Below are 144,179 nucleotides of genomic sequence, written 5' to 3' on the forward strand. Positions count from 1 at the left end.
CTGAATCTAAACACCTGAGTCCAGATCAAGACTCCACCCTTTAAGAGATGGAAGATCTTAGACAACTTAAATTTTTGGTTATGATTTTCTATATAAGGGAGACACTAATAATTATCTCTACCACAAAGTTGTGCAGATGCTGAGATTAGATGATGTTTATAGAAATCTTGGAACAATGCTGCGTTCATGGTAAGAAGTCAATAAATTTAAGGTAATATTATCTTTGCTTAGTACAAGATGCTTCTCTGCCAGTGATGCTGAAATAGAGTGAGAACTTGTGATGTGACTGGGAATTTCTGGCTTGAAGACATCTTTGGGAATTGGTAAAAATGATACAAATTTCAAATGATTCCTTCTAAATGTCCAGTTTATAAATCTTGGCTTTGAAATGTAAGGAAGGCGTTACAAAGAGCTTTCCTGATACGAAAGCATAACCAGGATATTAGTGTTTCCATGTGTAGACATTACCGAGCCCCTTCAAGGAACAGATGGACTTAAGTATGAATGAATGAAGTGATAACCTAGGTATAATTAGTGGGAAGGAATAATGACACTGTTATTAGACTGGGAATACATAGAATTAGAGAAGGCTCCAAACATCTATCTTTCACTGCCCAAAAATCATTCTAGGACTTGGGGCTGGGGAAGCTAAGAGAACTTGCTTCATAAGGATGATTCCATTGCTTATGCTAAACACATCCAGCCATTTTGTAGGTTTTACAAATCTCTCTCCTGAGAGAATGAGGAGATAATTTTCAAGGCAGCTAAGCCCACAGAACCACTAAAATGGAAATGAAATTAATGGGATAGTTTTTATATCCCCTTTCACATTCATATATAATAAACCACATGAAACCACGGCATCTCTGCATTTATCGCACAATGGTCCCTTTCCCCCTAACGGTCATACTTTTGTCTTTCAAAACTAGAGAAATAGGTTAATTGTCTAGAGTCTGGGAAAAGGCATCATTTGCTCATAAACAGCTATCAAAAAGTCGTGCCTGTGCCATCCACCTGACATTTACCTTTGGGGCTGCTGGGCAGTGGAAGAAGTTTCAAATTGGAGAAGTCCAGGAGAAGACCCATCCTCCCTTATGTCTTTTGGTCCATCCACTGAATGAAAGTGCACTGTTCTGTTGTCAGCATTGTGAGTGAGGTCAGGTTGAGAGGACAGTCCATCTTTTCATCCTTTCTTATATTGAAGAGTGAGAGCTGATGCGTCAGGGAGCTCAAGGGCTCTTAAACGAAAGTACTTTAGCCCCGAAGGAAACAAATGGAAAGCTCTAAAAATGGTAAATATCCTTTGTGCTGATATACTACCTCTTTAATTTAAAAGCACCTTGTGTGTAAGAGAGTGTCATGGCCATTTCCCAACTAGCGGGCCAAAGTTAACTCAGACACACAGGGTAAAAGGGTTTTCTCTTGTCCAGGTTAGTCTTTCGAGCCTAAACTCCTCCTTTATTGAAACTAAGCAAAGAAAAAGAATTTTGAATTCGAATGTAAGAGTGAAATCATTTGAAAGTGGTGGTGTTCGCCCAAGGCTATGCTTCTCTAGCCCAGGTGCATGTGTTCCTCGGGTTCTGACCTGGTGTGCCCGGTGACACATGGAACCTCAGGATAAAGTTGAATGTATTTTAGTAAAACGTTTGTTCTGCTTGAGGGTTAGTATATCAGTTAGGAATACATTTGGGTGCAAGTAGCAAAAACAGTGACTTATATAACGAAAGTACTAGCATTTGACAATTGGTGCTTTCAGGGACTCACATTATTTCTATCTTTTCACCCTTAGCAGCTATCTGTCAGCTGTCCTTTACATATCGGCTTTTGTTCTCTTTCTTGCCCCCTTGGCGTTGCAGTATGGCTGCTGTACTTCCAGGGATCAAGGCTGTGTACACGATAGGCAGCGCCAGCTGCTTCTGTCTCCTTTTTAAGGGGAAAAAAAAGCTTTCCTGGATCTTCTCCCTAAAGGCTCCACTTCACTCTCAGTTGCCAGAATTGGGCCAGATTTAATTCCTACTTCTAGGGACAGTTGGACATCAGAAGTAAGAATTAGACTAGTTATGATTCTGGCTTTGGGGCTTATCATGTTGCCATCTTGAAAAAAGATTCCCATTTTGTTAACAAGGAGAAAGTGCCTATTTGTTTGTTAGTCACTTAATGAGGTTAACCGTAGTCAATAATTGAGAATAATTTTAAAATTCTAAAACAGACGAGGATATATAGTATGACAAATTGCAAACTTTGTATTAAGTTTGAAGACAGTATTTGAAGAAATTGCATACTTCCAGCATGCATTTCAGGCCTGCTTCAGTATATGACTGACCTTCCTCCACCCCTGCCCACGTCTGATCCACTTCCCCCATAGCAATAAGGCGATCTTTGAAAGGTACGATCTCAGTATGCTGCTCCCTCCAGCAGTGTTGGGATAAAGTCTGAAGTTCTTATTGTGACTTGAAAATCCCTCCGAGCCTGGTCCCAGACTCCTCACCAGCCCCTCTTCTTGCACTCCCCGCACTCACCTTTGACACCCCTGTTATGCCTGCTCAGTTCTTCAACAGAGCCAGGCAGTCTTGCCATTGAACCTGGTATATGCTGCATGTTCTCTCTGGGTCCCCCTACTCCCACTTCTTGTACTTTCTTTCTACTAACTCCCAGCCATCCTTACCGCTGTTGCTTCTTCTGGGAAGCCTTCCTTGCTGACCCTTGACAAGATTTAGTGACTCTATGTATATCCAGAAAAAAACCCACTAATTTGAAAAGATGCATGCACCCCAATGTTCATAGCAACATTATTTACAATTGCCAAGGTATGGAAGCAACCTAAGCGTCCATCAACAGCTGAATGGATAAAGAGACGTGGTATGTATACACAATGGAATACTTCTCAGCCATAATAAAGAATGAAATAATGCCATTTACAGCAACATGGATGGACTTGGAGGGTATTATGCTAAGTGAAATAAGTCAGACAGAGAAAGAAAAATACTGTATGATATCACTTCTATGCGGAATCTAAAAAGTAAAACAAACTAGTGAATATACCAAAAAAGAAGCAGACTCACAGGTACAGAGAACAAACTAGGGGTTACCCATGGGGAGAGGGGAGAGGGGAGGGGCAACATAGGGGTAGGAGATGAAGAGGTACAAACTACTATGTATAAAATAAATAAGCTACAAGGATATACGGTACAACACAGGGAATAAAGCCAGTATTTTATAATAACTATAAATGGAGTATAATCTTTAAAAAGTGTGAATCGTTACGTTGTATACCTGAAACTTATATAATATTGTACATCAACTATACCTCCATTTAAAAAAAAAATCTGATGACCCTAATTTTTGCTTCTTCAGTACTGTCTCATTGCATTTAGAGGTTTGTTTTTTTTTAATTAGAATTGTATGTTTTTTCAGATTATAGAATTTTTCCATCTTATCCACCTTGTCCGCCATTGGTTTCCCACTGCCTAGCATATAACTTGGCACTCACTAGGCATTCCATAAGTGTCTCGCAGTTTGTTCCTAGTTACTTGAAGTTTTTTGAAATACAACTCACATACTGACAGCACACTAATTATACAAGGGGAAGCTTTATCCTTTCCCAACAAGTTTGATCAACAAAACCAGACATTTAAGAAAGGAAACTATGGTATCAGAGGCATTTGGCCGGCTGCCAAATAGAACCCCAGTGCCCAGTTGATCGGGAAGATTTCGCAGAAGGTGAGAGTTTTATCATAGTCATTCCTAAGACAACTGTCTTTTTCTTTGATAAATAAGGCTTCTCTTTTGCTTTGACTTGTTTTGTAAAGATGTCTGTCATCTCATATTTAAGGGTTGGTTGTTTTTATTCCTTCAAGTTTATAGATAAGAGCCTTGGGCCTAGAATACCCATGAAGCTTGTTTTCCTTCTCTGAACTCTCTGATTCTTTTTAGTGGGTCTCGTTACCATCAGTCTCAGACAGACAGGAGCCGTGCAGCAGGAAAGATAGTGCCTGGGAGAGCCCCAAAGGACCAGCCTTGTTATCGGTACCTCTAGATTCACGGGTCACGTTTCAGAAGGAAGACAGGCAGAGAAAGGAGTCATCTGAGCACCCAGATTCAGCCCAATCTGAACCTAGACACTCCCTTGAGCTCCCAGGTTTGTAAGTCAGTAAATGTGTTTTTGTTTAGGCTACTTTGAGTTGAGATTTTGTCATTCACAAATGAATAATGAATACAGTATTTGGAATTGGGAGTGTAATAGTGGACTGGCTAGAAGTATCATCTTCATTCCTCTGACCAGTGGTGAGAGGAGTTATTCCCACATAAACCACTGAACATTTTATTATCAGAAAAGAGAGAAAGGGTGCCAGGGGACAAAAACCAAAACCAAAGGTATCTATTTTGTCCATATTATACACCACCTATGTTTCTTCTCTTTTCCTGCGTTTCTGTAAATGGCATAATCACCCACCCATTTACTCAGGCTATAAATTTAGGCATCATCCTTAACACATCCCTTCTCCTCACCTCCCTAATTCATTCACCTCGCTGTCCTGTCAATTCTGTTTTGTATCTTTCCACTCCAGCGCTACCACCACAGAACTACAGCAGTAGCCTCCCAACTGGTCTCCCCAGTATACACCCTGTTCTTCTCCAGCTCCTCTCTCACCCAGGAGCCAAAGTGACTTTTCAAAAAATGCAGACATGAATAAGCTTCTTTCTGGATTACATCCTTAAATGGCTTCCCATTTCATTTTTTAACAGCACCTACAAAGCTCTCTGTGAGCATGGGAAGCTCTTCTGCATAAAACTACGTTCTAGTTCTACAGGGATGAGTGAGTCATTCAGTGTTGCTCCCATTTGCTTTCATTGGCCTCTGATGTATTTAGCTGAAGTTCCTGGTATACATCTCGGTTGCTGCATGGAGTCTCTCTCCCCTCTTCCAAATGAAATTGCCGTTAAAATAAGGTAAACTCAAAGGCTATTCCTGCCACCTCCCCAGGGTGCTCCAAGGGCTCTCACTTACCCAGAGAATAGGGATGGAATCACTTGCTTCCACTTGTCAAAAGCCCTAAAATCTCTAGTGTGTCACACTAACTCAGAGCGTGGTAAACCTCAGTGTGACTGCAGACTCTGTACCCATTTGAAAGCTTTTGTCAGCTTCTCTCTGTTTTCCAGGTGGCAGAGAGAACCAGGCATGAGATAAGTAAAAAACGTTTGTTGTTACACTTGGTTCTGTCAGTCAGCCCCTCTGAATGTGATTCAGAGACACATTCAGAGACACATAGAAGAGACAGGCTTTCTACTCCCAGATGAATCACGTCTGTCACAACATGCAGTTCCATTCCAGTAGGTCAGCCAGTATCTGTGGCTTTAGGCTCTTCTTTTTCCCAAGGTTAGCATGCTTTTTTAAATCAACATTGTCGAGGCATCATTCACATTCAAACAAATGTACAAATTTGAATGTGCAGGACAACAAATTTTGACAAATGTTTACACTCATGTAACCACTACAGTAAAATACGGGACATTTCCATTTTCCTCAAATGTTCCCTGAGGTCCTCTGCAGTCATCCCATCCATCATCTGCTGAAGGTAATCACTAATCTGCCGTAGGTTACTAGAAATTAGTTTTTCCTGTTCCAGAAGTTCTCATAAATAGAATCACGCAGTATCTGTTCTTTTGTGCCTGGCCTCCTCTCAACATCGTGGGTTTTTTTTAGATTTATCTATGTTGTATATATTCGTAATTCATTTTGTCTTCTGCATAGCGTTCTTTGAGTATAGTACAATGTTTTTCTCTGTTCTCTTGTTGATGTACATTTGGATTGTTTCCAGTCTGAGCTTTTATGAATACAGCTTCTGTAAACATTGGTGAATTGGCGTCTTCTGTAGATACGTGTTTTTTTTTTCTCTTGGGTAAACAGCTCCTCTAGGTTAGCATAATTTTTAAATTCTCAGTGATTGAAATTTAAAAAACAAAATCAAGATTTTCTTTTTTTTTAAATTGGGGTATAGTTGTTTTACAATGTTTTGTTAGTATCTACTGTACAGCAAAGTCAATATTTTCACCTGGATATTTTAAATGAAGATATTGTTAGCGTGATGCTGCCTTTTAAAACTCCCATCAATTTAGAGCAAAATTTAAAGAAATATTAGTCCTTTGGCACAATTAGCTTCATCGGGGCATAATTAGACAAATCACATATTTATTAACAGTGGCAAGCAGTGTTCATGTTGTCAGCAAATATCCAAAACCTACCAAGTGAAATATACAGCATCAACAACAAGTGCGGGATACACATAAGTGAAGTTGTCTCCACCATGAGAGTCGACAGTCTAGATGGGAACAATGTATGAATGTGGCTCAATCAGAGACTTCCGCATAAAGATGAAATTCTGAGGCGCGTGGTATATACTAGCAGTGGATCAGGAGGTCGGAGAGGTTGAATGACGAGCAGTGATTGCCTGGGAAGCAGGTGTAGATTCCAAAATGAAATCATTGCAGAGGGGGAGGTACTCTAGCCTCTCTCCCCAAAGCAAAGAGGATTTACTGATCCATTTGGTCAGAATTAAGCTCAACTGTATAGCCATTTGGACTTGTGGTTACTAAGTGACAAAAAAGCAAAAGCCAACGTGTACCTCACTCCCTCTTTATTTATGCAGTCGAAGGATAAGTAGACTTGGGGGTCCTGTGAGATGGGGTCATCTCTCATCATGTGTGCCCTGCAGGGATAATTGAGCATTCTTGGATTTGGATTTGCGAGATGATGGAACAGGACGTGCTTTTTTCTCAAGGCTAAGCTGGTATTTATCACAGACACTCAGTGTGACTTAGATAATAACTGATTTGGGTTTCTGCTTTGCCTCCCTCTTTTGCTTTTGTCTACCTCTGGCTCCTTATTTTGAGGAAAAATGTTTGTGGAATAGAATCCGAGTCCTTTGTCATGATACCATTTATATGTCAGCCAAAGATCCACTGCTCAAATCCTGGAATAAGCTAAATGTTTTTAATGAGAAGTTGGAACAAACGGTAGATGTTTTAAACTGTGGAAAGCTTAGTTCCATGTTTACAGTTAGAACTGAGACAGAGTTGCAGAAATAACAAATAAGGAAAGCTTAAAAAATCTTAGGGAATATCTTAATTCCTAGATATTGGTAGCACATTTCAGAGTCCCTGCCTTCTATTTCTATAACTGGTTTTATTATTTCTTCAAGAGAAGATGGGGAACAGGTAGAAACTGAGGAGACAGGCCGTTTAGGGAATCCCATCTAACATTTTCTTTCCTTTGGACTTCCTTCTGATTGAGAAAGTCATGTTCTACCTTTCCCAGTGAAGAAATGGTTCAAACAGAACAACAGGGATATCATTGCCTCTAGTTAGCAGTTTAAATCTAAGAGACAAAATGGCAAATGTCTTTCACTTCCTACTTCAACTTCAATTCATTGTTAACGGCTGTCCAGAGGACTCAGATGAGAAGGTTAAATGTGGGCTCATGGGGAAAAACAGTGAAATAGATTCGTAATGCCTGCCACTACTCTACGTGTGACAAAGCATTGAGATTGATTCGTGATGTCTGCCACTGGTGAAAGAGTGATGCAGTTTGACTGTTTTTGTCGCCCTTATCTGAGCCCTCCAACCTGGATGACAGCTTTTCTCTGGAGTCCAAGAAATCATCTCCCATTGGAGAACATCCTTTCAAGAAACAAAAGGGTAATGACCACTTCTTTCCTGAGAGTGTCGGAAGGTTTAAATGCTGATGGAATTTGAGGGGAGCCTTTGAGGAAAGCACGTCATAATGCTAGGCAGGTGTGACGTTAGTTTCATGTCTTGTGCTCTCTTTCTCTCCTGGAGATACATTTATTTCTCTCTCATGTGTCACAAGAGCAGCAACAATATTTGGCTTAAACAGAACCTTTTTATTCAAAGACCTCACACTCTAATGGGTAAAAACTTGGAAAATGCCTGCGGGAAATTAGAAGCGCAAGTAGATTACTCACTTTCAGCCTATTACAATCATCCTGAACTTTATAAACTGAAGAATGTTTTCCTCCCAAAGGTCTTCATCTACGTTGCTTCCGCTCTTAGAAAAAAATCCAAGAAAGTCAACACAGAACCTGGGAAGATTCCAGAGAACTTTCATCCGAGATGGAAAATTCAGTTACCTTCTTTTATTATTTTGTTTCCTTACAAAGCCCATGGATCATACCACACTGTTCTTTGTGCAAAACACTTGAGAATTACCAGTAATTGGAACTATTTACATTCAATGTCATCGTGACAGAAGCAGCTTTATCATATTAGAGGGGAATGATTAATATATGACACAGATTAAAGATTGCATCTCAGTGGGCAGGCCTCTTGTCTGATCTGTCATTTTGCTGATTACAAAGGCATACAAATTATATAAACAGAAAAATGATTTTCTTGTATGCTAATTTTAGCTCAGCCCACCTGCCTGTTAACTCATTTTCAGTGAACTGGTGGAAGGTGGATTATAATAGGTTCGCTAAGGTACACTTCTACCCCCTCTGACATCCCATGCAGTTGCATTATATCTTTATTTCAACCTTAGTTTCAGTCCCATACTTGGGGCTTATTTTAACCTGCTCTTTTTAATTCCTGAAAGGATGAAATTCGAGCAACTAACTTCCATGAAATATAGAGATTTAGGGGGTGTCGTGCCATGGTTTGGTAAGGTAGAAAGTTTACCTTCTCTGACAAACTGAGCAAATGAAAGCAATATGCTTGGCCGCTTGACTGTTGCAATATTTTTGTTTCCTAGGCTTGTGTCTGTTCACAAAGAATCTTGAATACCTGATATTGTTAATTGCACAAAATATCAATACCCTGTTTTGCCTTTATCATAGGCCAAATCTAGATGCAATAAGGATAAACAACTTGAGATTTATTTCCACGGGAGCAAGACTGGAAAATAAATATCATGTCTAATGTCAACTTCAAGCAATTAGTAGTGGTTTCTATGTGACCAAGTCAAGATTCAGTGGAAGGAATACTGGGGTCAGTTAGTGATGTCTTCTGTGGGCAAGTGGAAAGCATTGGTGACTTGGGTAGGGATTACCATCCTGGCATTAGCATTGGTAGTCTTCTGTTAGACCATAAGCCTCTGAGGGCAAAAACGGTCTGTAATACAGGAAAAGTGTTGCTGTATCTTTAGTTCAGTGTTCATTTTTTATTTAGAGCAAGGAAACTGAGGGAAAGATCAAAAACAGTCTTTCTGTTTATAATTTGAAAGGTGTTTATAATTCAGAACTCCTCAACCATTAAGATTTGGGTCAGAGCCTTATTATTCCAGGTTAGTAAATGTGAGGGAATTTCCCAGTTTAGAGTGAGAATAATAAAGGGAGAGGACAAAGGTGCTGGAAATAAAAATTGGCTTCTCTGAGAAAAATGTTTTCCATGATCATGCCTGTCTTTTATCCTCCCAGGCATATTCCCAGATGTGATATCAATGTGATACAATTGTTTTATTTTTTTTTCTTTGACAGCCGTGAGGCAGAGCAGGCACGCCAGGAAAGGCTTAACTACAGTTCCAGGACCCATCAGTACTGCCCAGCCCCTCATAGCTTCCTGATTCCCTTTCACCAGTAGAAGATTGCTTCATGCCACTCCCTGAGCTTGCATTTTACAAGCGTCATCTTGATTCTCTCTGCAAACCTGTGAAGTGAGCATTTTTATCCTCCTTTTACAAACAGGGAAACTGAGACCCAAGATGAGAAGCCGTTTCTCCCATTCAGGGATCTATTATTGCCAAGTTCCAAATGGCTGCTGATTCCTGCTGTAGACATCCCAAACCAGCTGGTACTCAGACCTCTCGAGCAATCCAATTGAGATGCCAGAGTGGTCTCAGATCACCTGGCCATGCCGGCCTCGGCTTCAAAGACAGACAACTCTTAACGTGTTAAAGTTTCCTGTGCGTTTTTTTCTTTCCTCTACAGGTAGGGATTCAGGGTGTCAGGTGACATTTTAAATCAAGTTTTGGACATTTTAGTACAGAAAAGATTTCAGAAGCTAGGTTCTGTGGTTCAGTGTCGGTCTTCGGTCACGCTTTGCGAACTGTAATGTGGACGAGCGTCACCTGGGCATCTTGCTAACACGCACATCGATTCAAGGGAGGCGGGGCCTAGGATTTCTGCAGTTCGGGAAGCTTCTAGGCGACGCTGGTCCTGGTGAACAAGGACTGCACTGTGAGTGTCAAGGCCTTAAGTGAGGCTTCCTCAGAGTGCTTCCCACTGATAACTTGTGTTGGAATATGCGGACGTGAAGAGAGTCTGTCACTGGTTTGAGGAGAGACCTGGGTATCAGCCTATTTAACAAACGTCCAGGTGATTTGACTGAAGCTTGGATGGTAACAAAGCAGCCCTTGCCTAGATTGCCTCATCATTAGAATCACTTGGTGCTTAAAATCCTTAAACTGTGAGGCTCCTCCTCCTAGAGGTTCAGATAATAAACATCTTGATCCTCACAACATCCTGGTCTGTGGCTCAGGGAGGGAAGGCATCTTGTCCAGAATCAGACGCATTAGTGAGGAGTCTTGAGCGTATGCGGAGACTCATGGAGGAGAGACAGGAGAAGAAACAGACGGTGAGTGAGAGGATGGACAAGGAATCGGAGAGGCATTGCCAAAAGGCACCTGTGGGCTGCCCGGGACCCCTGGGTCCGCTGGGCCTGCTGTGGGCAGCTTGATCCCCCGACAGGACTGCAGTGGCCTGTCCATGGTGTGTCCTGGATTCAGGAAGACAAGAAGTCGCTCTCACGTGCAGACAGGTGAGGTGTAAGCTCCCGAGGGACTGTCGTATGGCTCTGCTAAGGGCCTCGTCAGTCTCCCCCATCTTGCCTACAGTACGCGGATGCATACGTTGCCCGAGATTTGTATTGCATTATGAGAATTGCCATGCGGTTCCTAGATCAGGTGTGTTGTAAAAAGGCAGGAGTAGCCAAGAGTGTTCCGACCTTTGGCTGTGCTGCTGGAGTTTTTGCAGCAGACGTCAGCGGTATCTGATGGGCACTGAGTGAAAATAGCAGATGGTTTAGCAGACTAATATCTCATCCACTATTAAAATATGCAGCTTGTCAGTCAACATAGTTTTTGAGATTGCCTTATTACGGATTTTTCTCTCCATAGCATTCTTGCTTGAGTCTGAATATTTGCAAGTACCCAAAACAAAATGGAATACCTATTTGTTTACATATTTTTAAATTCTTTTTTGGCTTTATTTCCTAAGGCAGTTTAGAACTACTGTGCTTTCAGGTGTTTTGGGGGTGTTGGAAGGTGGAAGTTTGATGACTCTGGTGGCTTTTTCTTTTTTTTCTTTTTTTTCTTTTTTTGCTGTATGCGGGCCTCTCGCTGTTGTGGCCTCTCCCGTTGCGGAGCACAGGCTCCGGACGCGCAGGCTCAGCGGCCATGGCTCACGGGCCCAGCCGCTCCGCGGCACGTGGGATCCTCCCAGACCGGGGCACGAGCCCGTGTCCCCTGCATCGGCAGGCAGACTCTCAACCACTGCGCCACCAGGGAAGCCCTGGTGGCTATTTTTATTGTTTGTAAGTTCTTAAAACTGACATTAAATGAAGAATATTTAATCAACTAATAAAAAAAAAGACCGGGGTGCCAGTGCCTTTTGTGTATTATGTATAATAAGAATTGTTTCAGATTCGTTTTCTAATTGTAGTCTGGGTGAATGTGTGCTAGATTCCGGGTCACTGTGCTCTAATATGCCTGGGGATTTGGTGAGGAGGGGCCAGTCATCCCCTCTGTGTTATTAATACCCTAAATAAACCGGGGTTTGTCATGCTTAGGGACTGGCTCTAGTAAGATGATGGTTATGGAGTTGAGGAAACTGGAATAGAACAAAGAAGAGGATTCTAGCACAGATACCCTTCCAGAGGGAGAAGGGATGCCTGAGGTCAAGGTCATGCGTCTTGGCTAGTCTTATCCCCACAGAATCCAAATGTCATTGAAGGCTCTGCATGTTGTCTTCTGGAATCCACAGACCACAGCCTCTGGAAGAACGCCAGTTGTCAGTTAATAATATCCATGCCCTTCGTTCCGTTCATTCTCACTCTTTGCATTTATCCCCCAGCCTCATCTCTTCCTACATCCCCGCAGGTCCACCTTGCCGTGGCACTCCTACTACATCTGTCTAGTGAACTTGCTTACCCCAAAGGATGATTCAGATGTTTGTACAAATCAAACCCTCTGATTCCTATTCCCTCCATTCTCTTCTGCCTTCGACTCCATCCATGAGGTTCTGGAACTCAACTCTTTGTATTCTTAAACTTGACATTTCCTGGTGTATTCTTAGTTTTATGAAATCAAATGTTAATCAAAATCTTTTTCTTGGGCGACACAGAGACCTTAGGATGTTTCAATCCTAACCAGTCCTGCCTGGCTTACAAACTTCTGCTGTTCAGTGTTTGCATTTTACCGTATCTTTTTAACTCCAAACCACTGTTATTAATTTGCACAGGCAAAGCTTGTTTGGATTCACCCACATGTTCATCAGCTCACCATTCATTATTTGCATTTCCGACCTTTCTGGTATAATATTTGTTCTTCCAAAAGTATGCATTTTAGAAATTCCTTTAAGGGCGGTGTGTTGTGGAAAACTTTATGTTTTGGTTTATCTGAAAATAGCACTTTATGTTCTTCTTGAGGAATATTTTTGCTGGAGACATAATTCTGATTGAAAGCTATTTTCTCTCATACTGTTGAACAAGTTATTCGAATGTATTTTGGCTTCCATTCTGCCTGTAAAAAGAAAGTCTTCTGTCAGTCTAATTATTACACCTTTTTAGGTGACTTTTTTTTTCTTTCTAGCTGCATTTAGTATCTTTTTTTCTTTAGTATTCTGTAGTCTTACTACAAAATGTCTAGCTGTGGATTTGTCATTAATTTTTCAGAACTCCTTGTCCTTCCTGAATATACAAATCCATTTTTTTCCCCTTAATTGTGAAAAATTCTCAGCCATTACCAATCTACCGTGGTGAATGGTCCCTGTGCAGTTGGAAAATAAATGTGAGTTCTTCCAAATGTGTGATACTCTATACAGGTCAATTAGGTTAAGTTGGTTATAGTGTTGTTCAATTCTTTTTTTTTTAAGTTTTATTTTAATTTTTGATTTTATGTAAGAGTATAGTTGATTCACAATGTTGTGTTAGTTTTAGGTGTACAGCAAAGTGATTTAGTTATACATATTCATATACCTATTCTTTTTCAGATTATTTTCCCATACATCTTATTACAGAGTATAGAGTACACACAGAGAAAGTTGAATATCATATGATATCACTTATATGTGGAATATAAAAGAAAAATGCAGGTGAACTTGTTCAGGTCTATATTCACTGCTTTTTCTGTGTGCTTTGTCTATCAGTCATTGAGAGAGAAGTGTTAACCTCCAACTGTAATTGTAAATGTATCTTTTTCTCCTTTTTGTTCTGTCAGTTTTTGAAATATTTTGAAATTCTGTGATGTGGTGCATACACATTTATTTTTTTATGTCCTTTTTATATACTGATCCTTTTTATCATTATGAAATACCTTTGTATCCAAAAATATACCTTAATACAAAGTCTCATATATCTCCCTCTCAAGTAGATAATCCAGTTTTCTCATCATTAGTGTTTGCATATTTTATCTTTTTCCATCTGTTTACTTTTAACCTATTTGTGTCTTTATATTTAAAGTGCATTTTTGGTAGACAGCATTTCTGGTAGTTGGGACTTGGTACTGATTGGGACAACTTATCTACCACCCAGAGTTGGCCCAAAAGGTCTAACTGGCCTGATATAATCTCCTTATCTTGGAGATTAGGTACTTGAGACTTGGAGAGAAAAAGTAGCTTGGTCAAGGCCACATACCTAGAGTCGCAGATATGAGCACAGAATTTAGGTACCCAGTGCTTAAGGCAACAGTTATCTCATTGCTACACAGACCTTGTCTCATCATTTGTACCAAAATTGAGGGGTTCCTCAGATATCTTGCTTTTGGCTTGATTTCCAAGGAAGTGTTTCAAGTAAAGGTCAGTAGGATGAGAGCCATTGTTCCAGATTAGTTGAGAGCCTTTGGCTTTGCCTGTTTGTATGAGTTGCTCACAATATCCAGTCCTTAGTGCCAAGAAACCCCTCTTAGAGCTTCAGAGATTTTAGACAACTCCAAAACCTTTGAGTGTGAAACTGGGCAGTTCCAAAGCCAAACGTTCTTCTAAAGAAAGGGAGAAGAGTCTACCCATGTGCACACTTGGTCTTTGACCCCTTTTGATGTCTGCTCTTTGAGAAGGTAGATCCTTTGGCATTTCAGCCTCTTCATACTGATAGGGCTGCAGTAATTTCCCTTGAAGGCTCCATTTTTTCATCGCATCCAGTTAAAAGAGCAAAACATTAAAAAAATTCTTCCAAAGACAAATATCATATGATATCACTTCTATGTGGAATCTAACAAAAATGGTACAAATCAACCTATTTCCGAAACAGAAATAGAGTCACAGATGTAGAAAACATACTTATGGTTACCAAGGGGGAAAAGGGGGAGGAATAAATTGGGAGACTGGGATTGACATATACACACTACTATATATAAAATAGATAACTCAAAGAACCTTCTGTTTAGCACAGGGAACTCTACTCAGTACTCTGTAATGACCTATATAGGAATGGAATCTAAAAAAGAATGGATATATGTATAACTGATTCACTTTGCTGTACAGCTGACATTGTAAATCAACTATACTGCAGTAAAAATTAAGTAAAAAATTGTGATGGGAATTAAAAAAAATTTTTTCCCTTTCTGAAGTTGGAATTAAAGAAGTATTCACAATCAAGGAAGCTCACTTAATATTTTACTTAAATCTGCATTATCATAACTGAGGTACGAATGAATATTATCACTTATGCAAACACCTAGGTTCCAGCTGATGTACCATAACGTCTTGGGAAGAGTTAAGTCCCACAACGAAAGGCACCTGATTTCTGCTTTTGTCCCTTAACTACTAAATGGCCATTTGAGCTCAGGCAAGTAACTTAACCTCTCTGGGTCTCAGTGCCCACATCTGTTAAATAAGATGTTTGGAATTTTCAGCCACTGAGATTTCTTTCTTCATCTGTATTTCAGTGCTATTTAAATAAGACCAGCATTTCTTTTTTTTTTTTGTATAATAATTTCTGTGCAACATATAGAAATAACTAAATTTTGCCCCAAGCTGAAGTTATGATTCCCAGAATCTCCTCTATGCTTTTTTTCCTTTCTCTGTAACAAGTTTCCTCTCCTAAATTCATTGCATTGCTTTCATGATTTTATACTGTTGCTCAACTACCTTTACTTCGGGGATTTTTGTTTTCTGTGATGTCATGTACATATTAGTCTGCCTGATGTTCAGAAAAAAAATACTTAGCAGTACCTTTCTTTGTCCCGTTATTGACCTTTCCTAATCGAGCTGACAAGTCAGCCAGTTGTCCGTGCACTGCGTAACGGGTCGGTGCCACAGATAAAGTCTACCGATGGAACGTTGCCCACATGAAATGGGATCTGCTAAGGAAAAAAAAAAACAGTATTTCATGTACTTTGAAACAACGGCTTCACTTATTATTTTGAAGGGCAATCATGGTGGTAAGTGTGGACTTTGAAGTAAACTTTGGTTTGAAACTTGACTCTGCTAAAAATTTGTTTTAGATCCAAGCAATAGAGAGTTGGTTAACCTTGCTGAGCCATTGCTTCTTTATATGCAAATGGAAATAACAAAATCTAATATTGCATGGTTGCTATAAGGTTGCAGACTTAATGTATAGTAATGCATATCCTATGTCTAGCATGTAGCCAATGCTCAATTCCTTTCTTTCCTTTTACCCTTATGCAAATCACCATGACTGTGGTCATCAATGATGATTACCAACAAAGCCTTCTTTTTCGTTTTACATATAACTTAGTGCTTCAGGCGATCTAGTTCCTTCTCCTGAAGTGCTATCATAGCATTCATAAGTATAAGAAAAATAAATCTGCTTGGAATACATCAAGTAAAGAGAATTTGGAGGATGCATTGGGAATGGATGGATGTCAGTTGTAATAAAAGTAACTCACCATCACAGAGACTAGAAATGACCACATGACCCATTTCTCCCTGTCTTCTTTTTTTTTTTTTTCCGGTATGCGGGCCTCTCATTGTTGTGGCCTCTCCCGTTGCGGAGCACAGGCTCCAGACGCGCAGGCTCAGCGGCCATGGCTCACGGGCCCAGCCGCTCCGCGGCATGTGGGATCTTCCCGGATCGGGGCATGAACCCGTGTCCCCTGCCTCGGCAGGCGGACTCTCAACCACTGCGCCACCAGGGCAGCCCCCTGTCTTCTTCTTGACCACCTGCTCTATCATCTCTACGTCTCTTTGAAACTGCCCTGTCCTCCTCTTTGCAGATCTGAGTTAGACACAGTTAACCTACCTCCTTCCTGACACAGAGTCTATTCTCAACTTCCATGACACAACAGTTTTCTAGTTTTCTCTCACCTTAGTGAAATCACTTTCTTAGTATTTTTTGTTGCATTCTTTTCCTCTGCCAGAGTTTTTTTTTACGGAAGTATAGCTGATTTACAATGTTGTGTTAGTTTCAGGTATAGAGCAAAGTGATTCAGTTATACATACATATATATCTATTTTTTTTCAGGTTCTTTTCCCTTGTAGGTTATTACAAAATATTGAGTATAATTCCCTGTGCTTTACAAGTAGGTCCTTGTTGGTTATCTACTTTATATGTAGGAGTGTGTATATGTTAATCCCAAACTCCTAATTTACCCCTCCCCTTTGGTAACCATATGTTTGTTTTCTATGTCTATGGGTTTATTTCTGTTTTGTATATAAGTTCATTTGTGTCATATTTTTTTAGATTCCACATGTAAGTGATATCATATGATATTTGTCCTTCTCTGGCTTTCTTCACCTAGTATGATATTCTGTAGGTCCATCCATGTTCTGTAAAAGGCATTATTTCATTTTTTATGGTGGAGTAATATTCCATTGTATATATATCACCTCTTCTTTATCCATTCATAAATGTTGATGGACACTTCGGTTGCTTCCATGTCTTAGCTATTGTACATAGTGCTGCTGTGAACATTGCGGTGCGTGTATCTTTTCGAATTATGGTTTTCTCTGGATATATGCTCAGGAGTGGGATTGCTGGGTCATATGGTAGCTCTGTTCTTAGTTTTTTTTAAGGACCCTCCATACTCTTCTCCATAGTTCTGCTAGACTTTTGAATTTTGATACCTACTAAGTGCCTTTGGTCTTGCCCCTTTTATTCTCTGAACACATAGCTTCCCTAGAAGGTTTGATCTAGTGCTTCACCCTTTGCCTTTCAAATTGTTGTGTATACTTTCTAATTCTTGAGCTCTAGACCAGTGTATCCAACCTCCTACTTGATGTGTGTACTTGAAAGTCTAACAAGTCGCTCAAATCTAACATGGACAAAATAGAAATCTTGGTCCCCCAAACCTGTTTCTCCATTGAGGTATTTCAGAGAATTTAGTTTCTCAAAGCAAATATCTAAGCATCATCCTTACCATCACCATCCTTCCTTACTCCTTCCTTCCCTTCACCATCCACATGTAACTCATTAGCAGCTCCTGTCTCAATGCAAAAATGTAACCTGAAGCCTTTTCTTCCTTCGTATGTAGGCTCTAGTCACTTGTCTGGACAAAATTATTATTATCTGTAATGTAGAATTTTATATGGCCTGCTAATTTTTCTCCATTCTTCTATTTTTGTCCCCTTAGCAATCCATTCTCCATACCTCCCTTATCGGAGTGATAGTTTAAGAATGAAAACCTTATCCTATCACTCCTGTGCTTAGAACTCTTCAGTTACCTCCTATTGCATTGAGAATAATAACTAAGTTTCTTTCTAGCACACAAGGCCCTACCTGATAAGATTTCTGCTGATTGCTGTAACCTGAAATAAATGGTTTCTCTGCTTTCCTCACTATAAGACTCTGGTCACACTCTGGGCTTTCCTTTCAGTCTCTCTTCTCTTTTTTCTTTTTCAGTAAGCCACGCTCTCTGAGGCATCAGAGCATTCGTACTTGATAGTGTCTCTGCCTTGAATGTCATCTCCAGGGTCTTTGCAGAGTTGTCCTCTTATATCACCTGAGACTATTCTTGAAAACTCTGAACGCTGAAAGAATCAATCAAAAACTGATAAAAAAAATCCTTACTCAAAGGAGTGGTGTGAGGGTAAAAGGGCATGAATTAAACTACTCTGAGTTTATTTTTAATATTTTTACTTTGAAACATGTAAATTTCAAAACAAAATTTTGCCAGTGACAAATGTAATTCCTAAAATTAAAACCAAGCAGAAGCCACTCACAGTAAACAGTTGGAAAATGAGGGGGAAAAAACAATTACAAGAACCACTTCTGGACATGATGGAATAAGGAAGAACAGATTCACCCTGCCACTTTAAATAACAAGAAAACAGACAAAATATATGAAATAAGGTTGTTAGTCATTGGACAACAAACAGTACAGGACTGTGATCCCTGAAGAGAAGAAGTTGAGGTGAAGCCAACTGCCTGCAGGAAGTTTCCAAGCAATAGCACAGGAGATAGAATTCAGGGAGGCCCAGGAAGCAGGAATTTGTGAGGGCATTGCCTTTAGTCTTTGCCTGAGTACTAGTCTTTGAGTGACGAGAGGAGAGTACCCAAGGCCAGGGAGAGAACCACTGGGAAGCAGTAGGCTAAATGACCCTCAGAACTCCTCCCAAGCTAAGAATATTTTCTATTCTAATAACCAGTTTGGAAAGCTGTCTAACACATGGGGCGTTGGTTTGAGTCCTCAGAAGGTTATAGCCTTAATCAGTGGGATAAAGTAGCCCTGTACCAGGGCTGTCTTGGACCTGCCCTAATGAAACTTAAAGGCAAGCCTTAATAAGTTAAACTGTTTCAAAGTAACCTAACTGGGTGCTTGAAAACAATTCAATACTATTTAAAGGAATAAAGCTAAGTCCAGTAACTAATGACATAAAATATCCGATGCTGAGCATTCAATCAAAAATTACCAGGCATGCAAAGAAACAGGAAACTATAACCCGTAACCATGAGAAAAACCACTTAGCACGAACAGAAGCAGACATAACAGAAGTAATAAAATTAGTGGACGAGGATGTTAAAATTAGTGGAAAATAAAAATATGTTCAAGAAAATAGGGGGAAAAAAACCATGAAAATTAGGTGAGGAATGGAAGGTATAAATAATTTATAAAGTTAAACACACACTTAACACATGACCCATCAGTCCTACCCATACCCAAGAGAAATAAAAACTTGCATTTGCATGAGAATCTGTACTCAAATGTTTATAGTAGCTTCATTTCAATATCCAAAAGCTGGGAGCAGTGCAAATACCCATCTAGTGTTAGATGAATAAATTCTGGTACACTATACAATGGCGTACTATTCAAAAATAATACAGAATGGAATACTGATACATGTGACAGCATAGATAAACCTGAAATTTATTATTGCAAATTAAGAAGCCTTTTCAAAAGGCTGCATATTCTAGGATTTGGTTTATATGTCGTTTGGGAAAAGCAAGAGCTATAGGGATGTAAAAAAAAAACCATGGAGTTACCAGGAGCTGCGGGGGGGGGGAGGCTTGATGACAAAGAAGCACAGAGCAATTTATTGTGGTGATGGAACTGTTAGTTGATTTTGTTGATGTTTCTATGAATATGCATTTGTCAAATCACAGCGAGATACCGAAAGGTGAATTTTAAGGTATGTAAATTATATCACTAAACATGATTTTAAAAAATGCTGAAAACATCAAGTTTTGGAGAAAATGGGGAGCAACTGGAACTCTCACTCATTCCCGTTGGGAGTGCATAGCTGTATAGCCACTTTGGAGAAAAGGGAGTTTCTTATAAAGCTGCACATAAATTTGCCACACAGCCCAGCAACCCCAAATATATTCACCCAATTAAAGTAAGATCATATTCACACAAAAACTTATATGGAAGGATTTATAATAGCTTTATTCTACACAGCAAAATAAACAAACACACCACACCCTGAAAAAGCAAACAAACAAAAACCCTAGAAAACCCCCGATGACCACTAACTGGTGAATAGATGAATTGCAATCTAGACACACACACACACACACACACACCCACCCACCCCACACACACCACACATAATGGGATACCATTCATTAATTAAGATAGACAATATTGTATAATTTTATTTACATAAATTTCCAAAAAAAACACCCCAAAACACACCAAAAACAAATCTGTGGAACCTCACAGCAAATCAGAGGACAGGAATGAAGGGAGTGTACCTGTTAACGGAGTATGGATAACCTCGGAGTAATAGAATTATTCTGTAATTTAATTGTGATGGTTTCTGGAGAGTTTGTTAAAATCCTGTCAAATGGATAAACTTCATATGGTTCGTTTTATTGTTTTTGAAAATTGTCTCATTAATGTTGATTAGAAAATGGAAGCAATGACAACTAACTATATAAAAGCCACACTGATAAAATGATTTCTTTTAGATGACTTTTGAATAAATTAATTTGACTACACATCATTAAGGGGATATTTTTTAGTGTCTCTAAACTTGAAAACAGACTAGAACGTATGAGCAAATGAGTCTAAATGAGTCTAAAATGGATAACGTATCCACGAAGATAGAATTATTTCAAGTGATTTTTGATAGAGTAGTGACTGTATCCTTCATGAAATGTTTTCTACTTTTATTTATTTTTTACTTAGTTATTATTTTTAATTGAGTTATAATTGACTTATAACAGTGTATTAGTTTCAGTTGTATAGCACAGTGATTGGCTATTTGTATATATTGTGAAATGATCACGGCAATAACACTAGTTAACATCCATCACAACACAGAGTTACAGATTTTTTCTTGTGATGAGGACTTCTAAGATTTACTCTGTTAGTGACTTTCAAATGTGAAATACAGTATTATTAATTCTGGTCACCATGCTATACATTATATCCCCATGAGTTAACTTATTTTATAACTGGAATTTTGTACCATTTGGCCCCCTTAACCCATTTTCACCTACACCCCACACCCTGCCCCTGTCAACCACCCGTCTGTTCTCCGTTATCTGTGAACTTGCTTTTGTATGTTTTTTATTTCGTTTTGTTTTTCTGATTCCAAGTACAAGTGAGATCATGGTATTTGTCTGACTTATTTCACTTAGCATAGTGCCCTCCAAGTCCATCCATGTTTTCTCAAATGGTAAAGTTTCCCTCTTTTTTATGGCTGAATAATGTTCCATTGTTTATTTTATATATATATATACACATATATATATATATCAATGGACATAGGTTGCTTCCATGTCTTGGCTATTGTAATAAAGGTGCACTGAACACGGGGGTGCATGTATCTTTTTGATTTAGAGTTCTGTGAGGTATATGCTAAAGACGAAAAAGTACACAACAATTTTAAACAGCATAGAATAGTCTTATTTTTAGGAATAATGTTGGTTTTGCCATCTTGAAACCATAGTATTTAAATTACATGTTAAAGTAAATAATAATGCTATTATAATTAGAAACCATGATTTCCAATGCAAGAGAAAAGAAGTACTATTATAAAATTTTAAAAATGTCAAGTAAATCTTTTAGAGCTTAATTTGACTTGGAAGTCTCAGTATGAACTCATAACTTTTTAAAGATAATTTTGCTGTCTCTACATTGAAAAAGTCTGGAGGCAATAACTTTCAGGACCAGTGAGCCCTCCTGGCATTTCTATTTTATTCTCTAATTACCATTTCTCATTAAAGGAATTTAGGGTTCTTTGGATAAATGACTGATTTCAGGTCTGGTGCAGTGAATGCCCTGGGTGTTCCTGGGATGTCCTAGATGTACTAGAAAGCAGAAAATATTTAAAGATTAACATGGTCTTTAAAAAAGACACAGAGCTAGTTTAAGGGGCTCCTACTGTCCACAGTTGTTATAGCTCAAATAACAGTAAGAATAATTTTAATTTTTTATAGCATTATTAATATATAAAATTACACAAGTCCATAATCATTCTCAAAAAAAGAGAAATCCACAGTAAAGCCAAATAATGACAACAATTAAAAAAAATCTCTTTGAGTTTTAAACAAAGAGGTACTTACTCTGCCTTTCCTCTGCAAGCTACACGTCAGAGTGATTGAATGAAAGCTCTATTCTCTTTTTTTTAACAAAAGGCTTCTCGGGTAATAAACATAAGAGAAATAAAAGAATTTTAAAAAATGACCTTTTGAATTACCTAGTGAAATAGTTGAGTCAGTCAAGGATCATCAAACGATTTCATCAATGAGCGATTGGTAAGGAATTAGATAGGCATGTTGTGCCCTGCTGTCTCTGTGTCCTATACTACCTGCTGGTAGCAAGTCAGGATATGTCATTCTACAAAGGCAGGATCAAGCCATCACCACCTTAACCTGGAAGGTTTAAGGGGTGCATCAAGATGTTATGTTCTTTTTGACATTACGTATTGTAATAAGAAATGCACAGCATCGCCAATCAAGTCTTTTTTCCAAAAATATCTACCTTGAATCTACTCAAGGCTTTACACCTAACCTCCAGTTTATATGAAATACAGGAGAAAGAACAGATTAAATGCCAGCATAAAAAACCTTCAGGCAAATCCAGAACTAGCCCAGTATCTTTAATTAGTTAACATCATGCAGGAAAAAAAGAGGGAGAAAGGAGTGGCAGGATTTTTATAGATTAAGAAAGATATAAACTATCGTAAAGATTGGACCGTATTTGAATCTTGTTTTGAACAAACCACTTTTGGGGGACAGCTGGATTAATATGGTTTGGAAATTTGACATGAAGAAAATATCTGTTGTGTTCAGTATGTTCATGGTGTTGTGTTTCTGTAAGAAAACACCCTTACTTTTCCAAGATTAATGAAGTTCTGGAAGGATGAAATATGTCTGTAAATTACTTTAAAATATTTACTCAAAAACCTGTTAGAAGCATATATGGCAAGTGCTCTCTGTACTTTGCTGAATCCTTGAAAAGTTTCTTAATACAAATTTGCAAAGCTCCATTTATAATTTTCCATGATCACCCTAGCCAATTACTTCCTGCCACCACCTCATTTTCTCCATGGCACTGACCAAGGTTGTGCAGTATTTTATTTTCTGAGGATCCTGACTTCCTCCCACCAGAATGTTGGTTTGATCAGGGTTGGGAACTTCTTTAGTATTACTAACCTGTGTAGTGCTGAGAATGGTGCCGACACATAGTAGGGCAGATATTTTTTGAAGTCAATTTAAACAGAAGAACAGACTATGTATGGATAGTTAAGTTTGAGGAAGATTAGGAAATGTCAGTAAGGATAAGGTATAAGAATTAAACTGTAGTAATTAGACACTGAGATACCTCTGAAGGCTTTTCAGCAGGCCAGTGATATGACCCAAATTATATGATTTCTCTGCGCAGAGAGTTTGTGATCCTTGAAGATTGCTGTGCTTTGCGGAGGAAACTTGGCAGGCGGGCAGCGAGTCTTTGCGAACTGTCACCAAGGCTTTGTGGCTTACAGGTAATATCTTATGGGGCCACTTAGGGGATTGTGTAGAGATTCACGTACACATAACCTATGTCAGTACTAAACTGAAAGGGACTTCCGGATTTCTGATGAAAAGTTGATACAAGAAACAGATTTCGTCTCAACATAAAAAACCCAGGTAGGGTTTCTGAAATTGTTGGCAGATAATAATAGTCCCTTGAGATGCTTTCCTAATTTTGTACAGTTCTAACATGACACATTTTGTACCTCCCCAAAGGTACCCTCAGTTCTCTTTCAATGATTCTTGTGAGCATCTGTAACTCATTCTTCTGTTTCTGAGTGAGTGCAAACTGTCTTCTTGCTTCCTCGTCTCTCCCCACCCCACTGTATCCACCGTTTTTCCTTGAGATGGTGGATATATTCAGTGTACCACAAGGGAAATGAAAGGTACTCTGTCCTAGAGAGAAATCAACAACAACCGCCTTCATCATGTGAAACTTTAAATTGGGATGAGATAAATAACCTACCTATTTCTGTGTAACAAATCACTCTAATATTTAGTGGCATGAATCAACCATTTAATTATGCTCACAACTGGTGCAGGTCAAGAACTTGAACAGATTGCAGTAGGGATGGTGGATCTTTGTTCGACACTGTCTGAGACTCAACTGGGCAGGCTCCATGGCTTGTGTTCAGAACCATCTACAAGTTTTCTCATTCACATATCTGACACTGGTGGGACTATTAGCCATGGTGCCTGCATGTGGCCTCCTCAGGTGGCTTGGGCTTCCCCCCAGCATGGCTGAACATGGGTAGTTGGACTTCTCACTTAATAGCTCAAGTCTCCAATAGTCAGTGTGCCGGTGGCCAAGGTAGAAGCTGCAGACCTAGCACTGGAAGTCACATGGTGTCACTTCTAGTGCACTTTATTAAAGTGATGACAAGTCTGCCCAAATTCAAGGAGAGAGGACTTAGACTCCATCTCCCAATGGGAAGAGTGTTAAAAGAATTTGCAGTCATGTTTTAAAAGTGCCATGACTGGAAATATTATACAATCAGAACTACTTCCCTGGAATGACTACTTAAAATAAGCCTGCTTATTCTCAGTCTTATGCAGACTTGCTGTGAATCAGAGCAAATTGGAAGCCGGGCTGTCCTTAGCATGTCTTTATCCTTTTAGTTCTGCTTTATTGTGTTGGTTCCTCCTCACACAGTGAAGAATAGTATACAAATGTGTTGTTTTAAATGCCCCAGCTAACAAAATTTTCTAGTTGTGCTTTGTAAATATGGATTCCACAAATTCTGTAAAATCAGTGAGTTAAAGAATCAGTGGTCATTCATACAATGATCAATGGATAATGGTTCCTCCCAGCTCTAGTGTTCTGTGATTCTGGACTCACTTTCTCAGGACGCATGTCGAGTTGATTATATCAGACCACATAAGCTGGTACTTGTGTTATACATGGTCCAATCATGGTACTCCTGGGCTGTTGGCCCCAAGAAGCAAGGACTGCGAACAGGAACTTTTCACATTGTACCGACAGTTCAGCCTAGTAAATTAATTATTGAAGAGTCACTACCAAATGCTGTTGACATGTGCGCAGTTTGACAAGGCTTCTGTAACATCCAGCCCTTTCAGGAAAGTAATTCTGTAAGGAAATTGCCTGCAGTAGAGGTTGTGGGACTCAGCTGGGTGACAGCCATGTCATGACAATCAATATGGGGACAAAAAAAATCAAATATTAATGAAAGATAGATTTGTTCATGCACAGGATCAGTATTTTTTGTAAATGCTATCTTACTTCCACTGGCCATTTTCCAGCCGAAGACTGAGTATAAGCTCACTGCAACTAAACTCAAGGTGACATTTCTCATTTCAGTGATTTCCTAAAACGTCTTCCTCCTCCTTTTTCCCCACCTCTTGTCAAGAACTGCTGGCAATATAATGAAATACTCTGTCAACTACAGAGTCTAGGGTCTGGAGAGGCGGGAGAGAGTTTTACTGAGATTTCTGAGTATAGACTACATCCTACTTTGAAAGCCAGTGTGAGGCTTTGGGGAGCATCTTGGCCTCAGAAAAAAAAACATTATCAAGATAATTTAACCTTAAAAGAAATCCACATTTGCATTTAGCAAATTAGCTGTTGATGAGCTATACATCGGACATTTTCAAGATAAGAATCATAGAGGTGATTATCATAATACCTAATGCTTACTGAGTACTTACGCCAGATATTGTTGGAGAACACTTGATTTCTGAAGAGCTGGTGCCCATTTTTTAATCAGTCCTGTTTATGGGATCTAATAAACGTTTTGCTTTTGATTACTTCTTCTACATAATATGAAAGCAGCCAGGAAAATTCATGGGGGGGGGGCGGGGGCAGAAAAAGCAATAAGAATAACTATTTGGTGTTTCTTGAACTGGTACCAACTTGTTGAACCATTTCTGGATTGGCCATTTTGACTGAGTTGAACAAATAATAAGCAACTCTCTTGAAGGACTGTCTAAAGGAATTGAGCTGGTCACATTTATGAAAAAAATAGATGCCACCCATCTTCAGAAACATGGAATAATTGCCCGTTATTGCCATGTTGATCTATTTCCCAGAGACTCCTAACATTCTGGTTTTATCTCGATTTGGAATGGATGATAGTTGCTCATTTGGCCATGGAATGCACTGAACGGAATCCATCATTCTTTAAGTCTTTAATAGCTAAATATGGTATATTTAATGGATAAGAATGAATACAGTTTTGGACTGGTCATGGTATGTTGTTAATCTCAATCTGAACTCACAAAAATGTAGTTGAAGACGAGTGACCAGGAGATACGGGAGTAGACAGTGTTGCAATGGGAAGTTTCTTTGGGGATCCCGGTTCTAGGTGGTGGCCTGGGATTAGGAGGAAAGAATCATCCCTCCTTTCCTTCCCTCCCTCCCCTTCTCCTCCTTGCTCTTTCCTCCTCTGTGGTAGACAGAATAATGACCCATCAAAGATGTTCACGTTCTAAGCCCCAGACCTATGAATAAATCACCTTTCATGGCAGAAGGGATGTAGCAGATGCAGTTAAATTAAGGACCTTGAAATGCTGTGGAGAGTCACCTGGACTATCGAGGTGGGCCCAGTAATCACAAGGGTCTTTCTAAGAGGGAGGCAGGAGGGTCAGAGGTGGAAAAGTTGAAGTTACATTGTTGCTGGAAGGAGGCTACAAGCCAAGGAATGAAGGCAGTCTCCAGAAGCTGGAAAAAGCAAGGAACAGATTCTCCCCTAGAGCTTCCGAAAGGAACACAACCCTGCTGGCCCCTCGATTTTAGCCACAGAAGACTCATTTTTGGACTTCTGACTCATGGTTCATGCGTTTGTGGGATATATGTGAATGGGCAGAGGGGGTCCAAAAACAAAGAGACAGAAAACTTTAAATACCTTATGCAGTTGCTTTGAAGGGAATTAACAGGAGTCAGAGGAAGTAGAGGTTGTGTTTACATGGTGATTTGGAAGGTCTTATTAAGGAGGTGACATTTACATGGAGATGCTAAAACTGGAAAGGGGCTCCGTGCAGTGGAGCTGGGCATGGGTTGGGGTGAGTAGGAGGTGGTGACCGTCTGTCCAGACAGAAGGGCCAGTAGGAGGCAGGGAAGAGTAGGCAAAGGTGTTCAGGCTGCTTTCTAAGGATAAGACTTTTCAAACCATAATCATTCTTCTAACCTCTTTGAGTAAAAAATCAATACGTCTCATACATGGGATTTCAGGCTCTCCTCTAACATGTAGCTTAAGCTGCTAAAATTCTTGTTTTTCAAGAAATGGAGGTTTGAAGGGAGGTTAATTGGTTTGGATCCTATGTTGGGTGTTAATACTATCTAGTAATGTAATGGGCTAACAGCCGCGGAGGGCTTGGCCCACTGGCTTGGCATTGAACCCAGTAGTTCAGGGGACTGTAGCTGCTGTGCAAGGCGTCTTATCTCATGCTTGCTGCGTAATTAGGGACTCAGTGGATGATGCAGGTGCTTATGTTTCCATCGTCTTTCCACCTTTAAATTTTAGCTCTCATTTGTGTTTAGAGCCTTTAATAGCATAATCTCCAGAGGCTTTACCTTCTCTTGATAAAAGCCTTTGTCCCAATTATGGCAGCAGGGAAGGATACTGATGCCACTTATCCTCTTCTCCCCATCTGCTCTTGACCCCAGGCTTCGCTAATAGCAAGTGGAAGGTTGAGGGGACGTCTTCAATAATTCAAGTCACTGAATGCTTTCCTTTGTCTCATCCAGGTAACTATGACCAATGGCTACCTTTTGGCTTGATCTCCCTGGAAAATTGCCTTTTTAAAAACTACTGTGTTTGAGGTATTGACTTATTATGACAACAGATAGCGAGATATTGCATTTATAATAATAAAAGGAAGAATGGGGATAATGAAAGTAAATTAGATAAAATAATGAGTAATTATTTTTTTCTCTTGTCACTGCAGTCTTCAAATTATCCTCTCATTTTTGAAACGTCTTTCTCACCACCTGTTTACTCCTTGACTTTTCTTGTTTATTCCACCTGCTTTCTCAAAGGTCCCTGATACCCTCCTGGTAATTAAATTCAGTAACTCTCTGCTCCTCACTATTTTTCTCTTACGGGTGACATTGTGAAACGTCCCTTCCTTCTTAAAGTATTTTCCACCAAGAGCTTCTCTGATACTTTACTGGGGGTTTTTGGCTTATTTTTCTGGATTTCCTTCTTCCTCTCAAAATATTCCTCCTCTGGCTCTTAAATACAAGGCTTCTGCTAGGATCTGCCCTTGATTGTGTTTTTTTGGGGTTTTTTTTTAATACTTTTTAACCTGATGATATCCTAACATGTCATTTCTCTGTGTGTACTTTCTTCTCTCCGAGGCTGAACTCTCTCCTAAGCTGAATTTCTAGTTGCCTGTAATAGACATTTGAATCCAAGTGTCCTCTGGTGCCTTCTTAGTGTGTTGCCAAAACTCTCAGTAGATATAGCCATCAGAGCATGCTCTTCCACGGCTCAGGCTTTTAAATTCCCATGTGTAGATCAGGAGTGTCATGTAGCTTAAGTTCTAGGACTGAACCCCATGGCCTAGCAGTTCTGCCACTGGAAGCTTCCACTACAACAGTCCTCTCTAGATTGATTCTTGGCAAAATCATTGGCAATGATTCCAGGAGTTACACAGTGTGAGTCAGACAGAGACATATATTTATTAAAACACTGTGTCCACTCCCAGTGGATACGTCATTGTACTTTCAAAGTGAGGGGGGGGGTCAGCCCTACCCTGTGCATCCTTCCTGGGGTGTGACTTGTTCGTTCCCTTTCCCTGCTTCCCCTTCCTGTGCTGCTCCTGCCCGCAGCCTCTCTGAGAAGGCACACAGGAAGGCATGAATGCTCTTTTCTCCCCTCTTTTCTTGCCCTGTCTCTTACAAATGAAGGACGTTGGAATTTGCAGAAAATGGAACACGATAACTTGTACTTTGGGGACATGGTCTCACGGAGAGTGTGGGCCAGCCATCTAGTGGGCCTCCAGATATATGCTGCTTCACCTGTGCCCCCCCTAGACAAGCTAGCCTTTTTCTTTCCCAGTAGACTCTCTAAGTGCATTCTTCATTTTTACCAGTGGAATCACTGACCATCTAATCACGCAAGCTTCGTATTCTGGAACTGCCTTTGTTTCTGATTAGGATGCTATTGAAATACTATAGCTACATGGTAATAAGGGTCTGTCTAAATGGAACCGAAGTCATGGCTCTGGGTATGGAGAGGGAGGGACCAGTACAGAAAATAAATTAAATGGTGAATTTAATGAGACTTGAGAGTTAATTATGAAGTCAGCGTGAAGGAGAGGGTGGAATTGGATGGCAATAATAGTTAACATCCACAGAAGCCTTACTTACGTGTTGGGCATTATTCCAAGTTCTCCCCATATAACCTCCATTAGGGAGTTGTAAATAGGTTAATGCTGAAGTTTAACCTGAACCATCTAGTGGGTGGTATAAGTGAGTGCCGCTCAAAGGAAAATCCAGGGATCAGCGTCAGTCCCCAGACTGTTGGTACTGATGCATGCCACACTGAGCGTAGAAACTGAAAGCAAGGATTAGAAACTGTGATGGCAAGATGACAGTGACTTTATGTAATAATAAAATTTTGCCTTATATGTTTTATGCCTTTGCTTTTGCATATCATTCAGTAGTTTTTTAGGAAGAGGACCTCAAGGCTGTTTCAAGCCTTATCCCCCCCCGCCCCCCACTAAATTCAGTTTGTTTGTTTATTCCATCTAGAAGTAGTTACTTGTAGTAATACTGTTGCTTGGGTCTCATTTAAGTAGTTTTTGCCTTTAAGCCTTATCTTCATAGGTACCAAATGGTCCCACGATTTTTAAGATAAATAATCCAAAGAGGTATTATGGACACTCATAGTTGAGCTGGGTAAATGGGAAGAAAATGTTGGAAGTTAGTTCAGTTTGCCTTTGAGGAAAAGACTCAGTCAGATCTATCCAGAACTGGCAGTGGAGGATGCTTTCGTAAAGGTGGTGTATGGGATCTTATCACCACATTTACGTCTGATCACCTGGGTTCAGTACAGTTGAGTCCCTGCATGAGGATGCAAGTCCTGTTCCCTGATCAGCTGTGGGTCCAACCCTTCTGGACTTTGTCCTGGATCTGCTGGAGGGGGCTGGGATGACCCTTATGAGAAAGGAGAGAGCCTTGGAGATCAAACCCACAGCCTGCCTGATGACAGTAACAGTTAGGTTCTGTTGAGCACTTAGCAGAGGTGGGCAGTATTCTGAGTTCTCCACCTGTGTCAACTTCTTGACTCTTTACAACACACACGTGAGCTTGTTATATCTTGGTCTCTACATCATAGATGAAGAAACCAAGCCACAGAGTTTAAGTTGCTGATGAGTACACAGATTTGGTAAAAGCCAAAACCAGGATGCACACCTGGGCCATCTCACCCCACATCCTGGACCATTGTACTTCTGAGGTGTCCTTGCATGATTTTTTTTTTTTGAGATATAGTTGACATATAACATTATATTAGTTTCAGGTATACAACATAAAGATTTGGTACATGTACATATGGCAAAACGATTATCACAATAAGCCTAGTTAACATCCATCACCACACATAGTGACATTTTTTTCTTGTGATGAGAACTTTTAAGATGTATTCTCTTAGTGTGTAATTTTATTGCGTCTCATACATGTACCTGCTATTTTATATGCATATGATATTCTTATAGAAAACATGGGGTCTCTGGATCAGAGTATTTTTGCGTCAGTTTCCTGAGCCCCAATCCTCTTGGGGTGACACAGTATGAGCAGGAGAGGAACCCAGAAATTATGAGACTTGGAGCTTATAGAGGGCGCTTGGCATGTCAGCCCATCTTCCCTCCAGAGGGAGAGAAACCTTACTCTGGAATATTAATAAATATTCTCCCGGAAGGCAAGGGGAAAGAGATCTGTAGCTTCCCTAGCCTGAGAAATGTAAGCCAGCGGCTCTAGGATAGAGAAGTCTCCAAAGCTCTACAGAACAATATCGTATCTTCAGCTTTTAAGGTATGTTTGCTATTAAACCATCCTCTACCCAAGTTTTCTAGTTCTCAGAAAGCTCAGACCAAACAGAGATGTGCAAGTATTGATGGAGAATTAGCTCCCAGTGATGTCCGTCTGAAACGGAAGGGGGAATTCCAAATATGAACTGGCTCCCCCCTGTGAGCACACACACCATCGTTTGAGAAGGCACTAGTGTAAGTGACCCAAATGAGGAAATCAACATGTGAAGTGAGATTGGACAGTCAGTGTTCTGGGCGAAGAATTTGGTTTAGATGGTTTAGATGGCTTCCTGGAAAGGTCATCCTGTAGCTTAGAGGAGAGAGAGAATTAAGACATACTTTTGCAAGTCATCGTTAGAATGATATTTGAGGCCAGAAAGAGTGGAAGAAACATCCAGCGGATGGAGAAGAGGGAAGAGAAGAAAAGGGAGAGAAGAATGTTGAGAAGCAGAATGGCTAAGCGTCAGGATTAGTGGCCAGAAGGGGGTTTTTAAGAGGAGTGTCTGGAGGAGGTTAGGTTGGACAGCTAGGCAGACCCAAAGAACACTGTGGTTCAGCCATGTTTAGGTGCTGCAGGTCAGTCCATGGCTCTGAGAGAATCTCCCCTCCGCCCGTCACCAGGTACTTCAAGATGTCAGTGCAATCCCTTAGGCCTGTTCCTATGAAATCATCTCTCTTTCAACTGCTAATTATTCTGGAAGTGGAATGCCTGCCAGAACTAATATTTGAAAATCTGGAGCTTTCTCATAACATTTCGTATTTCGTATTTCTCTCTAACCAAAAAAAAAAAAATAATAATAATAATAATAGGTGAACTGTACTAGACTTGCATTTGTCCTTAGATAGAGTTACATAATCCCCAACTCTCTCCCTGGCCTGGAAGCTGAACAGCAGCGGCCCTTAGCTAGCGTGAGCATCACTCTTTTTGTTTCCCTTGTTTGTTTCCTTTGTTTCCCTTGGCTGGCTTTAATTGTTTACATGATTTGGCCCCTATAATGCACGATATTTTTCCTTAGAAGTCTTCTTTTAGAAATATACTTTTGTATCCTAAAAAAAACCAGGGCTTCCCTGGTGGCGCCGTGGTTGAGAGTCCGCCTGCCGATGCAGGGGACACGGGTTCATGCCCCAGTCTGGGAGGATCCCACATGCCACAGAGCGGCTGGGCCCGTGAGCCATGGCCGCTGAGCCTGCGCATCCGGAGCCTGTGCTCCGCAACGGGAGAGGCCACAACAGTGAGAGGCCCGCGCACCGCAAAAATAAAATAAAATAAAATAACATGCTAGTCCTTAACACAAAATTTGACCCAGCAGCAGGTTTAAAGAGCTGAAATTCAAATCTCAGCTCGGCTGTATACTAGCTGTGGCAGAGAGGCTGGCTGGTCACTAGAGCTGACGGCGTCTGCTCAGAATGGTGAGAGTTGTTGCTGGGAGGTGGTTGTCCAGCCAGGCATTACATGAGCTCCTTTGCATCTCGGTGGAACCATGTGATTCGTGCTGGGAAATAAAATGTGAGAGGCAATGATGCATGTCACATCCTGACCTAGGAGGCTTCTAAGAATAGGATTTGCTTTCTCCACACTTTGGTCCCTCTGTGATGCTCCCCTGGGCCATGTGTTGAAGCCTTTTGGTTCCTGGATTCCTGAGTCATTGCTTGAAAAAGAGCCTCCCAACAGGGACGGGGCTTACTTGATTAGAAGTATTTGAATTGTACTTTATTGGAGGAAGAAATACATGACTAGTATGTTAAGTCACTGAGGTTTTAGGATTGCCTGATATAGACTAAGATGCCGGCTCTGTGATCTTGGGTAGGTTCCTTTACCTCTCCATGCCTCAGTTTCCTCATCTATAGAGGAGAATACAGGCTACATCATAGAGCTGTGAGATTTAAATGGGGGTTATTTGGGTAAAACATTTAAAAGAGTGCCTGCCACATTGTAGGCATTCAGAAAATCTTAGTTATTGTCATTTGTATCATGTCATTCTGTTTCATTAATAGAGCCAAAGCTAGTCTTTATAGGAATGAGACTTGACCTATTCCTTCCCCAAACGTGGTCAGACCACAGAGCCGAATTAGGCAAAATGTAAAATTCCCCCCAAAATCCAAGTAAAAGTAGAAAATCTACCAGAAACGTATAGATAGAAAATTCTATCATATTTTAATTTGCTACAATTATCTAGATAATTGGCTAGGACTTTCTTGAAATAGCCATCCTGCCAGTATCTTATTTTACTGGGGCTAAGCCTATCCAGCCACCAAAGTGATGGCCAACGGGGAAGAATATGGCAAATTCCACTGCAAATAGATACATCAGATTATTCTTTTCACTACTGGTCAGGCACAGTGCCGTGGTGGGGAGTGGCCGTAGGGTTGACCGTCTCTGGCGTCTGATACTCCTGTGACAGAGGCTGCCTTTATGGGGCCCAGAACCTCAGTGCGGAGAACTTTTCTCCTGTGCAGCTTAACTCAGCGGCTGGGGCTCCTTGACTCCGTGTCTCTTCACATTCCACCCTGCCCCCATCCCCCGAAGCTTCCGTGGTCCCCACTGGTATTGGTGGAGGTGGAGCCAGAGAACAGCCCTTTGGGAAGCATAGCCTGGCTGCCATGCCCTCCTGTGTTGGGGGAAGACACGGGAAGAGGAGAGAGTGGGGAGTTTGGAGCAGTCGCACCCACAAAACTCCAGCAGTTTGTAGGAATCTGTCCTGTAGGGTGAAATCTACCAGTCTCTCCCTATTATTTTATTTTATTTTTGGCCACACTGTGTGGCATGCGGGATCTTAGTTCCCCAACCGGGGTTTGAACCCGTGCCCCCTGCATTGAGAGCACGCAATCTTAACCATTGGACTGCCAGGGAAGTCCCCCCGTTTCTCCCTATTTAAGGTGTGTAGGAACTGTGATTATTTAAGCTCTCACACCCTCCCACACCCCATACCTGACTCACTCTCTCTCTTTTCCCCACCAAGTTGATTTGAATCCATATCCCTTCATGGAATGTACTTCTCATGGCCTTGACTTCATTTAATTAAAAACTCAACTCTGGCTTTACTTAAACTCAAAAGGAACCCATGAGTGGCTGGGCCCCTCCGTCTCAATCCATGATTTATTTATTTATTAAAGGAACCCTCGGGGACCCTGGCCCTTCGTCAGGACCCAAGTCACGTGCCCCATGTCTCTTCCATCCTGCACACTGCTTTCTCTCCCCAGAAGGCAGCTCTGGAAGGAGCCTGTCAGCTCTGAGAAGGAAACCAAGCGGATCATCAGGAAATCAAGTATTCACCAGGAGTGGGTATCTGGAGTGCAGCAAGTTCAGTTTGCCAGGTAATTTGCTTCCCACACTCAGCTTTACCTGCAGCACAATGACATACATTTCCATCTAAAATTGCCTCCCAACTCCAACCAGCATTAATTTAATAATACATATTCAACAGATATAAACACTTCAAATGGCTGGAGAGTGAGTACAGATCCACATGTGTTTCTGCTGATATCGGCGTCTAAATACGCTTTCTGTCAGTGATGGCAATGGAAATGTTTTTCCTCTTTATTCTCCTCTCCCAAATGTGAAAATGAAATCATCTGCAAGCTGCTAAGGGATTTACATATTGGCAGGGTTGAGAGATGTGTGGGATACTTTGGTTTTCTGTGTGTTCGTGAGGACTTTCTCTGCCGGTCCTTACTCTGGTCCGATGAATTTCTTCTCTAGTTGGAAAACAGTTCTGCCTCTTGTGGTCAGCCTCAAGAGGCTCAGCTCGGTCATCAGTGGTGATTTTATTTCCTTCTTTGTGGAAGAAGAGGGAAAACTGAGGAAGCATTAGCGTATTCTTACCACCTAGTCAAGAGGTGGTCGTCACGAGGGCTATCCAAAAGCCTTTGGAACCAAGAGAGCATCCAGAAATGGGCAGACGCCAAGGAGCCTTGCCCAGAGGTTACACTGACCTCCAGGCCTCGGGACATCCCTAAATGCAGCTCCCCCTCCGGGAAAAATGTAGAAGACTTAAAACTCCCAGGCAACTCAGATGGCTTTTTTGTTGTTGTTCAAAGAAAGAGTTTAGCAACTGAAAAAATAATGAAAAAGAAAGTTGAGGCTTTAATACAAAAGCAAATGGTCATGATCGTGGCCAAAGGAGTTTTATGTCCTTATTTCTTGTCAAAGTATCATTTTCACAGGTTAAACATGTGACTTTGACACACGTATAATGTACACATATGTCAGCTTTATTTAACTCATTCATAAAGAAACAGATGAGATGATTACAAGGGCAATTGAGAGCTTGGACATTTATATGAATTTCAAAATGTTAGCCCAAGTTTGCCAGGTTAGATACAAAACCTGGTTAATGTCCTAGAGGGCAATAAAACCTTAAAACCTTAATGTTTGGGGGTATCTTTTATACTGGACATAAATCTACAAGTTAACATGTAACTTTACAGTGTCTGAGCTCCAACCGAATGGTAAACAGCAATGTCAAACACAAGTACAGTCTTCCAGAGAACTGAATAATCCCGAGTGGGCTTGTTAGGCAGTGCCTTGGTGTGCCATTGATTCCAAATGCCACTGTTCCCTGCCCCTCACCTTGTTTCCAACTGTCAGCTAATGATCAAAGCAGATTTCCAAGTGTTGGACCATAGTCACAACAGAACTTCATAGTCACTCTTTATGTTTCTTTAAGTATATCTCTCCCAACGGGAGCTGCCCTTCCCTACCCCCCGCCAATCACTTGCATGACCATCAGTTTCTTCCAACGTCACTGGACTTAAGCCTAGTTGGTCTTGTATCCTGCCCCTCCTCACTCAGTCCTTCCTCTTGCTTTCTCAGACTCCGTGGTTCTTTCCATCCCCAATGTCAGTCTCACAAGATCATCAGGCCTTTGTGGTTTTTCCTATCACGGATTGGTCTCATGGTCATTAAAGTCAGCATAGCACAGGGAGGTCAGCTCAGTGCTTTGTGACCACCTAGAGGGGTGGGATAGGGAGGGTGGGAGGGAGGGAGATGCAAGAGGGAAGAGATATGGGGATATATGTATATGTATAACTGATTCACTTTGTTATAAAGCAGAAACTAACACACGATGGTAAAGCAATTTTATTCCAATAAAAATGTTAAAAAAAAAAAAAAAAGGTCTTGATAAACAAAATCCCATGGCAAAGATAGAAAGCAAAGACTGAATTTCCCTTGGGGGAGAAAAGAGTGGGGAAAACACTAAGGATACTCAAGCATTAGAGATTGTTTTCGCTCTGCCACTGATACAATTCCCACCCAGCAACAGTTCTCTCAGAGATTCATGGTTCTGGATAAGTTACAAGGATGTGGCTTTTTTAGGCCAATGGATCCATTCAGGTAGCGCCAACCGTTTCCCTTGCCTGTTTACCGGACATATACCTTCTTGAACAATCCTTGGACTAGAAACTGCTTTGAAAATTCCAGTTTTCAGTGAGAAACTTGGTAAGATGCATTGTTTTTCTTTCACCAAACTGTGTGTGTTTGTTTTCATGGATATATAATTATTATTAACCACTTTGCCTGTTTATTCAGGCACATACCTCAGTTGCAGTACTGAGTTCTAATATTCTAAGAAAAAAAATGTGTTCGAAGCTGACATTTCATTGGGTTTCTCACAGCATCTAAGATGTGGAATGCCTTTGCTTGGTGTAAATCATTAAAGACATTTCCTGCCTTCAATTGGAGTTAGTAAGTGCAGAATTTGTTTACTTTAAAAATAGATCAGAGACATGGAAAGTATGTCTCTTTCCTCAAGGGCTTGATGTTGGAAGACCTGGGCTGTCCTCTGAGGAATGTTGTAGGTCTCTGTGTGGCCTTGGGCAAGCTCTACTGATCCAGAGTAAGGAAGTCACCCTTGCCTTGAGCCTTGAGTCCTACTGGGAGCTAGTGATAGTGTGTGTGTGTGTGTGTGTGTGTTGGAGGGGAGTGGCGGTGGGTAGATGGAGGGCTGGGGCCGCATGGAAACTCATTCTCCTGTCTCTCAGTACATGGCTTGTTTGAGTATTTGCACATTATACCTGGAAGAATATAATCAAGGGTCATCCTGAACTTTGTTTTTTTGCAACACATCTAAAGGATACATTAGTTTTCATCATTGACAGAGCTGCATTTTGCTGACAGATTAGCAAAGGCTCTGGGAGTGGGCATTGGGTGTTCCCTCAGCCCATGAATACTCACTTCATTGTGGACAGTCTGCTGGAGAGAACTACCCTACACCCCTCCCTGTGAATTCTGATAGCCCCCAACCCCATGAATAAGGGGGCTAGGAAGAGGCCTGTGGACTCATTTCAGAGCGCCCCCGACGGTCCTGGACTAGATGCGTATTTGTGTTTGCTATCAGGAGCTCTGACACTCGGGATGCCCAGTTCCCACAGTGGATTTGTTTCCCTTTAGAGAAGTGGCCGGCAGGGGATGTTGATGTGCTCGCAGAGTCACCCACAGTCTGTGTAACCCACATTTCCCGTCCTACGCAGCACTCACCACCGATGGCCTCTGATGCAGGTGTTACAACACAGGAGGCTTCTCCCTTTGAGTGCATTGCATGTATTTCATGAGAGGGCCTAGTGCCTCCCCCAGAGGTGTGAATCTGTCACCCAGGTCATGGTTCCTAGCACTTGCTGAGTTCTAGGACCTGAAGCTCACATTTGGACTCTGTAACGTTAGCCTCGTCCACCTCTGCCCTGTTTCCTGCTATTTGATCCCTTCTTGCATCCTGGAGATTGGGAATTCTGGCTCTTGACTAACTTCTGGCACACGTGGTACGGGGTTGCCTGCCATTTCTCTGCAGCTGCATCTCTCAGATGGATTATGGGATACACATAGCTCATGTATGGGACGCGTAGGCTTTTAGAATTTGTACCGATGGGCTTGTCATGTCTTAGGAGTTCTGTCATCTTTTGAGACTTCTCATGGGAGGCGAGTGCAGGCTGCCACGGAGAGCAATGCTTCTCAAACTGTCTGTGGCGATGGGCCAGTTGTGTTCTTAAAATTTCTAATCCATTGCGGATTAGACTAACACACTTTTAAGATACAGTAAAAAATAAAGAATGAAATTACAAATATACAAAATACAAGTTCTCTTTTTAAAATTGAGATATAGTCGATGTAAAATATTATGTGAGTTACTGGTATACGACATAGTGCTTCACAATGTTTAAAGGTTTTACTCCATTTATAGTTATTATAAAATATTGGCTATATTCCCTGTGTTGTACAATATATCCTTGTAGCTTATTTAGTTTATGCATAATGGTTAGCACCTCTTAATTCCTTACCCTTATCTTGCCCTTCCCCCCTCCCTCTACACACTAGTTTGTTCTCTGTATCTGTGAGTCAGTTTCCTTTTTGTTATATTCGCTAGTTTGTTTTATTTTTAAAATTCTACATAGAAGTGATCTCATACAGCATTTGTCTCTGTCTGACTTATTTCACTTAGCATAATACACTCTGAGTCTATCCATGGTGTTGCAGATGGCAAGATTTTATTCTTTATTATGGCTGAGTAGTATTCCATCGTGTGTGTGTGTGTGTGTGTGTGTGTATGTGTATACACATATATATATACACACATACATATACAACATCTTCTTTATCCATCATCGGTTGATGGACACTTAGGGCTTCCATATCTTGGCAATTGTAAATAATGTTGCTATGAGCATTGGGGTACATGTGTCTTTTTGAGTTAGTGTTTTCATTTTTTGGGGATATATACCCAGGAATTGCTGGGTCATATGGTAGGTACTTCTATTTTTAGTTTTTTCAGAAACCTTCTTACTGCTTTCCACAGTGGCTGCACCAATTTACATTCTTACCAACAGTGTATGAGGGTTCCCATTTCTCCACATTCTCGCCAACATTTGATATTTGCGGTCTTTTAGATGATAGCTATTCTGATAGGTAGGAGGTGATATCTCATTACAGTTTTAATTTGCATTTCTCGAGTAACTGACAGTGTTGAGCAGCTTTTCATGTTCCTGTTGGTCATCTGTATGTCTTCTTTGGAAAAATGTCTCTTCAGATCTCCTGCCCATTTTTTAATTGGGTTGTTTTTTTAAAAATGTTGAGTCGTATGAGCTGTTTGTATATTTTGGATGTTAACCCCTTATCGGTCATACGATTAGCAAATATTTTCTCCCGTTCAGTAGGTTGTCTTTTTGTTTCGTTGATGATTTCCTTTGCCCTGCAAAAGCTTTTAAGTGTAATTAGGTCCCATTTGTTTATTTTTACTTTTTCTTCCTTTGCTTTAGGTGACAGATCAAAAAAAATATTGCAGTGATTTATGTCAAAGAGTGTTCTGCCTATGTTTTCTTCAAGGAGTTTTACGGTTTCCAATCTTACATTTAGGTCTTTAATCTATTTTGAGTTTATTTCTGTGTATGGTGTAAGAAAATGTTTTAATTTTCATTCTTTTATGCATAGCTGTCCAGTTTTCCCAGTATCAATTATTGAAGAGACTGCCTTTTTGCCATTTTGTTGTATCCTTACCTCCTTTTTTATAGATTAATTGACCATAAATCTGTGGGTTTATTTCTGGGCTCTCTTTTTTGTTTCATTGATCTAGGTGTCTGTTTCTGTGCCAGTATTTTACCGTTTTGATTACTGTAGCTTTACAATATAGTTTGAAGTCAGGGAGCTTGATTCCTCTAGCTCTGTTCTTTCTCAAGATTGTTTTGGCTATTTGCAGTTTTTTTGGTGTCTCCTTACAAATTTTAAAATTATTTGTTCTACTTCTATGAAAAATGCCTTTGGTATTTTGGTAAGGGTTGCTTTGAACCTGTACATTGCCTTGGGTAGTATGATCGTTTTAGCAATGTAAATTCTTCCAATCCAAGAATGTGGTATATCTTTCCACCTTTTTGTGTCATCTTCAGTTTCTTTCATCAGTATCTCATAGTTTTCTGAATACAGGTCTTTCTTCTCCTTGGGTGGGTTTATTCTAGGTATTTAATTCTTTTCGATGTGATGGTAAATAGGATTGTTTCCTTAATTTCTCTTTCTGATAGTTTGTTGTTGGTGTATAGAAATGCAATAGATTTCTGTGTATTCATTTTGTATCCTGCAACTTTACCAAATTCATCGATGAGCTCTAGTAGTTTTATAGTGGTGTCTTTAGGGTTTTCTCTGTATATTATCATGTCATCTGCAAACAGTGACAATCTTACTTCTTCCTTTCCAGTTCAGATTCCTTTTATTTCTTTTTACCCTCTTATTGCTGTGGCTAGGACTTCCAAAACTGTATTGAATAAAAGCGGTGAGAGTGGGCATCCTTGTCGTGTTCCTGACCTTAGAGGAAATGCTTTTACTTTTCACCATTGACTGATATTAGCTGTGGGTTTGTCATACGTGGCCTTTATTATGTTGAGGTATGTTCCCTTAATAACCACTTTCTGGAGAGTTATTTTTTTTAATCATGATGTTGAATTTTGTCTCAACAGACGCAGATTTTTCCTGCGTCTATTGAGTTGATCATATGATTTTTATTCTTCCATTTGTTAATGTGGTGTATCACATTGATTGATTTGCAGACACTGAAAAATCCTTGCATCCCTGGGATCAATCCACTTGATCATGGTGTATGATATTTTTAATGTGTTGTTGAATTCAGTTTGGGGGATTTTTGCATGTATGTTCATCAGTGATATTGGCTTGTAATTTTCTTTTTTGTGTGATGTCTTTGTCTGGTTTTTGTATCAGGGTGGTGCTTGCCTCTTAGAATGAGTGCAGATGCCTTCCTTCCTCTGCAGTTTTTTGAGAAGTTTGAATAGTTTGAGAAGAATAGGTGTTAACTCTTCTAATATTTGGTACAATTTACCTGTGAAGCCATCTGGTCCTGGACTTTTGTTTGTTGGGAGTTTTTTAGTTACTGATTCAATTTCATTGCTGGTAGTTGGTCTGTTCATATTTTCCATTTCTTCCTGGTTCGGTCTTCAGAAATTGTGTATTTCTAAGAATTTGTCCATTTCTTCTAGGTTGTCCGTTTTATTGGCATATAGTTGTTCGTAGCAGTCTCTTATGATCTTTTGTTTTAATATTTCTGTGGTGTTGGTTGTAACTCCTTTTTCATTTCTGATTTTATTGATTTGGGCCCTGTCTCTTTTTTCTCTTGATGACTGTGGCTAAAGGTGTATCAATTTTGTTTACCTTTTCGAAGAACCAATTCTTAGTTTCATTGATCTTTTCTGTTGTTTTTCTTAGTCTCTATTTCATTTATTTCTACTCTGATCTTTATGATTTCTTTCCTTCTAGTAACTTTAGGTTTTCTTTGTTCTTTTTCTAGTTCCTTTAGATGTAAGGTTATGTTGTTGGGTTTTTTTAAATTAATTTATTTTATTTTATTTATTTTTGGCTGTGTTGGGTCTTCATTGCTGCGTGCAGCCTTTCTCTAGTTGTGGCGAGCGGGAACTACTCTTCGTTGCAGTGCGCGGGCTTCTCATTGTGGTGGCTTCTCTTGTTGTGGAGCACGGGCTCTAGCCATGTGGGCTTCAGAATTTGTGGCACACAGGCTCAGTAGTTGTGGCGCACGGGCTTAGTTGCTCCGTGGCATGTGAGATCTTCCCAGGCTAGGGCTCAAACCCATGTCCCCTGCATTGGCAGGCAGATTCTTAACCACTGCACCACCAGGGAAGCCCGGTTAGGTTGTTTTATTTGAAATTTTTCTTGTGTCCTGAGGTACAGTCTTGCTTTTTATGTTATTATATTCAAGAGGTATAAAATTGTTCTGTCAAATCTCTATGAAGTTTTGGGGTGCTTTATTCTCAATTTCAGTACTTGCTGTAGAGTAGTAACAAGCAACTCACAGACCAGCACTGTTGATGGCCCACAGTTTGAGTAATACTGACTGAGAGCCTGTGTAGGAAGGTTTCCAGCCCAGTGTGTATATGTCCTTTTTGTGGTGGGGGGTGAAGAGGGTATGTAGTTCTGATCATATTCTTAAAGCTATATATGCCTCCCTCCTACTTATTCCCTCCCAAGTAGTTAGGATCCACATTTGGAGAGTCTGATCTGTGCAGCTAGCATGTAGGAAGATACTCTTGTACATAAAAATGAATCAAAGCTTGAGGACTCTTGGGTTCCCTTGGGATCTTTTTGTAATAATAAAAATAAAAGACCTTCACCATCCAACACAGTCTTGAGTTTAAGTTAACCATTACAGTATTTTTGGTGAACCTTTGATTTTCATAGCCATGATGGAGTTACCTTAAATTACCTTACTCATGACAAATGACTTCAGTCTGTACACTGAGGCTTCAATTTAATAGCCCCTTAAATGAAGGAAGCAGGAATGTAGAAGTAGCAGATGATCTAAGTCATTCTGTGTTCTCCCAACATGCCAGTTTAAGAAGCTTTGAAAAGTATAGGTATTTAAATGTAAAGACATCTGCATAGGGGATGATTACCTTAAAATAAAAATAAGGAAGCCAGTGACCTCAGCTAAGTGCCTCAGATAATAACCCAGATACAACATGAAAGGGAGGAAAAAAGGGAGGGGAGGAGAGAAAAAAGGAGAAGCAAGAATCTGAAAGTTTGTAACAGTGGATGCCCACTGAAGGAGACGGATTTGAGTAGTCAGTGCTAATCTTTAGGTTCAGAAGCATTTGCATTTTTAACTACATCAGAATCAGTTAAATTCCTTTTTACTCTAAGGAGTACTTCCATAATGGTTAAAAAATAATGCATCATAGCATTAACTGCTTTAAGCGTATTTGCTCATTGCCTGAAATTACTGTATCAGTCAAGGAGATTGCAGCTGGCTTGGTGTATAGACCAATTAAATGGAGAGATAATACCATTATCTGAAAAACTCACATAAAAAGGAGGCACTACAAAGATTAAATTTTACAAGGAATTTGGGGGTATCATCAGAGAGAACTGTCTAGTTTGACACATTGCAGGAAGAGCTGATTTTCTCTAACTAGCCTAATACTTATTAATGCTGGAGCACATGATGCTTGCATCGTTAGTGCCCTCACCAAAATGATAACCTTTTTCTCACTTAAAGAAATGATATGATAGAACTGATGCAATAAATTGATATAATGGAATAAAAGGGGTTACACACTGAAGTTGCCATTTATTACAGGGTGTCAGAATTGCCTGGAGTGCTGGTTAATAATGTAGATTCCGGGGTCCCTAACTCAGATCTGAGTCCTCAGATCCGGGGCCATGTAAACTACCATCACAAACACACCAGGTGAGTGTAACACAGGTGTTTCCTAGAACACATTTTCAAACTTGCTGTGACTTCCTTAGTATGTGAATGCAGAAGTGGAGATACCTTAGCTGTATGACCTTGACGAGGTCGTTTAAATTCTAAGATGTAGAACCAGTGCTGGAACTCAGGGATGCGGTCCCACATGCGTGCTGCTTGAGAACTCTCTGGGTCTCTGGATGCCTCGCAGCCCTATACAACACCTTGGAAGCAAGCACGTCTTTATCAATATACAACTGGAAGGATTTTGCCAATACCAGGGATGACCCAAATAAGAAAAGTTCCTAGTAGATCAATCAAGGTTGCTTCTAAGGTTTTACTTTAGTTTCACCATATCCAGTGATTGCCTTGGATCTCCATAACCTCAGACACAGCCTGCAGACCTCGAGGGGGAGGTGCAGGCAGCCTCTCTTTTAGCTCTACATGAGAAATCTAGAAATCACAAGAGGAGGTATAGAAACTAGAATTCTTACCCAGTCCAGTTATCAACATACGAAAAAAGACTCAGAAGAAATTCTCTTTTGCACCATCCCAAAAGCGATCCTCTCACACCCACCGGGTGCCTTATATCTCTATTCAGTTCCGACACCAAGTACTCAGAGTTGGCACAGACCACACAGATTAAGGGTTCAGTCCCACAAGACTGCCCCTACTTCAGATGCTAGCCCTAAGGCCTAGATGTCCCCAAGCCACCTATACTGGGAGTTTCTGTGACTCGATAATTCGTTAGAACAACTGACAGAACCCAGGAAAGAGCTGTACTATGACTGTAGTTTTACTGTAAAGGATACAACTCAGGAACAGTCTAATAGAAGAGATGTAGAGGACAGGTGTGGGAGTTGAAGCTTCCATGCCCTTTCCAGGTATGCACCCGCTCCGCATAGCACTGTGTTCGCCCTCCTGGAAACTCTCTGAGCCTCAGAGTTTCAGAGTTTTTTTTTGAGGTTTCACCACATAGGCATGATTGATGAAATCATTGGTCACGTGATTGAACTCCATCTCCAGTCCCTCTCCCCTCCCCAGAGATTGAGAGATGGGGCTAAAAAGTTCCCACTCTTTAATCCCGTTTGGTCTGTCTGTTGCCAGTCCCCAGTCTGAGGCTACCTAGGGGCCTGGCTGTGAGTTATCTCACGAGCATATGGTCCAAGAGGGCTTGTTGTAAATAACAACATACCTGCCACTCAATAAATCCCAAGGGTTTTAGGTGCTCTGTGCCAGGTACTGTGAACAAAGACCAAACATGTTTCTTTTTAGATAACATCTTTCGATTTTGTTTTGAATGAATTGTCAGAGAAGGCCGTTTGAACAATCTGCAGTACTGTGAAAGGAGACCTTTACTATCTGGGTCTGGGCTGTGATATGGAGCAAAGTAACATGATGAAGGTAACATTATTATCAAGAATCAGGAAACTCTGGCAACATTAACTTTTGTAAAAAGCGTTATTTACATCAGAGTTTTTAAAACGGTGGAGATTAAAAGAGATGATTTTGGATGATATAAGGACAGACTTTATTTTTCTTACTAATTTTGAATTAATTTTAATATACTTGGAAAATAGAAAGAACATATTGAGTCTGCCAGTCTGTGGGTTTGCTTGGGATGAGACCAAAGCCTGGGATGGGAGAAGAAGACTCAACGTATGTGAAGAACCAGAAAAATCTCCTTTGGAGAATTTCAGAGTATGAGATGTTCTTCACTAAATCTGTGGCCTTCTGAGTGCCTTGAGCAATACAGGGTACAAGAGGCATGGATTTTCATTGACTTGTAATGAGAAGAGATTGCAGGTAAGAATTGGTATTGTAAAGTAATTTTGAAAAACACTTTGAGATGAAAAATGCCATCTGTATGACATAAGGCAAAAAAGCTAAGTTTATTAGTATTATGTAGGGTTTCGGTGACGACGAACAGCGATTCTTCTCCCAAGCCTGGTTCTCAATTCACTTAATGGTGAATACGTCTAAGTAGAATCGCTACAGCCTGCCCAAGAGTAGAAACTGCTATTTCAAAGGGGCTAATACTGCAGCCGTGACTGACTAACGGGCAGAGGGAGCTACAGTGCAGAGTGCTGTCTATGTTTCCTACTTGTCTTTAATTTATTTTCCAGATTATGGCTTAGTTGTGGGCTTGACATGATGTACTGAAGGGACAGCCACCAAGAGAATCCCATCCATTGTGTCTTTTGAGGGTTATGACATAAATATAGAGAGCATGAGGGACGCTGGGTTCTATTTTAAGTTCTGTCTCTTTCTAAATGTCTGATTTTGAGTGAGTCATTTATACTGTCCAGGCTTCAGAGCTTAAGTAGGGTAGTTCTGACCTGAAATAGACCGCCAGTTATTGCTCCGGCAAAAATGGGTTTATTCAGAATCATCAAACAATTTCAGTTCAGGGTCTGCAGCCATGGTCATCCGCCCGCCATTCCCTAGCAAAAATGGAGAGGAGGACTCTTTTATAGAGGCACAAGGATAGTAAACCCGGAGTCCATGGCTTTTCATTGGCTGAATTGTGACCGACTCTCATTGGCGGAGCTCTCGCCTGGAAGGAAAGGGGAGTCCTTCTCCTTCCTGTTCGTCTCTGCTCTCCCTGTAGGGCGTGAGAGGGCTCCTCCTGGCCTCCTGACTCGAATTTAATTGAGGTTTCTGTTTATTAATTTTTACAGTAGTAAAAAGAAGCCAAGAGTTGAGTCATCGAATGGTTTATCTTGGCTCCAGTTTGGATGGTGGGGATTTTTTTTTTTTTTTCTGGCCCTCACGATATTTTAAATATGAGGAAATTTCACATAAAACGTCTGGAAACCCTTCTTCTGTTTGAAGCTTGGAAGATCCTATGACCTTGATCCCGTATTCCTACAAGGCAAAAATCCACTGGAGCCGAGTGGCTGTTTCCTCCTTGATACGGACTGGTCCCCACCAGTCCTCTGATTAAGTTGTAGCATCCGCCTCGCCTCTGTAGGCACGTGTGCTTGTGACTTAGAGCAGTCTCTCTTGGCTGCTCAAATGTTTTCGTTTCTGTCTTCTTGGCTACTTCCAGAGTAGACTGGGTTTGTCAGATCAACAGTTTCTGGATAAAGTGCTTGTAATAACTCTTCAGAATTTTCCACATGTATGGTATTGATCTTCATAATTACGGCCATGAACTTCAAGTTCATTTAGGTTTTGTTTACTCTTTTAACTCTGGAATTAATTCCCAAATCACAAAATTGAGTTGCCATTTTGAAATGATTGGTTTGATGTAACTTTGAAATAAGACCCAAGCTTCCTTTATTGTCTTAAATTATCAAGGGGATTAGAGGTAATTTAAAATGAGCGGGAAAAAAGTCCTGGCATTCACGGTTATTTGCTATTGTGTAATCTACCGCCTCTCCATCTTTAGGGAGTCCAGGGAATTGTAACTGTTGGGGGAAAAGGTATCACGTAGGCGAGAAACCTAACATATAGGAAAAAATATATATAAAAGCACTGATGAATAGTGTGGTATTATTATTACATATAATAGCAGAGAGGCTTTTAAAAAATTGCTGTGAAGAGGTGTAGCACCCACCGTATTCTCAACATTAATTTCAAGGTCCTGAACTTTAGGCAGTATGCCGTATTTTACAGAGGCTTTTTCCCAGAAATTATTTAATAGTTTTAGAATTCACAAGGGAAGAGTTTAATATCTGCGAAACTCCCTATTGTGATATGTATGTTTTCTCAGCTTCATATGTGACTTCCCTCATCTGACATTTTTAGAGAGTCTGTATAGCTTGTGGGAAAATAATCATCAGACAGGATGTCAAGTAGAACGTAACCCCAAGTCCTGGCTCTAATACTTGCTAGGATCACCCCCCCAAAAAAAAGAAGCAGCAGCCAGTTCTTGAGATGCTCAGAGGTTGAGTTTCCTCATCTGTGAAGAGATAGTAATGGGACTTACTCTCAGGGGAGGGGTCATGAAGACCAAAAGAAACCATCTTCCTAAATCACCCAGCATAGCATCTGTTATAAAATAAATACATCATAAATGTTCTGTGTTCTGCTGATGGCACAGAAAACAATTACTAGGACCTGAATACTCCTTCACTCCTGACAACTCTTAAGAAGTCATCTTGTCTTACTCAAATAAATAGTTGGACTGTTGTCTCTTTCTTTAAGAGTAACGCATGATATCTAAGAAAAATGGATTAGTGCTGTTGTTTTCTCACCCCTAGTAAATCATCAAGATTTATGAGCAGATGTATACTGCCTTTATCCTTGCATCCGAACTATGTTCTGCCATGCAACAGCCCCACCTATTCTAGAGTGAAACATTTAGCAGACGCTCACTGCTCATATTCGGTTATTTTCTGTTTACAAGGTTAGGTGTTAACTCATCTGATCCCACACGGCTCTTACAATACTGGGGACGTGTGAGGTGCTTGTTTTGTTGAGGGTATCGGTGAGAGTGCCAGTGGTACCGGACGTTCTTACGAAGTTGTATGACATCGTGTAGGCAAAAGAGCTGCTTGGCTGGGTCTCCCACTTTCCCTCTGGTTGTTTCAGCGTCTGATAATTTGAGATTACCCCAGTATTCTCAGTTGCTATGAGGACTGAGCACTTGGTAAATCACTGTGCTGTAGTTATGTAAGCTCTTAACATCCTAAGCCAAGAGTCAGAAGTTCTTTAAGAAATGAAAATCGAGTATGTTTATTCCCTTTGAGGCTTAACGGCCCGACACTTTGGAGTAAAAGATGCAGGGAAAGGAAACCCAGCTCTGGAGGAAGATACGCCAAAGCCCATGAAATCCACTTGAGTGCAAATCAACACTTTTAACTTCAGCCTTCTAAGTTACTGCTTGGTATTTTACTCAACTTGACTCCTCACTTGCTTAAAGAAGAAAAAAAGTGAAAGTGAAACATCTATAAAGGCGAAATTGAATCATTCCCTCTTAGTTTGGGTTCAAAGGAAGGTTACATATTTAAATAATTCTTTTTTTTGTAGAATTATTGAAGGTATTTCTTTTTACTTTCTTTGCTTCTTCCATTACTTTTAAAAATTTTCCTTACCCTTTGTGTTGCTTGTATTTATTATACACATCACATAGCTAGCTGTTATTCCATCTTTAATAAAAGATGCAGCCATTTAACACTATTGTGATATATTGTCTTATTTCCTCTGTATTCTTTTAAGTCTATTATCTCTTCTTTTTTTTGCATTTTCTTTAGTTTTCCTATCTTTGCATTTATAAGATGGATGAATACTTTCTGTTCTCTGCTAATTTGAGATTTCACCTATATATTTTAATTTTGTATTACCTTCATATTGTAACTGTCTTATTTAAACCTATTTCAAACCTCCTACTTTTGTTAGCATTTTATCTTGAAAATTTTTAGGCATCTACTACAGCAGAAAGAATTTTATGGTGAACATCTACATACTGTTTACCTAGATTCTACAATTAACTTTTTATGCAAGTAACTTTGTCAATTAAGACATTCCTTTTTGAAAATTTATTTGCTGTTTGCAAGAGTGTTTGAACATTTTCATTAACTAAAATAAGTGCATTCAAGCTTTTTAAAGCCCTGACAGAAAGAGGTGGTTGAGCTAGCATGTGACCCCCTCACTGAATTTATAGAGGAAACTTCCAAGGGCCATGAGATCCAGCCTATCTGTACAGCGACCTCCAGGATACTTCACTAGCCCAACATTGGGCCTTCTGAACTAGTATCAATTGGACTAACAGAGAGAGCTTCTCAAATTTTCAGTGTCTGATGTTAAATTTGTTTATCAGGTGCAGTTGGATGTCATCTGCTGTCATTTCCAGAAAAATGGGTAATTGATCTAGCTGCTTACCTTGATAAATTTGCCAAAAATTGTTAATTTTTAAGTAAATTTACAGATGGTGAAGTCTCAACCTGTTTTTTTTTGATTATTTGTTGCTTAGAAATCTCCTTTGCCTAATAAGTGTGAACTGATTCTACTCATTTAATTTCTCCTAAAAGCATCAACATTGGCGTATTTTAAGTGGAAAATATTTTAAATTATATTATTATTATTATTACATCTACATTATAAACCCCAGAACCTGGAATTCATCCAATTGTAAAATAAAAGCATCTGGTTTCAAAATATTGAAACATATACACACAGGTGCTCCAATGAAACAGACAGAATTCTAATATGAAAATCATGGAGAAAAATAATTAACCTGTCAAGTGTTATAAACAGTATCAAAATTAAATCTATTTTATAATCAGGCACTATGGCATCCCATTGTCAAAATGATGACAAAAATATAAAACACATATAAGCTAAGGAAACTTGTAGATGGCTGTCCCCATAGATCTTCTGTACTAAGATTAATAAAATAAATGCTTGAGGACCTTAAACAGATGTAAGGATATACATACATGTAAAAGTCTTGGGTCTGCAAGGTCATGATGTATTGCAGATTAGTATTCTGGGCCAGAGGTAGACTTGTTTTCTCTCTGTGGCCTTTATACTATGTTTGAACGTAGCTTAGACAACATCTTTGAACAACGGCTGGACTTGGCAGAAGGATATTCTTTGTTGAAGTCAAAGAAAAAATTGTCAGAGAAATGATCATAAATCAGGTCTCTTCCGTCTTTCTTCCATTCCAATCCCTCCTTCAACTACTATTATATCTGTCCTCTTCTTTACAGGCAAAATGCTTGGAAGTATTGTCGGTATTTTTTATCTTACTTCCTCATCTTGTATTTATTCCTCCTCAACCTGTTACTAATCTAGATTTTGCATCCTAAAACCACTGAAACTGGTCTTCTGTATCACCACTGAAACTGGGCTTCTAATTGGGTACCACTCTATCAATTGACAGTTTCCATTTCTAATCTGGCTTGAGCTATCTACAGCATTCTGTAGTGTTGATGACACCTCTTTCTACAATCTCTTCTTTTCGGATTCCATGGTGCTGCTTTTTCTTGGCTTCCTCCTAATCCTCTGCCTGTTCCTTCCCACCCTTTTTCACGGCTTTTGACCAAACCCTTAAGTGATGGTTTTTTCTGGATTCCATTCTAGGATATCTTCTCAGTCCTCACACTTCCACTTCAATAATGCTTTCCGTTCTCTGTCTGCCGTTGGCATTCATTTCTAAATCACCAGCTCAGACTTCTCTCCTCACCCTGAGACCCACAGAGCCTACCGGTGATATCCATCTAGGTGTCCGCAAGGCATCTGGAAGTCAATTTGCCCCGAATAAATTTACCACCCCTTTTCCTTCCCCTGGAATCTACTCCTTCCCCTGGTTTCATATTCCATTAAGTGGCACTGTTCTCCACCTTATGGTCTATGGGAGAATCTGGGGTCTCATCTGAGATTTCCCCCTTTCCTGTTCTCTTCATACTTTGAATAGATTACTGAGTTCTCTTGACTCTGCTCCTACGTATGTACGTTGTTAAACGCCTATCACTTCCCATCACCAAAACCCCCAATATCCACCCCACCACACACACCTTGTCAACTCCATTCATTATGGAGGCACTGGTCTAAGTGCTCTCCCCATGGGCTTCCTGACCATTCTTCAGGCCATGTCCATTGTATTTGTGCTAAAGGGTAATTCTGATCATAACTCTCCTCTGCTTAAATCTCTTCAGTGGCTGGCCATTGGTCTTTAACACAACTCTGCATGCTTCATCTCCTGCTTACCTTTCCAGCTCCATCACTCCCTGTTCCCTCTCCCTGCCCCGTCACCCTGCTCACCATGAACTATCCTGAATGTAGTGCATTTCCTTCCACCCGCTGTGTCCTCTTGATCCTCTGGCTCTTTGCCTATTCTGTTGCCTCCTGCCTTGCCCATTCCCACTCATACTAGCTGGTTCCCAAACCCCCTTCAGGTCTTAGCTTAGGCCTTGCTTGCTTTGGAATGGCTTTTCTAGGGTTTTCTTTTCGATGTGCATCTTTTCAGCATTTTTCTGCATATCCTTGTTGACAGCACTTTTTTTTTTTTTTTAACATCTTTATTGGAGCATAATTGCTTTACAGTGGTGTGTTAGTTTCTGCTGTGTAACAAAGGGAATCAGTTATACAGCACTTTTCAAATGTATCCTGTTTGTCTGTTGCCTTTTCTGTATCCGGCTTTCACCAAACACTACTAATGATAAAATTAACAAAAGCGATCACTCCTAATGTTTATGGGATGCTTCTTTCATATGAAGGAGTGTTCTAAGAGCATTACACGTAAGGATTAAGTAAGTTAACACAATAACTGTGTGGGGTAGGTGGTATCAGTAACTCATGCAGCAACTGGATGTGCCAGGTGCTGTTCATACTACCATACAGATGAAACAGTCGCAGAGAGGTTAAGTCAGCTGCCTAGGATCTCGCAGCTGGAAGTGACAGTACCAGTATTCAAGTGCAGGCAGCCGGATCTCAGGAACCACTTTGTTAACCTGTGAAGGCTGGGGGGACTCACTGTTTTCACGTCTTTGGCATCTAGCATAGCTTCTAACCCAGAGTAGGTGCTCAGTTAATTGTTGCCGGTGAAAGAATAAATGAGCGATATCTCTGGATACCATGTCAAAGTCATCAGAGCTCATCAGTTGGAAATATTTCCGCCTCCATGCCTCATTCCTTCTCGTGCTACCAGGCTGCGAGCTGAAGCTTTCTGCAGCACCAAAGGCTTTCGTTTTTCTTGCTTCCTCTCCAAAGCACATATCACCTTATAGGAAACCAGGCAGCTCTAATTGCCTGTTGGCAATATTTCCCCTGTGAAAATACATTCTTGTCTGCAAGTGAATGAAACCAACTTTGATTGAATGACCCTGCAATGGGGTCTCTTAGAAGGCTGTTGCACAGTGCATGGAATCAGTAGGAAGGGGAGGTTTGCCAAGCAGGACAGAGCCAAGATGTACTTGAAAACCAGGTGTGCGTGTGATCCCTCTAAGTGAACGGTCTTCATTAATCCACTTTAAATACTGTTGCTGGCGTCTCCTCCGCTGATCTCTGTCTCCCAGTGGACCCCGATGGCTGTGGCGTCACAAGATTTTTGAGCCTCCGACTGACAGCTGCCATAACCTTGAACGTATCTTAGTTGTGGCTGGGTATGTGTGTTGCCCCTTTAATATTGAAAGTCCTTTTCATGAACATGTAACTGGCTCCTCTAATTCTTGGGTCTTTACTGTGTGCTGACCCCTCCCTCTCATGTCCCACCTCCCATCTTCCACTATCTTGGGATTCTCCAAAATAGAAAAACAATTTGGACACCGGGTAGTCATCTTTATTCCCAGCCAAAGTCCACACGTAGAGAAGGTGCATTCTCTAAAGTGAGAAGGAGAAAGTGATAAACTGAAAGAAATCTTCGCATGGTTACCAGTTCTCTCCGATTCTCTTTTGACGTTAAGGAATTGAGTCTGAAATAGGCAAAGTGTTGATCATTCAGAGGGACGCCGCCTTCTGCTGTACTAAGTAATCATATTCTATTCACTCACCTACCCCATGTTTATCAAGCAGCTGCTGTGTGCTGAACACTACCCTGGGCTTGTGACCCATAGGAAAGAAGGTGTCCCAGCTTTCGCAGAGCTTATAGAGCCTATTAACCCAGTAGCAGTCAGAAATCAAATGGGCTTATCAGAGTCCAATCTCTCAGCAGAGGGTTCTGCAATTTCTGAAGACCGACGTAGCAAAATATAATTCGTTATTCTTCGCTTTGGAAGATTGGGAAACAAGTTACCGGATTCAGTTCGACAAAGACTCTGCAAGCTCATTTTTAGCTTCTTTGCCTCAAGGGAACTAGCTCACTGTCTTCTCAGCAGATGGTCCTGAGCTGCATGCGCCAGCCGCGGGGCATTTGCCAGGCGTGTTTGCACAGAGAGCTGTTCCCGTGCAAGCAGCTGGCCGTCCGGGCCGAGTGTTTTCCAGTCCTCTCCAACAGAGTATGGCGAGGGAGGGGGAGTCCATGGGAGGAGATCCAGAAGTGGTTTTCTATCTTTCTTTCACTTCTGATCCTTTGCAAGCAGGATCACTGCTTGGCAGGCTCCAGAGGCAGAATGAAGGGACCAGTCAGAGACACTGGTCAGTCACTGAGTAGCTTCAGTTTCCCTTCTGGTCTTTTGCCTCTTCCAGTGGGACTGAGTTATAAGACTTCCTGTGATAATAAATGAAACTGTTATTTTTTTTCCTACCTAAAATCATTGGCTGCTTCTGGTCCAGATTCCAGTCATGAGTGTTACTGTATGGTTCGAGCTCTCCTTTAACTACTCTGAAGCTCAGTGGCCACATCTGTACAACTGGGGAGAAAAAAAATATCTTTTTGGCTGTTGAGAAGATGGAAATTAAGTGCACATTTGTAAACTACAAATTGCTTTTCAAATATTCACGCTGTAGCTACAATTATGGTGATGAAGCGTATAATGAAGGCGATATTTAGAAACCTCAGATATTACTAAAGGAAAAAGTTTACATAGGTGAAAAGAACACAGGACTTTAAACTAGGCATGGATTTAAACTAGTTTTCTTATCTATAATATGGGGACAGTGATATCTAGGTTGCAAGGCTTATACCTGAGGATTAATGAGGTTCAAGATAAGACCAGCTGTATAGATCTTCACTCCTATTTCAACTCCGTGTGGCTCTGGATAAGTTCCTTAACCTCTCTGAGCCTCCATTTCTTCATTTTAACAAGGAAGAGGATAATAACAACTTTTCATCACTGTTGAAAGTACTCAACGAGAGGATTTATAGAATGCGTCCAGCCCAAAGTAGACTTTTTATAACTAGGAGTTACGTTTGTCTTTCAGTGTAATTTGTAAGGGGATAAGCATTTCCAGAATTTTGTGATCGTTTATGGGGAAGGTAGGGGTGGGCACATAATCTCATCTTTCTTCCTCTTCGATGTTATGGGAATGATCTGCCCCTAGGAAGTGGATTTCAGAAAGAAGGAATAGCTCTCAGCATTCTTAGTGGGTCCTCTTTAGGTAAATGCTGTGAAGAGAGAACAATTAGTTAGACATGAAAATAACCGTCGGTGGTCTGTTTCGCCATTACTGTCAAAGCCTCCAGTTGAACTCTTCCCAAGTAACCGATCAATGATCGTGGTGTCTTTGACTATTAGCCTAAGATGCTTGTGCTCCAAGACCCCTCAGCAAGCATATCGAGTCCTCAATTCTGGCATTTTCCATAAGTTGCTACTGATACTTGTATTGTTTTATATAAACAAATCCAAGGCAGTTCAATGACCATTTCACCCCCCAACACCTTAAAGCAAGAGAGAAGACACCAGGCTTCCAATGAAAATCTCCTTCCTGTTCAATTTATTGAATTTCCTGAAGAAGCTTCCCTAATAACCTGTTTTTTCTCCTGCAATGTTTATCTGCATTATAACCATCCTGTTCTTAAACACCCGAATACCACAATTCTGTTTCTTAACCATTTTTCCCTTTCAAGTTCAATGTAATTTGTTTCTACAAGAATAATAGGGTTTGTGAATTTTTTTAATCATTTAAAATACTTTCAATCTAAGACAGTAACGGAACACTACGAACATTTTTCTTTTGAACCATCTGAGAATAAGCTACACAGGTAACACTCCAGTATGCCTGAATACTTCAGCACAGATTTCTTCCAAACAAAGACATTTTCCTTCTTTATAGAATAATCATAAGAGTAGTCATTAAAATCAGGAAATTGACATTGCTACATTACTCACGTCTATTCCAAAGATTCCATGTAAGTATTGCCAGATGTCTCAATAGTGTCCTTTATAGCCAAATAATTCAATACAGGGTCACATCCTGCATATAGTTCTCATGTTCTTTTAGTCTCCATCAATCTGGAACAGTTCCTCAATCTTTCCTTAAAACTTTTTCAAGAATTTGAGGCAGTTGTTTTGGAGAAAGTCTTGCACATTAGGACTTTGAGGCTCTCATTGTGGAAAGAGTTAAGAAATATAGGTAGACGTGTGTGAATACCCACATTTACAACCCTCTGTTTCTCTGTCTCAAGCCATGAGTTATTATACTCCAATTCCAGTGGAACACTAGAGTGTCTTTCCAGTGTTTTCTCTTTCTGGATGTGTAACTCCCTTCCCCAACAGTGAGAAACCCAGCTGCTGCTATCTTCTCCCTTCTTGGGACCCATCTCCATAACCTCCTGGGTCACCATCTTTCTCACTGTGTCCACCTTGCACAGACCTCGATCCTAGTGACCTTTGAAAGAAGAGAAAGGCGGCAGACAGGCAGACCAGCTGGCTTCTAACTCCTTTGGATGTCGGCCTCTAACTCTGGATTCAATTCCACGTGAATATCTGTCTCTTTCAGTGTCTTTTCACTCCCTGCTGTGATTGGCATGGTGGAGGTGCCTGAAAGTATCTTCTTCCGCTTCCCTTCCCGTCACTGGTTTCTGGATTTATACCATTTGCGAGTCATTCCCTTGCAGTCGAGTGCTGCCCTCTTTGAACTGTGAGCATCACTGAGCGTAGCCTCCTTGATACTATGTGATTTTTCATGTCACAGATCTCATTTTACAGCCTCCCTTTGAAAACACTCACTGACTTCTCACTTACAGTGGTGTTTCCAAACTTTTCATTTATTTTATGTTAGAAGCAGATGTTCTTTTTCGAATGACATCATAGGTGGTGGAGCAATTTAAAGCATATAAAAGCAGGCCTCTTCCTTATAGCAAGGCAGCCTCTCAGGGCATTCTGTGAGAACCACCAGTCTACAGGGGGAAATTTTCTGCTTTGAAATTGGTCCTCAGTTGCATGGAATCGATTTAACCTTAATCGTTGATTCACAACATGCTCTTATCATTAGTCTAAGAACGGCCTGGTGTTCATGTATTTATTTATTTGTTTAGTGGTTTAAGAATGTGCTCAGCACCTACAAACCCACCACCCCAAGCAAATCTAGCACCTTAACCGACACTAACCACATGACTTTCCACACCACCATGTCCCCCTTGGTATGTCCCAGCTGAAAAACCACCATTCTGAATCTTGTGCTCATCAATCCTTTGCTTTATTTTTTAATAATTTCATTGCCTCTTTACATATCTCTATTAAGTATACTTTTATACATTTTTAGAAGTAGAAAGCATACTTCTAATTGGTTTTAACTTGACAAAAATTATAATGAAGTTTTTTTCCACCTAATAATATGTTGCTAAAATTCATTCAGTTTGTTTTATACCATTTTAGTTAATTTGTTTTGAATGATGTATGATATTCCATTCGGTGAATGTACCACAGTTTATTCGACAAAGATGGGCATCTACCCTAGTTCTAGCTTTTTTCCTTCTGAGCAGTGCTACTATAAACAGCTCATAATGTCTCTTCTTGTAAATGTGTGTGTGTTGGATGTTTATCTATGTATAAGACATACACGATATATATAATGTATATAATTAGTTCTAGTACAGAATTTCTCAAATGTGACATTATTGGCATTTTGGTCCTGATAATTCTTTGTTTTGGAGGCTGTCCTGAGCAGTGTAGTATGTTTAGTGGCGTACCTGGCCTCTACCCACTAGATGCTGGAAGCATCTTCAACCCAGTTGTGACAACTGAAAATAACTCCAGACATTGCCAGATATCCTCTGGGAGGGCAAAACTCACCCCTGGCTGAGAAGCACTGCTTTCCAAGCTAGAGCCAAGGTAGTTTTTCAAAGTACCAATTGATATACTCATCAGGAATGTTAAAGAGATCCTCTGTGTCTATCCCCTTTGCCACACTTGCTTTCGTCAGCCTTTTGAATTGTTGCCAGTATTCTTTAGCATGGTATTCTTTAGCATGGCCGCTTAACCATAGCTATCTATTCTCATCACCAGCTTCTCCCTTAGTCCTATGCTCTGATGACCAACCTAGTCTCCATTGGTTACACTGGACCAATATACTTCTTTATTTGTCCACCCTGTAAATCACTGAACAACAACTTTATGCCAAGGCAGGAAGATACACACCAGGCAGAAGCTACAGTGGTAGTAGAAATAGATTATGGTTCCTCCGCTCATGAAGCTTACACACTGGTGGAGAAAACAGACGTTAATCAAATTGCCACCCTGTTTAATGTGAAGGAAAAGGAATGGTGTGCTGAAGAGCGATAATCTGGTGATTTGACTCAGTCAGCGATACAGAGAGGAATGGAGAGGATAACTGTTTGGGGAGGGCAGAGAGTGAGGGGATTGTGGCATAAGGTGATGCAGGAGATACAGATGAGTGTCAGAGCATGGAGGGCCTTCTTGGCCATCCATGTCCAGGACTGTGGATATTAGCCAAAAAATCATGGACTACTGTTTGTACTAGTCAGCTGAGGCTGCCGTAGCAGAATGTCACAGACTAGGTGACAGACTAGGTGGCTTAAGTAACAGCAGTTTATTTTCTCCCAGTGCTAGAGGCTGGAAGTCCAAGGTCAGGGTGCCATTAGGGCTAGTTTCCCTGGAGGCCTCTCTTCTTGCTCTGCAGATGGGTGCATTCTTGCTGTGTCCTCACGTGGCCTTTGCTCTGTGTCTACACTCTCCTGGTGTCAGTTCCTCTTATTACATGGACACTGGTCATATTGGATTAGGACCCCAGCTTTATGACTTCATTTAACCTTAACTAACTCCTTAAAGATCGTATCTCCAGACACGGTCACGTGGAAGGTTAACATGTATTCGCCACTGAATTTCTGTGAATCTGAGAGGGACACAGTTCAGTCCATAACACCATTGAACTAGTTGAAGTAGGGAAATACCTTGATCAGTTGTTTATTTAAAAAAAAGAAAAGGAAAAAAGATCCTTTCACTCCAGTATGAATTGGAAGAAGGCCTGGGTGGATGAAGGAAAACAGTAAAGAAACCACTGTGGAAAGCCACTTGAGGGTTAGGGTCGCGAGGACCAGGATGGTGATAGAGATGGAGACAGGGGATGTGATGAGTTAGAAGCTAAAACTGACCTGATGTAATGATGGAGAAAGACTGACAAAGAAAGGGGTGACAGTGACAGATTCCATGTCTTGGCTTTGGGCAACTAGCTGCATCATGGTGTCACTTGATGAGTTGGAGGCCGGGTGAGAAGAACTGACAGAGCTCCAGAGTCAGGGGCAGATGTGTGGAGCACGTGTCTGGGACTTGGATCAGGTAGCTTCCTTTGCCTGGAATATTACCCCCCTACCACCATTTATTTCTCTCTTCTTGTCCGTCTTAAAAACTTCTACTCGGGCTTCCCTGGTGGCACAGTGGTTGAGAGTCCGCCTGCCGAAGCAGGGGACACGGGTTCGTGCCCCGGTCCGGGAAGATCCCACATGCCGCGGAGCGGCTGGGCCCGTGAGCCATGGCCGCTGAGCCTGCGCGTCCGGAGCCTGTGCTCCACAGCGGGAGAGGCCACAGCAGTGAGAGGCCTGCAAACCGCAAAAAAAACCCAAAACAACCTCTATTCATCTCTCAAGACCCACATTGGATATTACTCCTTTTCCTCAGACCCTTCTTTGATTTTTTGTCCCCTCCCCCCATCACATTCTGCATTAATGGCTATCTGCAGTTATTCCTTGCTTATCCCAAATGGACTGAAGACACAGTACTTATTACATCAGTGCAGATATTCTTTTTCTGGATCTCGTCTTATCCCCAGATGGGAAGTTGCTCTAGACCAGGAATGTGTTTGGGTCACCCTTTGCCTTCTAGAATTTATCAGTGCCTTCCGAGGAGGTAAATCATATGAGTTATTCAGATTGTTTTCATTGCAAAGGGAGAAAATTTGTAATCAGAAAAGGAAAGCTTATAATCAGCTGTTTGGGGAAATTAGCCCCCATTCACAACCTACTTTTCTGACCTCTGTGTCTGTTCTCTGGTCAGCCCTGATCTGGCCACTGGCCATCTCCCTTCTATTAGAGGTGGGTAGGCTTGGTGCCTGGAAGACTTCCTTTGTGGATCCTTTGTTCCTACCCTAGTCTGTCTCTGCTTCATTAATTTATTCATCCATTTACTCACTGATTTATTCCTTTATTCAATAATTCAGTCCTTCATTCAGTATTTGTTAAGTAATAGGCCCACTTCTAGGTTCTGAGGATGTAGCAGAGGAAAAAAAAAAAACAAAACAGATTAAAATATCTGCCTTCTTGGGAAGAATCAGTCCCAAAACCTGAGCAAAGTTTTGTCAGTGATTCCCCAGTCCCTTGAAGGGTGGGGTCATTGGCTTCATTATTCTCCTTAGCAAAATTGTGGAGAAAACAGGAAGGGTGGGTATAAAGAGAAGAGGTGATGGCAGGAGCTCTGGAAGGAAAAGAAAATGCAGATTTCCAGGATGGAGCAGTGGGGAAAGTTGAGTGTTTATCTTTGGAAGTCATTGCACAGAGCCCAGAAAGTGCTACCTGCCCATCATGTGTCTTTAGTTAGATGACATTTCCCCCTTCTCTGGTATTTGAGATTCTAATCTGTGCAAAGTATTAGGTCAGTCTAAATAATCTCTAAGGTGCTTCACCTTTTATAATTCCTCATGTCACACCTGTGGACACATTGCAAAGTGAAAAAAGAGCATGGGCTTACTGTGTGTATAAAGCCATGCCGTAAGATACAATAGAGCCTGGGAGTTCCCTGGCGGTCCAGTGGTTAGGACTTGGCATTTTCACTGCCCAGGGCCTGGGTTCCATCCATAGTCTGAGGACTAAGATCCCACAAGCTGTGCAGTTCGACAAAACAAAACAAAACAAAACAAAACAAAAAGACACGAGAGAGCCTAGAAATCCCAGATATTCATCATTTACATTAATTTCATTATCTGCTTCCAAACAGCTAACCAGCCAGCTCACTTCCTTCATTAGTCCTTCATTCGTAGTTCTTCTCATTTAAAGTCGGACGAAAAGTAATCAACTCACGTTAAAACAATTAAGCTTTTTTAAAAAAATAAAAACAAAACAAAACAAAAAGCTCCTGCTGCGATGATGCAGTAAACATTAAGAAAGGATGTATCTGCAATTCACTGAAGCATAAAGCTGAATTGAGTATGGAAGTGCCTATATTTATTTGAACGTATGGAAAGACTGCTAGTTAAGGCATTAATTCGTAAACAAAGGGCTGCCGTCAACGTCCTGAAATAAATAGCATATGTTCAGAAGTAAAAGGAAGCCCCAAATTAGAAAAATTTAAATAATCTAGAATCCTCAAAGAAGACATAAATATGCATTTGCCCACGTTCTTTGAGAAGTGAGGTGAATGCCTTCGAGCTCTGAATCAAGAATGTTGACATTCTCTACCCAGTCTTGTTAATTCAGATGTAATTTAATACTTTGCCCCTCATAGTGTAAATCTCCCCCTCTGTTTATTTTACTCACTAATGCTGATTTCAAAAACAAATATACCAGGAAGCATACTCTATAATAATTTAGGGGGGAAAAAAGACCTTTCCCTTAGGAAAGTATAATAGAAATAATACATCCTATAAATCTGTTTCTTGGTGATGCATAACGTATAATGGGAACCTTCAACCTAGCACCTTATTAAAATAGTCTTTACTTGACATGAGTTAGTGTGGCTTGGTACAGTTCCCCAAACCCTGACTTTCTCATCTCTGGAAGCGCCGTTACTCAGGGCAGATTACATAACCTCACAGATAAATTCTGTGGGTAGTCAAGTTAAGGCTCTTTCATGAGAAGTGATTAGTAAGATAAGGTTCTTGCAGATAACAGAATCTACTCGTGCTGGTTAATCAGAAGGAAAATAATCACAGAGCATTAGGTAGCTTACAGAATTTCTAAGAGAACCAGAAAGTAAGCTTAGGGCTACATGACCAAGATCATGTGGCCGGGAGAAGTGCCCAACCATAGCATGGAATGTTCTCAATGAAACCCCACGCTTGCCCTTCATGTCACTTGGTACCACTGATGTTGGGGAGTCCCTTGTGAGTTGTGCCCAGAAGAACCATACACCTTCCCCACCACGCCTGGCACAAGGTCCACTCTGCATGCTGCCACCTTCCCATACTGCTCATAATTAGCTTCTAGTGTCATGGAGCTGTGTGTCATTCTGGCTGAACCTAGGTCACCTACACACCTCCGTGCATGGGCATCTTGGGAATGTAGTTTTCTATTGACAGGAAATCCTGCCAGCAAGGGACTAGAGTGGAAGCTGCAGGAGCCTACCTGCCCTGGGTGAGGAGCTTTATCATGACGTTTACCTATTTTTGGCCCATCACCCAACTTCAAGTTCTCTTTTGAAAACCAAAGAACTGGTCCATAGGAAAGGAAGCGATTCATCAATGTTAAACTTTACGGTACTTGATATACTTTGGAGATATTGGTAAATACAGTGATATGGAGAGGTATTAGGGAAAGTACTCAGTTCTTAGAAGTCACGGGTTCTAGATGCAGATATGTCATTTTCTATCTAGTGATATCAGACATTCATTTATTCAACACGTTTTGAAATCTTTTGTCAGACACCGTTATTAGATATATACAGATGAACATAACACAGCCTTGTTTACTGGTAGAGAACGTAAGTAAATAAATAATTGCAGATCAGTGTGACAGGTGTTAAAATATGGGGTAAGAATGGTAGCATTGGAGCTTGCAGAAGGAAAAGCTTGTGCAGTCTTGGGGTGCCAGGGTCGACTTCCTGGTTCTGTTGGAAGTTAAATCTAAGCTGAAACCCAGATGCCAAGGTTGAATAAGAGTTAGGCAAAGGCGGCTTTTGTATGTGCTATTTCCTTTCTCCAGAACACTCTCCCAGGGAACAGAGGTGACTCAAGGGATTTGAAACATATACACAAAGGTCCAGTGTTGAGACGAAGTAGAGAGTGTTTGGGCAAAAGCCAGCACTGCCACTGGGTGGTGTGAAGTGGGCTAGGGGGTCAGGAGATTAGTCTGGAAAGGCAGTAGGACCAGTTCAAGAGGGACATTGTATGTCAGGTTATAGAGTGTGTACCTGACCAGCTATTTAGCCTCTCCTAAACCTAACTTTTTATATTAGCCGCAGCTCTCTCAGCTCAACAAACAACCCCCTCCCCTCCCCTCCTCCCACCAGAAAAAAACAGAGAGAGAATAAGAATGTATTAACTTGGGAAGGATAAGTCACAGGATCCAAGGAGGACATTTAGTAACCAGAAGTAAGCAAGCTTTGGAGACTGGAACTGGGATTGAAGATACTCCAGGCGTGGATTCACATCTCTTTGTCTCTGCCTGTCTCTCTCTTCCTCTTTCTGTTTCACTTTTATTTGTTCCTATTTGGCTTCACTCTAATGATAGACTTTCCTGATATGACAGATAGTCACATCTTCTAGCCAAGAAATCCTATAGGAAAGGGATCCTCTTCTCTGTTGTCTGTAAGCCAACCTTAGGAAAGCACTCTGACTGGCCCTGCTTGTTATATGACTGTCAGTTTCAGTCACTTAGCCAAGGGGATGGCCCACCCTACTTGGCTATACCTGGATCACATGCTTTCCCTGGGGGATGGGTGGATAGAGTATTTTGTGATTGACTGCGCCATTAAAATCTTACTTGATAGACAGCTTCTCTTCCAGTGAGTAACATGGCTGTTAATAGTTCTGTGTTTATATACTTGTAGCTTATTAGTCCCAGCAGATGTTACATATTCAGTATATTTACTGTGGGAGTAATATACACTTCCTGACCCATTGATATCGAGTTTGGTTGTATGATTTGTAATACTTCTGTCTTTGGGAAATGTATACTTTACTGCGTCGGTATCATATTTGGAGCAAGAAAGAAAACTTGGCTGTTGAAAGCCCTTGAATTTTAGGAGTTTGTTATAGCAGCATGACTGAACCTAAGCTGACCAATATAAACACATATTTTCCTCAAATATTTGCATATTAAACCTATGGAAGAACTCTGTTGGCTCTGCTGTCCAGACCTTGAGCCAACCGCTGTCATTGGAGGGGGCAGACATATGATTAGCTAGCTCAGGAGGTCACATGTACAGTTCTTTGACCAGTCAGGAAAGGTTTAGTGATTGCGAGCTGGATGTGGGAAGCGCTCTTTTGGCACCGTTAGGATTTTACTGTCTGGCAGCTGGGGCTGGCGAGGGGGAGGAGGGTAGAGGGATGTAAGCCTCAAGAGGAAAGGAAGCAGAAGCTGCTAAACACAGTGTATCCGCTAGGATTTCCTCCTTCCTCATCTTTAGAGTTACAGAAACTTCCCTGCCTACCTCTCAGAGTTGCTAGTTCCTTTCTACGTGTGCACAGAAGTTTGTGGACACGTGACACTGGAAAGGGTTCTGGGAATAGAAAGAGAAAGATGATTTCGTTTGGAGTTGGTCCGTCCTGTGTTAAGAGGGCAGAAGTCTATTTCCTACTTCTCTTCCAGGAGGCAGGTGCCATTGTGTGCTTTATCTTCTGATTTATACCAAAGACTAAGTGAGCGTTTCATCTTCTTTTATAAACATCATTCACCCATTTTAGTTCCCAGAAGGCTTGATAAAAGTGAAAGCTGAACCTGAAAGAAAATAGAGCCATAGATCCACCCTTTCAGCGGAATAAGTAGACCCCTGCTCTGTATCCTGTCCCAGACCTGCCTTTACCTCACCTCGAGACTGGACCCGCCGCATGGCGGGGGGTGGGGGTGGGGTGCGGGGAGTGTTATCCACACGTTTATGACCGTCTTACCTTGGTGGCAAGCATTTCCCTTGTGCCTTACAGAAATCTTCCAGACTGATTTGGGGCCACTGGTTTTTGCTTCCATTTGTAATCAGGGAGAAATTATGCACTAAACCTGTTGAAAACACCATTTTTTCATTAAAATCTGGGCCCTCGTGACATAGGACTGAATGAACATCACCTGTTACCTTGTATTGTTGAGATCTAACGTCTACCAGATGCATTTCCTTGGGCACTGCCTTCGGGATTTTAAACCTGAATTGGATTCTTACTGGTAAAGTATGAATGAGGACTCCCCTCACAGACTAGCGCAGTATCTGTAATTCTCAAGCACAGGTGATCCGATGACGCAGAGTCCTCACTGCCATCTCATGTCCAGTGTTGGATTGTTCCTTTTTAAAGCCTGGTGGGTCCACTACTGCTTACTGGGACAGAGCAGTTACAGCAGAAGGAAGGTGGCACTGTATCTTCTATTATTAATGATGTTCATGTCGAACTCATATGGGAGCTAAAATTTCCAGGACTGTGTTGCATTTCTACTTACTTTATCCACCTTGGAGAACTGAAACATGGTAAATACAACAGGTTTTTACCTGTGCTTAATGGGAAACAGTATATTAACTCTACATCCTTTACTTTACAAATGGAGGCCTGAGGTCTCCAGGGAAAGTACATTGCTTTGTGAGGTGGAACTGAGAATTAGTAATGGTGGAGCTGGGGGAACTGTCTGGTTTCTTTGCCTCTTCTTTCTGCTGCACCAACATTTGCCAAAATGCGGGGCTTCTGTTGGTGGTCCTTGAGACGGGTTCAGAGGGCCCCGTGCTGAAACAGTCACCCCCTCTTCAATTCTCTTTCAGCCTTACAGACTCCAAGGAGAGGGTTTTAGTTCAGTGTCAGACCGTACCTCTGCTGAACACTTGCTAATGTTTGTGTGACCGAGACAGTGAGCCTCATTAAATCCTGCTAGATTTAATAGCATAGCTTTGTTTCCATTGAATTTATTTTCACAGTTACTGTCTCTGTATGGGAATTGATACTGCTTTTATATTTGCAGTAGGTATATAAAGTTATTTTTTTAAAACAGAAATTTTAAAAGAAAGTGAGTTGATTCAAAGAAGAACATTAAGAGGTAAAGGTGGCATGGGGTTATGGTAGCAACTTAAATTTTCTCTAGGGCTACAGTTTAGGAAATGCAGGGCTGGATTACATTGCTTTACAAATAGGCTTTGGAAACACCTGGGCACCAGTGTTCACCACGTTCGCTCCCTCCCTTCCTTCCTTCCTTTCCACTTTCTTAGGCCACGGTCTAATTCCTTTCCTGATTGGCTGAATTCTTTGCAGTCTTGGGCTGCTTTACATGGTCCTGTCAAGGTAACTGTCATCGGTATTGTACCTTTAAGTAAACAAATATGCAAGCAAGCAAATAAACCAACGAAAAGCCCGACAACCTTGAAATGCGGTGGTTTTGCTTTACTTTTAAAAATGTGCATGCAGGGGCTTCCCTGGTGGCGCAGTGGTTAAGAATCTGCCTGCCAATGCAGGTGACATGGGTTCAATCCCTGGTCCAGGAAGATCCCACATGCCGCGGAGCAACTAAGCCCGTGCGCCACAACTACTGAGGCCACGCGCAGCAACTACTGAAGCCTTCACTCTAGGGCCTGTGTGCCGCAACTACTGAGCTCGTGTGCTGCAACTACTGAAGCCCGGGCACCTAGAGCCCGTGCTCCGCAACGAGAGAAACCACCGCAGTGAGAAGCCCACGCACCGCAACGAAGAGTAGCCCCCGCTCACCACAACTAGAGAAAGCCTGCGCGCAGCAGCAAAGACCCAACGCAGCCAAAAATAAATTTAAAAAGAAAATGTGCCTGCTGATTGGAACATGGAGATAAGGAAATTTGTGAGAAGAACCTTGCTTCGCAGGATCTGCATTTCTATACCTTTCAGGCATAGGTCCTCTTAGCAGCCTCCTGGACAGGTGGCTGTATCATGAAGGATGACTGGACAGAACAGTGCCTCTGTCGGGTCTTCCTGAAGCTTTCAGAATGCTTGCCCAGCCCTCAAGGAATAGGGGTTGCTCATCTGTATTCAATAAGAAAGGCATGTTAGGTTGGTCCCTGTGTGTGGACCCGAACACAACTTGTAATCGTGCCCAGGTAGCTACTGCTCCTGGAATGCTCAGTTTGCCATGTTTAGTGGTAAGCACGGTGCATGTGGTATCTTGTACAATCCTCTCAACACCTCTAGAGGCTTCTCTTCTTATTTTCCAGCAGTGGAAATGCAGGGCCCACTTGCTCATAATATTTGCCCTTGTTTTCCAAGGACTTCATCCTTACAGAGTTCTAAGATTGTGTGCTGAGAATTCACTTACCACCCACATCTAGGCTCTCATTAGTTAAGCAGTTTACTGAGTATTTACTATGTGCAGGCGAGCTGGGATACAGAGATAAGTCATGCAGCCAAACTCTCAGTGACTCCCCAGCTGGTCCAGGACACATGCATATGAACAGATCCATCATGATCCTGTTTGGGGGTGTGGTTTGATAGAGGAAGGCAAACTGAACTGGACCTTGAAGAGAGAAGAAAGGTCAGGTGAAGAATAGAGGAGAAGCAGTGAAGGCACCAACGTGTATAGACTTCCCATGTCAGGCAGGCTTCACTCATAATGAGGAGCACGGCTATTTTTTTTTGGTTTTGGTTTTGGTTTTATTTTTTTATTTAGCGGTACGCGGGCCTCTCACTGTTGTGGCCTCTCCTGCTGCGGAGCACAGGCTCCGGACACGCAGGCTCAGCGGCCATGGCTCACGGGCCCAGCCGCTCCGTGGCATGTGGGATCTTCCCGGACCGGGGCATGAACCTGTGTCCCCTGCATCGGCAGGTGGACTCTCAACCACTGCGCCACCAGGGAAGCCCTCACGGCTATTTTTTGAATGCCTGCTGTATGGTTGACATGGCATTGGGGACATCACATCCTTTAACTCATTGAAGACTTTAACAGGTATAGGGTAGCTATTAGCGTACCCATTTTTTATAAGAAACTGAGAGTTGGATATGTGAGTCGAAGCTGTCGTTTCAGAAAGAAGTCACACCTGGGTGGAAGCGGGGAGCTGAAATTTTTTTATAGTTGCTAATGTGACCGAATGAAAGTAGCTTCTGGAGTGCTCTGTGGAGATGCAGGCTGAGGCCACATCCCAGCCTTCTGGAGAGGATGAATTAGCGTGGGTTTGGAGAGTGGAGAGCAGCAGGGTGGATGATGTGTGATCTCAGAATAAAGGGACAACACGAGTGGTGTGTGCATGAACCGTGACCAACAAATGGCTCCGTGAGAAGGGAGACAAAATAAACCTCCCTCGAGTCCCCCGCCCCCCATTTCAATCGTGACCATTTTACTTCCACATCACTCTTCATCCACTGACAAATCCTCATGTCTTCCATCTACTCCTCCTTCAATGCATTTTCCACACATGCACCACCTTTTCCTTTTTCTTTCAAAAGTATGGTGTTGACCATTTTGCTTCCCATTTACCATAACCTGGAGTCTAAGCTTGTGATACGAATCCTTGGCCCTTTTTCCTTTCACTGTTAAATGTACTTCTCTAGTATATCCTCAAGGAATTGGTTGAATGTCTAATCATTTTATACTTGCAGTTTCCCAAAGGTGATTCCTATGATCTTGGCAAAGATGGTGAATTAATTTCAGTGCATTAGAAAGGAACATGTGAGCCATATCCTTCTGACTAATATATGCATCATCAACAAAATGAATGCCCACTCTGAGGAGTGGCTTTTGGTTGTCCAGCTCTGCCCGGTACAGGGTAGGTAAATCTACCTGATTCAGGGTAATAATAGGGAACAATTTTGCCCACACATTAAGGCTGTATTCTTCAAAGAGCTTTCTCAGTAATAAATTTAATATTCTGATTTCTATCTGTCAGTGTCTTTTATCTTAACTCTCATTTGGTTCCTGTTCTGCTCATTTGCTTACTTTTCCTTAGATTCTCGCTCCTCATTCCCCTCTCTTGATTACAGGCTCCTGACCCCTCAAACTACATTTCCAACTTGGCTGCTAATGGATTCTGGCTGACTGAGTAAGGATATGTACTAACAGGGTATTGGAGAATAGGAGGAAGGAAGAAGCCAGGGTATTTCCCCCTCTCTCACTGCTTGGGACAGTGCTTCCAGCCGTGGTTGCTGCAGACAGACCTTAATTCCAGCTCCCACCACCCAGCTGGCCCCTCTGGGGATAGGTACCTTCCAGAAAGCTGCTGTGTAATTTTTGTTCCTGCCGAAGGTGCTGTCTCCTGGGCTCCTTTGACACTGTCTCCTTCTCTGTCCCTCCAGTCCTAAAGGAGGTAGTGGCTTCTTCCATATTCTGATCTCTGTATTGCTAACCCTTTCTGTGTTTGCTTTTTTAGCTCCTCTAACATTGTTGTAACTAATTCCCCATATTCAGTCCTCTCTGCTCAACTACCTGGTACAGGTTTTGTTCTCCTGCCTGCACTCTGATGGTTACAGTTCCAAATTCAGAAGGGGGAAAAGGGACTCAACCTTTCCTGATTACCTGCAGAGCCATCAGTATCCAGTCTAAGATCCAGACCTCTACATGTGATTATAGTCCATTTTCATGCCCTATTAGCGAACTAGGAAAAATGAATAAGATTAATGATCTGAACACAAAAGGGTAAATACAGATGCTCTTGGAGAATATTTATATAATCTGGGTGAGAAGACCTGCAAATCTTCACCTCATTTTACACCTGAAGACACTGAAACTCAACGGGGCTTTGTAACACATCTAAGAATAGAAACACCCCTAGAATTTCAATCCTAAAAAAGCAAGAACCTTGCTTGTCTAGCCTACTGCTGTGTCTTCAGGAACTAGAAATATTTGTCACATGGTGTGGTGTTCCAGGTCACAGTGGCAACAGATGGTAGGACGAGAATTCACGTGCAGTGCACCTAGACTGTTAGCTTACTGTTTATCATTAGTGGCTTCACAAGGGTCTCAGGTGACCGATGCTGAGGCACATGGAGTTGTCGGGGCATCTGTGGGATGGTGAATGAGGGCATCACAGCCATAGTGGTGAAGCCGAGCGGGACTAGCGAGGACGTGATAGGCTGTGGTTACCTTGGCAGCGAGGTACAGATGCTCAGTGGATTACAAAGCACTCAACTGAGGCAAATGTGACCTTACAAAACATACCCAGAGCCTGTCGTACAGAGTGAAGTAAGTCAGAAGGAGAAAAACAGATAGCGTATATTAACGGATATATGTGGAACCTAGAAAAATGGTACAGATGATCTCATTTGCAAAGCAGAAATAGAGGCACAGACAAAGAGAACAAACATACGGATACCAAGGGGGAAGAGGGGGTGGCATGAATTGGGAGATTGGGATTGACATATATTTGCTACTATGTGTAAAACAGATAACTAATGAGAACCCACTGTATAGCACAGGGAACTCTACCCGGTGCTCTGGGGTGACCTAAATGGGAAGGAAATTCAAAAAAGAGCGGGTGTGTGTATACAAATGGACGATTCACTTCGTTGTACAGCAGAAACTGACACAGCAGTGTAAAGCAACTGTACTCCAATAAAAAAAATATCCATAAGGGTGCAGTAGAGATGAAGAGACAGGAAAAATGTTTGTCCCACCCAAAGATGCAAACTAGACCAGAAAACAGATTAGTATTTCTAAATTAATAGGTAACATTGGAGCCTGCTACCACAAGGTGAACACTCTCCTTTGTCTCTTGTTGCTTCCTTTTGTTATTTCAGGGTTATTTGTAGAGTTTGCTCCTTTTCGCTGCGTTCTAATCATGGAGGAAAAGTGGCGTAAAAAAAGCAAAAGTATTGCAACAGCTCCAGAATACAACATATATACATACATATCGGAGAAGTGAAGGCCACCAGATCCGCCTTCCAGTCGACGTGATCACAATTGGGCTATGTTATAAGTTAAATGTTTCTCAGTGAGAACGTAAAAAAAAGGAAAGACATTCCATTTTTAAAGTAAATGATGACAACAAAAGCATTTTTCTCTTAAGCAACATTCAGAGCTGTGCAAGACCCTCTGGACCTGGGGAAGCACACAGATTTTTAGTGTACTGAAATATTTCTATATTGTTATCACAAGCCCCCCAAGGCCCTCGTCGCACTGCTCCTGCCTTTCCCCCAGGTTCCAGAACCACGGGGGCCTCCACAACCCTGCTCCATCATCTGTTTTAATTGGTCAAGGCTCAGGCTGTATTGCTTGTGAAGTCTTTTGCATGTCATCTCTGGAAGCATTTTTTACAAAAAGCAGAACTAAATAATAATTGCGTGATAGAAACCTTACCTCTACACGGTCCCTAGATGTTATTAGTTTTGCACTAACCGTTAGGGGTTGAATTTGTCCCCCCAAAATTCATACGTTGAAGCCCCATTGTGACTGTATCTCGAGATAGGATCTTTAATTAAGGTTAACTGAGGTTATATAGGTGAGGTCCTAATTCAATAAAACTGGAGTCCTTCTAAGAAGAGGAGGAGACGCCAAGAGTGGATGCACATAGAGAAAAGGGCCATCTACAAGCCAGAGAGAGAGGCCTCCCCAGAAACCAATCCTGCCAGCACCTTGAACTTGGACTTCCAGCCTCCAGAACTGTGAGAAAACACATTTCTGATGTTGAAGCCACCCAATCTGTGATATTACGGCAGCCTGAGCAAACCAATACAGGTAGTAATGAATTTAAAAGGGAAAAATGTTTTCTTTTCATCAACTGAAGAAGGGTGAGCACCTAGACATAGCAATAGGTCTGTATTATCCACCTTATTGTAGCAAGATCTTGCGGAGGCAACGCTGGGCCTGAGCAACGTCTAGTGGTAGAAAGCGGCATGATGCCGAACACCAGGCCACTGAGACACATTTTCTTTGAGTAGGTGATGTAGCTCTGCATCTCCGTGTTACCTTCTGCTTGCATCCATCAAGCGTTCCAATAATGGAAATTCAGTGATGGCTCTGACAGAAGACATACTCCACTTGAGAAGGAAGGGCCGTCCCTGATTTTCTAGCAATAGCCTTTCCACCTACACTTTAACGTATAATTCTTGGCGTGCCAACATGTCTTTGAGTTTTTTTAATACTGATTTGGCTTTATATATGCCCGCTGATGTGGCTTAGGCAATATTAACTAGCATCTTCCCTGGGACAGTTGCTCAGAGTCTTACTCCTCCCTTGTGTATGAAATGTGAGTTGTGTGTGTAAACATACATTCATCGTGATGTATAGTGAGCATTTGCAGTTTGAAGGCCTCTGGGCTAGTTCCGAAATGAATCAGGTGCTTGCTCTTTAGTGGACATTGTGCATTCCAGATATTTTAAAGAATTAGAAAGAATCGTGGTGCTGTCCAAACACTCATTCCCCCTAGAACGGTACATTCTTTCTGTATCAGCACTTTGCTTCTCCTCTATAAGCGTGTTAAGGCATCTTTTGGTGAGGGGTATAAATTATTTCCCAGTGTAGACATCTGCATGTGGGTTCCCAAGATCAAATTAGAGGTTCCCCAAGTTTTAACCCTGGGGCTTTATGAAGACACTAAAAGGACTAGTTGCAAATGGCTGAATCCTGTGTATAATCCAATATGTAATATGGTAATTATCCATTCAACTAAGGGCACGTTTACAGTTTCCTCTTCAGTAAGAGGTCGTGAAAACCTTTGGCATGGACTGGTCAGAACTAACTTCTCTGAATTTAGCTTTCTCTTTGTTCTCCACTGTTAATTCTGTGGTCTCTCTACTCTTCCATCACACCATTCTTGCCCTGTCTTGTGTGCCTTCAGATACCACATTGACTTGTAAAACTCCTTCCTTATCCTCCGTCCTTTTATTTGCTCAGAACTCAGTTGAAGCACATTCTCTAATCAGTTGTATTGCTAGGAGTTTGCTTTTTTCCACTTGCATGCTGTGAAGTGTCTACCGCTAGGTCTGTGTTTCGTGGAAACGGCTCCTCTTTCAATCTGTGAGGTGATCTGTGAGTTGCGCAAGACACCCACACCAAGGGAATGGATATGTGCCCATTTATTGTGGTGGAAAGGGTAAGTTGAGATTGGATCTGAGTTACAAATGTGTTCCCCCCCTCACTGGACAAACTTGGGAGCACCAGGAAACGTGGGACCTGCTAATTTTCATCCTGTCTGGTAGTGTAGTTTACTGTAACCATTTCGTGCCCATCTCAAATCGACATCTAATACCATGATAATGGCGCGACATGGATGTTGCTGTGCTACAGCTCTGGCGCCCACTGTCTTAGCCCACATATGGAAGCGTGGTTCAGTATGTGCTCATAGAGATCTTTTCTAATACGCATTGAGTATCCACTCTGTTGTTACAGACGGTTACAGGCAATCGTCCAGTCCACAGATATTTATTGTGTTTATTAAGCGTCTACTATGTGCTGGGCATTGTTACACATGCTAGAAGCAGTGCAGGGAAGAAACAGCAAGTCCCTCTTCTCACGGATCTTACATTAGTTTGGATATGAATCAGCCTTACCCTGAAAGAAACACAGGGCAGGGTGATGGGGCACTCTGTAGTGCACTTTTCCTAGAATCAAATGTGGTACAGCACGAGGTAAAAATGGAAAGAAGAGTTGTGGGGATTAGGACGAAACTGGGTAGGAGCAGACTTTGGAGAGTCTTGAGCTGTGTGAGAGTTGTTGGTGCTTCTTTAGTGTTAAATTACTGTTATTCATGTCAGTGGGTTTTTTTGTTTGTTTGTTTGTTTGTTTGTTTTTTGCGGTACGTGGGCATCTCACTGCTGTGGCCTCTCCCGTCGGACCGGGGCACGAACCCACGTCCCCTGCATTGGCAGGCGGACTCTCAACCACTGCGCCACCAGGGAAGCCCCATGTCAGTGTTTTTAATATAAGGAATTAATAAAGATGGTAACATTCAGAGCATTTTCTTGACCTTCACTTAGGTTGAAATCAGCAGATCAATCTGACAAGTGTCAGTGGTAACTGCTTTTTGTTTCTGAACAGTAGTGTTCATCTACATACACATCAATTTAGGCATATCTGCCTAAAATGAATACATATTTGCCATTTCATATTTTGAGTATATGCTCAAGTAGGAAGCAACATTCTGCCTTAATTTGGCGTTGGTAAAGCAATCTGTTGTGTGGTTGATATTCCTGGAAATACTGCTTTTGAATTAATTTATATTTAAGAGAGACTCCTGGGAAAATGAAACAAAAAGCTGACATGAATGTGAGAGAAAAATAAATGTATGCATTCTAGTGGAAGGAAGTTAACTAAGTATGAACTAAGTATGCTGTTTTTTCAGGATTGTAGACTAAAGAGGCAGTCAAAGAAGAGGATTGAAATCGAATATATGAATTTAACTTACAACTGTCAATACCAGGATAGAAAAGAGTCTAGGTACTTTTCCCTGCAAACTCTGCTCATCAAAGTTTTAGGAGTAGGAAAGTGACTTATTCCAAGCACTGTCTTCTACAGGATAGTACTTTAAATATTTGGAAATGGTTGTCCTAGCTCCTCAAAGCTATACATACTGTCAAACACACACACGTGCAGACACACTTCACAAGCTGAATCACTGCTGCTTTGACTAACGTATACAAGACATCATGTCATCAACGTAGGTCACTGAATATTCTCTATGGAGATACTGGCCTTTAATCACTGTGTTCCACAGATACCTGTCCATACGCATGTCTAGAACTGTCTCCCTAGTATCCCACAATCTCATTCTTATTTCAGGTCTTCAACTTATTCATGGGTTTCTTATGGATCAAGTGCATTGATTTTGCTTTTGAGTAAGAATGATTTGTAGCAAGGACGCGACACGGCTTCAGTAGGTTAAAAATATCTTGAGAGCCATGAGACTCTGGTCCCTAACTTGGGAGGTTGGAGACGTAGTTATGCAAATGTAGACTTTTGAGAAAGGGTAAACTATTGCTTATGAGGGAATACAGACAGCAGCTCCGTTTGGAAAGGGCCTGACATTGATTTCTCTTCAGTGGCACAGAGGCAGTGGGCCTGCAGTTTTCACACTGTACTTGGCTTGAATTGTTGGGGAAAAATAAAGTTGTTTATTGATTAGCATTTGGAAAACCAATTAGTACTTGGTTTGCTGGAAAGACAAAACAAGAGCACAATGTCAGAACCAGATGTAAGCGTTGCCAGGACTAACAAGCACCCCAGGACCAATAAGCTGGCCCTGAAATTCTGAAGAAACAGAGTCTGAATGGGAACTTGATTTCAGCCCGCACTCTAGGGTCTGAGTCCACAGTTTGGGGCCAGTTATTGCCTCTTTCTGATCACATAACTGTATATTGATGTCCTATGCATGTTTCTTTGATAAACAAAATATTTTGTGTGTGTGTGTTTTTTGTTTGTTTTTTTTTTTGCGGTACGCGGGCCTCTCGCTGTTGTGGCCTCTCCCATTGCGGAGCACAGGCTCCGGACGCGCAGGCTCAGGGGCCATGGCTCACGGGCCCAGCTGCTCCACGGCATGTGGGATCTTCCCGGACCGGGGCACGAACCCGCGTCCCCCGCATCGGCAGGCTGACTCTCAACCACTGCGCCACCAGGGAAGCCCTTTTGTGTTTATTTTTATGACGTGCTCTTTGCACCAACTTTTTTTCTCCTCATCTCTTTCTTGGTAGCATAATGGAGAGAAAGTTGCCATGAACATAGAAGAAAATCAGGAAAGCAGCAATTTCTAAAACATACCACATGAACCACATCTCAGTTTAGTAGAGAGCCCTTAGTATGCTGATGTACATGGGGGCTCTCCAAGACAAGAGAACTTAGGAGAATGGGCTACCTCCTTAATATTTTCTCTTTTTTTCCTGTCCTGTTTGTCCGTCCATCCATGTATCCATCCATCCATTTAACAGATTTCTTTCATTCGATGAACTACTGTGTGAGACCCTGGGCAGGTAGCTGAGATGACTTATTGTTGGGATAGAGAAGAGAATCTTAAGGTTCTAAGTGAAAGAAACTTGGCCTAATCTTGGAGATTTTTCAGGGCTTCTAATTTGGAGGGTTCGTCTGCTTATGTGACACTTTAGATTCCTGACAATATTAAGAGCTGTTTTTCTTTCCTATTTGAATTGGAGATGCCTCCCTCTTGGAAGTACCAACTAGAGTAGAACTTAGAGGCAGCTGAGTGGGCCTGGAGGAGAGGAGACTTGGGCTGACACTCCAGTCTCAGTGGTGGTTCAATCAGCATTTTGAGTGCCAAATCCTGGGGTATGGGGGTGAGTGAGATACAGTCCCTGGACAACTTACAGAGCCCAGAGGCTGCCTGTTGCCCAGTCAGCTGAGCTTAACAGGGAACTGAAAGTGAGCCAGAGAGAGACTCAGGGTACAAATTCTCAACATCTATTGTTGTCTGAGCTTGTTAGATGGGGACGCAAAGATCGGGGACCCCTTGCCTTGTCCAGATGAGCAAGAATTGCACATAAGGATGATATAGCAGTGAATTCTCAGATCCAGCAGAAAACTCAGCCTCCAGCCAGCAAATCCTGGCAAAGGACATGCACATTGACTCTTGAAATGGAGTCTTTTCAAGCTGAGCGTTTACTAGCAATAAAACTGAAAGTGAGGACCAGGGGCTTGCAGATTACAAAACACGTGCAACTTCATTGTTATGAGCTTAAAGAAATCAGTAGCTAGAGGTCTTTCCAACTGTCAGCATCTATATAAAGACAGGAATATCAGTTGTCCAGCCTAAGGGCTAAAGCAAAACTCCCCCATGTTCAGCATGAGTCAGGTTACCCAAAGATATTCTCTGCCTCAGGAGGGAGAAGAGTGAGACCCACCACAGACCAAGATCATCTCCTATGAAAACAACATGTTACCTCTAGAGTCCATTGCGTGTTTTATTAAAATTTTTTATTAGGTTACTACAACATGAGCTGCGCATATTAATCAAATTAGATCTCTTGGAAGAGTTTGGTTCTTGCTGAGTGGTTAATAGCACCGTGGGTCTTGCTGAAATATGGTGGAAGTGGTGTCTTCTGAGGAACTATGAGTGGCTGGGGAGAGGGCAGCTGCAGAGGTTTCTAAATCAGAAGAAATCTCTGACTCCAAAGTTTGGGGCTTGTAGACAGCCCTGTGCCTGTGATATCTCTGGGATTTCAATGTGTTTTGGTCTCCAGGACCCCATAAAGCATCTTGAAATGGGCTTTTGCCTGCTTGGTGTTTTTGTTGGGTTTCCAGAAAATTTGCCTTGTCCCTACAGAAATCTCTGCTGGCTGACTCTATAAGTCTACCCTCTCATCTTCAGTCTTTTAGCTGGAGGCTTTGGAGCCAGTGAAAATGCATGTGTGTCTCGGGTTTTGTTAGAAAGCTATTTACTGGTCCTTTGTAAATACTGGAGTATAAATGTGCTTCAGAACACTTCTCCACATCAGTAAACCCTCGACTTAAAAGTACACGTTGAGTTGTGCCAGGTACCTTGTTAGGTGCTGGGGGAGATGGAAAGAATCAAACATAGGTGGCCCCTGACCTCTTACTGGGTCGGCCAAAAAAGTTCGTTCGGGTTTTTCTGTAATCGCAAGAACCCGAACGAACTTTTTGGTCAACCCGATAGCATTTCCCTATTTCAGTGGCTCTCACAATCCTTTTAAACAGGGATTGACAAAACTAGAGCCCCTGGTCAAATGCAGAGGGCTGCCTATTTTTGTAAGTAAAGTTTTATTGGAACATAACCGCAACCATTCGTTTACATATGTTTTAATGGCTACTTTTGCATTACAACTGCAGAGTTGAGTTGTGGCAGAAACGTTTACTGAATATTTGACCCTTTATAGGAAAAGCTTGGCAACTCCTGCTTTAAAATTCTAGGAACTGGAGCCCCATTCCGAGGTATTTTAAATCAGTAGACCTGTGGGCATGCAGACAGCCTTATATGCACAGAACTCGGCTGGGCCCACTTTTCCCATGAAGGGGTTCTCTAAGTTTTCCTTATCTGCCTTTGATTTTGCTTTGCTGAGCAGTTTCTCCTCTCCGTCTCACTCCTTTCCAAGGGCGAGCGTGCTCCTGCAGCCAGTTTCCTGTCCTCTGTAATCCTCCTTGGGCATTTCATCTCCCGACTTCTTCCACCCGCCTGGTATTAACCATTCTTCGACGATGCCCTGGGAAATCTACATTTTCAACCCTCATTCTTCTCCTAGATTCCCTCCCTATGTTTGCAGTTGCCTGGACTAGAGGGCCCTCTTCGCTCAAATTTATGTCTGGAACCAAATTCATCATCATTTCCCCCAAGCCAACTCACTTTCTGGACTTTCCAATTTTCTTTTATTGGTAACATCAGTCTCCCTCCCTGAGATCTTAGTCATTAATAATAATGATCATATTCATTTCAAATTTTACCTCTTGGTCCTGAAAAACAACTCTAGTTGAAATCAGGACCTAAGGACAAATAATGAGGGGCAGAGCTTTGTTAAAAGTTCACAAAGCTTACCTGATGTGTAGACTTTCTTAATTTTCCTACCAGAGCAACGAGGAGAGAAGGAAATTAACCATGGCCAGGTACCCACAGCCAGGCCAGGAACTGTGTCTACTTTTCCTACATAATGCTCCCAATAATGCTGTGAGTAAGTACTTTCATCCTCATTTTTACAGACGAGAAAGCTGAGTCACACAGATTAACTCACTAACCTTGCCAAATGTCATACAGCTAGTGGATTATGGCACTGATAGCCAGATCTAAGTTTCAAATATTATTTCCCATCCTTTTGTGGTATAGCAAGCCCAGCTTCTACTCATGAAAAGTATTTTGGGATTTTATTGAATTGATATAGTTGCTGAATTTTCTTTTTATTTATTTATGTATTTTTAATTTTTATTGGAGTATAGTTGCTTTACAATGTTGTATTAGTTTCTACTGTACAGCACAGTGAATCAGCTATACATAATACCTATATCCCCTCTTTTTTGGATTTCCTTCCCGTTTAGGTCACCACAGAGCACTTCCTGGTGCTATACAGTAGATTCTCATTAGTTATGTATTTTATACATAGTATCAGTAGTGTATATATGTCAATCCCAATCTCCCAGTTCATCGCACACCCCCACTTCCCCCTTGGAATCCATACGTTTGTTCTCTATGTCTGTGTCTGTATTTCTGCTTTGTAAATAAGATCGTCTGTACCAATTTTTTCAGATTCCACATACAAATGCAAAATTTGATTTGCATTTCTCTAGTAATTAGTGATGTTGAGCATCTTTTCATGTGTTTGTTGGCCATCTGTATGCCTTCGTTGAAGAAGTGTCTGTTTAGGTCTTCTGCCCATTTTTTAATTGTTTTTCCTTTAAATATTTATTTATTTATTTGGCTGCATCAGGTCTTTTTTTTTCTATTTTTTTTTTTAAAGGGCTTCAAATGTTTGGCTTTTTATTTATTTATTTGTTTATTTTTTGGCTGTGTTGGGTCTTCGTTTCTGTGCGAGGGCTTTCTCCAGCTGCGGCGAGCGGGGGCCACTCTTCGTTGCGGTGCGCGGGCCGCTCACTGTCTCAGCCTCTCTTGTTGCAGAGCACAGGCTCCTGACACACAGGCTCAGTAGTTGTGGCTCACAGGCCTAGTTGCTCCACGGCATGTGAGATCTTCCCAGACCAGGGCTCGAACCCCTGTCCCCTGCATTAGCAGGCAGATTCTCAACCACTGTGCCACCAGGGAAACCCCTGCATCAGGTCTTAATTGCGGCACACAAGATCTTTGTTGTAGCATGCAGGTTCTTTCGTCGCAGTGCACGGGCCCTCTAGTTGTGGCACGCGGGCTCCAGAGCCCATGGGCTCAGTAGTTGAAGTGCAGGGGCTCTGTAGTTGGGGCACACAGGCTCTAGAGTGCACAGGCTCTGCAGTTGCAGCGTGTGGGCTTAGTTGTCCCGTGGCATGTGGAATCTTAGTTCCCCGGCCAGGGATGGAAAACGCGTCCCCTGCGTTGAAAGGTGAATTCTTAACCACTGGACCACTAGGGAAGTCCTGGGTTGTTTGTTTTTTTGATAGTGAGTTGCATAAGCTGTTTGTATATTTCACAGATTAATCCTTCATCAGTTGGTTCGTTTGCAAATATCTCCCATTCTTAGGGTTGTCTTTTCTTCTTGTTTATGGTTTCCTTTGCTGTGCAAAAGCTTTTAAATTTAATTAGGTCCTGTTTGTTTATTTTTGTTTTTATTCTCATTATTCTAGGAAGTGGGTCAAAAAAGATCTTGCTGCAATTTATGTCCAAGAGTGTTCTGCCTATGTTTTCCTCTAAGAGTCTTGTAGTGTCTGGCCTTATGTTTAGGTCTTTAATCCATTTTGAGTTTATTTTGGTGTATGGTGTTAGGGAGTGTTCTAATTTCATTGCAAATTGGCAAAGAAGTACTACTGTCACTGTCACTGTAGATGACATGACACTACACATAGAAAATCTTAAAGATGCCACCAGAAAACTACTAGAGCTAGTCAGTGAATTTAGTGAAGTTGCAGGATACAAAATTAATACACAGAAATCTCTTGCATTCCTATACACTAACAACGATAGATCAGAAAGAGAAATTAAGGAAATAATCCCACTTACCATTGCAACAAAAAGAATAAAATACCTAGGAATAAACCTACCTAAAGAGGGCAAAAGACCTGTATGCAGGAAACTGTAAGATACTGATGAAAGAAATCAAAGATGACACAGATGGAGAGATATACCATGTTCTTGGATTGGAAGAATCAATCTTGTGAAAATGACTGCACTACCCAGGATAATCCACAGATTCAATATGATCCCTATCAAATTACCAATGGCATTTTTCACAGAACTAAAACAAAAAAATTTACAATTTGTATGGAAACACAAAAGACCTCGAATAGCAAAAGCAATCTTGAGAAAACAAACAGACAAACGAAAGAAAAAAAACAGAGCTGGAAGAATCAGGGTCCTTGACTTCAGACTATACTACAAAGCTACAGTAATCAAGACAGTATGGTACTGGCACAAAAACACAAAGATAGATCAATGGAACAGGATAGAAAGCCCAGAGATAAACCCATGCACCTATGGTCACCTACTCTATGACAAAGGAGGCCAGAATATACAGTGGCGCAAAGAGAGCCCCTTCCATAAGTGGTGCTGGGAAAACTGGACAGCTACATGAATTTTCTTTTTAAATATACATTAATCAAAACGGACTAAAATATATTTAATTAATGCTGACTCTAGTTTTAAGTCTGTTCCTCTCTTGCTACATGCTGAAAATAATAATAATGACAACAGTGATAACAGTTGACACTTATTGAAGGAGATACACTGTACTAGGCACCCTGTCAACCACATGGCTTGTATGTTTGATTTTTGTTTCACTACTACACTGCAATGCTGATTCTTTTGATATGTCCATTTGATAAATAAAGACACTGGAACTTAGAGATATTTAATAACTTGTGTATAGTCGCTTAGCTGGTAAGTGGTCAAGTAGGGTTCAAACTTGGGCAGTCAGACTGCAGAGTTCTTTAACATGTCATCTGTAAATGATAGCATGTTGCTATATATTTATCAACCAGCACTATTTTTTTTTTTTTTTTGAGGGTGGGATGATTTGTAGCTCTTACCGATTTCTGTGGTATAAATATTCCCAACCTCACTGATCTTAAGCTGTGAAGGTGACATCAGTGCCTCACTGTATACGTGAAGATTTAACAGTGGGCTCTGTGATCCTGTATTGGCCAGCTTTGCCCAGAACCAAATATAGGTACCTTGATGTATTAGGGAAATTTGTTAATAAGTATGCCAGGAAGGCTGGAATACTGGTGAGAGGGAATATCCTCCAGTGTCAAGAGGTTGGAGTGGATATTATTGTTTGTAAACTGGGGTAGTAAGTCTCAGAGTAAAAGTGGGGCTTAATCCTGGGGTCTTAAACAATGGGAGACATTAGGGAGGTCAAAAGGGCACCCTAGGCGCAGAGTCGTAAGCAAATAGGGAATGTTTGGGGGCAGTGAGGTCAGACTGACCCACCCACAGCAGAAAGTAGCTTGGGAAGAAGAGTCCAGAAGGAGCCCACTACAAAGAGGGGCACGCCATTTAGGGGCTTGAATGAGTGGGTGGCCGAGATCTTCAGCCTCCCTGGTTTGGACTTTGAGGGACATAGTGACCACTACCCCCATCCGCCCAGGACACACACACGCAAGGTGGCAACCAGGGGCACTGGCATTTTCTGTTTTTCTGTAAATCACTCTGCGTGCTTGGATTTGTAAAATCGCCTTCAACCGAAATTTTCATGACAGTGGGATTGCTGTTAATGAAGATTTGAATGGTACTGGGTTGGCCCAGAAGTTCGTTCGGGTTTTCCCGCAACATCCTATGGAAAAGCACAAATGAACTTTTGGGCCAACCCAGTACATATTCAGAATGAGCTTAACCCAAAATATTTATAAAAACTCTATGCCCCAAATTTGAAATAAGATATATCCCCAATTTTTGTTTGTTTGTTTTTGCGGTATGTGGGCTTCTCACAGTTGTGGCCTCTCCCGTTGCGGAGCACAGGCTCCGGACACGCAGGCTCAGCCGCCATGGCTCACGGGCCCAGCCGCTCTGCGGCATGTGGGATCTTCCCGGACCGGGGCACGAACCCGTGTCCCCTGCATCGGCAGGCGGACTCCCAACCACTGTGCCACCAGGGAAGCCCCTATCCCTAATTTTTTTTAACATAATCCCCAAACTTCAAAGCTGTCAACCCACAGAAAGTTTAAACCATGTTAAATGTTCTTATCCCACCCCTTGAGCCATTGAAATAGAAAGAACTTATTCTCCTTTGTTGGAATTCTGTGTATCCTCCTTTGGCTTCTGTGCATCAAATATTCTGCAAGTGATATGATACTTAAGTTATAACAGCAGCGACTGTTAAAGTAAAATGGTCTTTATGATATGAAATAACTGTGTCATTTCTGCAGTAGCATTTATTTTAGAACTAGAAAATACTTCCATAAAATTAGTAAGCCTGGCTTGCAATTGGAATTTGATAAGCCAGTAATGATGTACCATGGTATTACTAGAGGTGCAAACATATTGCCTAATATAAGAGATAATTTTAAAACAAAACGAAACAGAATTAGGGAAAGAAACAGTGATGTCATGGTTGCAGATTTATGCTCTGGGAAAAATAGATAGATTCCTTTCCTATGGATTAATTATTTATTATTATCAATATTATTATAAAGTTATTATTTAATAACAAAAGTTACTTTTGACTTAGCAGAGCTGCGGGTCCTGTGAGGTCCTGGGGAATGGCGTGCCTCCCATGTGTGCCCACCACACACATTTGATTATCGAGTCACAGAGCTCCTCCTAAAAGGCACCGCTTCGTCGCTCAGTAGAGATTTCAGCACTTTTGCCCCCAAGTTGCCTTTCTGCAGGCTGAGGGTTAGGATTAGAGCTCATGAACACGTGGCTCTGTAACCCCAGTAAATAAAATTCACATGTCTACAATGGACTGTGCCCATTCATTCTTCACCTGAAACGTCTTTCTTGCAAAGATCATCGGACATGCCCTGTCTGTAAAGAGCCAGGGGAGGGCTGGGCTTCACACACTCAATTTGCAAGCCCTGCTGATTAATCCACTGCTCATTTACCCAGTAGTGCTTCATTCTGGGAAGAGGCCAGTAAACAGCAGGCATTGGAAGGGACATTCTCTCCATCTTGCAACTCTTTGCCCTTTAATTATTAAAGATAATAATCTTGGCTTGTTAAGAAGCATCAAAAGCAAACATTTACCCTTTCCCCAGACTGTGTGGTAACCTCTCTGAGGGCAAGGAGCTCATTACCTGTGCATCTTTGTATCTGTCCTGGCGTGGTGCCTACTCACACCCTGACTACTTGGTGCTTTTTTCTATTAGATGTTATTCCCAAGAAAGGAATGCTGACTTGGTGCTTTTACTCCTTTATTAAAAATAAAATCTCTTTCTCTTTTCCTTCTAAAGGAAAGTGCTGGTTCACCCACTCACTAGCCATGCGGCACAAAATAGACGTCTAATGTCTCTAGACCTGTTTACTCACTTGTAAAATAAGGTGGTAAGACTTGGTGCCACACCAGAGGAAAGTTGGTCTCTAGGGATGCCCCGTGGAGCTCCATCTGCCCAACATTTCCATGAGCCATGAGGCTGCAGAAGGCATACTAATCAGCATTGCAGAAGATATGGAGCTGGAAGGTACAGTGAATGTCTGAATGACTAACGCAGAACAGGAAGATTGCAGCAGCTTGGAACAGTGGACTGCCTTCCCTAGGTAAATGCTTCCTCTGAATGTAAAGCTTCTTTAATGGTATAAAACAGTGAGAATAAGACAGGAAGGCTCCTGCTTCAAAACAGCATCTGTAAGTAAGACTTAGGAGAAATAGGCTGCAGAGTTACTGCGTGATATGGCTTCAATAATGAAGCTTAAATTTTGTGAGCACATAAGATCAAGGACATGAGGTGTGTCCAGATCAAATCAGTTCATCTCTCTGGATAAAACTATAATTTGAGAAGATACATGCACCCCTGTGTTCATAGCAGCACTAATTTCAATAGCCAAGACATGGAAGCAACCTAAATGTCCATCGACAGGTGAACGGATAAAGAAGAGGTGGTATATATATATACAATAGAATATTACACATAGAAAATGAATGAAATAATGCCATTTGCAACAACATACGTGAACCTAGGGATTCCCATACTAAGTGAAGTAAGTCATAAAGAGAAAGGCAAATACCATATGATATCACTTACACGTGAAATCTAAGATATGACACAGATGAACCTATCTGTGAAACAGAAACAGACTCACAGACATAGAGAACAGACTTGTGGTTGCCAAGGTAGGAGAGGGGGTTGGTGGAGGGATGGACTGGGAGTTTGGGATTAGCAGATGCAAGCTATTATATATAGGATGGATAAACAACAAACTCCTACTGTATAGCGCAGGGAACTGTATTCAGTATCCTGTAATAAACCATAATGGAAAAGAAAAAAAAAATCAGTTAATCTGAGACTGAAGTCTTCTTCTCTACAGTGGGGCAAATCATAATGATTACAATCTACACATATCGCCTATGAATCCTAATCCTTGTACTAAGTGCTTTGCTTGGCAGATGTCAGTAATCTTCATAAGAGCTCTGTGAGCACTAAGTACTAATAGAATGTCTGCTTTATAGATAAAAGAAACACAGATCGTATAGATCGTTGCCCAAGGCCACACGTGCAGCCAAAGGTAGAGTCAAACCCAGCTCTTTCTGGCTTCACATCTCAAGCTATAAAGTGATATTTTCTATTTCTTCCCTCCATAATGTAGAAGGGCAGAAGGCTAATTGTGGCCATACAAACCCTAGCACAGTGCCTTGGTTGCAGATGCAGAGTCAATGCTAATTTCCTCCCATTTTGCTCATTTGTCTGTCTTTCCATCTTCTGCTATAATAGCTGAGTTTCAACCCAGCATGTACTTCCGAGTGTTGTTCTGAGGCTTCAAGACCTTTCTCACACACGGGAACCATCTTTTCATGATTTTTTTCTACTTGGCTTAATTCTCCTTCCTAGTGCGATATAAACCGTTCACACCCAGCCCTATTGGAAACCAGCTAATTATTCGACATCAGCACCAATGCTCACCTCAGCCATGTCCGTACTCAGGAGTTGACAAGAAGATGTTTGAAGGGCTTGAATTTGTGTCAGTGAGAACATTCCTTGGAGAAAGTGAAAACCTCTCTGCGCATAGCCAAGTGAACAACCCTGAGAAAAAATAATTCATGTTTTAATAACATAGGAGAGACCCAGGTTGATCCATTGGGAGCACTGATGTCCTTGCAGAGGAGACTCACTTACGTCTGAGGGTCATTTGTCCTTTGAAGAAATCGTCTCACTGCTTACATTAGAGAACTGACAAGGCTAGTTTTGTCCAGAGTATGGTGCCCAAATTTTGATTATCAGGTGTTTTTTACTCCCAAGGGGACAAATTCTCATGCTCCACTCACTTTTTTTTTTTGAATTTTAGAATTTTATTTATTTTTTTATACAGCAGGTTCTTATTAATCATCCATTTTATACACATCAGTATATACATGTCAATCCCAATCTCCCAATTCATCACCCACCTCCCCCACCGCCACTTTTCCCCCTCGGTGTCCATACGTTTGTTTTCTACATCTGTGTCTCTATTTCTGCCCTGCAAATCAGTTCATCTGTACCATTTTTCTAGGTTCCACATATACACGTTAATACACGATATTTGTTTTTCTCTTTCTGACTTACTTCACTCTGTATGACAGTCTCTAGGTCCGTCCACATCTCTACAAATGACCCAAGTTCGTTCCTTTTTATGGCTGAGTAATATTCCACTGTATATACGTACCACATCTTCTTTATCCATTCGTCTGTCGATGGGCCTTTAGGTTGCTTCCATGACCTGGCTATTGTAAATAGTGCTGCAATGAACATTGGGGTGCATGTGTCTTTTTGATTTATGGTTTTCTCTGGGTATATGCCCAGTAGTGGCACTGCTGTGTCATATGGTAGTTCTATTTTTACTTTTTTAAGGATGCTCCATACTGTTCTCCATAGTGGCTGTATCAATTTACATTCCCACCAACGGTACAAGAGGGTTCCCTTTTCTCCACACCCTCTCCAGCATTTGTTGTTTGTAGATTTTTTGATGATGGCCATTCTGACCGGTGTGAGGTGATACCTCATTGTAGTTTTAATTTGCATTCTCTAATGATCAGTGATGTTGAGCATCCTTTCATGTGTTTGTTGTCAATCTGTATATCTTCTTTGGAGAAATGTCTATTTAGGTCTTCTGCCCATGTTTGGATTGGGTTGTTTGTTTTTTTGATATTGAGCTGCTTGTAAATTTTGGAGATTAATCCTTTGTCAGTTGCTTCATTTGCAAATATTTTCTCCCATTCTGAGGGTTGTCTTTTCATCTTGTTCAGGGTTTCCTTTGCTGTGCAAAAGCTTTTAAGTTTCATTAGGTCCCATTTGTTTATTTTTGTTTTTATTTCCATTACTGTAGGAGGTGGATCAAAAAAGATCTTCCTGTGATTTATGTCAAAGAGTGTTCTCCATTTTGAGTTTATTTTTGTGTATGGTGTTAGGGAGTGTTCTAATTTCTTTCTTTTGCATGTAGCTGTCCAGTTTTCCAAGCACCACTTACTGAAGAGACTGTCTTTTCTCCATTGTACATCCCTGCCTCTTTTGTCATAGATTAGTTGACCATAGGTGCGTGGGTTTATCTCTGGGCTTTCTATCCTGTTCCATTGACCTATACTTCTGTTTTTGTGCCGGTACCATATTGTCTTGATTACTGAAGCTTTGTAATATAGTCTGAAGTCCGGGAGCCTGATTACTTCCTATTTTTCTTTCTCAAGATTGCTTTGGCTACTTGAGGTCTTTTGTGTCTCCATACAAATTTTAAGATTTTTTGTTCTAGTTCTGTGAAAAATGCCATTGGTAGTTTGGTAGGGATTACATTGAATCTGTAGATTGCTTTGGGTAGTAGAGTCATTTTCACAATGTTGATTCTTCCAGTCCAAGAACATGGTATATCTCTCCATTGATTTGTATCATCTTTAATTTCTTTCATCAGTGTCTTATAATTTTCCGCATACAGGTCTTTTGTCTCCTTAGGTAGGTTTGTTCCTAGATATTTTATTCTTTTTGTTACAGTGGTAAATGGGAGTGTTTTCTTGATTTCACTTTCAGATTTTTCTTCATTAGTGTATAGGAATGCCAGAGGTTTCTGTGCATTAATTTTGTATCCTGCTACTTTACCAGATTCATTGATTAGCTCTAGTAGTTTTCTGGTAGCATCTTTAGGATTCTCTATGTATAGTATCACGTCATCTGCAAACAGTGACAGCTTTGCTTCTTCTTTTCCTATTTGGATTCCTTTTCTTTCTTTTTCTTCTCTGATTGCTGTGGCTAAAACTTCCAAAACTATGTTGAATAAGAGTGGTGAGAGTGGGCAACCTTGTCTTGTTCCTGATCTTAGTGGAAATGCTTTCAGTGTTTCACCATTGAGGACGATGTTGGCTGTGGGTTTGTCATATATGGCCTTTATTTTGTTGAGGAAAGTTCCCTCTATGCCTATTTTCTGGAGGGTTTTTATCATAAATCGGTGTTGAATTTTGTCGAAAGTTTTCTCTGCATCTATTGAGTTGACCATATGGTTTTTCTCCTTCAATTTGTTAATATGGTGTATCACATTGATTGATTTGCATATATTGAAGAATCCTTGCATTCCTGGAGTAAACCCCACTTGATCATGGTGTATGATCCTTTTAATGTGCTGTTGGATTCTGTTTGCTAGTATTCTGTTGAGCATTTTTGTATCTATATTCATCACTGATATTGGTCTGTAATTTTCTTTTTTTGTAGTATCTTTGTCTGGTTTTGGTATCAGAGTAATGGTGGCCTCATAGAATGAGTTTGGGAGTGTTCCTTCCTCTGCAATTTTTTGGAAGAGTTTGAGAAGGATAGGTGTTAGCTCTTCTCTAAATGTTTGATAGAATCCACCTGTGAAGCCATCTGGTCCTGGACTTTTGTTTGTTGGAAGATTTTTAATCACAGTTTTAATTTCCGTACTTGTGATTGGTCTGTTCATATTTTCTATTTCTTCCTCATTCAGTCTTGGAAGGTTATACATTTCTAAGATTTTGTCCATTTCTTCCAGGTTGTCCATTTTATTGGCATAGAGTTGCTTGTAGTAGTCTCTTAGGATGCTTTGTATTTCTGTGGTATCTGTTGTAACTTCTTTTTCATTTCTAATTTTATTGAGTCCTCTCCCTCTTTTTCTTGATAAGTCTGGCTAAAGGTTTATCAATTTAGTTTTTATTCTCAAAGAATCAGCTTTTAGTTTTACTGATCTTTGCTATTGTTTTCTTTGTTTCTATTTCATTTATTTCTGCTCTGATCTTTATGCTTTCTTTCTTTCTACTAACTTTGGGTTTTGTTTGTTCTTCTTTCTCTAGTTCCTTTAGGTGTAAGGTTAGATTGTTTATTTGAGATTTTTCTTGTTTCTTGAGGTAGGCTTACATTGCTATAAACTTCCCTCTTAGAACTGCTTTTGCTGCATAGGTTTTGGATCATCGTGTTTTCATTGTAATTTGTCTCTAGGTATTTTTTGGTTTCTTCAGTGATCTCTTGGTTATTTAATAACATATTGTTTAGCCTCCATGTGTTTTTGTTTTTTATGGTTTTCTCCCCCTGTAATTGATTTCTAATCTCATAGCATTGTGGTCAGAAAAGTTGCTTGATATGATTTCAGTTTTTTTTAATTTACTGAGGCTTGATTTGTGACCCAAGATGTGATCTATCCTGGAGAATGTTCTGTGCGCACTTGAGAAGAAAGTGTAATCTGCTGTTTTTGGATCGAATGTCCTGTAAATATCAACTAAGTCTATCTGGTCTATTGTGTCATTTAAAACTTGTGTTTCTTTATTAATTTTCTGTTTGGATGATCTGCCCATTGGTGTAAGTGAGGTGTTCAAGTCCCCTACTATGATTGTGTTACTGTCGATTTCCTCTTTTATAGCTGTTAACAGTTGCCTTATGTTTTGAGGTGCTCCTATGTTGGGTGCATATATATTTATAATTGTTATATCTTCTTCTTGGATTGATCCCTTGATCATTATGTAGTGTCTTTCCTTGTCTGTTTTAACATTCTTTATTTTAAAGTCTATTTTGTCTGATATGAGAATTGCTACTCCAGCTTTCTTTTGATTTCCATTTGCATGGAATATCTTTTTCCATCCCCTCACTTTCAGTCTGTATGTGTTCCTAGGTCTGAAGTGAGTCTCTTGTAGACAGCATATATATGGGTCTTGTTTTTGTATCCATTCAGCCAGTCTGTGTCTTTTGGTTGGAGCATTTAATCCATTCTCGTTTAAGGTAATTATAGATATGTATGTTCCTATTACCATTTTCTTAATTGTTGTGGGTTTGTTTTTGTAGGTCCTTTTCTTCTCTTGTGTTTCCCACTTAGAGAAGTTCCTTTAGCATTTGTTGTAGAGCTGGTTTGCTGGTGCTGATTTCACTTTGCTTTTGCTTGTCTTTAAAGTTCTTGATTTCTCCATCGAATCTGAATGAGATCCTCACTGGGTAGAGTAATCTTGGTTGCAGGTTCTTCCCTTTCATCACTTTAAATATATCGTGCCTCTCCCTTCTGGCTTGTAGAGTTTCTGCTGAGAAATCAGCTGTTAACCTTATGGGAGTTCCCATGTATGTTATCTGTTGTTTTTCCCTTGTTGCTTTCAGTAATTTTTCTTTGTCTTTATGTTTTGTCAGTTTGATTACTATGTGTCTCAGTGTGTTTCTCCTTAGGTTTATCCTGCCTGGGACTCTCTGCTCTTCATGGATTTTGGTGGCTTTTTTCGTTCCCTTGTTAGGGAAGTTTTCGACTATAATCTCTTCAAATATTTTCTCGGGTCCTATCTCTCTCTCTTCTCCTTCTGGGATCCCTATAATGTGAATGTTGTTGCGTTTAATGTTGTCCCAGAGGTCTCTTAGGCTGTCTTCATTTCTTTTCATTCTTTTTTCTTTATTCTGTTCTGTGACAGTGAATTCCACCATTCTGTCTTCCAGGTCACTTATCCGTTCTTCTGCCTCAGTTATTCTGCTATTGATTCCTTCTAGTGTGTTTTTCATTTCAGTTATTGTATTGTTCATCTGTTTGTTTGTTTGTTCTTTAATTCTTCTAGGTGTTTGTTCTTTAATTCTTCTTGGTCTTTGTTAAGCATTTCTTGCATCTTCTCCATCTTTGCCTCCATTCTTTTTCTGAGGTCCTGGATCATCTTCACTATCATTATTCTGAATTCTTTTTCTGGAAGGTTGCCTATCTCCACTTCATTTAGTTGTTTTTCTGGGGTTGTATCTTGTTCCTTCATCTGGTACATAGCCCTCTGCCTTTCATTTTGTCGATCTTTCTGTGAATGTGGTTTTTGTTCCACAGGCTGCAGGATTGTAGTTGTTCTTGCTTCTGCTGTCTGCCCTCTCCCACTCTCTCTTGATTTTAAAGAATTCACAGCCCCAGCTTTGTCCCGAATCTTGACTCGGTAGACTTTACCATTAACAGAAGTAAATGTGTATCGGGAGTGTATCTAATTTATCCTGCTCCCCACTGGAGACATCAATAGCAACGAAACCCATCCAGGGAAATGGTCTTCCCCCAAGAGCAGTGAGTTTGCCTCGACTTGTAATCCCCAAGACTGTTCTCTGGATTGGAACCTTGGGAGACTGTGGGTTTCATGACTTCCCAGCCCAGAGGCTGAAACTCATCATCTTATTCCTAGACATGAAAAAGAAAAAAGCAAAAACAAAACCTTACCTAATACACATAAGGCAAATGAAGTCTTAAAAAGAATTAAAAATAAGCCCAAGTTAAAACAAACAGACAACTTTGCCTTCATATGTATATCAAAAAACCTAGAGGGGAAAAAAACAAGCTGTTAACAAGGGTTTCCCCTATGTTCAGAGGTTATACACAGCTGAAATTTTTTCCCCTTATTTTCCAGATGGTCTGCAAGGGCACAATTACAGAAAGTGTGAATGTGTTTTAAAAAATAACTTTCGGGCTTCCCTGGTGGCGCAGTGGTTGAGAGTCCGCCTGCCGATGCAGGGGACACGGGTTCGTGCCCCGGTCCGGGAAGATCCCACATGCCGCGGAGCGGCTGGGCCCGTGAGCCATGGCCGCTGAGCCTGCGCGTCCGGAGCCTGTGCTCCGCAACGGGAGAGGCCACAACAGTGAGAGGCCCGCGTACGGAAAATAAATAAATAAATAAATAACTTTCGAATGTGACAGTAATAAGACAGTTGGAGTATGTAATCCTTGCCCAGTATCAGTGAACTAGCCACAAAGGACACAGGCAAATTGGACGTCTGCGTTACCCCTGTCTTGACCCTGCAATGCTCTTTGAGCAGGAACTAGGTGTAGTAAGGATGGCCGTGGTTGTGTAACGGAAGTCACCTGTCAAGAGATATTTTGGAGTGAAAATACCTTTTTCTTTTTTGGAATACTGTGGAGGCTTTCAAATGCCATCAGGGACATCTATTAACATTCATACTGCCTTTTTGAGAGAAATCATGAAACTCTATTTGTTGTTGTTAGTTCCTGTTACCCAACATAGTGATTCGATATTTCTGTACATTTCAAAATGATCACCAACGATAAGTCCAGGTACAGTATGTCACCATACAAAATATTTCATAGTTACTATGTTCCCCACAATGTACCTTTCATGCACATGGCTCATTTTGCAACTGGAAGTTCCTACCTCTTAATCTCCCTCTCCTATTTCTCTCCTCTCCCACCCCTCTCTGGTAACCACCTGTTGTTTTCTGCATCAATAGCTATCTCCGTTTTGTTTGTTCATTTGTTTTGTTTTTATTTAGATTCCACATCTAAGTGAAATCATACAGTATTTGTCTTTGTCTGATTTATTTCACTTACCATAATACCCTCTAGGTCCATCCATGTTGTCACGAATAACAAGATTTTTGTCTTCTTTATGGATGAGTGGTAATCCCTTGTGCATATATAGCACATCTTCTTTACCCATTCATCTACTGATGAGCACTTTGATTGCTTCCATATCGTGGCAATTGTAAATAATGCCGAAGTGAACTTTGGGGTGCATATATCTCTTGTAACTAGTGTTTTCATTTTCTTCAGATAAATACTCAGGGGTGAAATTGCTGAATTGTATGGTAGTTCTGTTTTCAATTTCTAGAGGAATCTCCGTACGTTTTCCATAGAGGCTGCACCGATTTCCATTCGCACCAACAGTGCACAAGTATTCCCTTTTCTCCACACCCTCGCCAGCACTTGTTATCTGTGGTCTTTTTGGTGATAGTCATTCTGACAGATGTGAGGTGATATCTCACTGTGATTTTGATTTGCATTTCCTTGACAATGAGTGATGTTGAGCATCTTTTCATGTGCCTTTTGGGCATCCGTATGTCTCCTTTGGAAAAATGTCTGTTCAGGTACTCTGCCCATTTTTTGATTGTGTTTTTTGGGTTTTTTTTTTTTTTTGATGTTGAGTTATGAGTTTTTTGTGTGTATTTTGGATATTAACCCCTTATTGGATATATCATTTGCAAATATCTTCTCCCTTTCAGTAGGCTGCCTTTTCGCTTTGTTGGCAGGTACCTTCACTGTGCAAAAGCTTTTTAGTTTGATGTGGTCCCATTTGTTTACTTTTGATTTTGTTTCCAATTCATGAAACGTTTTTAAGGAAGAAGACCAGCAGGCCTTAAAGGAGAGACGCTAAAATTTATTTCACAGTATCCCTAGTTTGGAAGAGCATAGAGAAGAATTGTTGAGATGCTGCTGCCATTGTAAAAGAGTGTTTAACAAACACGCATTAAGCCTCTCTGTTGGTCTACTATGATAGATTGGCATTTGGGTTACAGAGAATAAAGACCTTTCTTGTGGCTTCTCACAGTGGGTTTGAGAAGTGAAACAAACATGAAGAAATGATATTAAAATATGATATTTGCTGAGTGGGAGGGATGCACAAGAAAGGGGCACGGAATCCAGCACTTAGCAGGTCAGTGTGTGCTGTAACCTCTCTCTCTCTTTTGATATCTCAAAGTGGTTAACTAATGAAGTTACTTCATGGAGGAGCTTCCTAGGGTGCAGGCACTGTTTTGGTTTTTTTTCTCCCTCGTATGAATTATTTACTTATTACTCCATCTCCCATAAAAGCATGGGGGTCTGGTGCTACTTCTATCCTCATTTTACAGCAGAGGAAAGTGAGGCACAGAGACATTTAACAATTCACCCCAGATCACCCAGCTGGTAGGTGGTGAATCCAGGATTGTAATCTAGGTCTTTCTCACTCCGGAGTCTACAGCCTGGCCCCTGTGCTATCTGTCTCAAGGTGGAAAAGTGTCGTTCCTCGATGACAAGTGGCCATGGCAGGCCCTCAGAGGATAGACCTATCTCAAGACCAGTGTTCATCCTTCTAGGGTCAGTCTGGTGAAGGACAGAGAGTGATCCATGAAACTGTCTTACTTCTTTGATACATGTGCCATCTGGAATGTTTGTAGCTTGGAGGAAAGAAGAATGCCTCTGTTTCAGGTTGTAAATTATTTTTATTGTTAATTTTATTATGTTTCATAAATATACCAGACAGTAAAAAAGGTGGAAAGCAGAGAAGAAAATTGAACTTTATTTTTTTGCTCCTGGTTCTAAGTGAGAGTAAGTCTTGCCATTGGCAGCTGGTTAAGCACCTCTCAAGCTCTCTCTTGACGCAGAGATGGGGAATTCGTGTCCTCATGGTCTTGCGCGTGTGCTATCAGTTGCCTTTTGGAAGGCCCCCAGCATACAGGTACTCAGAAAGTGACCCTTGCCTGCCTTTTCTTCAATGACCTGGCTGTCCTGTGACCTTCAGGCTTCTTTGCATGGCATTCATGGAGTCTGCCCCAAATCCTTTTCCCACCTCAGTGCTAACTTCTCCCAGCTCATGCCTTGTACCCTTTAGTCTCTCTTTGTTCATGCCCTTTGCAGATATGTCCACATGGCTAAGTAGTGACTATCTTTCAAGGTTCTGATCAATTACCAGTCCCCATGCACACTCCCCTCCCCTACCCCCATGAAGCTTTCCCTGTGAAGTTTTCTTTTAAGTGTTATTTGATTACCTCCTTTTGAGAGAGGTTATATATATATATATATATATATATATATATATATATATATATATTTGACTTAACAATGATAAACGTTTGAGAAAAAAAACTAAGAAAAATAAAGATTCTCAGAAAATGAAGGAAAAAATCCTCTACTTCTGCAGAAATTATCTTGGAGAGGAGGGATCAATGTCTTATCTCTCTGGAAGATCGATCCGGGTTTTTTCTTCTTCCTTTATTTTTATAGGGCATTGTCTTAAATGTACAGTATAATTTGTACCCATGTATGTGGTGAAAACAATTTAACAGCATTGCCCTAATTCTTCTCATTAGAAGTGTCTATGGGATGGAACATGTACTACTAAAGATATTTATGGAAACGGAAGTGTATAATGCTACATCTCTTTGTAATATACTTGTTTTTTCATTTCTCCTTCACTATTTCTAATTGCTTCAAGAAATAAAACCCTGTTCGATGCTCATAAGTCTTTAACACCCCTGACACTGATGAATCTCCCCCTTTTTTTTTTTTTTTGCGGTACGCAGGCCTCTCACTGCTGTGGCCTCTCCCGTTGCGGAGCACAGGCTCCAGACGCGCAGGCTCAGCGGCCATGGCTCGTGGGCCCAGCCGCTCCGCGGCATGTGGGATCTTCCCGGACCGGGGCACGAACCCGCGTCCCCTGCATCGGCAGGCAGACTCTCAACCACTGCGCCACCAGGGAAGCCCGAATCTCCCTTTTTAGTCAAAAGAACATGCCTCGAGCTCCAACTCTTCAGTAGGCAAAAGCATTTAACTAGAAATTGGTAAAATTGATGGATTTTCATTTTGTTTGCTTTTATGGTTAGGTATTTGTGGCCATTGATGCTGGTTATAAAGTTTTCTTTTGAAAAAATCTCTGGGAGTTAGTGAGGTGATTTAAGGAAAACTATTGATTCAGTAATATAGTTGCTTAATAGATGCGGCAAAAATCAGGCATCGATTCACAAATGAATAAAATTTGAGAGACAAACAGGTCTAGTAAATGTAAGGGCCATTCAGTGATTCATTTCTCAAATGCTATACCTGAAAAGTCGCCCTCCATGGACCTCATAAGTCAGATATCATATAGGCATAAATAAAGTTCCCTGGGACTTTATTTTACTGTGTTGTATACTAATTACACCCACATACGTGTGTGTGTGTGTGTGTGTGTGTGTGTGCGCGCGCGCGCGCCTATGTGTGTGCGCTCCTTGATGACAGGGATTGTCTTTACTTACCCTGACTCCTGACTGCCTCTTATGCTCGGGTCCAGCAGTCGCCACAATGTGCCCACATACACTGAACTAAGCCCTGTCCTGTGTGCCCCCTCCTCCCCAGTCATGCCTCATCGCCCCTCAGTGATGTGCCCTTAAGCCATCCTGAGCTTAGATGAGAAGGACATTGAAAGTATGCAGAGTGTTGAGTCCATACAGGTTGGAGTGTAAGTCTACTAAACCCAGGGTAACACTAAGAATACATAATGCTATGTGAGAGAGAGTCGGGTCCAGTTTAGTCCACGCTGGCAGAATTGATGGTTGGTGAGAATAGACTAGGGAATGATAGTTTTTTATAACAATTAAGAGTATACTCATAAAGACTAGCTTAAAAAGTACGATGCTGTGTCGTACTAGGGTGGCATGATCATGAAATTGTATACTTGTCATCAAAGGTCTAAGTGACTAGTCAGTTTATGTACAGCAACCTTTATATTAGTATTGCATCTCTTGGATCTTGTGTGTGTGTGTGTGTGTGTGTGTGTGTGTACTTTTTTGAGTGAGCTTAATAATCAACATCAGGTATCAAAATAATGAACCAAAATCTTAGACTCACAGAATCAGAATTAGATAAATACCAAATCATGATCCAGTTCATCTTGCATATTGAAAGGAAGGGAAACAAAGACCCAGAAATGTGAAATGATACATCAAAGATCCACTAGTAGTTGTTAGCAGTAGTTCAGGCAGGACTTAACTGGGGATTCTCTATCCCCAACGTGTATTTTTTTTTAACCACCCTTATGTTGTATCACATTACACAGATCCACTAGTTACATGGTAATGCATTTCTATTTCAACATATGCTTGATTTCAAATTCAATTTACTTTGATCTTGTAGCATGCCATCTAGCACTCTGCTACTCAAAGTGTGGTTTTAGAAGCCGCAGAATCCGCGTCACCTGGGTGTTCGTTAGACATGAAGACTCTTGGGCCCCACCTCAGACCTTTTCTATCCTCATCTTCATTTTAACAAGATCTCTAGATAATCTGTATTACTTTCAATTTTGAAAGGTTCTTTTAATTATCTCCTAGAGCTCAGAAAAGTGTTTGAACTGAATGAGGAGGTTGGACAATCTTTTAGCTCAGTGGCTCTCAAACTTTTTGATACATAAGAAAAACTAGAGAGTAACTTTTAAGTGTAGATGCTCGAGGATCATACCCAAAGATTCCATTTTAGGAGGCCTGGCGTGGACACCAGATGGAATTATTTTAACAAGATGTGCAGGTGGTTCTAGTGCAAGAGATCTTTGAAAAATTTTGTTTTAGCTTTTTCTTAGTTGGGTATTTATAAATGACTTTATTATTTTCCTTGAAATAAGCGCCTGGAGCTCATTTTTAACACAGTTTTCAGGACTAGACTAGACTGGTTAAGAGTCTGGGATAGATGCCTGAAACAGTCAGGTTAGTAAAACATGATATGTAAACTATTCTGAGAAACTTCCCAGGAATGGCATCACTGTGCTTCTCCAAAGAAGTCCAGATAACCTTTCTTTCCTCAGTTCTTCTTTATCTCAGAGACATGGCCAACGTTAAAATGATTTAACTTTAACAGCGTGAATTTTGTATTAGGATTCTCTGTCGTGGGCTATCTGAACCCAGTTGAGACTAATTTAAGCAAATGGGAATGTTTTGCCTTGTGTAACTGAAGAATCGGGAAATATTTAGTTGCAGGATCCAGAAGTTGGATGCTCAGGCCACTCTTCTTCCAGTTCTCTCTCATCTTGGCTTGCCTTTGTTGGTTCTCTTTCTCTTCTCCTGCAGAGAGGTGTTTTCTGCTAAGTGGGGAAGAGGGCTGCACACAAACACCAGTTTGCATTCTTTGGTCTTTCCCAGCTCCAAACCAAAACAAATCCTGGTGAACGGTTCTGATCAGCCTTCTTTGGATCACAAGCCCATTTCTGGACTTCTTTGGAAATAGGTATTAATATGGCCCATGCCATGCTGCCAGTAGCCAGGACTATTCTTGGAAGTCCAGCCAGATAATGTGTTGTTGTCAGAGTTGAAGGAATTACTAGACAGAAAAATAGTAGATTTCGTTGAAACTTGAAACAGCATCAGTGCTTTGGGAACAACCAAAGTATACACTAGCAGGAGAATCAGGCAAGGATGATGTATACAGTTAACCCCATGAACAGCACAGGGCTTAGGGGAACCAACACTCCACGCAGTCAAAACTCCACGTATAACATTTGACTCCCCAAAAGCTTAACTACTGATAGTCTACTGTTGACCAGAAGCCTTACCAATAACAAACGAACAACACATATTTTGTCTGTTCTATGCATCTACATATAGTTTACACGTTCATGACATACTTTTCTCTTAATCTTTTTGATATTTCTAGACTACACAGTTTATGCGTGAGTTTGTTCAAACTGTCACACATTTCTAAAATACTGGAATTATTATTTTTGTTTGTTTCAAATGAGTTTTTGGGGGTTTTTTTTGGAATAAGTCTGCGTGTCATTTGCTACCTGTTGAAAGATTTTTTTTTGTGGTACGCGGGCCTCTCACTGTTGTGGCCTCTCCCATTGCGGGGCACAGGCTCCGGATGCGCAGGCTCAGCGGCCATGGCTCACGGGCCCAGCCGCTCCGCGGCATGTGGGATCTTCCCGGACCGGGGCACGAACCCGTGTCCCCTGAATTGGAAGGCGGACTCTCAACCACTGTGCCACCAGGGAAGCCCTGAAAGATCTTAAGGCTCTTGTGCTTTTGCTATTACGTAGCCCCACTGCTCATATCAAACCTCTGCCTGAATCACACCTGCTAATATCCCATTGGCTGAAGCCAGTCATGTAGCCAAGTTCAAAGTCAAGGGGTAAGGGAATTCATTCCCTCTCTTGTGGGAGGAACCTCAAGTCTCATGGTAATTGGTGCAGATAAAAGGACCAAAAAAAAAAGCAAATTTCTTTTTCTACTGTCTACTCACACCAAAGCATTTCTCTTGGTCTCACATAAATTCTAGTGCCCACAACAACATTGCCTTTTGGCTCTTGCCTACTAGCTGTGTCTTCTAGGACTGTAGTAAATTATAGTAAGAAGTTGTGCTCCTTTTTTCTTACAATGTTTTTGAAGCAACCAAAGATGTAAAAGACTAGGCACACCCCAAACATCCAGAAATCCTCTTACTTATAAGCATATTCTGCAGTATAAGCTTTTGTCTTTCTGACTACTGTCCCTTCATCACAATAACTAAAACATGGTGGTTTCCCGGTTTTATTCTTATGAATTGGTTCTGAGATCTTCTAATATGAGAGCATTTGTCATGGCAGCAAGTACTCTCAATTTAGGATACGATTTCTAAGCTCAAATCTTAGTTAAATAGTTACTATCTATGAGCGTCAGTTTACTCATCTGTAAAACCGAAACGATAATCCTTCATACTGTATGTGTGAAGATCAAATGGGTTTAAAAAATATGTGAAACAGATTTTAAAGATGTCGCAACCAGTTAAGTGCTTTACATTTGCTATTAACACTAGTTGTTTACATTTTAGAGAATGCCTTCTCTCAGAAATGTGGCTTTGCTGGGCTTGGTTTCATGGTTCCCTTGATCGATCTTCTGACTGCCAGCACCGGAAAGAGTTAAGGAAGGACCCATCACTGATCAAAGGAACGATCTGAGTCCACAAGTGCATAGACTTTTACACCTCATCTTGTTAAATATTATAAGACAAGATTATTTAGTTGGATGTACCTAAGTAGACTTACTATCCTTGTTCATCACTCAAATACACTTTGACTCAGGTATTTACATTGAACTTGAAAGACAGCAAGTCTGTGTGTGGACTGGGGTTGGTGGTATTTTCCGCAAACTGGTGGGACAATCCCGTAAGATTTGATGGTCCTGCCGAGTATGGTTCTGTGTCCTTTATGGCAATTGGAAGTTTTGTTTCCTATGGGGTAAATGGGGCTGCCTACTTGGGATACTTTCTTCAAGCTGCAAGCAGAAGCCTGCTATGTCTCAGGAAACTGATGTCCTCGTCTCCCCAGGCCATTGGTCATCTTGGGGTTAGTTCTTCAATCTCACAGTGTTAGTGTTTCTGCTGTTAAAAAAAAAAAAAAAAAAGGGTAAAGCTTTCTGGCTTGTGGGATCTCTTCCAGCTTTAACACTCTAGGAATCTATAGATATGCACCGATGTCCCTGGAGCTGTGCAAACAGATGGTGCGTATCCAAGGGATTGTTAGACCATGGTAACTGACTTCCCCACAGTGGGGTCTCAGAGCATCCGTCACTCATGCTCATGTATCACAGCATGGGTAAATTGTGAGGGCACAGTTCCAAGCCTGGTCAGTAAACACTGGGCTTGGGTTTGCTTGCAGTCCATTCTGACCTCTGAATCTTTCTTCACCCTGACCCAGTTATTCAAAACTGGTCTGGTCACCTTCCAGCTTCGCTCATTTTGATTTGCAAAATTCTGACTATTTTAGAGTGTCTAGGAAACATCATCTTACTTGATAATTCAGGATTACTGAATATTTTTAAATTCCAATTCTGTTCTCTAAGCCAGTACTTAAGAAAATAGTGAAGGACCAGTTTTGTTTGTTTTATTTTAATATCCAATCTATTACAGACCTATACTTATGAAATCACGAATTTGGATGTTGTGGCAGTTACAGATTGCTGTAAATCTTTTGAAATGCTTGCACTCAGTTTTGCACATTATTTGTTTATATGCATGGATGTATTTCTGGATTCTCTAATTCTGTTCTGCTGGTCTATTTGTCTATCCCTGTGCTGATTCTACACTGTCTAAATTACTATGGTTTTATAATGAGTCTTAATATGAGCTAAAATGAGCCCCTTATCGTCTGAGCCAACCTTCTTTTTCAGGAGTTACATGGCTATTCTTGGCCTTTGCTCTTCCAAGCAAATTATAGAATCAACAGGTCAGGTTTTACAAAGAACCCTGATAAAATTTTCACTACAATTTAATTTAATTCACTTATCAGTTTAGGAGTAGTTTTGATCTTTCCAGTAATGTATCTTCTAATATCTATGAGCATGATTTATTTTGCTAGTTATTTAAATTTTGAATAAAGGTTTATAATTTTCTCAAAATGTTTTCTTGTATATGTTTCTTGTATATATTCTTGTATATATTTTATATTTATTCCTTGGTGGTTTATATATTTATTGCTATTACAAATGGTATTTAAAAAGATGTTAGAAAATATACTTTCCAATATTTTGTAGTTATTTTATAAAGATACAATTGATTTTGGTATATTAATTTCATATCCAGCAACCCTACCAAACTCATTCTTTAAATAATTTTCCCATACTTTTCCATATAATCATGATTTATGAATAATAACAATCTGGTTTTTTTCCAGTCTTTTTATTTACTATTTATTTTCTTATCTTATTGCAAGTGTATTAAAGGATTGTATTAGTTTCCTACAGGGGCAAACAAATAGCACAATCTGAGTGGCTTAAAACAAGAGAAACTTATTTTCTCACAGTCTGGAGGCTAGAAGTGCCTAAGTATAAGTACGGTTTTGATCACTCTGAAAACTCTAGGGAGGGATGCTTCCTTGGTTTTCTAGCATCTGATGGCGCTAACACTCTTTGGTGGCAGAATAACTCCAGGCTTTGCCTCTGCCTTCACTTGGCTTTTCTCCTCTTTGTTCTGTCCTCTTCTTATAAGCGCACCAGTCCTTGGATTTAGGGGACATTCTAAATCCAGGATGATTTCTTCTCAGGATCTGTAACTAATTCTATCTACAAAGATGCTATTTTCAAATAAGGTCATACTCTGAGGTCCCAGGTGGAAACGAATCCTTTTTTGCTTTTTCTTTTTTTTTTTTTTTTTCCTTTTTGGCTGCACTGTGTGGCTTGCAGGATCTTAGCTCCCTGACCAGGGATTGAACCCACACCCTCAGCAGTGAAAGGGCCAAGTCCTAACCACTGAACCACCAGGAAATTCCCTGGCAAGGAGTTTTGAGGAGACAGTATCCAGCCCACTTCCAAGACCTTTACTGGGATGAGAATAGAAAAAGTGGTAGTAGGCATGCTTATCATAGTCCGAATTCTTGAGCGGGCTTTCAGTATTTCACAGTTACCATAGTTTGTGAATTCTAAAGCACATGATTTTTCACAGTTCAGTAACTTTACAGTGTCGTAAGCCTAACAATCGGTGATTACCATGGTTTACTTGGTAACATTTTTTCCTTTGTAGTGCATCTTGTAAGAAATGGTACCTCAGGTTTAACAGAGTGAAATAAATTTAAGTTTTGTTACAGGTTTATCTTTGATGTTGTTAACTATCAGCAGATTAAGAAATTCTCTTCTATTTTTACTGTAATGAGAAGTTTCTCATTTTGTTTTTCCTTTTTATCATGAGTGAAAGTTGTTTCACTAAATGCTTTTTTTCTTCTACTGAGATACTTATGTGATTCTTCTTCTTCAGTTTGTTAATAGGGTAAATCTCTTTAAAAGATATTTGAAGTTTAGACTCGCTATGCATTCCTTTGATAAGCTCCACTTAGTTATGTTATATTACATCTTATAGGCACCGTTGGCTTCATTTCTGCCAATAAAAAAAAAATTCTGCAACGTGAATGAGATGGGCCTGCAATATTGTCCTTCACCTTGTTATTCAGGACTGGTTTTATAATCAAGATTATACTTGGTCATGATGCATCATTCTTTTAATTTACTATTGAATTTAGTTTGATAATATTTTGTTGAGAATTTTTATTTTCATGTTCATCAGGGATATAGGCCTGTACTTTTCTTGTGATATTTTTGTGTGACTTTGGTATGAGGGTGGTGCTGGACTCATAAATTAAGTTTAGAATGTTCCCTCTTCTGTTTTTTTGAAAAACATTAAGAAGGCTTGGCATTAATTCTTCTTTAAATGTTTGGTAGAATTTACCTGTAAAGCCGTCTGGTCCCTGGCTTTTCTTTTTTGGGAGGGTGTTTTTTTTTTTTTTTTTTTTAAATTATCAATTCAGTCTTCTTATTTCTTATTGGTCTTTTCAGGCTTTCTGCTTCTTCTTGAGTCAGTCTTGGTAGGTAATGTGTTTCTAGGAGTTTATCCATTTTTTCTAGGCTATCCAATTTACTCTTGTATAATAATTTAAATAGTCGCTTGTGAGCTATTCTATTTCCATGGCATTGGTTATAATGTCTCCTCTTTCATTACTGATTGCAGATCAAAACAACGAGGTATCATCTCGTACCTGTTAGGATGGCTATTATTAAAAAAAAAAAAAGGCAAAGAAAAAGGTTGTCAGTATCGGTGAGGATATGGGGAAAAAAAAGTAACCTTTGAACATTGTTAGTAGGGATGCAGATTAGTCTAGGGACTAGGAAAACATCATGAAGTTTCCTCAAAAAGTAAAAATAGAACTACCAAATGACCCAGCAATCCCACTTCTGCATGGATATCTTAAGGAATTAAATCAAGATTTTGAAGAGATATCTGTACTCTCATGTTCATTGCAACATGCAGACAACCTCAATGTCCATCATTGGATGAATGGATAAAGAGAACATTGTATATACATATTATTTTATTATTTATTTATTATTTATTTATGCATGCATGCATGCAGGCTGTGCCGGGTCTTAGTTGTGGCACGTGGGATCTTTTAGTTGCAGTATACGGACTTCATAGTTGTGGTATGCAGACTCCTAGTTGTGGCATGCATGTGGGATCCAGTTCCCTGACCAGACATTGAACTCGGGCCCCCTGCATTGGGAGCGTGGAGTCTTACCCACTGAACCACCAAGGAAGTCCCTATACATATTATTTGACCCTAAAACAGAAGGAAATCCTGCCGTTTGAGGTAACATGGATGAACGTGGAGGGCGTTATGCTAAGTGGAATAAGCCAGGCACAGAAGGACAGATACTCCATGACCCCACTTATATGAGGAGTTTAAAATAGTCAAACCCAGAGAAACAGATAATAGAATGGTGGTTGCCAGGGGCTGGGGGAACGGAAAAATGAGGAAGTATTTGTTAAAGCCTACAGAGTTTCAGTTGTACAAGATGAATAAGTCACAGAGACCTCCTTTACTTACTGTACCATCTACTGTACAGCATAGAGCCTGTAGTTAACAAGACTGTATTGTATACTTCAAAATTGGCTAAAGGGTAGACCTTATGTTAAGTGTTCTAATCGCAAAATAATAATAATAATAATAAAGAGGGTGGGAGGAAACTTGGGTGGTGATGGATATGTTTATGGTGTAGGTGCTGGTTTCATCAGTGTCTGCTTATCTCACAACTCATCAAGTTGTATACATTAAATATGTATAGCTTTTTCCATGTCCATAATAAAGTGGTTTAATATAAGATCATACTAACAAAAGTAATTGATAGTTTTCCCTCTTTTTATTCTCTGAAAAAGCATCTATATACATTGGAATTATCAGTCCAGACTTTCATTAAAACTTGCCTATGAATATATCTGGGCCTATCTTCTCTTCTTTTGGTGAGAATGTTTAAATATTTGTTCAATTTCTGGGACAGATTTGGAAATGGTGAGGCTGCCTTTTCCTTCCTGATTCAGATTTGTTAAGTTAGATTTTTCTAGAAACACGTCCATTTTGTGTTTTCAAATTAGCTGGCATAGAGTAAGAATTGTTCCTTAGAGCTCCTGCTGTGTCTCTAATGACACTTCCTTGGTGGTTCCCAATACAGATCTTTCTTTTATTTATTGATTTTTTAGCCAGTTTGACTATGGCTTTTCTACTACTTCATATCTTAACTGACTCAGTGAGGTGTTAGCTCATTTTGTACTATCTCCACTTTTATCATTCTTTCTGATCTCGTAGTTAAATCTATTTAAATGATTATTCTTTTTAGGTATTTTAATGGCTACCTGTATATTTTTAAACGATATAAATATTTTACTTTTCATTTCTCTCAAATTTTTACTTTTGAGAGAGGTGATTTGAAATAAAGGCCCTTCCTTTGTTCTTAAAGTAACTATTTATAGGTTAGTGGGCCTGTTAATCAACCTAAAGGGTTGTCTTGAACGATGGTCTGTGTTACCTCTACCCCCGTCTCTTTTAAAAGTGGTCCAGATACCACTCAGATGCAGCCATAGTTTCCACTTATTCAGCAACAGACTGTAATCTGAATCTCATTTCAGCAACTCACTAGCTCCGTTACTTAGATCAAGAATTTCACCTCTGCAGTCCCAGTTTTCTTATTTGTAAAATGAAAATACAGCAAATCTCACATGATCATTGTAAGACTTAAATTAGGGGACAATTGTTACTGTGCCTAAGACTGGCCCTTCATAGAGTAGATGCTCAGGATATGTTATTCTCCTACCCCTGTGATAAATATCCTGTTATAACAGCATACTAACTGTTCTGTTTAAAAACTGTACAAATGACCATGTATCAGTTATCCAGCATTTCCCAATAACTTAGTACATCATCTCATTTTATAGGAATATGTGGACAGAGGTTATTTCTCTGCCTGTGCATATACATTGTATAAAGTGGAAGACAAATTAATGGACAGTGGCATTGTGAGAATCCTGATCTTTCTTTTCCTTTAAGGCTAGCCCTTTAGAGAGAGCAGAGTGTTGGTTTCCAGGGGCTGGGAGTGGGGAAGATGGGAAGATGTTGGATAAAGGATGCCAACTTTCAGTTATAAGATGAATAAGTTCTGGGGATCTAATGAACAGCATAATGATTATAGCTAATAATACTCTATTATATACTTGAAAGTTCTTAGGTGAATAGATCTTAAACATTCTTATCACAGCTTAGAAATGATAACTGTAGGACATGATGGAGGCATTAGCTAATGCTATGGTGGTAATAATTTTGCAGTATATAAGTGTATCAAATCTATACTTAAACTTATATAATGTTACATGTCAGTTGTATCTCAGTAAAGCTGGGAAGAAAACAGAATAGTGATTTAGAGTCTCTTTTGTATCATAGACCCTTTGAGAATCAAGTAAAAGTCATGGACACTGGGTCCCCCCAAAGGCACATTTGCACATTCTTTTAATCAGAGCTCATATATCCTTCAAAGGCTATCCATGAATTGAGGGGTAAGAATGCCTTGGTTAGAAAGTAACAGTTTTCTGTAAGGTTAGCTGCAGGTCATATATTCGACAGCACTGATGTTCCGATTCCATGCAGACCAACAAATCTTGAGTTAGAATATGAGTTTGAAATGGACAGGTAGGTTTTTTTGACAGTTATTCCTTTTGGTATCAGTCATAATGACTCCGAATGGAAACCAGAAGCAGCTTATGTGTTTAGAAACAGAATATGAAAACATTTTTCAACTGTCAGATGTTCTGAGGAATGCGTCCCCTGTGAAGTCCCAGTGAATCTTACTTTGAGTGCATTTAAAACTTTCGAAACTCGGCTCCTACTTTCCGTTTCCTTTGTGTTCCAACGTATTGTAGGATGACTCTGTATGCAAGCATAAGAATCTACTTAGAGGCAAGAAAATACTTAGTCAATAATATGAGCAGTATGTCAATAATAAGAGCACATTGCCCTTTACCTTTGTTTCAAAAACAAATAGGGCTTTTTTAGGCCAAAGGAAAAATATGTGCGCCTGTGCGGGAGCGTGCGCGCGCATACACACACACGCGCGCACACGCACATGCACACACACACATCCAAGAAAGAATAATGACACAAATTTTGACCTCAGGCCCAAAAGTCGAAAAATATTAGAATTTAAAATGTTCTCAAATAGCTAGAACAATGGGATACATACAAGAAGGTAAATTTCAGAGGAAATAAGTGCAAAGACTTGAATTAGAAAATAAAATCCATAATGAATAAATAGAATGTTAAAAGCTCCTACTGTTAAAAGGGGTGTAGTGAGGATTAAGTGGGTGACACATGCAAGTACCTGGCGGGTAAAGGAGACAAGATTGTTATTAGTTCCTACTCTTTATATTAATTTTTTTAATTTACAAACACTGGGCTCTAGCATCTTTTGCTCCTTCTCAAAATATATTTTACAAAGTAAATTCATAGTGGAAATCATTTTGCTGGGGGAATGGTTGATCTTGTCAAGTGAACCATTTCCTAGGATTTGTCAGAACTATCCGCATATGAAAAGTTATTTGCCCGCTAGGAAAGGCCAAATACATGGAGTAGTTTTGATAGGAGTAGAAACCATAGCCTTCTTTAGTCTTCAAGGATGACTGGAGATAAGATCCAAGCTCAGAGAATACCTAAAGGCAAAACCGGGCTTACCAGCGGAGGTCCTAAATGTAGGAGCAAGATGCTCGGTTGGAAGGGGTTGGAAGGGATCAGAAAATATGTACTTAACAGCAAAAATTCTCTAATTTACAAATATCCTCCTTATTATTTAGGACATTTCTAAGAATCAAAAATGATTGAAAAAGAAGGTCTCATTCATGAAGAACTTAGATAAATGGTGGGGAAAGCGTCCCACAGTAATTGCCGAATCCATCCCCAGCTACTAGACTGTTCTGTTGTGCACACTGACGTCATATACCACCGCTAGATGTTTGTCTTCCAGATTTATTTAAGCAAGTCCCTAAAGACTTTTACTCAAGGACTCTCTTCAAAGAATCCAAAGGCATTATTTTGTTGTGGATAAAAACACACACTTTGATTGAAAACCCAAAATCTAATCCTTGAACATTCGTTTGCAAGCTGGATGACTTTAGGCCCTTGAACTCCAAGTCTGTTTCCTTTTATGCTAATGGGGTTTATAAGAGCCCTAACCTTATAGGATGACTGCGAGCTTTAAATGAGGCTCTATATGTTTAAAGCACTTAGTACAGTGTGCAATACATAGACAACACTCCATACTAGCTACTGTTGTTTTTGACACTGTTATGGATCGTTTGACTAGGACAGCAGACCTGAAGGAAATTAGTTGAGAAAAACCACATTGAAGGGAAGACAAAAGTCTTAATGCAGTAAACATGCTTATTTGTAGATATACCTAAATAAGCAAACAGAAGCTGTGCATACATGAAGCGTTAGATGCAGAAGAAAGGGAAATGCTCAGAAATGCTGACGTGAGGAAAGTCATGGTCATTTCTGGACGTGGTGGGACAGAAAGGTGAGAGGTGGCCCCACTTCTCAGAAGTAGATACCACAGGCGTTTCCAGGGGCAGTGTCAGCACGGGTGGCCTAGGACATTTTGCCATCTGTTAGTTTTTATCAGAAATACTTGCAAAAGTCATACTGCATAATTAAGGTGGCTGTGATAAACAATTTTTAATGCCTTCATCAAGATGGGTGCAGTGGTATTTTTCCCAAAGATCATTTCTCTGTTGTGTTAAGGGGCGGAACTAGGAAGATGGATTGGAAAACAGAAATGATTCACCAACTCTCTGGGGAGAACTGAGATACATATTTATATTGGTCGTTTATCATTCATTTACTACTCAGTGGCTTCTTATATCCACACTCACTATGTCACCTGTTGTAAATATTCCCATGTGAGTGATTTTTCTTAGCAGCCATCTAGAGGGGTCCTAATAGATGAGACCTTTCTGCATCTTGGTACCGCATTTGCTGAGCAACTACATTCTGTGTTCCAAGAACATGTATAATCTGTTGATTTACACGCAGGGGACTTCTGTGTTGTTCTACTGATTGATATGCCTGCTAGACCCAGAATCTTACAGAAAATTGCTTGACCTTAAAAATGGTGCTTTAGGAAAGTAAGAAATTAATAAAATAGAAATCATAGGCAGTAGTATTGGGGTTATACGGACCTCCATCATTTTGCCTTGACTACATGAACAGCCTCATCTTCTGCACAGTGCCAAAGCATTGTTTATGGTCCTCTGTACTCATTCCATCTCTGAGCTTCAAGCCTTTGCTCACCTCATCTCCCTGGCCTGGAATGCCCTACTACTTCACTTTTTTACCTGGCCAAATCTCCTCAGGGTGCTTTAAGACTTAGTTGAACTAATTCAGTGCATAATATTTAAATTGTTTAAAAATTCATGTGCCACGGACAAGGATAGACCACCATGGATGTGTCTTGTAAACAACAGGTAAGCCTAATAGTGTGGAGTGAGTAAAGCTGAGAAACTTTTCACATATTTATTTGCCATTTGAATATCTACTTTTATGAAGGATCTATTCGAGTCTCCTGCCCATTTGATTGGATTTGATATTTTTCTTATTGCTCATAAAAATCTTGTACCTATTCTAGATATACACTCTTCATCAACTGTATGTCTTACAAACATGTTTTCCTGTGCTTTAGTTTCCTTCTGTCCCTCTCTCTCTGTATATATGTATAACATCTTTTTCTAGTCAAATTGAGAATGAGTTGCATACATAATGGACATTTACCCCTAAATACGCCAGTGTGTATTTCCTAAGAACAGGGACTATTATCTTATATAAACACAATAAAATTATCAACTTTAAAATTTAACATTGATTCTTTTAATTTACCAAATATTTCTGATTTTGTGGATTGACTCAATCAGATTATAGCACTTTCTTTTTCCTCCAGCACAAGACCCACTCGAACATCAGGAATATATGTTCTGTTCATGTCTCAAGTCTCCCCTAATAGGAATATTAGGAATGTCTTTTATGAAATTGACATTATGAAATTGACATTTTTAAAGAATAGACTTATTTTTTTTTGTAATAGATGTTTCCCTTTCTGGTTTGTGCTTTCTCATGATTAGATTCAGGTTACGTAAGAGAAGTTGTGTCCTTCTCAGAGTATCCCATATGGAGGCACGGGGTGTTCATCTGCCTCTAGCTGATGATGTTAATTCTTTTTGTTGTTTTTTTTTTGTTTTTGCGGTACGCGGGCCTCTCGCTGTTGTGGCCTCTCCCGTTGTGGAGCACAGGCTCCGGACGCGCAGGCTCAGCGGCCATGGCTCACGGGCCCAGCCGCTCCGCGGCATGTGGGATCTTCCCGGACTGGGGCACGAACCCGTGTCCCCTGCATCGGCAGGCGGACTCTCAACCACTGCGCCACCAGGGAAACCCTGTGATGTTCATTTTGATCACCTTGTCAAGGAATCCAATTTCTCCACTGGACAGTTTCTATTTTTCCTAACTTTCCAGTTCTAACATTCTCTCTGTATATACCAGTTGGTGCTCAGCATTCTAGTGGACAAAAGAGCCCCTCTTCCTCCTCCATTTCTTTATATGTTATATTGGCCAAAAAGTTCATTTGGTTAATGAATACATTCAATAAAGTTCTCGGTGAAAATGAAAACTGCCTTTTATTTTTACTTAAAATGAGCGAACTCTTTGGCCACCCCAATACTTATCTATCCGGGTACCATCGTTATGGACTTAAAGATTCCCATTCTTTCATCAGTTTATAACTTATTAGTGTATTTAATTATTTTGGTGCTCAAATTATCCCAGATTTGGCCAGTAGGTGTACCTTCAACCTATATTGTGTCCAAGCTCCCTGCTGCCCTGTAATGATTGCTCTCAACATCCATAACCTTGCTGTGGCAGGAAAGAAGGGAATTTCTCATCTCTTACAGAAATCTGTTGCATTTGTTTTCTTCTCTCTTACAGGTAATTATGATAACAATTAAGATCTATTTTTTCTAGTAAAATTGAAGGCAAAGCTGATGTGTGGTTGGTGGCCTTCTTAATCTTAAGGTCTCCTTTCATAGGGTGTGTGGAGTGTTTCCTAATCAAGTACCTGCCATCTTACTCCTTATTTTTAAGTCCAAGACTTAAAATACTTCCAGTAATGTCAATTTTACTTTTCCAATTTTAGCCCATTTATGTATTTTATTTATTATATTTCAAATAATTTTAGCTATGGATAATATAAAATATTCCCACTTTATTTCCAGTCTTAAAAAGGAAGCTATAACTATTTCTTCATTAATCATAAAGTTTCTTGTAGGCTTTGGTGGATAACCATAATTAGGTCAATAAAGTATCATTTCCAATGAAGCCGTTTTCTGAGCTCTGAAGTATTCTTTCTGACAATTTTTTAATAGATTTTTTTGAATTAATCACTTTTCTGGGTTTTAATTCTATTCAGATTGTTTATTTTTCTTATGTCAAGGTAGTAAACAATTTTTCTAAGATTTTGTTTTTTAATCCAAATGGGCAGATTTATCCTAAATGTATAGTTATTCAAAATCCTTTCTAATTATCTTTGTAATACCTGTAGGTTCTGTAGTTATATCTCCCTTCTAATGTATGATATCAGTACTTCGTACTTTTATCTTTTTTCCGTTATCAGTCTTCTTATGGTTTACCAATTTTATGTCTTTCAAAATACCAAGTTTTGACTTTGTTGATGTTCTCTATTGTACTTTTATTTTATATTTCATTAATTCTTCCTCTTAAATCTAGTACTGCCTCCATTCTAATGTCTTGAGTTTCAGTTGTTATTTCTTTCTTATTTCTTAAAATGAATGCTCAGCTCCCAAGTCTTCAGTCACTCTTCTTTTTAAATATATGCATACACAGTTGTAAATGTTTTCCTTACACCATGGCTTTAGCTGAATCATGCAGCTTCTGACAACTCATACTTTTGTCATTCACTTCAAAATATTTTCTAATTTCCATTTGATTTCTCACATAAGCCATAATATTAGAAGTGATTAGTTTCCATGTTTGGGTTTTTTCTAGTTATCTTTTTACTATTCTTTTCTAGTTCAGTTTCCCGGTGGCTAATAAACCTTTCTTTATGACTTCAGTTCTTTAAAATGTGTTATGACTTTCTTTTTGGCAAAATATATGATCGATTTTGGTAAATGTTTCCAGCGTTCTTGAAAAACAATTTATGTTCTGCAGTTGTTCAGTGCCGTATTTTTATGTCAACTAGGTCAACTTTATTGTGTTTCTCAGATCTGTGTCCTCACATTTTTTTCTCTGTATTCTCTCAGTTTCTCAGAGGTATATTAAAAAGTTCTTCTATGATTAAAGATTTGTCCATTTCTCTTTCAATTTTTGTTTTACATATTTTGATGGTAGGTTATCAATGCAAAAAAAACTAATCTTCCTAGTGATTGAATCTTTTATCATTTTACACTATCCCATATTTGTTCTAATAATTTTTTCTTGCCTTAAAGTCTAATTGGTCTGATAGTAGAGTAAACGCATCAAACGTATTTTTGGTAGTATCTTAGTCTGCTCAGGGTGCCATAACGAAATACGCTGACTGGGTGGCTTAAGCAACACAACTGTATTTTCTCACAGTCCTGCAGACTGGAAGTCCAAGATCAAGGTGCCAGCAGGGTAGTGTTTGGTGAGAACTCTCCTTTTCCTGTAGGTCACTGCCTTATCACTGCATCCTCACAAGGCCTTTCCTCAGTACATGACTCTTCTTAACAGGTCACCCATACTATCAGATTAGTATCCTACCCTTATGACTTCATTTAACCTTACTTACCACCTGAAAGCCATATCTCCAGGTATAGTCACATGAGGGGTTGGGGATTTAATATATGAATTTTGTGGACAAAATCATTCCATATCAGTTAGTTTTGTGTAATGTATCATTTCATACTTTTATTTTCAACCTTTCCACATCCTTGTGTTTATTGTGTGTGCATTATTTTTTTTTTTTTTTGCGGTACGCGGGCCTCTCACTGCTGTGGCCTCTCCCGTTGTGGAGCATAGGCTCCGGACACGTAGACTCAGCGGCCATGGCTCATGGGCCCAGCCGCTCCGCAGCACGTGGGATCTTCCCGGACCGGGGCACGAACCCGTGTCCCCTGCATCGGCAGGCGGACTCTCAACCACTGCGCCACCAGGGAAGCCCTCGTGTGTGCATTTTTAAGGCATATGGTTCTGTTTAATTTTTCAAATCATGATTATTATTCAGTCTGGCAATATTTGTCTTTTAACTGAAGTATTTAATTTATTTGCATTTAATTTAAGTACTGACACCTTTAATGTAAACCAATAATGTTACTGTTTTCAGTGTTCGCCACCTATTCTGTATTTCTTTTTTCTTTTTTTGTATACTTAAGTATGTTTCTTTTGTTTTACCTATTTCCCTATCATATTGTAGATTTTTTTAATGGTAATTCTAGAGAGTATAATATGTATACCTGTCTCATTAAAGTATATAAATTGGTATGTTTACCATTTCCTAGAAAATGCAAGGACTTTATAATCCTTTAAAGTCACTTAACCCACCTTGATTTTTATTTTATTTGTTTTAGTTTTGTATGTACATTAAACTCCATGTACTATAGGGGTTTTATACAGTCAGTCTTTATTTAGATTCATCCACATAGTTTTGTTTCTGCTTTCCTTCCTATTAGAAGAACTTCTTTAGGTTTTTCTCTTGGTGTGGGTTTGCTGGTGATTAATTCCCTCCTTTTAGTTGTTTGAAAATATCTTTATTCCCTCTATGTTTGAAGGATGTTTTTATGGGATATGAATGTTTGTTCTTTTCTTTCACCACTTTGAACATATTCCATTGTCTCTGACTTACATTATTTCTGTTGGAAATTCAGCTTTCTTTTTGCTGTTCCTTTGAAGATAATGTATCAGGAGTGGTGTTCTTAAGATTTCTCTCTTTTCCTTTTGTTTTCAGTATTTATTATGAGGACTCAAGGTTTAGTTTTCTATATCTTTGTCCGGCTTGGTGATTGTAGCAATTCTTGAATTTGTGGCTTGATATCTTTCTGCTATTAAAAAAAAAAAAATCTCTGTCTATATCTCTTCAAATATTGCTTATAAAATGTTTTCTCTCTTTACTATTTCTGGTCATTCTAATAACATATATTATAGCTTTTCCCTGAGTCCCATGTGCCTTTTATTATTTTTTCATCTTTTTAAAATTTCTCTCTGCTTTAGTCTTAGTGTTTTCTACTGACCAAATTTTGGGGGTGGGGGAGGGTGGGATGAATGGGGAGATTGGGATTGACATATATACACTACTGATACTATGTATAAAATAGATGACTAACGAGAACCTGCTGTGTAGCACAGGGAACTCTACTCAATGTTCTGTGGTGACCTTAATAAGAAGGAAATCCCAAAATGAGGGGATATATGTATACATATAGCTGATTCACTTTGCTGTACAGTATAAACTAACACAATATTGTAAAGCAACTGTACTCCAATTAAAAACAGAAAGCAAAAAAAATAAATAAAAATTCTCTCTTCAACTTAACTAATTTTTTCTAACTCCACTTATTGCATTTTTCAGTTTCATGATTTTCATTTGATTCTTTTTAATAAATTCCAATTACCTCCTGAAATTCTTTTTATCATATTTTCTAATGTTTTGGGCTAACAGTTGTTTTAAAATCCCTGTCTGATAGCTCCAATGTATGAATCTCTTGTTAGCATTTTATTTTATTTTATTTTTAATTTTCAGCCATTTGCTTTGCTTTTTTCGTGTTTTTTGGACATGTACTTGTGACTCCTGGTATGTTGAATGACATAATTTTTAAACATTGGATGTCAGATACGGGTGTAAAAAATTGCAGAGAGAATTCCATGGTCTGGTGATGTTATCTTGTGTAAGATAAAGTTTGATTTTGCTTCTAGCAGTCAGCTCGGTTAGGGAAATACATCTTAATATAGCTTGGGGTTGAGCTGATTTCAGCTGGATTCTAGTCTTTGTCAGTGTTAGTCTGTTTCTGTTTGGCCCTTCTTTGGTGTACCCCTTCAGACATTCAACTGAGAGCCTGAGATTTTTACCTGGCCCCTTGTTATTGGTGGCCCTTAAGCTATGATTGTTGTTCCTGAGCCCCTTGAGATTGCATAATTTTCAGCTTTAGCCTCTCAACCTACTGCTTTATGCCCATTACTGCTTATCTGGTGTCTGGTATCTTTATGCCTCTATTGATAATTGTTGCTGCCATAATCAGCTTGCAGGCTGCCACGTTGAACTGGCAAATGCCATGAGGGATGAAAGCTGTCCCCAGTGTCAGGATCACTTCCATATTTCCCTTTTCTAAAGATCTTGACACCTCAGTGCTCATTGCCTTGGTTCCTCTTCGATACCATAGGTATTTTATCCAGAATTTCTATTGTTTTCATTGGGAGAATTGTTCTATTCTTAGTTGGTCTGCTAAAGATGGAAAAACTGTATACCACATTCTTGTAGAAGATTTTAAGTGTGTTGATTTGTATGATGTTATCCAATTTTTATTTTAGAAAAGATCATTAATTAGGCTGACTAATTTGGGGTAAAAGGAGAAGCCCACGATAAGCTAGAGCTTTCACAGAAAGTTGCATTACATTTAAATTCATCAGACATATTCTTCATTAAAGCAGGTAATTAAAACCCTTTATCTAGTGAAGTGTCCCTTTGTAATTAACCATCTTGTTTTCACAAATCCTGAGAATTTAGATTTTCATTAAGTGAAGAACCCCTGTTATTTCTCTGGCTATTTTTCTTGGTATCATTTGAGATTTTAGAAGTCTTTTCAAGTAAACAGAGAGCTTGGTGTTTAAAGAAAAATCCACATAGGCCTGTGAAGATTTTGGAGAACCACATGACTTTCTTTTTTTAAACCAACTGTTCCAGGAAATATCCATTTTTAAAAGATGATTTGCTGACACTTCACATCTTGAATCCAAGTTGCTGATTCATGCAGTTTGAAGTTCAGAGAATTGCTTAAAGTTACAGCTTCCCACGAAATAATCATGTGGATGTCAGAGGAAGTTTGTAGAGCTATGAAGAATTGTAATTACATAGTCTGCTTCTATAAACTGCAGTCTGATAGATAAGGGACAGATTGAACCGTGGGGCTGACAGCTGAGCTGTTATCGATCTTTTGTTTTTAAAGCTAGCAGTGATGTATCTCATGCTATAACTTCAGTCTAAATCCGCATAAGTATGAAATTGCCGAAGTGAGAGTAGGACACAGAGCCAACAAGTTAGAAAATGTGAGTGTGTAAAACTGTAAAAAAAAAAAAAAAAAAAAAAAAAAAAAAAAAAAAGTGCATCACTGATAGAATGAATGAATTCTTGAGGTTATCTTGTCATGTTAGGTATTTATAATAAACTTTACAGCATCTTGGGACGTAAAGAAAAACACCAGCTAATATATGATGCCGTTATATTATGAAGTCATATATTGCATCAATCAAAAAATAATATTAGGGCAATTTCTGAATAGTTTCATACACTTAACTATTTAAAATGCTTAAAAATGTCAAATTTACCGTATTTCTTCTGTCTAAGATGCATATTTTTTTCATTTTGTCATCTCTTAAATCAGTACTCAGGTTATATCTCTTTTGTAATTCTTCATAAATAAATGGTGCTAAATAAATCCTGCCCCACCCAAGGGATAAACCAGTTTATAAGAATAAAAGGGAAAGTTTTAATTGTTTTTTTGTTCAATCATTTTCATTCTGTTTGTGAACCAGGTTGACTACCTTGGTAGGACTTTTAAGCACAAGAAATATTTCAGCTTTGTTTTATTATTAAATATATTAACTCAAAGATACATGAAAGTAGGGCTTCCCTGGTGGCGCAGTGGTTGAGAGTCTGCCTGCCGATGCAGTGGGCGCGGGTTCATGCCCTGGCCCGGGAAGATCCCTCCGCGGCATGGGCCCGTGAGCCATGGCCGCTGAGCCTGCGCGTCCGGAGCCTGTGCTCCGCAACGGGAGAGGCCACAGCAGTGAGAGGCCCGCGTACCGCAAAAAAAAAAAAAAAAAAAAAAAGATACATAAAAGTAAATAAACGGAGACATGTGTCACCTACCCAGTGGAAAGTTTATTCTTTCCATTCTTCCTTTCTTCTTCCCTAGGTATAAACCATTTAAGGTTAGTGACTATCTGTTATGTATAGAATTACATAAATTTTACATATTACGTAGAGTATGTCTTTATACTTTTACTACATGCAAGTATATGTACACAATATATGGTATTATTTTGCATTTATATAATTTAAACATTATATAAATGGGGCGACGCTATATGCAACTAGCTCTTTGTTAGTATTATATTTTTGAGGTTAATGTAGATGCATGTACCTCAATGATTTATTGCCACATGAGATTAAATTTATGAATAAACTTCAATTTTTGCTTTCCTCTGATTACAAAAAATTACATTTTTCCGATTTTTTTTTGTTTATTTCAAACATTGTGTAATCAATATACTTGCGCGTCTCCTTGTGCATGTTTGTAACAGCTTCTCTAGGCCATTTGGTTGGAAGTGCAATTCAAGTACAGAGATTGCCAGCTTGCTCTCGGAAGTGGTTGTGTAAATTTTTTTTTTTTTTGGTTGTGTACGTTTATATGCACACCACTCTGTATGATTTCTCATTTCCCTACACATTTGTCAATATGTGCCATTATCTAGGACGTTTCAAAACAAAACTTTCAGATTCCCCGACATCATGACCATCAAGCAGAAAGATACTTTTAAATGTAAGAAGTGGAAAAAGCAAAGTCCGAAAAAACAAAGTCCTACAGTTTAAATGTTAGGTAATAAGAAAAGACAGCTCTATTCCCAAGCACACCCCCCCGATTAGAAAAGCAGTAGCATATGTCTTGTTGTTGGACCAAAGCTAGGCAGCGATGGCCTTCATTTCTCTTGAAATTATATAATTTCTCTATGTAGCTGTCATAAATAGCTCATCTGGGAATGTATCTAGCCAGTGCTACCCTAACGTTGCAGTACAGAACAATAGTCAAAGAAATGTGTCTTGAAAAACAAATTCCATCTGGGAAATGATACATGCTGTATCCCTCTTCTGAAATTTAGCAAAGCTCTTATCAATTCCACTATGAGAAAGCCTGTCTAATTTTATTTAACCCAGCTTTTCCCAAACTTATAAAAAAATAATCTAACCCCTACTACTAGGAACACAGTAGAGAATTCCAATCTAACCCTCCTCAAGCCAGTATTAGCACCAAATTGAATATTCAAAACCTGGGCTCAGATCCAGACTTTACCATTAATTTGTTCTGTAATCTTAGGCAAAATGTTGGCTACTCATGAATCTTGCTTTTCTCATCCATAAAATGAACATGAAGTCTTCTTTACAGGGTATGAGAAGTAATAAAATGGTCTACACAGAGCACCCAGCATGGACTGGCACACGATAGGTATTTAGTACATGCAGGGTTAACCCTTTGTTTCCACCTGCTTGAGGAAGTATCATGCACTTGATTCTCCATAATGCAAAGTCTTCGTTTCATTCTCTAAAACGACCCCTTCCGTCATACGTGTATAGGCCATCTGCTATACGTATGCCAGGACTTAGAAAATCATAATGGTTCATGATTATATAAACCTCAGTCATAAAAGCCTTAATGTTTCCAGCCTGTCCTAACAGGAGAGACTTCTTGACTTCAATTTAGCTTCTGAAATTTTCCTTTCACTTCCTTATAAGTTGTTTGACCTACAGCAATGAAGGATGCATGAAATATTTGATAGTTATTCATACCATATTTTTTCAGAGCCTCATAGAACCACTGGGCTGGCAGATTCCTGCCCTGATTGTTTCCACTCCCAGAATGTTACAGAAGAACCTGAAGGTCGAACAAGTTAAATATGAACATTTAAGCAAGGAAAGGAAAATGCGGTGTAACATTTCCACCTCCCATGGAGCTTATGTCTTCAGCTTTGGGTTCATACATTGAACCTTTACATATGACCCTAAACAGGTTACCTAAACTCTCATAGTCTCAATTTCCTTATCTGTAAAGTAACTAAAATTATATTAGTCTACTTCAGTTTGTAGTGGGAGGAACGGATGATGTAATACAGCCCCCAGACATGGGAGGAATGCGTAACATGGATTCATTCCTCCATGGACTTGCTTACCTTGGAGTTGCCTCCCTCTGCTCCAGAAGTCTATTGGGGTACTACTTTTTTTTTTCAAATCCTTAGTGAGTTCAAGTTCAGTGTCTACAATGCTAATGGAAAGAACAAGTCTGGCAAGTGTCTTGGATAGAACTGATGAGGTTGCATTTAAGTGAAAAGTGTGTTATAGCAATTATAAAATTTATCCTCATCTCAATAAGTTTCCTTCTCAGAGAGAATAGGAGGAGGAGAAATGCATCCTTAGATGTTCAGATGAATCCTCAGAGCCCTGTATTATCATTGTAGCAGAGCTACAATTTATTGAGCAGCCTCTATGTGCCAGGCACTGTGATAAGAATTTTATCAGATTACAATTAGTGATCCCAGTGGTTTTTACAGAAATTGCAATAGGAGAGAAAAGAACTTCTTACAACATGGCATGGTGATAGTGTGGGATGGAGAGGTTAGTAATTCCAACACTACCACATCCTAATATTTATTGAGGGCTTGCTGTGTGACACATACTGTGATCAGCACCTACAACCTGGGTATTTACTGTTCCCCATTTTTTTACACATTAGGAAGCCAAGGCTAGAGAGGTTACACAGTTGTCCAATGTCACACTGCAGGTGAATGTTGAAGCCAGGGTTTGAATCCAGTTTCTTCTGACACTACAGCCCACAGCTAGCTGCCTCCTAAAGACGGCATCCGGAGCCTTCGTGCTTGTTTCCCCGTCCTCCGTTGAGCAGTGAGTCTTATAAGCTTGGAAAGTGGATTTCATTTCCCCCTAGAAGGACTCCCGTCTCTCAAAGTGTGATCTCAATTTAAACGGGATCACAAGAATGATACGCAGATTAACTCACAAGAAGATACCATGTATCTTTCCCTGTAGACACCCACTTGCAAAACCAAAGGGTTTGGACAGTTGCTTCACCAAAAATGAAGACTGAGACCCAGTAGGGGGAGTGAAGTGTGTCATTGCAGAGGCTAAGGCGTTGGGCTAAAACAGCCTGCTGCGTGCTCTCCTTAAGAGAGTTCGACCACTCTCAGGGAGGCGGTTGGGTTGAGGTCTAGCCCCTGGGACAGTATCAGGCTCTGTGAGCCATCCTTGCTATGCATTCCAAAGCTGACCACCTTCTAATGGGCATTTCTTTTCACTAGCTACAACAGAACCACATCTTCAGCGAGGGATAGGTTCTTAAGTTCAAAAGGAAGTACTGTTACCCAATAGTATTGGATTTCCCTTAAATTGATTGTAAAATATAGTACCCCATAATTATATGCGCCGTTAAAGGTTGCTGTAGCAGCTCGTTTTCCCAGGAGTATGTATCGGAACTGATTGTGTTTCTCTATACAAGTATTAGTTTACTTTTGGGACCAAGTAATAGAAAGATAAGCAGGAACTGACATTAACCATAGGATCGGCTAACTCGGGGTTCTGTCATCTAACTCTCCCTCAGTGGCATGTGTTCGTTTGGTGAACTGGTGAATGGAGAATCACTGTACAACGACTACTGAAGTTACTCCTTTTCTCTTTTATTCCCTGGAAGCTAAGATTTCCGGTTAATAAAATAGGCACAAAATATCACCTTTCATTTACCTACTTTCACCCACTTTGCATTCATTTTTCAGTTTAACGCTTATAGGCCAATCTTATTTTATTTCTAAGTTCTTGAGGGATGTTGAACACTGACACCCAAGAGCTGCTAATACTCATCTTTGTTACCTTTACACTGTAGAAAGGAAGAGCTAAAACTGAGACAGTTACATGGTTTTTCCCCATCACTGGTAGAAAGTGATCTTTCCAAGGTTTGATACTAAAGCCCGCTCTCTTCCTACTGTAATCACGTTTTTAAAATTGATTTTCATTCAGTGTTGAATTATCCTCTGCTGAAATGTGCTTGAGGTCTAGAAGAAACGTAGATTAACAGACGAGAGAGAAGGAGAGAGAGATTTGTTTCTGGTTTTAGTTGTTATCACGCTGTTTAAAAAAATGAGCATATTCTAGGTCACCTGGATGACCACGTCCTTTGTGAGGACTTTGAGGGTTTATCAGAGTCTGTGTATATGTTGTATTCAAATGATGTGTGAGAAGATATGCTAAGTTAAATTTTAAAATTTTGTGATGAGATTTCCAAAATCAGAAAATTGTGTCTTTGTCCCCAGTGAAGGACAAATGATATCATATTAAGTTATGAAAAGTGATATCCCAGGAGTGTTTGAATAGAGAAAAGTGGTAGGCAAATCCAAACTGTCTGCAGGCCCTATGGTAAAGGATGCTACGTTCTCTTGAGCCTGCATCTCAGCAGTAAGTACCGCATTCACTTTGTGGGCTCGTGTTTCCAGAAAAACAAGAAAATAATGTTGTTTCAGCGGTTTTATAGTTTTATTCCATTTTTATGAATAAATCTGATTTCGGGGTTGAGTAAGTTCTAGAAACATAAGAACTTTCCATAGTCTTCTCTTTATTCATATTTATGGTGGTTTATAGAAGATAATTTTCCAACATAGGGTTGGGGGAATTCCATATTTTTTTTTCCATTTTAAATAAGGTATGAACATTGATCAGACTAGGAAACACTGCATATATTTGTTTGTTTTAACTAACACTTATATAGCACTTATTATTATGTACTTTCAGAGTATTGTTAAATCTTTTCAGTTCTAAGGGGTTCTTTCCTTCCCCATATTTAACCTCTCCAAAATTAGTATGCAGTTCACTGTCAGTTTTTTTTTTTCCTACTGGTATTAAAATAGCAGTGCCTCGAGCATATTAAATTCAGAGAAATTTGGTAACTCATTTAATTCTCACATTAACCATTGGAGACATATTATTATCCTCACTTTTAAGGTATGTAAACTCAGGAGTAGAGGTGTCAATGAACTTGTCCAAGGGCAAACAGCTAATAAGTGGGGAGGTCAGTATTCCCACTCAAGTAGTCCAATTAGAGAGTTCCTGCTCTAACTGATGTAACTGCAGTGCCTGAAACAAACATACTGTTAATAATTAAAATTTGCCAACAGTTATTACCAAATCGTCACAGCTTAGCAAGTTGCATACGAAATTGGCTTGATTTCTGATTCATACCCCTTAACATTCTTACCAGACACTGCCACTGTGTCATCTCAAGACTGTAGAAGATTGACAGGTGCGTGAAGCACATTGAATCTCAGAAGATACAGCTGGGAATTGAGTTCCTCTGAATCTATAATGTGATGGAATGTGTTCTGTCTTCACCAGTGCTTAATTTAGAATAACTGGGTCTGTTGTCATTCCCTCGTTTCGATTTTTCAGTTTGGGAACGAATGGAGCAAATATTACATACAGAAGAGATTCAGAATAGCCTTCAGAAGGGTAGGAACACCAGTCTGGAAGACCCACCAGAGAATTTCCCAGGGTGATAAATGCCAAAACAACCTCCGTTAACGAGGACAAAGGGAAAGGTTACCGTTTATTGTAATGTCTCCGATGCTTCTTTTTTTGTTAGGAACTTCTTGACTTTATAGACAACTGACCAAGACAGGAGGGCAGAGTTAGAATAAGGCAGAACTGGATGCCCTTGTGTCAATAAATACTATGGAAGTCATTGCTTGGATGAACCCTCTTAAATATAAGAATGTACACTAACTGGCATGATTGATTGAGGTAATGCTTTGGTCCATGGCCACTTGTGTGGTCTTTAAGGAAAAAGAGATTCTCCCTCAGTGACCTGTGTAGCCTGTGGTAACCATTTTCTTAGATATTTGCAAACAAAAGTAGCAATACCAGTCATACATTGTTAAAAAAAAAAAAAAAAGAAAGAAAGAAAAGAAAAAGAAAGTTTGTGATGTTGTTTCTTCAATTGTGCTACTTCGTGTTTCACTGTAGATAGATAGATAGATACTGCATATAGTTCCCTGAGGATATTATACTTTAGCTGCAGACAAGGTGTTGTCGGTTAGCTTTTATTGTGAAACAAGCCTCCCTAAAACTTAATGGCTTTAAAACAACAGCTGTTTGTTTCGTCCATGGCTCTGCAGGCCGGCACCACGGGCTAGCTTTAGCTGAGTGTTTATTTTGGTCTAGTTGCTCTCACTGATGTGCGTTTGGTCATCTGTTGGGTTGCCTAGGGGATGGCTCATCTCAAATAAGCTAATCGCTGACAGCTCACCTCGGTTCAGTGTAGTCTCTCATGTTCTAGCAGCTTAGCTGGCAGTATTCACATGGCAGCTGGTCAGGTTTCTAAGAGACTGAGTAAGAGCTTGCAAGCTTCCTTAGGCTCAACCTCAGAATGGGCACAGTGTCATTTCTGCCCCATTGTTTGGGCTAAAACCAATCACAATATCAGCCCATATTCAAGGAGAAAGTAAGTAGACTCCATCTTTTGACTGGAAGAACTGCAAATACACATTCCAAAGAATAAGGATACCGGAAGGGAGGTAGATCAATGACCGTTTTTGCAATCTACCACACTTAGCTCTTCAGCTGTCCTGTGAGTTGATATTCTTTTTTTTTTTTTCTTTTCCCCCTCTTCCTTCTTGTTACCATTCATGGGTTTATTCCAGCAGAGCATATACGGTCTGATTTTTGTTTTGGAGTGGGGAAGGAGATAGAAGAACCCACAGGCTATAGTTTCCCAAACGAGCAACCATAACGCCTTGCTACTTAATGGTGTCTGTGATTACATGACACCTACAAGTAATCCAACCGTAATTTCAACCTCTTCCTCCAACCCACCAGGTTATGTAAAAGGACTGATTCAGATGGAATGGGAACTCTGTAGAACATGAGTTCCTGACATGGCAAAGGGATTGGGACCCGTAAGATTTGAAGGGCAGTGGAAAGGCACTAGGATCTGTAATTCAGGGAAGAAGTGTCTCAGAGACAGCACAATTGTACCCAGACATAAATTAGGCAAGGAGTAAATTGCTTTTATTTGGCCCTGAAATTCTGAACTAGTACCAAGAAGTGGAAGTTATAAGAGTCAAGGTTATGCTTTATTATATGGAAAAAGTGTTTTGAACCATTAGGGCTTTTTAGAACTGAAAAGGATAGTATAAGCTAGTGGGTAACAGCATGGTCCAATCTGGAGTCAGATTGGCCTGAGTTCAAGTTCTGTTTGTCATGCTTCCTATCTGTGTTCTTAGACAAGTTCGTTAACTTCCCTCATCTCTAAAATAGGACTAATATCTATTATGAGGATTCAATGATAACATATATGGAAGTTCTTCTTATAGTGGCTGGCAGGGTAAGAGCTCAAAATAATTCATAGTTAATAATAAACGTATCTTTAGGCCCCAAAGTGACTAAAGGCCTCTCTGAACAGCACGGTCGGTGAAACACCAGACAGTTAAGAATACTAGTTTCCTGGGTAATGACACCTGTCTATAATACTATTGGAGATTTTCTCCCACTCTGTTATAATTGCCCCTAGCAATTCAGTAAAAAAAAAAAAACCCTGCTTTACTTTCTGTCTATAAAACACATTATTACTATTTTGGTCCAGGCCTAATTACCTTGGATTGTAACCTTGTTTTCTTTTGTTGGAGTAATCGATAATTCCCAGTGTACAAAGATATCTACTTACAACTATGACTTTATCTGAAAAATCATTATTTTCATGATCATAACAGCTCATTTTCTTCTTTCCTGCCAACATCATTCTTCACCAGACCATTGCTTTAGGTAACGTAGGAAAAAAAATCAATTTGAGGGAGAAAATGCAGTGCCCATAGGAAGTCAGAGTAATGGTAGATGGTGCCCAAAGCACTGGCTTCTGATTTCCAGTCCACTGGAGTGCAGCTTGAGATTAGAAGCAAATCACTCAGCCAATGGCTGCCTTATCAGTTTGTTTGTAAATTGGGGCTTTTTGAGTTGCAGGGCATTTCAGAGCTTTAGCTGTGCTCCTGATATGCCTGGGAGACTTGGATGAAAGATGCTATAATAGCACTCCTGGGAAGCTAGGTGATTTGAGTGATCCCCTGATGACGTTTGCTAATGTAGGCTAGCGATCAGGAGAATTAAGTTAGATTTTTAAAAATCCATTTCCTGTGTCCAGCTGCCGGGCTTAGAAGAAACACCTGTGAAAATTCCTACTCTGTACTGATAAGGAACTACCATAACAATCCTTTGCGTAACAGCTGCTGTTCTCAGATATCTGTATCTATATATCTGTATCTACATGTACACCTTCATCTGTATCTATATCTATAACTGTCTATCTGATATATATATAATATATATACATATACATTCTATATATGTCATATATGTGTCATATATATTCATATATATTACATATATAATTCATAGCTATATATGGATAATAATCATATGTATGAATAAATAAGGTAGAAATCAGTTTATAAAGGATACTAGAAAAACAGCACAATTGTGACCTAGTCCTAAAGGTTGCTTATAGGAAGTAAAACACTGAAATCTCATTGCTTCAACAGCAGCAGCTAAAGGCTTGGAGCTTATAAGTGTAATGTCTTTTTGTTTTGTTTTGGGTTGGTTTGGTTTGGTTTGGTTTTTTCCGGTACGTGGGCCTCTCACTGTTGTGGCCTCTCCCGTTGCGGAGCACAGGCTCCAGACGCGCAGGCTCAGAGACCATGGCTTACAGACCCAGCTGCTCCACGGCATGTGGGATCTTCCCAGACCGGGGCACAAACCCGTGTCCCCTGCATTGCCAGGTGGACTCTCAACCACTGCGCCACCAGGGAAGCCCCTTTAATGTCTTAGTTTTAAGACTCCTCGCTAGCTAGAGTTGTACTCTGATACAGCTGCACTGACCAGTGTGATAATCGCTGCCCGTTACGGGTACTGAGCGCTTGAAATATGGTTGCTTCAAATTGAGACAGACAGTAAGTATAAAAGACACACCGGATTTTGTAGACTTAGTACAAATACAAGATTGAAAATGCCTCTGTATGATTTTTATGTTGATTTTAAAGTGGTAACACTTTGGATATAGTAGGTTAAATAAAATTGTTTCAAAAGATTCTTTTCAGTTTTTTGTTTGTTGTTGTTTTCCTTAATGTGGCTATCAGAAAATAGAAAATTACATATTTGACTTGCGTCTGTGATTCACATTTTCGTTCTGTTGGGTAATGCTGGGCTAGAGTTTCACTACTCAAATGAGATCCCCAGAGCAGTGATAGCAGCATCCCCTGGGAGCTTATCAGAAATGCAGAATCTCAGGTCTTGTCCCAGACCTACAGAATCAGAGCGTTCATTAACGAGATTCCCAGTTAAGTCATTTGCGCGTTGAAGTTTGAGAATCGTCGGGTCCGAGTTCGGAGGAGCTTGAGTAGATTGATTAGGAGGAAAGGGCTCCTTGAGAGTTGTTAGTACCCTCGTTTCATCTGTAATGTAGTGACTTCAAGTTTCTTCGGTGCGTCCAGCTGCAAGTTTGGGGCTTGCCAGCCCACCCTCACTTCTGACCCGCCGGCTACAAAATTTGGGAGCTCCCTCTACATCCTCAGGTTTGGTAACTCCCTGAATGGTTCACAGAACTCAGGAAAGTGCTCTACTTCCTGTTACAGTTTTATTACAGTAAAATGGGAAAAATTGGGAGGAGCTACACCAAGAGACATAGGGTGAGGTCTGAGAGGGTCTCCATTGCCAAGTCACCTTGTTAGCTTAAACTATCCAGGGGCCCTCCTCAAGCCACCTTGTTAACCTAAAGTCAGCGGTAGTCTAAGAGGCCCCCCATGAATAACAAAGACACTCCTATCCTTGGGAAATTCCAAGGGTTTAGAGGCTCCCTCCTAGAAACTGAGGACAAAGGCTAGTCAAGTTCTTTATGACACAGGAACCTCTCTGTCCCTAATGCCTGTCACAGTGCCTGGAAGATAGTGAGCACTGTTTAAATATTGGGATAAATGAGTTCCCGGTGTCTGGCATAGAGCCTGGCACTAAGTGAAGGCTTAATAAAAATCTGGCAGTAGAATGATCATGCTTTGAACTCTTCAGGTAGACATGCTGTCTCAGAACTTGGCCTCCTTAGCAACTGGCCTTCTAATGCCTCACAGAGATGCAGCATTGTTGAACAGACTTAATTACCATAATGGAGGTGAAGTCCATAAATCTTTACTACTTCTAATGCCAGTGCCCTGCTAATGGAGGGAAATCAGCTCTATAAAATGACTGCAAAACGGTATATGAGGCTTTTTCTCTTGTAATTAATTATTGACACTTGATGCTCATGACACTTTGGGGGAGGAGAAAAAAACACCAGTTACTAATACTTCAAGCAAGCTCCCATAAATTAATTTTTTTAATGATTACTTTGGTGTCCTCAATAAAACATTGCTTTGTTGGGAAATGATTTTTACAGAATTTTTTGATTCCCAAATTATTGGTTGGAATAGCTCGAATGCTGCCTCTGTCAGCAGAAGCAGTGAGGGGAAAACAAAAAAAAACGGGAGTTTTCAGTTTAAATAAGATTAAACCAGGCATGATATTGAATCAGTGGCCTAATGTCAGTTACAAACTGTCAGTGATTTCTGTGAAAGTGAAGGGCGTCGGTGGATAAGGAGAGTGGATTTGGAATCAAGTGCAGGGTGGGCTGCGTTTGTGGTTTGGGCAACAACTTCCCTTTGCTTGTGAGTCTAGGTCAAACCTATTATGAAGTTCAGGACACAGAAATGAGCTGGTGCTTCCATGTTCATAAATCTACAGCCTTGTCTAGAACCTGTTAGCTAAGTGATTTCAGGTGAGCTCCCTACCCTCCCGACATCAGTTTCCTCATCTGTAAAATGGGAGAATAATTCCTATTTGAAAATAGCGTCTCCCTGGCAGGTTGTTGAGAGGGCTCAGCAGGGCTGTGCATGTAAAACCCATAATGTGTGTGATGCTGAGCTGCACCCCAGTAAACGTCAGCTCCCTCTATTAGGACCTGCAGGTTCTCTCATGTCACGTTCTTTACACTTGAGGGATATAATTGGGTGAGTGATGTTTTAGAAAATTCATGGTTTCAGAGTTTTCTTGGAAGGACCTCTTTTTTGTTTTTTGGTTTTTTTCAGGTGGTCTTTTGCTAGGTCAGACAATTCCAAACAGCCCACTTTGCCTCTGTGGCTGTGGTATTTCTGATACATGTTTACTCTGCTTATCATTATTTTCATATGGGAGATTCGTTATTTTTCCCGTTCATGTGGCCAGTAGTTCAGGATGAGATGAAGAGCAGGAGCTGGAACCGGGGTCCCCTGTGGATGGTTTGCTGTGAAGTAGTGTCGCCTTTCTTGTCCTCTTTTTTTTAGAAACGACCTTCCTCCTTCCCTTCTGATGTCCATACAGAACCACAGGTGTCCAAGGGCTTTGGAGTAGGCAGCAGTAGATTTACTGGTGGCTGTAGATATTGGGCAAGTTTCTTAACCTCTCTGAGTCAGAGTTTCTCTGTCCATGTGATGGGGATGAGACTTCTTGCCTTACCTGGTGTGGAAATCGACACGAGACACCGCTTCAGTGTCCAGCTGGCTGGGAGAACGCCTCTTCCTTCTCAGCTCTCCTATCGAAGGAACGCTGGTGCTGGCTTGGCCACTGGTGACTTTCCGTGTGTTGGCTCCTGACTCATATCTAGACAGTCAGGTGAATTGATGGCAAAAGAAGCCATGTCTCCCATGGCACTCCTTACGGGGTCTGTGATTCCCTTTGAAATACTTCAGAGACGCCCTGATATGCGCTGTGTGTAGGTTAGTAGGGGCAGCTAGAATTTTGATTAGGGATTTGCACTAGTGGTCAGCTAGCCGCTTGATTAGAAAAGCTCTACTCTGAAGGTGCCTCCTGCAGGGCCTTCAACTATCTTTATTTCTGAGTAACCAAAACATTTTGCCCACTAGCCTAATAAATGAGTTGATTGGAGAGACTCATCGCTTACTAACCAGCATAATGGTTGATAGAAATGAGCTCTCATGTGAAAGTATGATGTGTAGGATATTTATAATGTATGTAGTATATGGTATGTAGAATATTTATAATGTATGATATGATCTATATCATATTATGACATCTCAGCCAAGCCACATAATAAGTATATGTGTGTGTATTTATATAGTTATATATATCTAATATATATATTAAATATATATAATCTATGTATTATATATCTATGTATTATATGTGTGTGTGCGTATAATATGCACACAGTTATACATATCAACTAGTTCCACCCTTGCAAAGGCAGGGCATAAGAATGTGGGTGAGATTGGTGGGATCCTCATTCAAACAGACCAACTGTGAACATACATCTTTGAGGTAATCCGAATCTCAGCTGGGCATTAGATGATATTAAAGAAATAGTACTAATTGCTAGGTATAGTAATGGTATTGTGGTTAGATTTGCTTTAAGTCCTTATCTATTAGAGATATGTATTTAAGTATTCTACAGATGAAAGAATATTAAATCTTATATCTAGGATTTGCTTTTAAAAACTCTAGCCGCATCTTCTACCTAAAACAAAAACAGATGACAAAAATAAAAAAGCAGAAACAAAACAAAAAATACCTGGGAGGACAGATAAAATGAAATTGGCAACATACTAGTAGTTGTTGGCAACGGGCATATAAGGAGTGATTCAACTTTTCTCTCCTCATTTGTATGTGTTTAAAATTCTCATTAAAGGGACTTCCCTGGTGGTCCAGTGGGTAAGACTCCACACTCCCATTGCAAGGGGCGTGGGTTCGATCCCTGGTTGGGGAACTAGATCCTGCATGCACACCGCAACTAAGACGTCCACATGCTGCAATGAAGATCCCATGTGCCACAACTAAGACCCAGCGCAGCCAAGATAAACAAATAAAATAAATAATAAATAAATATTCTTAAAAATTCCTATTAAAAGTAACCTAGTGAGCTTCCCTGGTGGCGCAGTGGTTGAGAGTCCGCCTGCCGATGCAGGGGACGCGGGTTCGTGCCCCAGTCCGGGAAGATCCCACATGCCACGGAGCGGCTGGGCCCGTGAGCCATGGCCGCTGAGCCTGCGCGTCCGAAGCCTGTGCTCCGCAGCGGGAGAGGCCACAACAGTGAGAGGCCCGCGTACTGCAAAAAAAAAAAAAAAAAGTAACTTAGTGGGACGTCCAAGATGAATCCTTAGGGAAGGTGTGAAGATGGTCCTGGGTCCAGTCTCAGGTGATGTCTGGGTGCTGACGCTGACTTTAGGCTGACTCATAATATCTCTGGGATATTGTTGTATCTGTTTGTAGTAGACCTTTCTGGAAATCTGGTGGTCAGAACCTCTACAAGGACAGTGAGCGAGGGCTGTAGGGATTTACAGAACAGCTGTACAAACTGGTTTGGCCTATTTGCTAATAGATGTTTGTTTTAAATGTGTGGATATGACAAAATGTGACCCAAGACTCATTTTTGCTGCAACCTAGTAATGGGGTTATAGGTGGGTAGCTAACCCCTACTTCAGACCACCCATTGGTGGCATCAGCAACGTTCACACTGGGTTATGTCAGTTCTCAGCAGCACTGCAGAGCGTGCAAGAGCTGACTGAGAGGGAGCTGGCCTGAGGAGCTATGCCCCCGTCACAGAGGTAGAAGCGGCAGGGGGGGGGAATGGCAGGTGGTCCCACAGACGTCGTGATTGGCCTTGGACGGCAGGTGCACCGTGGAGCTGGCTGAGGGAGGCCCAGCATGGCGCACAGCAGCGCTCCCCAACCTTTCTGGCATCAGGGACTGGTTTCGTGGAAGACAGTTTTTCCACGGACACGGTGGCGGGGGGGATGGTTCGGGCGGTAAGGGGAGCACATGGGAGCGATGGTGAGCGGCAGATGAAGCTTCACTCCCTGGACCACCCCTCACCCCTGCTGTGCTGTCCACTTCCTAAAAGGCCGAGGACCATAACAGTCCGAGGCCTGGGGGTTGGGGACCCCTGGTGTACAGAGTGGAGTTCTGCCAAAAAGGGAGCAGGTTAGGGACCTCTGGAGACCAACGTGGGGGTGGATAGTTCAGCTTCGCTGGGAGAGTAGAATGGCACAAGGTTACCACAGGATGCAGAGCCCCATCGGGAGAATGCGCTTTGTTTAGAGAGGAATCCTAGCAAGAGTAAGGCAAGCACCCTTGCATCCCTACTCAGTAATGGCATTTGACGACTAAAGGAATTTGTAGGGCATGATGTAGGAAACAAAAATCAGGGACTCATTACTAGAGCTAAGGGTCAAGGTGAGACTTGCGTTTATGAAAATGGCAGAAGCTCAGTTATCCTTGGGTTGTCAGGTCAGCGTGAATATATTATGTTGAGCCATTGAACCAAGTATCCTTAAAATCCCTCTTGGCTTTTTTTTTTTTTTGGTGGTACGCCGCCTCTCACCATTGTGGCCTCTCCCGTTGCGGAGCACAGGCTCAGACGCACAGGCCCAGCGGCCATGGCTCACGGGCCCAGCCGCTCCGCAGCACGCGGGATCCTCCCGGACCGGGGCACGAACCCGTGTCCCCTGCATCGGCAGGCGGACTCCCAACCACCGCGCCACCAGGGAAGCCCTCTCTTGGCTTTGATCATATTGGTTAATAGGGACTAAGGGCACCAAGGGGTAAAGATGTGAGGTGGATTCTATGAAGAACCTGCTCCCAGTTGCTTTTCTTCCACAGACATCTCACAGTGTGGCCACATCATTTATTGGGCGTGCTATTTTGTGTTTTCTCTCCCTGCAGACCCCATTCTTTGCAGACCTTTTGTTCAGTTCTTTCCGCTTCAGGAGAAGTTGTGTTACTGAAACAACAGCATAGGTTACCTGCCAATTTTTTCCCTTTGGGCCTTTTTTTATCCCTTAAGGCCAAGTTCTTAAAAAGATGATACGTGACCGAGGGAGATGATGCCCAGGTCAGAGGAGAGATGCCCCCAGAGAAGAGAGAGAATAGGGGTCTGCGGAGCCTGTGGGCAGTGGGGACCCATGGCTTGGTCCTGGTGTCGCTCTGGGGAGATGCACAAGTCACAGGACATGAAATGTGGGATAAGCAGAAGAGAGTGCGAGGTAGCTCCAATGGAAAACTATGCCTATAACGTTCTGGGTTAAATGATTCTAACCTCTTATTGCCTTTGAGCTGTTTTGCAAGTCATGCAGTTGTAACTAATAGTAATGCAAAATAATTCTTGTCTATATACATGCAAATAAATTCTGTCCATTGGGAGATCAACTGACTGCTTTTCCCACCCCTTGCATCTCATTGAAAATTCATTTCCATATTTCTATACTCCATGTAAATGTATACTCCTTTGACTTCTCCTTCAAACTGGTGGTAATATCTTACCAATACCCTCATTAATCATGGATTAAATAAAATCCTTAACAAGTCTTCATTTTATATCTGATTAAAAGGTAGAGTCCTGATTCTACCTTTTATGAAATTTATCATCTAACAACAGGATGGGGACATGCTACAGCTATGGCATCTGGACGGTAGCCCACGGGAACCTGTAGCAAGCTTACCTAAGCCACTTGGACTACTTGGTTGTCATTTTCTCTTGGTAAATGTCTAATTGCCCCCAATAATTAAGCGCAGGGTAGCTAGTCTCCTCCCCTACAGTCTTGCTGTAAGAGAGCACGGTTTAGTAACAGGGAGTCCCAGAGAGAGTCTGCCACTTATATCATGTCAGCAAAGAGACGTAAGAAGGAATAGCCAGTTCCTGAAGACTCAGTGAAGTACCCACTAGGCCAAGCACTCCGAAGCAGATGCACTGATATTCTCATGGCTGGATCAGCTGGCCTTGTGCTGGGATTAGGTGACAGGAGTTCTCTGTGAAACAGGACGGTTGCAGGACTGTTGGTGTGCACCCCGCAAGCCTATAAGCCCTATACCTGCCCAGCTTCAAGGCTGAAGAAAGAGCCCAGAGTCAGCAACAGAGATGTCCATGGTCTAATGGATGGGGGATCTTACATGTCTGAAGCAAGGTCCTGGGGCATCACCCCACCAGGTACGGCAGATGGTGGGCAGGACAGGGTAGCAGTCTTTGCTCCCGGGGGTGGGGGGAGGTTACCAGTTATGGGGGGAATTGATGTCAGATTGGCTCATCATTTACCAGGGAAACTAGCAGAGGGGCACGCCCCTCACCACCCTTTTGATAAACTATCATGGTGGAGATGTTCTGGTCTAAAGATTAGAACAGTCATTCTCTGGGGCAGGGGCAAGTCTGTAGGAAGGTCAGTCATATGAGTAGGGCGTAGGTGAAGCAGGCACTCGTCCAGGGATGTACAGAGAGCAAGAGAGCAGCCATCTTGGGTGGCCTGATCATACAAGGACCAAAGAGGTCATCCTAACCTAGGATACTGCTCCCACGTGTAAAGCTACTGGGTTTGCCAAGGCCTTAAATATTGTTCACTGAGGGCGGAAGTCCTGGTTCAATTTTTCTGGCCCCCCATGTGTTCAGGCACTGCTCATTTCACTACGAAAAGTCCATACTGTCAGCCCCGTGCTACTTATCAAACCCTTTCTTGCCAGTTTACATAAAGATATTTGAAGCACTTTTCATGGCAGCCCCTGGGGTGTGCCTTTCTGGTGAGGTTCTTCACGTGTTGGGGTCTGCCTGTAGGGTGTAAAATACAGCTAGTTTGCACACACATGCGTATCACACTTCTTGCTGATATCAGTGAAGGGAAGTTTCAGCAGGAAATTTGAACAGAGGAGTGCTATAAGCACATGTCTACTTTAGGACATTGTTTGTGCCACACTATCGTCCGTGTGAATCTACTAAAGATTTTTATACAAACGCGTCGTCGGATTCAGCACTCCTGGGGTGGGGCTGACGATCTGCAATTCTAACAGATTCTCAGAAGATGCTGATATCAGCTGCTGGTCCCTGGAGCATACTTTGTATAAGAAGAGTTGAAAGCAGGAGTCTGCAAATATTTCTTTAAAGGCCAAAATAGTAATTATTTTCAAGCTCGTAGGTCATATGGTCTCTATTCCTACTTAAGTCTGCCATTATAGCATGCAACCAGCCATTGAAAATATGGAAATGAATGGATGATCTGTGTTCCAATAAAACTTTATTTAAAAAAAAAAGCAGAAGTTTGGGTTACGCCTACAGGCCTTAGTTTGCCTGTCCCTGGTTTAGAAGTATCATTCTGGCAGTAAGTAGTATATAGATGGATTTGAAGGATCGGGTGGGGATTGGAGACAGGTAGCCCAGTTCAGTGGAAGAAAATATGATGAAAGCTAATAAATGCTTAGACTGGGACAGAGGAAATCAAAAATGAAAGTGGAATTGATAGGACTTGACAGGGATCCACAAAATAGCAGAGCTGACATCAATATCGGATGGGTTTTCGGGTCCTCAAGTAATAAAATAAAGCATGACTTTTCATGGGCACATTTTGGGAGGATTCATTTTGGGTCTGTTGTTTCCAGGATATGACAGCTTTTGTTACTGATGTCTTTCAGGATTTATGGAAGCCCAGGCAGCATTATGCTCCCATTAATGATGCAATATTGGGAAATAAAATCGTGAGGTTTCAGGTTTCAGAGGGAAAAAAAAATCATGTCATTTAAACCTTTCTACTGAAATATGAATAGATTTGTTTTCTGCATTAATTGCAGTTTTAAGAGTTAAAGAATTGTATCTTTACAATTGTTAAATTGCTAGTTGTTAAATAATTGAGTTTCTCTTCTCAAGGGCCTCTGGTAGGTGATAAGGTATATTCAAGTCAGGAAGTATTCTGTCTCTGTTAGTTAGTTATGATTAAAAAGTGAACTTGAGAGCCATATCTCAAATTTGAAAAACTGAGTATCTTTGGAGGGGGTATAAAGCAAACATCTCTAAGTTAAATAACAGAAAGGCTAAAGTATTTCACAGTGTAGTGTGGCATCAGTTGAGTCCTAGAGAAAAGATAAAAGTTAGTCCTGCCAATAAAAATTTAGGAAGTACTTATTACCTCTTTCAGTATTCAGAATAAGGGCCAACTTATCCAGAGCCCAACACCGTTATAAAACCCATGAAAATGAAAAATCCCATAACAATATTTAATTTCCAGTCTACCTTCAATTTTCCCCAACAGTCCGTGTAACATCTTTGAGAGTTTGTTTTAGAATCAGCATCGGATCAAATTTCATACATTGTATTTGGTCGTTACTCCTTTTAGTCCAGTGTTCTCTAAGTGTAGGTCCTGAGACCACCAGCATCAGCATCACCTGCGAACTTGTTAGAAATGCAGACTCTCACATCCCACTTCTAGTGTCCTGAATCAGAAACTACGGAGATGTGAACGAGCATCTGCGGTAGGGATTCTGATGCTTGTGAAAGCTTGAACACCGCTGCTTTACTGCAGTCGTGAGTCTGTTTACCTTGAACTGTTCTCCTACCCTTTCATTAAATGACATTGATTTTTTTTTTTTGCAGTTCATTTTCTTTTTTTTTTAACATCTTTATTGGAGTATAATTGCTTTACAATGGTGTGTTAGTTTCTGCTTTATAACAAAGTGAATCAGTTATACATATACAAATGTTCCCATATCTCTTCCCTCTTGCATCTCCCTCCCTCCCACCCTACCTATCCCACCTCTCTAGGTGGTCACAAACCACCGAGCTGATCTCCCACTGCTATGCGGCTGCTTCCCACTAGCTATCTGTTTTACGTTTGGTACTGTATATATGTCCATGCCACTCTCTCACTTTGTCACAGCTTACCCTTCCCCCTCCCTGTATCCTCAAGTCCATTCTCTAGTAGGTCTCTGTCTTTATTCCCGTCTTACCCCTAGGTTCTTCATGACCTTTTTTTTTTCTTAGATTCCATATATATGTGTTAGCATACAGTATTTGTTTTTCTCTTTCTGACTTACTTCAGTCTGTATGACAGACTCTAGGTCCATCCACCTCACTACAAATAACTCAGTTTCGTTTCTTTTTATGGCTGAGTAATATTCCATTGTATATATGTGCCACATCTTCTTTATCCATTCATCTGATGATGAACACTTAGGTTGTTTCCATCTCCAGGCTATTGTAAATAGAGCTGAAATGAACATTTTGGTACCTGACTCTTTTTGAATTATGGTTTTCTCAGGGTATATGCCCAGTAGTGGGATTGCTGGCTCGTATGGTAGTTCTATTTGTAGTTTTTTAAGGAACCTCCAGACTCTTCTCCATAGTGGCTGTATCAATTTACATTCCCACCAACAGTGCAAGAGTGTTCCCTTTTCTCCACACCCTCTCCAGCATTTCTTGTTTCTAGATTTTTTGAGGATGGCCATTCTGACTGGTGTGAGATGATATCTCATTGTAGTTTTGATTTGCATTTCTCTAATGATTAATGATGTTGAGCATTCTTTCATCTGTTTGTTGGCAATCTGTGTATCTTCTTTGGAGAAATGTCTATTTATGTCTTCTGCCCATTTTTGGATTGGGTTGTTTTTTTGTTATTGAGCTGCATGAGCTGCTTGTAAATTTTGGAGATTAATCCTTTGTCAGTTGTTTAATTTGCAAATATTTTCTCCCATTCTGAGGGTTGTCTTTTCATCTTGTTTATGGTTTCCTTTGCTGTGTAAAAGCTTTTAAGTTTCATTAGGTCCCATTTGTTTTTTTTTTTTTTTTTTTTTTTTGCTGTTCTTTCCATTTCTCTAGGAGGTGGGTCAAAAAGGATCTTGCTGTGATTTATGTCTTAGAGTGTTCTGCCTATGTTTTCCTCTAAGGGTTTTTAGTGTGTGGCCTTACATTTAGATCTTTAATCCATTTTGAGTTTATTTTTGTGTATGGTGTTAGGGAGTGTTCTGATTTCATACTTTTACATGTACCTGTCCAGTATTCCCAGCACCACTTATTGAAGAGGCTGTCCTTTCTCCACTGTACATTCCTGCCTCCTTTATCAAAGATAAGTTGACCATATGTGCGTGGGTTTATCTCTGGGCTTTCTATCCTGTTCCATTGATCTTTCTGTTTTCGTGCCAGTACCATACTGTCTTGATTACTGTAGCTTTGTAGTATAGTCTGAAGTCAGGGAGCCTGATTCCTCCAGCTCCATTTTTCGTTCTCAAGATTGCTTTGGCTGTTCGGGGTCTTTTGTGTTTCCATACAAATTGTGAAATTTTTTGTTCTAGTTCTGTGAAAAATGCCAGTGGTAGTTTGATAGGGATTGCATTGAATCTGTTGATTGCTTTGGGTGGTAGAGTCGTTTTCACAATGTTGACTCTTCAAATCCAAGAACATGGTATACCTCTCCATCTATTTGTTTCATCTTTAATTTCTTTCATCAGTGTCTTATAATTTTCTGCATACAGGTCTTTTGTCTCCTTAGGTAGGTTTATTCCTAGATATTTTATTCTTTTTGTTGCAATGGTAAATGGGAGTGTTTTCTTGATTTCACTTTCAGATTTTTCATCATTAGTGTATAGGAATGCCAGAGGTTTCTGTGCATTAATTTTGTATCCTGCTACTTTACCAAATTCACTGATTAGCTCTAGTAGTTTTCTGGTAGCATCTTTAGGATTCTCTATGTATAGTATCACGTCATCTGCAAACAGTGACAGCTTTACTTCTTCTTTTCCGATTTGGATTCCTTTTATTTCCTTTTCTTCTCTGATGCCTGTGGCTAAAACTTCCAAAACTATGTTGAATAAGAGTGGTGAGAGTGGGCAACCTTGTCTTGTTCCTGATCTTAGTGGAAATGCTTTCAGTGTTTCACCACTGAGGATGATGTTGGCTGTGGGTTTGTCATATATGGCCTTTATTATGTTGAGGAAAGTTCCCTCTATGCCTACTTTCTGCAGGGTTTTTATCATAAATGGGTGTTGAAATTTGTCAAATGGTTTCTCTGCATCTATTGAGATGACCATATGGTTTTTCTCCTTCAGTTTGTAAATATGGTGTATCACATTGATTGATTTGCATATATTGAAGCATCCCTGCGTTCCTGGGATAAACCCCACTTGATCATGGTGTATGATCCTTTTAATGTGCTGTTGGATTCTGTTTGCTAATATTTTGTTGAGGATTTTTGCATCTATGTTCATCAGTGATATTGGTCTGTAGTTTTCTTTCTTTGTGACATCTTTGTCTGGTTTTGGTATCAGGGTAATGGTGGCCTCGTAGAATGAGTTTGGGAGTGGTCCTCCCTCTGCTGTATTTTGAAGAGTTTGAGAAGGATGGGTGTTAGCGCTTCTCTATATGTTTGATAGAATTCACCTGTGAAGCCATCTGGTCCTGGGCTTTCGTTTGTTGGAAGGTTTTTAATCACAGTTTCAATTTTAGTGCTTGTCATTGGTCTGTTCATATTTTCTATTTCTTCCTGGTTCAGTCTCAGCAGGTTGTCCATTTCTAAGAATTTGTCCATTTATTCCAGGTTGTCCATTTTATTGGCATATAGTTGCTTGTAGTAATCTCTCATGATCTTTGTGAATCTGCAGTGTCAGTTGTTACTTCTCCTTTTTCATTTCTAATTCTGTTAATTTGACTCTTCTCCCTTTTTTCTTGATGAGTCTGGCTAATGGTTTATCAATTTTGTTTATCTTCTCAAAGAATCAGCTTTTAGTTTTATTGATCTTTGCTATCGTTTCCTTTATTTCTTTTTCATTTATTTCTGATCTGATTTTTATGATTTCTTTCCTTCTGCTAACTTTGGGGTTTTTTTGTTCTTCTTTCTCTAATTGCTTTAGGTGCAAGGTTAGGTTGTTTATTCGAGATCTTTCCTGTTTCTTAAGGTAGAATTGTATTGCTATAAACTTCCCTCTTAGAACTGCTTTTGCTGCATCCCATAGGTTTTGGGTCGTCGTGTCTCCATTGTCATTTGTTTCTAGGTATTTTTTGATTTCCTCTTTGATTTCTTCAGTGATCACTTGGTTATTAAGTAGTGTATTGTTTAGCCCTCATGTGTTTTTATTTTTACAGATCTTTTCCTGTAATGGATATCTAGTCTCATGGTGTTGTCGTCGGAAAAGATACTTGATACGATTTCAGTTTTCTTAAATTTACCAAGGCTTGATTTGTCACCCAAGATATGATCTATCCTGGAGAATGTTCCATGAGCACTTGAGAATAATGTGTATTCTGTTGTTTTTGGATGGAATGTCCTATAAATGTCAATTAAGTCCATCTTGTTTAATGTATCATTTAAAGCTTGTGTTTCCTTATTTATTTTCATTTTGGAAGATCTGTCCATTGGTGAAAGTGGGGTGTTAAAGTCCCCTACTATGATTGTGTTACTGTCAGTTTCCCCTTTTATGGCTGTTAGTATTTGCCTTACGTATTGAGTTGCTCCTATGTTGGGTGCATAAATATTTACAATTGTTATATCTTCTTCTTGGATCGGTCCCTTGATCATTATGTAGTGTCCTTCTTTGTCTCCTGTAATAGTCTTTATTTTAAAGTCTATTGTGTCTGATATGAGAATTGCTATTCCAGCTTTCTTTTGATTTCCATTTGCATGGAATATCTTTTTCCATCCCCTCACTTTCAGTCTGTATGTGTCCCTAGGTCTGAAGTGGGTCTCTTGTAAACAGCATATATATGGGTGTTGTTTTTGTATCCATTCAGCCAGTCTGTGTCTTTTGGTGGGAGTGTTTAATCCATTTACATTTAAGGTAATTATCGATATGTTTGTTCCTATTCCCATTTTCTCAATTGTTTTCGGTTTGTTATTGTAGGTTTTTTCCTTCTCTTGTGTTTCTTGCCTAGAGGAGTTCCTTTAGCATTTATTGTAAAGCTGTTTTGGTGGTGCTGAACTCTCTCAGCTTTTGCTTGTTTGTAAAGATTTTAATTTCTCCATCAAATGTGAATGAGATCCTTGCTGGGTTATCTTGGTTGTAGGTTTTCCTCCTTCATCACTTTAAATATGTTCTGCCAGTCCCTTCTGGCTTGCTGAGTTTCTGCTGCAAGATCTGCTGTTAACCTTATGGGGATTCCCTTGTGTGTTATTTGTTGTTTTTCCCTTGCTGCTTTTAATATGTTTTCTTTGTATTTAATTTTTATAGTTTGATTAATATGTGTCTTGGCGTGTTTCTCCTTCGATTTATCCTGTAGGGGACTCTCTCTGCTTCCTGGACCTGATTAACTATTTCCTTTCCCATATTAGGGAAGTTTTCAACTATAATCTCTTCACATATTTTCTCAGTCCCTTTCTTTTTCTCTTCTTCTTCTGGGACCCCTATATTTCGAATGTTGGTGTGTTTAATGTTGTCCCAGAGGTCTCTGAGACTGTCCTCAGTTCTTTTCATTCTTTTTTCTTTATTGTGCTCTGCAGTAGTTATTTCCACTATTTTATCTTCCAGGTCACTTATCCGTTCTTCTGCCTCAGTTATTCTGCTATTGATCCCTTCTAGAGTATTTTTAATTTCATTTATTTTGTTGTTCATTATTGCTTGTTTCCTCTTTAGTTCGTCTAGTTCCTTGTTAAATGTTTCTTGCATTTTCTATATTCTATTTCCAAGATTTTGGATCATCTTTACTATCATTATTCTGAATTGTTTTTCAGGTAGTCTGCCTATTTCCTCTTCATTTGTTAGGTCTGGTGGGTTTTTACCTTGCTCCTTTATCTGCTGTGTGTGTTTCTTTCTTTTCATTTTGCTTCATCTTACTGTGTTTGGGGTCTCCTTTTCGCAGGCTGCACGTTCATAGTTCCCGTTGTTTTTGGTTTGTGTCCCCAGTGGCTAAGGTTGGTTCAGTGGGTTGTGTAGGCTTCCTGGTAGAGGGGACTAGTGCCTGTCTTCTGGTGGATGAGGCTGGATCTTGTCTTTCTGGTGGGCAGGTCCACGTCTGGTGGTGTGTTTTGGGGTATCTGTGGCCTTATTATGATTTTAGAAAGCCTCTCTGCTAATGGGTGGGGTTGTGTTCCTGTCTTGCTAGTTGTTTGGCATAGGGTGTCCAGCACTGTAGCTTGCTGGTCGTTGAGTGAAGCTTTCGCCATTTGATATTACATGGAGCTGGGAGGTCTCTTGTGGACCAGTGTCCTGAAGTTGGCTCTTCCACCTCAGAGGCACAGCACTGACTCCTGGCTGGAGCACCAGGAGCCTTTCATCCACACGTCTCAGAATAAAAAGGAGAAAAGAAGGAAAGGAAGGAAGGAAGGAAGGGAGAAAGAAAGAGGATAAAATAAAGTAAGATAAAATAAGGTTATTAAAATAAAAAATAATTATTAAGAAAAAAGATTTTTTAAGTAAAAAAAAAAAAAAAGACGGACAGACAGAACTGTAGGACAAATGGTGAAAGCAAAGCTATACAGACAAAATCTCACACAGAAGCATACACACTCACAAAAAGAGGAAAAGGGGAAAAAATAATATATCTTGTTCCCAAAGTCCACCTCCTCAATGTGGGATGATTCGTTGTCTATTCATGTACTCCACAGATGCAGGTACATCAAGTTGACTGTGGAGCTTTAATCCGCTGCTCCTGAGGCTGCTGGGAGAGATTTCCATTTCTCTTCTTTGTTCTCACAGCTCCCAGGGTTCAGCTTTGGATTTGGACCCGCCTCTGCGTGTAGGTCACCGGAGGGCGTCTGTTCTTCGCTCAGACAGGACGGGGTTAAAGGAGCCGCTGATTCGGGGGCTCTGGGTCACTCAGGCCGGTGGGGGAGGGAGGGGCACGGATGCGGGGCGAGCCTGCGGCGGCAGAGGCCGACGTGACATTGCACCAGCCTGAGGCGCGCCGTGTGTTCTCCCAGGGAAGTTGTCCCTGGATCCCAGGACCCTGGCAGTGGCGGGCTGCACAGGCTCCCCGGAAGGGAGGTGTGGAGAGTGACCTGTGTTCGCACACAGGCCTCTTGGTGGCGGCAACAGCAGCCTTAGCGTCTCATGCCCATCTCTGGGGTCCGCGCTTTTAGCCGTGGCTCGCGCCCGTCTCTGGAGCTCCTTTAAGCAGCACTCTAATCCCCTCTCCTCGCGCACCAGGAAACAAAGAGGGAAGAAAAAGTCTCTTGCCTCTTCGGCAGCTCCAGACTTTTCCCGGACTCCCTCCCAGCCAGCCGTGGCGCACTAACCCCCTGAAGGCTGTGTTCAACCCCAGTCCTCTCCCTGCGCTCCGACCGAAGCCCGAGCCTCAGCTCCCAGGCCCCGCCCGCCCCGGCGGGTGAGCAGACAAGCCTCTCGGGCTGGTGAGTGCCGGTCGGCACCGATTCTCTGTGTGGGAATCTCTCCGCTTTGCCCTCCGCACCCCTGTTGCTGTGCTCTCCTCCCCGGCTCCGAAGATTCCCCCCTCCGCCTCTCGCAGTCTCCGCCCGCGAAGGGGCTTCTAGTGTGTGGAAACCTTTCCTCCTTCACAGCTCCCTCCCACTGGTGCAGGTCCCGTCCCTATCCTTTTGTCTCTGTTTATTCTTTTTTCTTTTGCCCTACCCAGGTACATGGGGAGTTTCTTGCCTTTTGGGAGGTCTGAGGTCTTCTGCCAACGTTCAGTAGGTGTTCTGTAGGAGTTGTTCCATATGTAGATGTATTTCTGGTGTATCTGTGGGGAGGAAGGTGATCTCCGTGTCTTCCGCCATCTTCTCACATCTCTCTGGACATTGACTTTTATCTTGCTAATTATCTTGTTGAAGGGTCCGCAATATACGTTTGCTTGCTAACATGCCTACTTTTCGCACCTTTCTTAGTCCTCCCATTGCAAAAAGAATTCAGAGAGATAAATCATATGTCTTTTCCAAAGCCTTCCAAAAATAGCTTTGGGCTTGAATATTTCTTGCAAGTGAAATGGATCATATTACAACCATTTCCTTGGGTTGTGCTTTTTTTTTTTCAGCCAAGGGCATCTTCTCTCTGCCACCTGTTTGTTCTGTCTTGCTGCACCAGATTATTACTACTCTCCCTTTCAATTCCTTTGTTCATTTCCAGGATGATATTTTTTGTGGAGTGTCTCTTCAGAATGTTGCCCTTCTCTCTCCGGGTTTTATCAGCTCTCTGCTCATGGCATGGAGTCATCCATTTCACTTATCACGTTCTCCTATTTCAAGCTGTGTTGTATTAGAGGATTTGTTTTCAGTATCTCATCTGACCATATCCTATGTGGAAGTGGAGTGTTTGTTCTCTTAGATTTTGGTGTTTTCTCCCACTAGTCCCTACCAATTCACTTAGATGCCAGCTCTGAATCCTTTTCTGTGGCATCTGTCCTGACAGTTACACTGAGTTTCTTTTTGCTTTGATTTGTAGGACAAAGCCAGTTCACAGTTAATGTTTCTGCATTCTCACAGAAATCTTCAAATCTCCGCAGATTACCCTACTTTTTTTTCTTTAATCCAGGATGCAACAGCTCTGTGATACTTTACAATGCATGTCACCTGCGTATGAAAGTAAATCAAGGTGTGCATTCTACCAGTTACCATCCGCGAAGATAAAGGTAGTTGAACAGAGTGCAAAGGGAAGTGAGTATCTTCATGAGCCATTGGTGACGCATGGACATGCAGAATTAGTAAGCCAAAACAAATGAGATTTTTTATTCTTTCATAAGAACGAAAAACAGTATTAAAGGATAATTTTCATATCTAAAAATGCAAAATCGTGGCTCTCCTACAGGTATAAAATAAGCGCATGTTAAAAATTTGACCTAACTTATTAATGAGTGAGCCAGACAGTTATCACAGGCTCACAGGAGAAGTTTCAGAAGTACAGTTTATGTGGAGTAAAGGAAGGTTGAAATGAGTCTGCACATGGACCCCAAACTCTTGTTTTCCATGGGAAAAGGGGTGAGGTCAACTGGCCCTCTCCCACAGAATGTATTTGCAAGTCTGTGGATACAATTTGTTGAGCAGTAGTATCAGTTTTACATAACTTAGAGTGGTGATGTAGCTCAAGGGCAGTGGAAGACTAGAAGCAGATAACTGAAGGTACACTCAAAATAGTGCAGTGTTGGGCTTTCCTGGTGGCGCAATGGTTGAGAGTCCGCCTGCCGATGCAGGGGACGCGGGTTTGTGCCCCGGTCCGGGAAGATCTCACATGCTGCCGAGCGGCTAGGCCCGTGAACCATGGCTGCTGAGCCTGCGCGTCCGGAGCCTGTGCTCTGCAATGGGAAAGGCCACAACAGTGAGAGGCCTGCGTACCGCCAAAAAAAAAAAAAAAAAAAATTGCAGTGTTTTCCACTGGGGACACCAGTAATTCCTTTTAATATTTTTAATTATTTTATATGGTTTAATTATAGTATATGGTTTGTTAAAAAAAGTTGATGGCTTGCAAAACGCTTTAAAATGTATGCTTTTGAGCATGACCTCAACTTGTCAGATAGGTTGGTGGTATCTTCTCATAGTCTGCCTCAGGCAGGTAAGCTTGGAAAGCACCTAGCATGGAACAGGGTGGGTGCCCCAAACCGTGTCGTCGTCCTTAGGGAAGCAGTGTTGGAGGTGGTGAAGAGCAAGGACCCTGGAATCATGTACTGTGTACCTCACTTTCCTCATCTGTACAATGGGGACAAAATAGAACCAATCTCATGGAGTTCTTATGAAGAGTCAAAGAGCTAATCTGTAGAAGGTGCTGGGTATAGGGACTGGCCCAGTGAATGCTGCCTGCTCTTGTTACCATTGCTTGCTGTTCACTCTTACAGACCTGGTCCAAAAATAACACTGGATCTTCTGCCTCCAAAACCCACGTGCATCCTCTTCCCAAGATGGTACATTGCATTGGGAAGGCTGACATATATTTTCAAACTTTCAGATTTGACGGCTTTGTTCTTTTTCCCATGTCAAGGATCATGGTGGTGTGTGGAGTGCAAATTTTGTTACCAAACACAAGTTCATGTGCCTGATACACAGTAAGGCCAAACAGACTGAAATGTTGGAGTTTGGAGCAGAGAAAGGTTTATTGCAGGGCCATGCCAGGAGATGGGTGACTCGTGCCCCCAAAACCCTGAATTCCTCAAAGGGTTAAAGGCAAGGTGAGGGCGGGGCATGGTTAGTTGTGAACTTCTTGGTGTCGGAATCCTTTGTTCTTGCAGTTATCCGCACAGGTCATGATGTTCCTGTAAACTTCCAACAAGACAAATGTTATTCTCTGTTCTGCAACCAACTGTTTATTTGAATGGACTCATAAGGGTCAGAGCCTTGAGAATGGGCTGTCCTGTATATTTCAGTCTATGGGCAACATTCTTTTCCAAAAGGGGCAGAGCCAGCCAGCACGACTAAGCACAGGCAACAGAGCACAAAAGTGAAAAATATATCTAATATGGAGTTAGTTTTGTTCCTCCCTATTACAGTTTCATATTTGAATGAGAGGAAGTTGAGAGCAGTTCTTGAGTGGCAAGTCCCTTGGGATCCTCTTTTCATCTCCATGTCGGAGGATGACTTGTACTGTATTCATCCAAAGCTGAGCTACGCTAATACCCAGCCCTAGCCCTTGATGTCTGCTTAAATGGAACCTGAAAGTAAATATTTCTGAGCTCGCAGGCTGACATTTCAGCATCATTAGGAAGTTGGGAAAGAGTACAGCCAAGACCAATGTCAGGTCTTGGTTACGAGTCAGTGCTATTTGCTCTCTCATCGCCATTCGGTGTCCATTTACAGATGAGAACATGTGTGGCCCAAGGAAGTTAACTAGGCCGAGCTTGGGTTTGAATGCTGGTCTGGCTTTAGCACGTGACTCTCTCAGCTCCGCTCAGAGGGGTATGTGGTACAGTGGATTCCAGATAAATTCACAATTTGGCAAATAGGAACTAAAGAGTAAGTTAAGGGTCTAGTGACTGAATCTACTTCGTAGAGTAGCAGGCTTAGCTTCTGGGCATGGGACCTGAGCTTTGGTGAAAGAGTGGGCTTTGGTGCTAAGTATTTTAAGTGTTGAACGGGAGCTCTTAGCTCTCCCTGGACCAGGACCTGCCAAGGCCTGAGGTGGCACTAGGGGTATCACGCACAGCCTTGGCAATGTTGGCTGGAGCACTGGGAGGCCTGGAG

This window comes from Aethalodelphis obliquidens, unplaced genomic scaffold (genome assembly GCF_003676395.1).
Source record: "Aethalodelphis obliquidens isolate GAN/ISIS:26980383/991018 unplaced genomic scaffold, ASM367639v1 scaffold86, whole genome shotgun sequence".
Classification (NCBI taxonomy): domain Eukaryota; kingdom Metazoa; phylum Chordata; class Mammalia; order Artiodactyla; family Delphinidae; genus Aethalodelphis; species Aethalodelphis obliquidens.